General features: G+C 41.7%; 2 long non-coding RNA genes across 2 annotated transcripts; one reads left to right on the top strand and one right to left on the bottom strand.

Moving 5' to 3' along the window:
* The first annotated feature begins 12,280 nt into the window (after positions 1 to 12,280).
* On the top strand, positions 12,281 to 44,459 carry LOC106864013 (uncharacterized). The gene is made up of 4 exons (XR_015803438.1): positions 12,281 to 13,239; positions 13,341 to 22,380; positions 25,849 to 26,110; positions 43,331 to 44,459. It is a non-coding gene; the product is annotated as an uncharacterized LOC106864013 (long non-coding RNA).
* On the bottom strand, positions 39,854 to 99,611 carry LOC148224080 (uncharacterized). Its single transcript, XR_015803439.1, has 4 exons — positions 99,414 to 99,611; positions 45,402 to 45,495; positions 44,449 to 44,609; positions 39,854 to 39,937 (listed from the first exon to the last, which is right to left on the bottom strand). It is a non-coding gene; the product is annotated as an uncharacterized LOC148224080 (long non-coding RNA).
* Between the last annotated feature and the right edge of the window lie 33,620 nt (positions 99,612 to 133,231).

The raw sequence follows: 133,231 nt of genomic DNA, 5'->3' as shown, positions 1-133,231 counted from the left end.
TGGGTTTGGATGTATTGGCAACAACTTTCCCTTCTAAGGCTGAAAAATATTCCTCAAGAGAGTAGATGTTGAGTTGTCAGCTCTCTACTTGGTCTGTACCCCTGCTAGTGAAAACCAGGGATTACTGTGAGTTTTGTTTGGTTGGCTTTTTTTGACCAATTCATTTGGTCTTCAAGGTCTTGTTTGAGCTCTTGGACTGAACTAATAGTCTTTCATGAGTAATGTGTCTGTAGCCTAAGTGCTTCCTTGCAGTGCTTTCAGAAGGAATTTACCTTTTCCCTGGATCTCTGCCATTTTGTTGCTTCCCATGGGTGTCCAGGGAAAGAAAACTGCTGGGTGCTTGAAAAAGCTGGACTTTAAACCATTTCTATTGAGCTCCAAAAAAAACCAAAAAACAAAACAGGATGTGCAGCAAAAAGTGGTATTCTTAGCCACCATAGCCACCACCTATAACCACCTATTAAAATAGGCATATATCCATTTAGTGTGTAAAATTCCTAGCATTAGACTCACATGGATTTATCCTCAGTCTCTGAGCAAAATGCACATGAGCTTTGAGAACCCTGGAGTACATAATAACAGGAAAATTGTGGCTCTGGTTAAACACCTCCCCAGGGAGGGCCTGGTAAATGTCCAAGGTGGTGATTAGGGAAGGTTAACTTATGATGTGACAAGGAAAGTAGTACAACTTAGATAACACTAATAAATGACAGTGGTGCCAAAAAATGATTGATTATTCTGAGGTGTTCAGTTAAAAAAAAAAGAAACAAATAAAACAAGCAGTTTTATCTATCTGTGCCCATGTATAGTTATTTACTATTCTAGTATATCAAGTTGGATGTCTATGTGTGGAAAATATATTACAGAAGGAATTATTTAATATGTAAGGAATCATTTGATGTGCCCCATGCAGGACAGGACATTATACAAACTTCCAATTTTTGTGGTTGTCATAAGTGAGTACCAACAATGACATTTATATTGTAGTAATAGAAATAATTTACTGAATGACTGAAAACAAATTTGCAAGGGGAGAATAATTTTCTCTTTGCTCTTGTTGGTTTTATGTTCTATACATTTTAATCCTTATATTGTGGAGTTAGTAAATTGAATTGTGGGGAATTTTTGCCATAAACAAGGGAAACCCTAAACTTCTAACATTAAAAAATCCTATTTTCCCTCCCCAAGGATTAGCCATTTTCTTATGTTAGAATTTCCAGCATGATTTTCTTTCCTTCTGTTATGAAAGCTATATGAATTATGGTTCCTGTATTTTTGGCAAATATATATTTTAGACTTTATTCATTGTTATGTTGCAAGCTTTCAGCCTCTTGCACAGACTTTGACATACACTCTCCCTGTTATGCAGTGATCTGAAACACAGATTTCAGAGGGAGAGCTCATAATGAAAAAAATTAAGCAACACTTTACCATTTGGGATCTAAATAGCCCTGTCTTGCTCAGTGGTTGAATAATTGCTCAATATTCTGGCCTTCCTGTGATGGACCCAGCCTGTCTATCCAGAGCCAAGGACTGTGGTGCTCAGATATCCGATCTGTCTCTGGGAAATCCTGGATTGTCTGTGCAGTGCTGTCTGGAAATTGTAGGGCTGCTCTCACAACTCGAGCAGAGCCCTGCACCCACACGGCCCTGCAGAATCCAGCTGGGAAATTAGTTCAACTGCTGTTTATTTGGGTGTCACTACGTTGCCCTCCACTGTGTGGATGCACTCAAGTGGTGTCTTTTAGGGGATTTGGTGGAGAGAAGTCAGCACAGTGAAAAGCAGAGACTCCTTGCTGATGCTTGGAGATCCTCTGTGTGTCTGTAAAAAGCTCTGTTTCCTCAGGTCTGGTCTTGAAGCCTGAAGCAGATGTTTTATTACACTTTTACTGACTCTAAGAGAAAAATCTCTCCACTTCAGCAGGAAGATGAGGCCTCCTGACACCAAAATTTTTGCTCCAAACATTACAATGTTTGTTCTATGGCATGTAAAGAAAATGCTACTCAGAATATTATTTAGGGAGATGCTTTTCCCACCTCTCTCAAAATGGACAAACACTTGCCTGTACAGTGCTGCTATAAATCATACATCTATTATGAAATAATGCAAAAAAGTTAAAACCTAACTGTTTACATCAGAGTAAGCTGATGGTCAGAGAGGTGTAGCACACATGCCTGACACCATGGTGCACAAGAGGTCTGACTGCAATGCATGTCCCTCACTCCTGTCCAGAAATCAGGAGCTGACTGCAGACATCATTCCAATGGAGAGGTCTCCATGTTACACCAACATGGCTATGGCTGCTTTCTTCCTGGCACAGTCTCTTATTGCTGCTCCTCTTTTTTTCTGCCACAGTGGTAAGCATTTCAGCATGTTTATCATTTTAAAGGTGTTTTCAGTATTGCCAGGTGGTGCCTGACTGGGCTGTGGGAAAGCAGGACTTTCCATGTGGAAGTTTTTCTGAGACAGCTCTCGAGGTTTGCCCTCCTGCCCAAAATGTGCTGCCATTTCTCCCTGTCTTGAGCTGTGTTGCCTGTACAGGGAAGCAGTTCAAAGCCAGTTGGCTTCTTGTCTGTGCTCTAGGAGGCTGATGGTCTAAAATACAAAAAGAAGAAGGAGAACACCATAAAAATTTGAAAAAATTTGTTCTTTTTAGTCAGCTAAAAATGAATATATTTACCACTGAGATGATACAAAATTTGTTTGTTTTTATCAGCTTCATTTACATGAGAAATGACCAGAGTTCCTTTACATTAAGGTGCACATTGATAAAAAAAATTATACATAAACATTTTAGGAAAAAGATACCTTGTCACTTTTGGTGTATGATAAGAGAATTACTGAACAAGAGCAAAACACAGAAAAAGGATGTATCAAATTGCATATGGTTACTGTAATGCCCCCGCTTTCCCTTTAATTCATTTTCTAAAGAAGGTGTTTGTAGTGTGTAATGCAATTTTTTTTTCTGGCAGCAGTCAGAGCTGCGGTCACTCTCTATGCAGTGAACTGAATCCTACGTGGTTCAGGCAGTTAAAAATACCAAAATGACTTTCTTCCCTCCTGCTCCTCCAGCCTTTCTTCTTTGCAGATGGCAGAGGACAATATGCTGGGTCTGCAATAACACTGACTCAAAATTCCTTGCTAATTGTAAGATAACTTCCTAAAGATTGCAAGCAAAAGGAAGTCAGAGAACAAAGCAATGTCAAGTATGCACATGTCACAACACAATGTGCTGATTCCAAGCCTTTGGAAACATGCTGAAAGACATGTCTGGAAAAAAAGAAAAACAACAGGGAAGTGCTTCCACACAGGCTTTCAGCATGAAAACAACAGCTGAATGTGCCTGTTCCCACCAGGAAAAAATACCCTGAAATAACAAAAGGTGCTGGAGAGCTAGAAATGAAATCATCAGATGGCAAGAACACTCTTTTGTCTGTTCTTACATAGACTGTACTCCCAGTGCATTGTAAAGCAAGGGATCGACCTGGAGTAGTGTTTGACCGCGAGGTGCCAAGAAGACCAAGAAAAATGGAATGTATAAACACGTCTCTCTTACAATGAAGGACTAACAGAGCAAAACAGGAGGAAAGCAAACAAAGGGCCACACTTTCAGATAATGTATCTGCAGGAATGCAAACTCTGTGCATTCCTGATCACTCCTGTAGGTACTGAAGGCACAAAAGACAGACTCTTGAGGAGAATGGCATACACAGCGTTTCTTTGTGAAACAGAGCCTGCACACATTCCCTTCATAACCACAGGTAAATCTTTTGCATCATTGGTGTACTCTAAAGATGTAAGTGCTTTCAATTAGGTCTGTCACTGCTGGCTTGCTCAGTCCAATTTTCTGTCAACTTAAGAGCTGAGGGTTGAGTAAATTCCAGGGGAGAATGATGAGATGTCAGTGAAAGATGACATACACATCGCAAATGAAACACTGCATGCATCCGACTAAAGATGCTACAAAATATCACCTCTACAGGCAGAGGGACAATCTACCTAAATCCCAATGAAGCAGCAGTCAAGAATGAATAATAACGTGCCTAGGCATTTTTCTTTTAAAGCTGATAGGGAGAAATAAAAATTATTCCAAGTTTTTGCAGGCAGAAACAAACGCCGGGATGAAAACCAAGTTGCCTAACATCGCATATCAGCTCAGGAATAACGTCTCCATCTCCAGATTTTCAAGTGACATTATAAAACTGTTCCTTTTTTTTTAAGTGCTGAGCCCCAAAGAGCACTCGGGACAAGTGCACCTGAGAGGCTTGTTTTGCATTTGATGCTTCTGGTTGTGCTCCCAGAGATACATGCCATAAAATGACCTCACAGTTTGCTCATGCTTTCTACAATGTGCAAGAAAAACCCAAGCTTACCTTAAGCAAGTGATTTAGGTAGATTTTTGTTTGTTAAAGTCTAGCATAAATGTTTCTGTCAGAAATAGAGAAAGCATTTCTGTGATTACAAAGGCTAAATATGAAATAAGCTGGGAAAATATTTCTTTCTTCTTGTTGCAAATTGTAGTATCTCAAAGCTTTTTGCTAAATATTCCTTGTCAGTGTGCTTCTGGGGGTTCAGGTCTTCCTTGCTGATTCTAATTGGGACTCCAACTGTATGAAGCCCCACTTAAATCTGATGTTCAACTGTCTTTCTTAGACTGCCATGCAATTAATGGATTTCTTCTTCCTTCTTAGGCTAGACTGAGACTATCTGACTCTCAGTCCCAAAATAGCAAGTTCATGAAAAATGTGGCTTCTTTAGAATCAACACTAGTTGTTTTTTCTTTTTATTATTATTTGTGCAAACAAGAGCCTGACCAAACTGAGCCTTCTATTTTATACTCAGAAGAAACCCTCTGCTGTAATAAATTACTGTTGTAGATATTCCTTGAGGCTGTAACACAGCCAAATGAGGGAGTGAGACACTCTCTTACTGCTGTGCATGGCCACATAAGATTTGTCAGGCAACAAGGCACATGAAATTGTTAGGCAGTGAAGGGAAAGAAATACCTTAAAAAAAGCTTTTGGGTCGTAATTCTGTTGTTCCTGCCAGGGGTTTTGAAATAACACAAAGGATGAGCTTGTTGTCCTGGGAACAATATTCTAGCAAATTGCTTTTCCAGGACCAAGGGAATAGTGTCTTTCATCATAATTCCTCCTTTCAGACCACTGAATAAATGAATTGAAAGCTAACTTTAGGTTAAAAAAAGGAGAAAGGAAATATGAAGGTTAAATCCAAGCACTATTATACTGTCCAAAAGCAGTGAAGAGATTGTAGCAGGTGGTCCCACCACCTGTGCCTGTCTACTTCCATTCCAAGTAATCTCCTTATCAAATGCAGAGAGAAGCAGACACCCAGGAGGGTCCCACAGGAAGAGCAGTGGCTGAAAAACAGTGACTAGCCAGGGAGATAGGAACCTGCAGTGCAGGGGGTACATAAACTGGGTAAGCTGAAACAGTGCAAACCACTAGAGACAGATCCTTGTCCTATTTGCAGCTTGTATATCTACAGCAATACTGCTGGCTCCAGCCCTTCACATTTATGTCCTGGTGGTAATGGATGGGAGATGAGACATCCTGCAATTCCAAGCTAGAATCTGCCCTGTCCTAATGGCTTGCAGAGAAAAAGGCCAATCACACAACGCTTTTATAATAGCACCTATTTTCTTTATCCTTCCTCAATTGCTGCAGGAAATGCTTTAATTTAATAGAGTAAGTGGATGCATTGCCTGGGTTCCGGGTGGCACACTAACAACGTAATGATCCCGGCCCTCGGCACTGCAGGCAGGGCTGTGGTTTGCTTCTCAGTGGGCTGCACTCACAATGGCTTTTTTATGACTGTCAGGCTTCCACTAAAAGAAAACAAAGTGCTGGCTGAAAAAGCAATTGCAGTAAAGACTGTTCCTGTAATGTATCTGAATATTCCTTTTCACTCGTTCTTTTCTGTGCATGAAACTTCTTAGGTAAATATTGCTGGGAGGGGAAAATGTACCTCAAAGGAACCCGCTGTTGCCAGTGTGTATCCTCACATTCAAGTGGGATCTTTTGAAGTGAAGGCATTCTCCAAGTTGAGGACTTCTCTGTCAAGCTTCCTGCTGGGCATGATGCACACCCTGGAGCTGATGGCTCTACCTTTTCCCAAGTTGTTCCCTAGCACAGCAAAGTTCTCAGTCTTTGGGAGAAAGCTGGTGTTTCCTTCTCAGCAGGTCTGCTCTCTGTGGTGACACAGTTAAATGGCTTCTCAGCTGGGACCACTCTTGGTTGCACCTTCCACTCTGCACCCAGAAGTGGTCCCTGGGCTCCTTGTAGCTTCTACATCAGGGCCCAAATGCTTCCAGGGCTTCCTGCTTGCAGCTGGCAGTGTGTGGAATACTTTGTGATAACCAGTGATGGGATCCAGCCCTCCCTGCTTCTCTTCCATCTGTTCCTCATGGACAGGACATTTCCCTGTCCTGTAAGGATTGCTTTGGTAACAGCCCTGACACTGGATCTGCTGTTCTGGGAAGTCCAGCTGTTACTCCTGGACTTTTCTTAAATCCCTTCTCAATTTTAGCAGCACAAGAGGATATGGGCAAAAATGAGGCCTGCTGAAACCCATCAGAAGGGCTGAGTGGTACCCTGGGTAAGGGTGACAGACCCCAGCATCCACATTCTCCATAGTGATAGTTATCCATGAAAATGAACAGCAAGAGAGCTAAGCCCAAAATATCCAGCACAGCTCCTGCAAGCTTCAGTGGTTGGTTCTGATGTAGCATTGCTTGATATTGTTTTTTCAGAGAAGGGAGCTTCACTTTGGATTTTACACCGTAGTCTCAAAGGAAAGTCTGGTTCCCCTTGGCAGCTATTTGACTCATTCATTTTGAGCGAAGCTTTTGAGATCCTTGAGTGGATTATTCTGAGTTAAAAGAATAACACTGAAGCTTTCTTTCACAAAACAGTAATGCTTCTTTCATTTCTTGCATGATGTTGTCAAGACAACAGTGTTCTAATTGTACCTATACTGTTTGCCACAGTGTGTTTTGGAGCACACAATGTTTTGGAGCAGCTTTTGTTAAAGAAATATTTCCAAACCTGAGTAGCCTTTCTTTTTCCCTTTTTATTTTTTCCCAAGTTTTTAAAAATCTGTAAGGAAATATTTATTCCTGGCTAGACATTAAGATCTGGATTCAAAAGGCATTTTTTGTTGTTCATATGATTCTCAGAATACACAGATTTTGTGCTAACTTTCAATCCAAAAATGTCATATATACTCAAGAAGGTCTAAGGTTCTAGAAGTTGAAAAGTCAGAGAGTGAAAAGTGATGACTCTCTGCAACTATGATGACTCAGAAATATATGACATTTTCTGTTATTTTGTAGGGTGATGACTTTATACCATCATTTGCTTAAACTGTGGCAAATTTTATAGTAACTTCATTAATCAATTTGACACTTTTACAGTCTCAGCTTGCATTGCACTTAACATGCTTCTTCAATATTTGATTTCCCTGACTAAATCCATAAAGCAAAGAAAGGAGAGATTAAAATAACAAGAACTACATTGACTCAAATTCAGCTCAAAGTTTATGCTGGATTCTGCTGTATGCTTTTAGCAGGGAAGCAAAAAGTTTGCTCTTCCCTCTTGTGAAAGGGTTGTGTCAGAACAGGACAGGCCCTGAGGGACTTGGCATGAAGAAGTGGTGGTATTGTGGTGGCAATTCTGTCAGACCTTCCCCTTCCCAGGAGTGTGCAGTCCTGTAGGTCAGAAGGCTTTTGGTAGGAAGGTTCCTGTCCACGTGAGTCTTCTGTAGGAATTCTGAGCAGGCTGGTTAGGAAGGAATAATTTATCTCGTTCTCATTTTAGAGGACTCTGATAACAAAAGCAAAGCATGTGGTTAGATTCAGATCTGGGCATGAATAATCTTTATTTCAATGTGCTCATTTTTGATATTGATCACAACACTGACCGGTAAACAGGGGAAGATGAACCAATTTTAGATGAAGTTTCTGCTGACTCCACTCGAAGGCCACAGCTATTCTTCCTGTTCCAGGAAAAGCATCCCTTTCCAGATGACTCCTGACAGTCCTCTTTCTTCAACTCAGGTGAAGACAAAACTGTGGTGTGGCAATAAAGTCTTGGTAATTTGATTAGAATTAATTTGTACCTATGTATAAAAGCCACGTGAAGATACAATCTGACAGAAATTCTGTGCTAAGATTGCAAAGCCCAGAATTTAAATGTTAGGAAATGTTTTATTCACAGCTGCCAACAGAACCTTAATTCAGATGCTTTTTGTGTTAAGATACAGTCTTTAATTGCATAATCACATACTATTTTTTCCACAGGACCTCTGTCTCACTCGGGGCACGGAACCTACAAGAGGGCCAAGTAGAGGTTATGCAGGCACACATAAATCTGCCACTTCCTAATTTAGCTGTCCTTGACTTTGCAACCTACATAATTTTGCTCTCAGAGAGATACGTATTATTTTCTTTTCTTAAACCATGATAGAGGCACTTTTCATAAATGGTTTCTTTTCGTGGGAAACTGTTGGATGTCAGCTTCCTAAAGGAGACATATTTAAGAAATGGATAATTCAGTAAACACAGCCTCTGTGCATTTTTAAACATGAATAGACTAACACTTCATTTGCTCTCAGCTTGGAGTGTCTCATGGTGTTTCAAGTGCTAAAAGATTTACTATGGTTTATGACTTAAATATTTCTAACTCAATTTGTCGTTTAGCACCAAACCCCCCTGTCCTGCAGCACACTCAAAGGCTAAAGGGCACCGATGCATTCTCCTGCTTAACTGCCCATGGATTGGAGCAGCTCTCATGACCTTTCTCTGGGGATCTTTTATGAAATTAATAATTAAAATGCAAGGCCTCAGGTCTGTATGTGAGTGTAATGCCTGAGGTAATTTTTATACATTAAACAGTTTTGCTTGAAAAGAATTATAATTTTGATTTTTCAGTCTACCTTGCTTCCAGTTTGTTCTTCTGCAAAGCATTGAGTGCATTTCCACTAAATTTCGTATAAATCTCATTTCAAAGTACATCTTAGTCTTTATGGCTGGATGCTCCATTTTAAAACATGCGAGTTCTGGCAGGTATGACCTGAGGTGCAAACATATAGATTTATTTGCTAAGAATAAGCTATTTAGCAGTGTAGCTTTGCTTATGGTTCCATCATTAAAATGCTGGCACACTACTGTTAAAAAAAGGATTGAAGCTACAGGTAGAATAAACAGGAAACAGAAACACAGATCAAAGGAATGAAGTGTGATGAGCACACTGTCATATCCAGTTCTCCAAACCTTGTAAACAGAAAATACCCAACCTTGACTTGCATTTACTTTTTAGAGCAACTTAACAGTTATCAGAAGGAGCCCTTCAGTCCAAGAAGATTGTGTTTAATAGGTGGCCAAGCCAGTGGGTTTGTAATCTGTAAAAATAATTTACTACCAGCTACTGGAACAATAATTATTGAGTGTAAAATGCATTTTAAGGCCTTTTTAGTGGCAGCTCCACAACTGATCCTATAGAGACTATTTTGAATCTAGGTTTTCATGCCTTCAGTAAAGGCAGGTTTTAAATGAGAATCCAGCTGTGGAACCCTGAAAACCTTCAATGCAGATACGTGCCTGGGCTGTGTAATAGATGAACAATCTGAGGCAACACTGAAAGAATCCATTTTTCCTTTTCCAATTTCTCCCCATCTGGGTTTACTAGATTACCCAACAAATATGAGTTAATATTCTATCTTGCAGAGAGCTCTCCTCATGTTTGGAGGAACTGTGGATTTCATAACAGTTTTATGAGTTTAGAGCTGCTTTTTGGAAATGTGTTTTTAAACAGAGGATGTGTTTTATCTTTTCTAGAACATATTTTCTTCATTTAACTGGCGTGGCTTCATAATTTTTTGAATCATTTAAGCAGTCTGGGTCTAGGGCCCAAATTGTGTTGACCTTAAATATAATCCTGGTGGAGTGAATGTTGAAATAGCAAAGAGAAGTTTAGTTTTGTGTTGAAGACCAGGGTCAGTGAGAAATATTTCAGCTGTTGCACTGTCCTGATTTAGAAGGCAAATGAAAAGCTTCTGTGCATCGCATTGATGTGTTGTGACTGAATGAGTGCAGATGCATCATGATCTGGAGTCTGCTAAACTTGTGCTTGGAAGACTGTGAGTAAATATATAAGGAAGAGTCTGTTCCCAGGAGAAGTCAAACACAGGTTCTGGAAAAGTCCCAGCAAATCACAAAAAAAAAAAATAATTATGCAACATTTACTGGTAGGACGTGGAACAAAACCAGACAATTTACCAGTTTATTTGGAGTATGGGAGCACCAGAGACATTAGTGGTTTTCACCAGTGTCAGGTCAGGAACTGGGCCCAAGAGTTGCCCTAAAGGCTCAGAAAAATGTGTCATAAAATTAATAATCTTTGTGGAAGATGCCTTTTATATTATGTTGGATATTTGAATTTTCTGTTTGGCTGCTCCTTGTTGCAGGGGACATAACAGGGAAGCACTGGACCAAGACCAAGGAAGAAGGACTACAGTAACTGACAATACCTAAGATCATATGCTCCTGCAGGACTGGAGATCCTTTTCAAGACAGCTGGGTTCCTGGGGAAAGTAGAATCTCAAATCTGTTACTACTGGTCAGCACCTAAGAAATAAAATTTCCAGTCGACAGGGGCAAAACAGGTGGAACACACAGCAGATCTGTGCTTCAGGCAGCCATTCCCAGCCTAGGTGGTATTTGGTATTTCTGCATTGTCCAGACATTAACCAGGTACAAAGCACAAATCTGTGCTTAGGATAGTTAGTCTACCTCAGCTTAAGGATTTGGTGTGAAAAACCTGCAGCACAACTCTTTTTTTTAAAATTGGGTGGAGTAGGAAGGGGAGGCAGTGTGTTCCTCATCTGAAATTTAATATTTGAAATTACTTCTAGTATTTGAAAAATTAATTGAATAATATTTTGGCAGTATTAGTCACCCATTTACACCAATTATTGATAAGGACTCAGCACGAATAAGGTCTTATTTTTCAAGCTGCTCTCTTGCTTGAAACAGAAATTTGATGTAGAGAAAATGTGGAGATTTTTGAAAGAGATCTAAAAACAATAGGGTCCTCCTGAAAAAACAAACAAACAAACAAAAGAAAAGCAGAATGGAATTTGTTCAGTTCCTTTAGAAGCACAGCCTCTGCCTTCAGAGCGTTCTCAACATTCTATATTCTTTCCAATTGCTAGCAAAACAAGGGAAAGGCTTTCCCAAGGGAAATCTGCTTAAGCCTGCTGCAATGTCTGTGAGGAGTATGGGTGCTGGTGGAGAGTGATACAGGGAGGAACTGTGCTGTCAACAACAGGAAGCTGGTGAAAAACGAGCGGTGCCCCTGGGGAGGTGAATGCAGAGCAGATGTCTCTAATTGTGAGTCACACTGTGACAACTGACAAGAGAAATTCTGCACTCTTGACACTTTAAAGATACCAAAAATACCAGAGAGCGCATTCCATGGCTTCTTGAAGACTTCCATATCGAGGTAGCTGGGGGGGAGAGCTCCATCTCCTCCTGTTTCCATCACTAAACAGCCCATAAAATTTGCTGTTGATAAGCTTCCAAGCAGCCAAGCATTCTAATACTTAGATAAGTCACTAATGTTAATAAAACCACTGAAGAAATAAGAAGGAAGAGGTGCAAAGGGGATTCATGTGCAGGGCAGCACCAGTTGCTTTAGATACTGATCCTTTCAATTAAGGGTGGTTCTGGATAAGAAAGGGGAAAGTAACATCCTTGTTTATAAGCCCTGTTAGATTTTGAAATGTCTCTCTTTTTTTCCCCTTTTTTTTTTTTTTTCATCTGGAATGACTGCAAGCATTTTCTTGATGTATTCCAATTTTTGTCCGGATACAGGATTGCAGATTTATATTGTGCTTCTTTAGTGGAGTTACAAAAAGTCAAGACCAGCAACCATTCATAGCTGGTTGCCAATTTTTTATTTTGGGATGAATGCCTGGCTTGGGTGGGTCTGCAGATGTCAACAGTGCTACTCCAGAAATGTGTTTTAGCTGCTTTATTTGCTCTCTTGATGCAACTGCTTTACTAACAGTAGTTTAATACCATGCTTGGGTAGTCTATCCCTTGAGCATGGCCAGGTTGTTTTGTGGGTACCAAAACAGCCTAAATCAACTCCTTAACTTGGAACTCTGTGACCATTGATATCTGACTGAGGCATTATTGTTATTTCTCCTTTGGTCCCATGCAAAATTTTTCCCCTGGATATCTGGGGAGGCGTGTATGTGTGTGTGTGTGTGAATTTCATAGTGTTGGAAATATCTTTGGGAGTGTCTTGTTCTGACTGGATTCAGATATCTGATATTTTGGCAGTCTCCACTGTTTTTCAGGTTGTTGATATTTGTGGAAGCTGCTAACAATGGAAAAGTGCATCTGGTCACTTGGGAAGGCACAACACTGCACAACTGTTCCTCCTACAGCTGCTGGGGTGCTGCTTCAGGATGGAGTTTCAAAGTTGGTGTTGGATAAATGGTCCTGCAGGGAGGTGGTGGGTTTGCTCAGGCAGGTCACACAGGTCAGAATCTCTCAGCTCACTTCAGTGTTTCTGGGTTGGAGTTATCTTTACCACTTTCTTTTATTATGATTTTGTTGTATGTTATACCAGTTAAGCCTCTGTGTATTTTGCAGTAGCTGTGGTAATCGTGTCATGTCACATTGCTTCATCTGGAAATCCCACTGATCTTCCCCTCTGCAGTGCTGTGTTACACTCCTGGGGTTTGACCACTGGGCCCTCCTTTGGTCCAGTTCTCGTGTGTCACTAATGCAGTTTGAGATGAGAATAATTTAAATTGCTGGGCGCTTTGGAACTGCTGTGCTGACATTTGACCAATTTGCCAGCAGATGTTTTATTAGAGGTCAGCTCCTATTGCCATTTAAAGACACTGTTACTCTGTGAAAATCCCAGGATTTACACTGATTGGAATTATTCTACTGAAATATTTGTGTTGTCACACTTGAGAGTTTTTAAGTTGTGTAACACCCCTCTACACTAGGTTACATTTTCTAAGATAATGAACCTTTTCCTGTATCCAGCTCACAAATATCTATGCAGATACACACATGTGAGCCTTCCAAAACATGCAAATCTCTGCCATCCTTCTGTGGCAACACCACTGCCAGACAAGCCAACTGCAATGCAAAGCCAAGGAGCAGGACTCAGGAAACCCCTCTACTTTTATGTTTGGTGAGAATTTCAAAGTTTGTCTCTTGTGGTGTTATTTTTTCCTGCTGATAGTAGAAGAAGAGCAAGAGCTGTGTGATATTTTTGTCTTGAATCCTTGGCAGGGATTTTGAGACCACAACTCTTCCGTGCTTCTTAAAGGCTTTCCCTGGGAGAAGTTGCAGGACGCGGCGGAATTTCTTTCTTCTTTGTATCTGTGTTGGCTAAAGCAGGACAGAAGAGCTTGAAAAGGCTCACCCTCCTCAAGGAACGCTATCTGATTCGTAAGCATTCCTAGAGGTTAAGGCTGGTGACTATCAAGAAAGCAAATACTTCACGCAAGGGTAAGTCCTCTAATTGTGTTTGTGTTGAATAACTGCCAGATCCCCATGTCAGGATGTCTGCAGTCACGGCTCTGATCTCACCATTCCTTCCTCGGTTGTTGCACAATTGTGTTGCATGTTTGTGGTATGGGAGAAAGTTGGAGAGCTGGGCTATGAAACCATCTCAGGGAAGGAAGCCATGTTTTATTTTAGTTGCTTGGTTTGGATAAAAGCCTGTAGGAGATGGAATAACATTAAAAAAACCCCATAATGCAGCCCATTCATGGAAAACAAACCTGGTTTTCTCTACAGATATGTGAAATATGAGGTTTGATAGCCAGGTTCAAAAAGGAAATGTCAATAAAAATGTGTTTGCTAGTGTAGTGGAAATCCTCACGTACCTATGTGTGAAGTTATTACTTGTTCTACCTGGACTCTCACCTGTGATTGCAAGGTCTGTTGGGGTCAGGCTTGTAAATCCAATAAGGGAACTTTTGAAAAACTGGTTATGAATCTGCTCCTCTGATGGATCACTTCAAGGTTCTGATGTGGCAGGGAAGTGAGACAAAACAGTCACACATAACATGCTACAAGAGAGGAAAGAAACTCAAAGATACTGCAATGAGCTCAGCAGGGGAGAGGGAAGGGAAGAACATCATAATTCCTTCTAGCCATGGCAGAAGAGTTTTGGAGACTCTCGGAACAAGCAAGGATTGAAAGCTACTCAGGTTACACAAACATTCATTCCTGAAAGAAGACAGAAGTTGCCTTAGTCACAGAAATGTTGATTAAAGGTAATATCTTGATTGGTCTCAGTACCATAAATCTTTTCTAGATAATAAAGCTGTGCATTACTCCTGTTTGGTTAGAACAAAGCAAATGTCACAGAGGTTTAATTTTAATACAGAAAAATAGTAAGGGGTTGAGTTAATCTATGGACCATCATGTCATCTCACATAATAAAATCTGGTCAGCTGGTAGCAGTGCTCCAGGAGGATGTCAGTTCCACTTCCTAAACCAGGAAGGAGAGAATTATCCAGAGCAATAAAGAGCTTGTACAAATAATACGAGGGAAATCAGAAGTTAATCTGAATACCAACTCACTCAATCTAATCAGTATGAATAGCTCCCTGCCAACTGCTCTGTTACCTGAAGCAGGGGTCAACTGATAAACATCAGCCAGTCCTCTCATTAAAAAAAACACAGCTAACAACCCCCCTTCATCTCCGAATCTCAAATTCCATCGTTCCCGATAAGCACTAACCAGTTCCTCATCTCTCATTTGCAGTTCATATCCTGAGCTACACAGATTTGCTGTTGGAGATAAGGATATGAGAAAGTAAAGCCATATTAATACACAAGTTGCAACCTGTGAGCCTCTCCGGGGCTGCCGTGCCTGGCGCTGGAAAGAGGGGGTCAGTGAGTCTGCACTGGGATTTGGGATCTGGCCACACTCTGGTTGTTCAGCCATCTTAGCCCAGATGAACACAGTCAAGGAAAACAGAATGAGCCACCTGGGTGGGGAAAGGGATGACTGGCAAAAGAGGGAGCAAGCAAGGAAGAATGGGAGCGAGAAGGACCCACTGTGTGTCTGGGAGCTGAGAGGGGGAAGAAGGATAGGGAGCTGTAAAACCAAATTTATGAAAGGTGTCACCCAGCTGCCATCACACCATGTAAACTACTTTTGGATTCTCATCCCATGCTCACCACTGTTAGATATTTGTCAAAGCTAAAGGCAAAACAACATTTTCTGCCTTTGCCTTTCAGCCTGTGTGAGGTTTCGGTGTCCTAAAAAACAGGTAACACCAATCAATGTTGGCATTCAGATGGCAGCCAGTAAAAGGTGGCTCCTGAATCAGTGTTCTGGGGTTTGAGTCAAACGTTCCTCTTCAACCATTTATCCAATGTTTTTCTAAATTTGTTGAAAGGTACAGAACTTGTCTTTTTTTTTGCTTTTCTTGGTAGCTGAGAGAAATAAGGGTTGAGTCAGCTGTACCACAATGCAGAATTCTTCTTTACGACAGGTTAGAGGCTTCCCAGAGAAAATCGCTCTTTTCCGTTCTGCAGACTTTGGTCCTTCATGTGTTTTAGATTTGCAGATAAACTAGTCAAAACTAATCAAAAGCAAAACAGAACACAACCAATATAAAATCCCCCAACAGACTTTTTAAAGGTCACTGACTCAACTATATTTAGTTTTAATATTTTTTTAATTTCAGAGTGTGGGAAGTAAGCAGGGGTTATTTCCGCCAGCAAACCAAGGTTTTCTTAGCCTGTTTTTTGGACTTCAGATTTAGCTGAAGTCAAATATTATGACCTGTAATAATCTGAGAACAATATGTCTTGTTTACACTCAAATTGCTATTCACTGTCACTTTACTTTTTAAGGGGAAAAAAATAAAGCCTGTTTTAATGAGCCACAGGTAAATTAAATTTAAGTCAGTTCTATGATTGAAGTCTTTGAGAGAAGCTGCCTGTAGCAGCTTATATATGCTTTTATTTATGGAGAGCCTACCCTCAAATCAGAAATAAATGAAAATTATTTCAGTGATATGTTTTCCTTTTGAAAAATTTCACTTTTGTCAAAGTGTGTAATATAAAGAAACCTATACAATGGATTAATTTCGATAATTATTTGAGGAAAATAGATGTACTCTGTCACATTATGTTTTTCTGTGAGTTATCACACATTTGTCTTTCCAAGTACATGCTCTCCCTTCCACTATTTACTTTTAATTTCAAAAGGGGGAATTAATGGGAGGAGAGGTTTCAGATTGTTATTTCATTTGAAATGCCTAGACAGTAATGAAATAAAATAACCTATGCATCCTTTAAAAGCCAGACACTTCCTATTGAAATGGAAATAAATCCCCCCTTCCCCATCTCTCAACCCTGTTCTACCCCAAAAAAGAAGAGAAAGAAAAAGAGAACAGGTGCAGTTAATGGGCCAGGCTAAAGTATCATGGGAGATTTTCAAAGCCACAGATGAATTTAGCTGCACCACTTCCGAGGGAAATAAATGAGTGTTGTTTACTTGGGTTTTCTGCAGTTTGAAATTATCCTCTCCAATGTAGGCTTTGGGGGAAAGTCCACTTGAAATAATTGTAGACATTTGGAATTGACATGTCAGCGCCACCTCATATGACAGGGACGAATGCCACCCATTCATACACGGATTTTCCACAGACAACCAGAACACCAGAGAAAATTGCCAAGCATTGCCAGTGAAAAGCAGGAATAGCCTTGCCTTACAATTCCACTCTTTATTTTGTTACTTTTTCAAAATTGTCTCTGAGTGGGGAACAAGGTCTGGGCATTTGTCTCAGGCAGACAACTTTATATCTTCTTTTTCTTTGGTTTTAGCAGAACCTTTCCTCCTACCTACACTCCCTGTTGTATTTGTTTATCTAAAATTCTCCTGGAAAATTATGAGTTTATGAAAATGTAACTTGTCTTGATTCTATGAAATTAATAAATTATTAATTAAGAAGTCTTTCAATCCCACATACCCGTACTCCAAATATATACATGCACTGAGACATATACGTTGAATCTATTAAAAAACAACTTTCAGGAACTTTGGACAAAACTGTACATTTAATACACAATCTGCTTTATTAATGGGTAACTTTCTCATCTCTGGATCTAAATCACCCGTTGTGCTGATTCAAACCCACACCAAATTAATTTAAATGGATTTTATCTGTGATCTTATTTTAAAACCTTAGTTCTCTGCAAGGCCTACCTTTTTGTAAAGTCACTGTGGAAACACAGTGGAAACTGTTTATTGAAGTGCTAATGGCTTATCCTAATTTCCATAAGGGACCCTTTTTCCTTCATGCATTCTAACTTTAATTGACCATTATCTTGTTTTACATTCAGTATTTAAAAATTGTTTTGGCAAAGTGGCTGAATAGTCAAAATACAAATTACCTTTCTTGCACTGTTTTTTTCCTTATTTTTATTTTTCATGGAATACCTTTCATGCTTTCTTCCTTACATTGACCCACTGCAGGTCAATTCAAAGCAAGAACCACATTATTTCTTTTGTTCTAATGACTCACTTCAGTTAGGAACAAACTCTGTTGTGTTAGTTGTTCCTTCTAAGATACTATCATACACTGCATTCCAACATAATAGTAGCTTTTAATTCAAAATCATAGAAAAAAAAAGGATTGAAAATAATCCATAGGTAATGGAGCAAGCTACTGTCGAATCATCCTCAGGTCTGGATTCATCTGTGTGTTTTTCTACAGATTGGGGGGATTTTTTTGTATTTTTTTTAAAGACAGTTTTTAATGCTTGAACAAATCTCTTTTTCTTCCCTTCGGTAATGTGGTTAACTGTCTGGAATGTGAGCCACTGGAAATTCTTCCCCACAGAAGAATCTCCATTAAGCTTTCAAACGGAGTTACTTCATCCCCACAGCTGCATGGATAGAAGGCTTTCTAGTGCCTAAATACTTACTGTATATGTCATCCTTAAATTTATTTTTTTTTTCCCAGCCAGAGCTTTGGGAGCAGGTGCTAGCCTTTTGCTTCCTTTCTGCTTCCTCTGTGGGGAACGGGCTGGAAAGAGCCAACTAATTAGAAAATTCTACAGGGAAATTAATTCTGCAAACAGCTGAGGAATGGCATTTCAGTATAATGCTCACTTTGTCTGTCAGCAGAGCGCTGGTTGGCTTCACAAGTGGCAGCTCTCCCAGATGTTAAACATGTTGTGATGAGACCAGAACTGCATCATATGTTGCCTGTTTACTGAAAGTCGTGGTGCTCTGGAAGAGTAAATACATTGAAACCAACTTCTGGGACGTGCTGTGATGTGTCACAAGGCAGCAGCATGGGTTTTTTTACATATTCTTGAAGCGTAGCAATGAACCAAATCGTTTTTAGAGAGCTTAGTTCCGAATGTTGCCTTTGCTTTCATGTAGGGCTGGGGGCTTGGAGAAGGAGGGTGTGAGGAGCCTCACTAAACCACTCTGTGTGAAGGCCGGGCTTGTCAAAGTGTGCTGTGCACTTTGGAAAATGTGTGCAGCTCTGTGACATGTGTGAGCAAACCCCTCACTTACCCAGCTGGCTGAGGAGAGCCAGCTCTGCATCCACAGGCTTCCCTCTTCGGGGGCACTGGGGACAGAAAAATGCAGCACAGGGGCCTTGGAAGGAGCCTCTTCTGAGATGTTCATGGAAACAACACTTAGTGAAGATGATGACAAACTCCTCGTGTCTCTGAGATCTCACCAGTATCTGGTTTGGTCACCTTGGTACTTCTTACTTGTGGACAAAACCCCAGCCACTTGCATTACCTAATGTGATGTGCCTGTTTCTCAGCTCACTTCTTGTGGCAGACCTCTGTGACCCTGAAGCCCAATGCTCCTCCAGCCACATTCCTCATCTGTTCCTTCCACAGCCTCCAAATTTCCCTCCAGGAACCCTCAGGAGCAGAATTCTCACGCACATTGCTCCCAGATTGACATGGCATCCCTTCTGAGCTGCCAGGACATGGCCCTGGGCTCTGTTTTAGTATTCAGCTATGCACAAGTGGCCCTCTCTCTCCAGATGTCTGGGAATTTGCCCTGATTTAACATTGGAAGAGTAACTTGTGAGTTCCTATTGAGTAATACAGAGCTGCTTTCTTATCTTTTTGGTCTCAACATGATGTTGAAGCTTGGAGTGCTCTGAACACCTCTTTGTGATGGTTCATTTTTCAGGTATCTTACTCTGCCTCAGTGGCTCTTGTATTCTTGAGCTCTCTTTTATACTCTATGTCATAAATCTCTAAATGCTTTTCCTTCCTCTGTCTCCTATGAACTAATTTTTCTTATCTATGAATATAAAAATAGGACATCATGGAGATATGTTGTTTTTCTGCAGCTGAGGACTTTCCAAAGCATTTTTCTTTGTCTTAATGTGATTGACTGTAGCAGGACTTGACTTTTTTTCGACCTTGATATTTTGGCCATGCTCATGTTGATATGTGATCATCTTCCAGCATGAAGCACTAACTAAAGGACTTTGACTTCGAAAGAGTCATTTTCACAGATGAAGATCATGCTTGCAGAAGAAAATAATAGCATTCCATCTTTGTCTTTAATAAAAATCAAGCCAGTTTCTATATTTTCTAAATTTACTTCAGCTGTTAGCAATTACAGTTTTCCTAATGAGATTTAATTGCTTAAGAAACCATTGAAATGAAATCTCAGCTAAATATTAACATCTCTCCCTTATCTAATTCATAATTTGAAAACATTCATTGCATGCTTTAACTGCTTTCTATAGATGCATACATTAACAAATTGGAAGGACTAAAAAGCATCTATCTCCAAAAGAGAGGTGCATGGACTTTTGGATGTGAGCAACTGGAATCTAAAATCTCTTTGCTCTAGAAGGATCCTAATGTCACACATAGAAGATTTATTCTGCAGTCACATTTTCTGAATTAATTGACTTTTTAATTTTGAGGTCCTAAATGCATCATTGCCTGGCAGTTTTCCAAAGTGCATTGTGATATAATGATGCCTGCATTATTGAAGTTTGTCAAGTGGTTCGTGCTTAACATGGGGAGCTGTTTGCACTTAAAACAAGAACCAAATGAAATTATTGAATATTATTATCACATATTCTTCCCAGAATTACATTTTTTATTACGGTGTTCTTAATAATTGCAGGAACATTTGGCAGCTGAAATTTCTAAAGTGATTGTCAAAAAAGAAATAAAATGGAAAATGGGAAATAAAATGTGCTATTTATTGCAGGTCAAGATAGATTGCCTTTATATTCTACCTAGATAAAAGTTCTTAGTGATTTAATTTTCTGTTTATTGTCATCCAGATGTTCAAAATACTGACCCAGCTGGTGTGGAAGTTTCATTTTTTCCAACTTATGATAATGAATTGAATCATAAAAAAAAATCATAAAACATCTCCATATTGCATCCATGGAGATTCATTAGGACGATTTGCACTAAATGGATTTTTACATGGAATGAATTTCTTTTCCAAAGTTCAACGAGAGTCAAGACTACATCCGTACACGTTTAGGAGCCAAAAATTGTAAGGAAAGGAGAAAACACATCTGTGTGTGGAAGTTCTTGAATAATTGCACTGTTTGTTTAATGATATAGCTGATGTTATGAGTGCTCCTGGAGAGTACAGCAGAGCTGGAGCAGCATGGATAAGGATGTTTTCCTTCAGGATAATGTGAAATGCTTTGTTTTGTCCTTGTGTGCTCAAGAGGACTGCATTTCCATTTTGGCTTCAAGAGATCTCCCCTTTTAAAACCTGAAATTATCTTTCAAAAAAGTAATGCTGGTTTAAGAAATTAAAACTTTTATTTATTTACTTATTTCCACTTCAAAGGAAAGTAGTTCACTCACCCAGTTTGGGAACAAAGCTACTCACTGAAGCTGATCGGAGTTTGCAAAGGGTTTTAGTAAGTCCAAGATTTCATTTTTCAATCAATTTTGTATTCATCAAGAAATTTCATTCATCTCTAGCTATAATGCTTTGGTTTGCAAGTTTGTTGGTTTTTTTTTTTTTTTTTTTTTTTTTTTTTAATGTATGTTTACCACCCATATTGCAAGAGTTAATAAATAAACCCGAATTGATTTATGACTTGTTTTGTTTGGACAAGTTTATGAATAGAAATGTTGTATAGGATTTAATTAAATTCTTTCTTTCCTCCAAGAATGCCATTATCCAAAACAAATTGAGAATTTTGTTCAGAAATTGTGCTCACACTTCGTAGTACTATGGATACTCTTGAGATAAACTGACATCTGGGGTAGATATTCATAAGGACAGTTTCCAAAGCTCAGAATGGAAACTTTTAAACTTCCATGCTGTCCTTAAGTTTTAATATATGCCTGGCTTAATACTGCATTTCAGTATTTACATAAATTCTGTATTTTGCATAACAGCTGCACCTCAGCAAATTGTAAACCTTTTCTTGATACATTTTGGCAGCAGCTGCAGGTAACATCCCTTGTTGAACTTCTAGATTGTTCACCGAGGTCAACATTCATCAAGCCTTTTGTCTACTACACTGTAAAGATTTTCCTCTATCTGCTCTGGAAATACAAGTGTTATTTTTCTCTCTGAAATCTCACCAATTTGTTATTTGTAGGCATGGCATGGAGGGATAAGGAGGCAGTGGGAGTGAGTCAATATTTTATTGTAATGACACTCTGGTGTTATTCCAGCCAGTCAGTTTTACCCCTAACCTGCTGACTGCAGTGCTATCCATGGCAGACTCTCAGAAATGAAAGGCTGCATTTTTTTTGCTTAATGTGATGTAGCACAGATGAAAGAAAAGGTAGATGGTTACACCAACTTTATTCTCTGACCAAAGAATCTGGCAGTTTAAAGCTGTGCCACCTCTCCCAAAGGCCAGGTGTGTACAGGGTGGACCTGTGTCCATCCTATTTATCAATATCCACAAGTACAAGAACCTAACTGTGCTGAGGATTAATCTAAGTGTGTTATCTAAACACTTGTATTTCATGGCCAGGAAACCATTCTGTTAAATTCATCTGAGAGCCTGCTGCCTCCATAAGAGGTTGGGGTGGCTGAGGGTATCAGGTCATGTCCTACATGGCTGAAAGAAAAAAAGTAATGGCATATGAATAAAAACCCAGAGATTTCCAGAAAAGACCTTGATTTTGTCGCCATAAGTAAATAAATGATTTTTTTACACACACAGATACATTAGGCCAGTACTGGCTGCTTCTGGAATCCTACCCTTAATACCAGCCTTCTTGCCTAAGTGCCAACCTGCTTGCCTTCTTTCCAATGTTGGAAAAAATCCCTGAAATCTCTGCCCCTCAGTCCCAAAACAGAAGAAAAGAGGTTAGTTTGTGGTTTTTTATTTGTTAGTTTGTGGATTTTTTTGGTAGGCCATCTAGAAAAAAAAAAATCAAGCGGAAATTAGATGAACATAAAATTATTTTTGACACATTTGGCATATGGTAGTGTTTTTAAGAAGTCTGCTCATGAACCCTGTTGTGTAAGCAGCCACTTGCTCAGTTTGAATCAGAGGATTTCTTGCCAGAAAGCAGAAAAAAAAGATCACCAGTTGGGGATTCATCCTTTCCACTTGTATTTTCTTTGCCTGTGATTCCCAATATGTTTGGTGGAAATGGCAATGTTGTACTTTTACAACAAAAGCACAGGATATTAAAGTGAAGCTATGAAAACAAATGCTTGAAAAGTTACATTCCTGGAAAAGAGAGACACAGAGAAGCTGACAGAGAAAGCTGATGCTCAGGAGTACACTAAGAACCTTCAGACGGCTGGTATTTATGGAAAACAAAGCACTTTTTTAGGAGTCTAAATTACACACTAAGCAACGGCCACAAACTTTTATTACATTCCAGGAAAAAGAGCAGGAAAAAAGAACATAAAATACTCAGAGTTATCTATACTAAATATTAGACTGGAAATTATATCCTGTCTTTCATGTTGTGGAAAAAACCCAAATCGTCTGTATTACTATCATTTTTAAAAAACTAGAAACACAATCTGGAAAGAAGTTTTTATGCTGGGCTGCTTTTTGGCTAGGTTGTTTCTGAGGAATTAAAAAGAGCTGAAAATCTCATATTTTGCATTGCATAAGCAATGATTCAATGAGTGACCAAATACCCATCATTCTGTTCCATTCATAAGATTATGCTATACATGGTCAGGTGGCATTTGTCCAGAAGCTGACACGTCCTTTCCTTGCTAAAAGCCTTGGTTTGGAATGGAAAGGAGTCAAGTACAGGAAGGAAATGACTATGGAAACTGTAAGAATTTGAGACCTGAGCTATCTTTCAGACACAACAAAACATTTCCTCCTGTTATCGGCAGGTATGTAATTACTGATCAGGCAAAAATGCCAAGAAATATTTCAAGAAGGTATTTGGCTTGTGGAAGCTAATTCTGCCATCAGAGTGCTTGTCAGACATAATCAGAGCATCATGCTGGCATATTTTTTCTTATATGAAGAGAAGTAAAAGGGGTAAATAGAGCTTGGGCTTTTACTGCCTGTTTCAAGGGACCCTACTGAATGTCTCTGCATCCTCAAAAGGTCCTTTATTAAAAGAAAGATAAGCTTCAAAGAACACTATTAAACTATTTTTTTTTCATTTAGATGGTAAGATTGTGATGGATGCACCTGATTATATTATCAGAGTCTAGGAATCTTAAGATCAATTCAGGTTCCAGAAAAATTCAAGCTATCCACAAGTTAAAATAATTTTCAAGTGCATCATGTGAAAGGCAATTAGAAGTACAGATGTGATGCTGATGCACAGAATTTTCCAAGTTATGTGAAGAAATTTAAGTGTGGCACTGATTGAGTTTAACTTTTGCACAATAACAGTTTCTTTCAGCTGGAAATTATGAAGTCAAGCATAAAACATTTGCATATCTAAAACATATTCTAGACTTTAAGCCACTTCAAATACAGCCATTTAAAATGACTCTTAAAATAATATATTGTACACAAGAATATTAAAATAACAACAGTATTCTTTTGCTAGAGGACAGAACAAACACACATAAATTAAAGTGTAGAATATTTACTCCACAGAAAGAAGAAAATGTGTTGGGCATGGATAATAGTTATTTAACTATGTTTTCAGTGGAAACCACCTCTTTCCTGAATCGAGCTGGTTGTTATTTGTTCCTGCATCCTCATAACTTAAAATGACCTTTAAGTGAAAGCAAATTTTAATTAACTACAATTTGATCAGTTAATATTTGAGGAGATCAGTTCTATCTGGAAGTAGTGCAGGGCTGAATCTGCAGAGAGCACATTTCTGGCTAGCACCACCCCTCACTTAAAGGCATCCTGCCAGCTAGCAGGGATTTTTGCTCCAGGATTAGGCACATCTCTTCCTTAATGAATGGAGGGGAAGAGCTAAATCAGCTCAGAGTAATGTCACTGGAGAGCAGCAGGCTGAACTCTTCCAGGGAAAACCAGCAAGATGTCAGCTGTATCCCTGAGAGTGAGGCATTTAACTCTATTTAGGTTTCTCTGCTGTGAATGAAACATGTCTAAACTGGCTAAAAGAAATCTCAGGACAATATTGAAATATTCAATATTCACCTGAGTGTTGACCTGAGGAGTGTTGTTGACCTGAGGAGTGTTGGTACCTTAGAAACTGCCAGGATTTCTGTAGCAATCCAGTAAATCAGTTCAATAAGTATTCAAACACAGCCACATATATATGGAGACAGAATATCCAGCCAGAGACCTATAAACATAATATTTCTTCATGTATACCATGAAGTAAACTTCTCAGCATATAGGGCAAATACTTCTGCTGTTTCAGGACTTACTTTTGTAAGTAAATCTGCACTTAATCCAGTTTAAAATTTTTAAGACAATGATCATGGAACCATGACTTTTCAGCCCTACTGACAAAGCCTGGAAGTCACTGAGTAGGTCGTGCAGATCTGTGTTTCCCTGAGGGCACAGACTGCTCAGTAAATCTGCTTGGTCTTCTCATTTATGCATTGAACTTCAAAAGTCAAAACAAAACAAGAAACCCAACCCCTAAAAACAAGTAGCTCTCCTGCTCAGAGGATGCTTGAGGGAGTTATTCCAGTTTGTTCTTTCTCCCACTTACCTTCTATGGGAGGAAATATTTGTGGAGGAAACAAACAGAAAAAAATCACAAAGATCCTGCCACACAGATTTCCTGATGTTATTCTACAGAGGATGAGACAAAAATTCTTTACTCAAATTCCTTTCTCCATGTAAACAGGGGGAAAAAATACTGTATTTTGTTGACATTTTGTTTTGCTCATTTGTTGTTATCTTCAAAACTATTCTATGAAGATACAATTTTTTAACCATGACTGGTGTGTTCAATAACAAAAACGATCCTTTGAGTATGCACTTGTAACGTGCTGAAATGTATTGTTTGCTAAGTGGCCTTATCTATAATTCAGAGAGTATTTGTGTGCTTTGGAAGATCACTTGGAAAAGTCTGTGAAAGGAAGTAATTTAGTTATTTGGCTGTATTAAGGATGAAATTAATTCAAGACGAATTAGAACTTCTACAGAAGTGACATGAAAAGAACCCAATAGCCAAAGTTCTTGGCTTTGGAAGAGGTAATTAGCCAGTACTGGAAGAGCCTTGATGAACATGCAATTGGATATCCATTAGTGGATCTAGAGGGGCAATTTGAGAAGGTGCTCACCCTAGTGAATTCTTGTAGCCTGTTTCAGTGACAAAATAGATTAATTTAAATTACTGCTTTAAATTATTCAGGGGCAGACTTCATTTCAGTTTGAGTCCATCTCTCCTCCCTCTTGTTGCTTCACAGCCATAAAAAACACAGAGATGCTGCAACCCAAGTACCCAAGTGAAGGCAAAGTTCCATCTGAGAATGCCTTGGGCTCCAGAAGGTTCAGGTTCACAGCATGAACTTTGAGACTGGATATTGAGAACACACTGGCTGGCAAGTCTTTGCTAAGTGAAGATAAAGATCACAAGCATTTGTTTCGAGTCATTTTTGGAGTAGTGATGAATCTGTGCAATTTTATTTTCACCTCAACAGGACATTGGAAGTTGCTAAGCTGTTTAATGTAGGTAACGTTATACTCTATGATAAAAATGATCCATTAGTGAGCTGAGTGACAAAAAGAGTGTGTCTAAAAAGAGTCTTAAGGATAGGCCAAGATTGTTTGCATTTATTTTAATGATATCCAAATGGTGTTCTAACTAAAGATGTTAATAATTACAATAAGCAATAAAACTCTAGAAAGAGTTAAATTTACTGGCAGGCTTTATTCTGCTTCAATGTTCTGTTTGACATAGTTCCATAACCTATTCTCTTCAAGAAATGCCAATTTGTTTTATTTTTAAAAATTTCTTCCATGTCTTAGCTGTGAGGAGAGACAGAGCATGGAAATTGTCAGGGATATATAACGTTTGCATTCACATGCTCATGGCTTTCCTTAGGGTGACTGAAAGGTCAAAGAAGATGCTACAGGAAACTTTCAAGCAACAATAAATATGGAAGTTATTCCAGAGGGTGGGACTGGTCCTCTGTTTATCTGGTACTAGAGGCACTTTAGTGGGCACCTGATTTGTAAGCATTATGAAATGATGGAATCATAGTGGCCTTATCCATCTCCTACCAAGAAATAAGCAGCACTAATAAACTTAATCCTCAACACAGTCCTGACAGTATTTCCAAGGGCTGCTTCAGAAAATATAAACACATTAAAGAATAACCAGAAACCCAATCTGCTCAGCAATCACAGATTTCTCATTTGTGTGTTGAAGACATAGCAACCCAAATTACCCTTGAAATGACTCTATTTATTCCAAGTCATACCCTTTTCCGAGCTGTATTTTTAGACAACTTCATACTAGTAGTACAAGACCTTGTTCCAGACAAGGACTTAACTTGGGTTTATGTTAACATATAATTTGTAAAAGTTTGTAATAAACATCCTCCACTGAGACTGGCAGAAACTGTAGGAAGGAAAACACCACCACTAACTTTGGCTACTTGCTTTGATTCAGACCTCATTGTGCTATGTTTGTTATGAGAGCTCCAAAACTGCAAAGAAGTGATGAATTGTTGTGTCACTAAGAGCAGAATTTCCAAAGCAGCCTCGTCTTTTTAGATTTTGACTTCCAATATAAATATTCACCAGAGGTCTGGCGTTGGATTGGGAAGTGTGCTAGCAGGCTTTCATTCAGATAGCAGGAAATATGCAATGCATGATTCAAGATCTTAAGCCTGAGCTGGCATCCTGTAATGCACTCCCTGAAGCTGATGAAATTTTAGGGTGTACAGGAAGTGCCAGCTGAAGCCTTACAAATAAACACTTAGTGAATATTTATGTAAACACAGTAAACAGAAAAGGAAAGGTGCCAGTATGCACATGCTGCTGGTCAGTCTGAAAATGCTCCTCTTCCCAGGCCAGTTTTTATATCCTTCAGAATAACAGGACCATCATTATTTTCCCAATGCTGGGAGAGTTTCCCCTCTGTTAGTCACACGGAGTAAAAGCAGGTTTGTAGTCTCCGTTCAGCTGCATTTGGAAACTACTCTTGTTTGTAAAGATGGGAGGAAACGAGGCAGGAACCTATTTCTCTGCAGAGGCATTCAGTTTTTCCATGGTCACTCTTTTCTCCACACTGACCAGCTTCTCTGCATTGGGTAAAGTTTTGGAGTCCTTCAAAATACCAGTTTATCATTGATACAATTCAGGATGCATTAATAACTTTGAAAGGGTATTCTAGAAACTGCTATGATATTGCACTCTATGTGAGTTCTGTTTTATTATTTAAATCACATAGCTGTTCTGGTCAAAATTGCTTGTGATATTGTTTCAGGCACCAAGCAAGCTCTAAATGGGAAAATTCATTTCTCTGAAGTGCCAGCACTTTAAATAATTTAAAGCTATTCTTCCTGTTCTACCAAAAGGAAGTTTAATCTATTACTTATCTGTCCAGGCATCTACTTTTCGAATGTGTTGGACTATCTTGAATTAAGAGGGAAAAAAAGTTGTTGGAATAAATTAAATAAATGATTCCATATAATAAATGGTGGCAATTTAATAATTAGTGAGAAGCCTTGTGTTTACAGATTTTGCATAACATGGCATATGAATAACAAAAACAGAAGGTTGTTTATTCAGCATATACAGCCAATTTTAGAGGAATAACAGATGGTGAGTGCCAGAGCCAGAAGAGAGTGAAAATTTTTAAAAAGCTATGTGATCATGAAACTGAATGGATTAAATATGAGAATTCACAACAATTCAGGTGAGTTAGGTTCATTGACAGTGGCTAAACAGAGACATTTATGCTTCCCTACATTAAAGCTGGAATTAACACCATCACAACCATGCATTCAACACGACTTAAAATGATCAGTTCCACATAACAAAGTGTTTATGTGGGGAAACCAAACAGCAGAAATCATTCCAGATAGCTCAAAAATGATGAGTATTACCTTGTTAAGATTTGTTTCATAAGCATGACCAAACCAATACAACAGAAGTGTGCCAGCATGTCAGGAAGAAGAGTGGGAAGATGAGTGGGAAGAATAGGGAATAACTGACCTTTTCATTATTTCAGAGCTTGACAAAGCTGGAAATAGTTCCACCTTCTCCTAGTCATAGTGTCTCAGAGGACAATATTCTCTTAAAGAAACAAAAGAATTTTAAAAGCCTTTAGGAACAGCCCCAAGGACTGTATGTGTCCATTTATGCCTACTGAACTGCTGTTCCTTTGAGGGGTTTCAGCACCCTGGATTCTGGGTACTGCTTTGTTTTAAATCACCTCCACAAAGGTTTTTTTGCAATCAAATAATTTACTTTTATACATGTTTTCTACCAGAGGGAGGCTGTGTCACAAGCAATGCCAACCAGCACCTGCCTGAAATACAGAGGCCACACTTGTGGTGCTTGCTCTTTGATTTGCTTCCTATGGCTGCCTAGATACAGAAACAGAACTAGCTGTGACCAGCATTTCCACCTAAGGTCTGGAGCAGATAACTTGATAAAATCGAGGAAATTCAAGTGACAAAGAAGCATATGCAGTGTCTTTTCCAAATGTGACAGTAGTTAGGATCTCCATTTTCCCAGAGAGACAATACATGCCAGTTCAACCTGCTCACATGTTCTGCCACACCTCTGGAGATAAAGCAGGCACTTGAGTGGCTCTATTGAGATCACACGGTTGCTCTGTTTCCTCTTTTATGGTGGGTTCTTCTTCTGTGTTAAGCTCATATGTAAATAGAGAAGTTCTCACATGGTTCTGGAAGTATTTGACCAGTCATGCAGTCTCTAAGAAACAGCCAGTTTTCCTTTCGTTTTTTTTTTTGTTCTGTAGGTCTTTATTGGGTTGAATATCTTCCTCTTTACAAGCACCTTTCTGTCAGAGAAACAGAAGACATCTTTCTCCTGACTTCCTGGAAAGTCCTGCATGGAATAGACTCCTGTAGCTCACAGGATTCACAGCAGTAACTCAGTCGAGTGCACATATTCCACTCTGACCCTTGTGTTTCTCACACTGATCTGACAATCTCTTTGGGGAAATCAGAGGAGCATGGAAGGCTCAAAATATTATTGATGGGCTGCTGAAGGTTTGCCTACAGTTTTTGTAGAGTCATGAGGGAATTGACTGTGCACTCTCTATTAATCATCTTGTGGCTGAATCTCTCAGATGAAGGCTTCAGCCCTCCATTTAGCAATGTGGTCAAAGGCAAGCTGGTGGCAACTGAAAAGTAAAACAAGGTGACTGCTATATTCAGCAATAGATTGTGAAAATTGCATCAGTGGTTTCAGTCCAAATTTTGCTGACAGAATCTTAGTGTCTCCAAAAAATTAATCCAAAATAACTGCTAGTCAAAAGTTTGGGAACAGCCAATGTTTTAAAGACAAGAAGTATTCTGTGTACAGCAGCAATGAAATGCACGGGGGTGCATTGATGTTAGCACCACCCAGGCTGTCAATAAAGAACTTCTGTCCTCAGAAATACCAAATCAAGTTCATATGAATTTCCCACTCTTCCAAAACCACTTTCCCACCAGGCAGAAGAGATCACAAAACTGAAGAGCATTCCCTCCTTCTCACATCTCTGCAGTCTGTAAGCACTGTGCCTGTCACTGCATTCCCAAGAGGTTTCTTTTACCATCCTGTCTCATCTCTGCAAGCAGCTGCTTCCGTTTTGCTTGAGAGTTCTTGGAGTTCTTGCTTTGCTTATTGAGGCTAAAGCACCAAAAAGCTGGTAAAGAGCTAAGTTCTGCTGGGAAGATGAAATCCCAATGCAGATGGAGAGTTTTGCTTAACCTATAAAGTAATTCTGGACCAGATATTGCATTGGCAAAATTCTAAAATTTTTCTAACCAAGTTTAATTGTTCTTGGCTCTTCCTAATTTGCTTTCTTTAGGGCTGTAGCTGCTCCTCACTCTGCAGATGTTTGTCCCATTACTGTTCACAGGAGTTAAATATACACAGATATGTAAGAGGGATTTGACCATCTACTCTCAATGTTCCAAGGTCAGCTGAAGTCTGGACCTTTTATTTTCTCTGTGCTCCACCAAGTGAGAACAAAACTTATGCAAGACTTCCTCGGGGAGCACTGGGCCTGAGGTTTTTTACAGTGCACAAGGCTAAAATTCAAATATGAAGCACAGCTGTTTGGACAGGAATCTTGGACCTCTTTGTTTTGAACTACAGTGACCCACTCAGCCTCACCAACACATGAAACTCAGAAATTCCTGCACAGCTAATGAGAGGGATGTGAAATTGCCTGGCAGGCAGTGACCAGTTTAGGATCCTCTGGGATTTGCAGGTGGAAGGGCTGTTCTTTCCCTTTCTTTCCCCCCACTCACGTTGCTCAAACACATCATTCCATCCATGTGCAAGGTTTGAATCTCTGTCCACCATCCAAACTGCTGACCCAGTGATCTTGTTGCAGATAGTGACATTCCTCCCTTCTGCTGAGGACAGGTATTTTTGAGCCCTTGGTAACAGGTAAAATAAAAAGGGAAGCAGTATGGCATAAACTAGTCAGACAGTTTAATTAGAGACAGACCTCCTCTTTTAAATACTTTCTATATTCCCCGGGTAGTTCATGTATTTGCAAGTATGTAATACATAATAAAGTACTACTTAAACCTTCCCTTTGATTTAGCTGCAATTCCACATATATTTAGAATATCAGCAATGAGTAACTTTGCAGAACCAAGACAGGCTATGCTGCATTAATAACCAAATGTTAAATAAGTTGTTAAAAGGACTGGCAATGGCTGTGGTGGCTTGGATGAGGTGGAGGTTGCTTGGCTGATTTGGAGTCATATCCCAAGGATTTATATCCCCTTACATTTTAGAATCCAATTCTAAAGCATCCAGTCATCCAATATCATCTTCCTTGAAAAAATTGCATATATTTTCTATATTAATGCCTGATGACAACAAGATAATGGGTATCCTTTTCTGTTCTGTGTGTCTGACCTTTCACATTCATTTTCCTATTGCAAAGCACATGAAATGCTATGGAAAAAGACTGTGGGAAAAATCCACAACTTTTTATGTAGTGATAAAATGAGCATCTTTGTGCATCCAAGATAATAGGAATTCCAGCATTTGTGCTTGCTATAAAATACAGCAAGCAAAGACTAAGTAAATCCTGATTTTTTAATACAGAAATAATTTTGACTGCATCTTTGGCTGGGTATGACATGGAAACTGGTGATTATTTATGCTTTGCTCTTTTCTATTTTTTTTGGTCTGCATTAAAATCCCTCACGAGAAACAAATTTTTTGTCTAGGAACAAACTATTACTGTTTTGGGGACTGGGTTCCAGTGAGTTGGGTAGTACATTTGTTTCTTCTCAGCTGGGAAAATGCAAGGAGTATAAAATCCAGATGGACAGCACATGAGGCTGGAACCAGCCCAGGCCAATCAGCCACGTCATATTGATTTAAGGAAACCTATAGGAAATTAAGTAAAAATCCAAACACCAGATAGTGAGAGCAGCAAACTGGCTGCACTGTGGGGTTTCATCACAGCTCTGGCCTCCCCACACCTCCCTGAATGTTAACCTGTATTTGATATTCATTAAGGTGTGGCGAGGCAGGCAGGACTTGCAGAGGGATGGAGCAGCATCTGCAATCCCTAAGGATAACTGCTGGAATGTTTCTTCTTCTTTGTTTATTATTCAGAGTGTGTGATCTCTCCTTCTTCCTCTCTTTGTCTCCCTTTGTGTAATAAAGCTCCTCTAGGCATATAAAGTAAGTCATCTGGAATTGTGCAACTCCTTCTGCCAGGAAGCTGGAAAAGCCCCTCTCCTGTGCAGAGAGAAAAATATGGACGTGTTGCAACCACTGAGAAATTACAGAAATGCAGCACTTGTCTTTGGGTTACATTTACATATAGCAAAGTGCTGTGGCAAATAGTTATGCTTATTACTGTTAAATAAAAAATCTCATTTCATCCTGTCCAAGGTGTTATATTTATTTTAAAAATTGGTATATTTTAAAACAACATGAAGCCTGCAAAGTGCATTAAAAGGCCTCAGTGTCAAAGTTGCTTTGTGTGCCAACGGGAGCAGAGAAGGAAGAGGAAATAAACAGAGAGGAGCATCTTTTGCAGCCACATGGCTAGTGAAATTTTGTATTTATTCTTTGGGGAAAGGGCAGAGTAGCTGCAGAGCTGCTGGTTGGATAGGAGCCGGCAGTGTTTTTATTGGCAGGCCAGCCTGAGTGGCTGAAAGGTGGCCATTAACACCCTGACACGAAGTGCTGACAGGGCGATTATAAGATTAACACCCTGTGTTATATTAACAGTGTCAAAACCTCCCCTCACCTGTCAGGGAGGAATAATGGCACGAAGGAAAACATTGTAGACAAACGGAGATTTTAACCTGAAAATACCACACAGCTTCTCTTTCAAATTGGTGTAAATATCTAAGTGACCTACAAAAGCCCAGAAAAATGAAAGACTATATTTCAAATCAGTTTTAAATTGTGATTTCACAAATGTGCTTGGCCACTTGTCTTGCCATTTTTATTCCACAATTGACCCCCTTCCAGTGTATGTGCATATATTTTGATTATATTTCATTTTGTATACAATGATTCTGTATATCCTATCAGTTTGTCTAGAATGTCCCTAGATAAAAAGCATAACACATATTCCTCATATATAATTCAGTTTCTAAACAACATCAAGGCAGAGTCAAGGCATCTAAAAGGCCAGAAAGTGCTAATGTCTTGCATAAGAAAAGTTCAGCTGTTTTAAGTCAGATTTTGGGGCTTTTCAGGGAGTTGTAATACCAACAGATCATGAGAGTTTAAAGGTTGTTGAAACCCCTTAACAAAGTGGATGTAGTTCACTTATAACTTGTCACAAATTACCAAAGCTCCAGCTAAAAAGTTCAAATGTCTTGGAAGCAGATCCAACAGAAACATTTAATAACTAAACAAGGATAAAGGATGGATTTATGAGCACTCTTTGGTTTGGGGGCTGTTGGAAGACAATGCAAAAAGCTCACAAACGCTTTCAGAGCTTCTCTTATGCTCTGCAGAAGAGCATAAGTGGAGTATTTATTATAGCAACTGATGAGAATTGCCAAAGGTAGGGAGTTTCCAATAAACAGAATTCTAGTTTTAGGAACAACCTGTTAAAGTATTTGTATGTGTAATTTTATTGTATCATCTGCTTTGCCTGCCACAAAAGTCTCCAGGGCAATTCTGAACTTTCAAGTCATCTATAGAATCGAGTGTTTTCATCTACATATCTTTCATACTTCAAAAAATGGAAAATATGACATAATTCAGAGAAAATTATGTTTAATCGTGTTTTATTGATGATATTCAGGCAGTTTTCCATGCTGACAAGAGCCTCAGCATATTTTCTGAAATGTCAGAAATGCCTTTAGAGATTTTTGGCATTTCAGAAGATTTCTTTTTCAAAATGAGGAAGAGTCAAGACACACTATCAAGACAGTAGGGTATTCAGCAGTCTAGTCTATACCAAGATCAGGTGGTCACTAAAAAGACACTCAAACAGAGAGACCTTGCATATAATACAATTTTCAGGGATTTTAATTAGATGAAGGCTTTGTTTGCCAAGTGAATGACACAGACATGAGCTATAAAACACTCAACTCCACTGTCTTAGCTCAGGTGTAGTTCACTGTGCTTTGTTTTTCTTTTCTTAGCAGGCTTAAGGCACTTTGTGGGAATCCTGTGTTGCATTTATCTACCTCTGGAAGCAGGCAAAACTCCTGTTTCATAGGAAAGGGAAGATTGTGCAGGTCTTTGAGTGCTGCTTCTACCAGGGAGCAGGGTTATTTTTGGTTTGGTTTGTGTTGGTTTTTGTTTGTTTTTTTTTTTTAATCCAATGTCTTTACTCACTGAGAAGAAAATGAATGTACACTCGAGATAAGATTCATGGTCCTGCCACCACTGTGCAGACCAGTCAAAGAAAAAACTCATTTTAAAATGACCTGTGTAACCATGTGTTGTTTTAGTGTTGTGTGACAAGCAGTAAATCATCTTTTGCCTTCTTTTTTTTTTTTTTAATAAAAGCCATCTATTGTACTTTTGCCTCAGACAAACTGCTGAGTGACTTAAACCCCACCTACATGAAACCCCAAATCCTTCCTCCTCCAGAAACAGCACGGCTATATTGTAAATGCATAGAAATCACATCTTCTGTAATCCCTGCATTATCTGTGATGTGAGGTGTGCATTCTCAGATAAAATATGTGCTTATTTTCCATGTTCTGGTTTTCCCAGAAAGGTAGCATGTTACATATTGTCCAATGAAAGGATATAATTAATGCTGATTTAAATTTCAGAAAGTAAAATGCAAAACTTTGTCCTATAAATGTTGGCCTGCCTGGCACAAGGGCACCTATGAGCATTCAGAGGACAGTGGGAGGAGGTGGAACAGAGCCCACAGACAAACAGCATTTTAACATGGACAACTGCTGTCTGCCTCTGTGTCTTTTCATCTGCAGAGCTTGGCCTTCCTAAACAGATGGCTGGGGAATGATGGATTTTTAAGGCATTTCTAGCACAGTGTACATAAAACACTACTTTTCCATCTCTTTCAAAAATACTTCAGTGCACTAAATATTTAGAGATACCCTTTTTAAAAATATATATAATTGCTTGAGATGGATCAATTTTTTTCCTCTTTACTTTCCAGTCTATTTTAAGCACATAAACAGATCACTCCTGCTGCCCTTTTTAGACTGGGGAAAAACCCCAAATTCCTGTATATACCAGTGACACCATGGTGAAATTGCAATAGTAGCACCAAGCAAAAGAATTCCTGCTTAGAGTATTGCAGCTTGGTAGTGGGTCAAGTCTGGACAGGATATTGAGGGATGACTACTGCCAGCAGCTGACCTTTCCCATATAACCCTGACAGATCCAGAGTGGGCAGTTTACATCACCAACATCCCCCAAGGATCGTGGATGGAATTCAAGCCTTGCCCATGGGATTGCTTGGTGGCACTGCTCTAGTGACACCCACCACAGCATGATGCAAGCCCCAAAAACTTTCCTGTTCCCATTCCAACATCTCTATATTTGGATAGTGGACAAAATACTTCCATACTTGAGGAAAGGAAACAAAGTAAAGTGTGCATGGCAGCTCAGTTGGCTCCGTTGCCATTGTTGCTGTTTGTTTATTGTGATCTGTCAGGATTGATGTGTGCCTAGAACAAAACAAGACCCGGTTTTGAAAGGTTGCTTAATGAAAGAAACAAGTTTCAACTTTATTGTGTGCCTTTGTGCAACCAGAGGTTCTGTTTATTTAGAAAGCTAACATTTATACAGATTATGCACTCGCCATGGTTCCGTGCCAAAAAACACACGACTGAAATGGGCCTTTCCATCACTCTCTCAGTGTTGACCTGTGATTGTTTTTATAGGAACTGGATCTTTTAAGAAATAGCCTCTGGTAGAGTAAGAGGGAAAGCATGCATCTTTTGCCATGATTTGCAAATGATGGCTTGGGCAAAAGAGTGCATTTGGATCGCTCGACTGTCCTAACTAACTCAAATACTGTTTGATTAAAATAACTATCAGTGAGGGTGGGAAGGGTGATCAAGCAAAGCTGGATGATGGGGAAGGGAAGGTCACCAGTTCAAGGAAGTCAAATTTTTATGCAATGTGACACTTTTGATTGATTAAGCCCTCCAAAAACTGTTCAAAGTATTAAAAACAGTACAATAAGAATAATTAGAGATGGCAAATTGAACTTGAAAAGTCATTGAGACTCAAGCTGTAAATTTGTATGTGCTCCTTATTGTCCAGCTCTTGAAAATGTTTGAAATGTTTTCTAAATTAGCAGGGTCCTAAGAAAGAATTGATCACCTCCTGTTTGTATGTGATTGCATATTTAGGGCTCTTTTAAAAAATCCATTTAGAGAAAAAAATGGAAAATGGAAAAACACTCAGAAGTATCTACCTGGCCACATGCTTTGTAATAACACACTGGAGGAGTGAATATCCAGCCTGACAAATGCCCTGTTTATCAGTCAGTGGGTAGAAATGAAAACAAGGGATGTGGTTAGAGAGTGCTGGAAAACTCTTGGTTTTTCTCAGTGGAATATCTTTCCTGGGAGACAATGGATTTCCTATGGAACCATTCTCCGAATTAAGGATGTATGAAAAAGAAACATTTTTCTGCTTTCCAGTATTTTTCCAGCTGAGAAACAGTGACAAAGCTTAAGGATGTGATTTTTATCCCCCCTTCACATTCTCACACTTTCTAAATGTTTTCCAACTGGCAAAACAGCCACTGTTACTTTGTGCTCTTTCCTGCCTTTCGAAAAAAAGTATGTTTAAAGGACAGGAAAATCCTGTTTGAAAACTGTGCTTCTATTTCTCTGTTCTGAACTATTTCTGGAGACAAGAGTAGAATTGAATTATTTTTCTTTTTCATAACTATGAAATGAAAATTTCACCACTTTTGGAAAACATTCTCCTCTGAACCATCTTCCCTGAAGTGTGTTTTTAACTTGCAGTTATTTTTCACTCACCTTTATTTGGCAGTCCTTAGTTTGGCCAAGTCTATCTTACAGAGACAGTCTCCCAACAGATTTTCCAGTGTTTTCCTTTAAATAGACATCTGTGGGCTGATTTGCATCAGCAAAGTGTTCATTAAAAAGGATTAAGCATGGTTAAGCACTGCGGCCCCATCAAAGAAAGTGAGGCTAAACACCAAGCACCTTCCCTCCATTGAAGGTGCCAACCCAAGCATCCTAATTTGGGGGCTTTTTGCCTCCCATACATCAGGAAACCTAAAACTTTTCATAATACAGCACAAATTACTGCTTCAGCAATTGAGTAAATAATCACTGTTGACTTCTCTGCTGCACAGGATTTACTTCAGGGTTGTGTGTTGGTGGCATGAAATGTGCTGTGACCTGGGGGGCAGGATGGCCAGGGGCAGTCAGTTGGCTCTTCCCCCTCCTCAGCCATTCCTGTCTTTCCCCTTGTGTCCTCCCATAGTGAGATTTAAGTGGTTAAATTGCTTTGTTCAGCCCTTTATCAATGGCTGTATGTGCTGTCGACCCAGCTCCCTTGGCACAAGCCTTGGGGCCACTGGTGGAGGTAGATGAGTCTCACCCCTGCTAGGGGAGGTCTCACAGTGTGGGGAAAATAGCCCAGACTCAAATGAGGGGGAGAAAAGCGTGACCTGGAAAGGCAGCAGGGATTCCTTTCATCTCCTGCAAGAAGAGGAAGTTGGAAATTTCTTTGAGTAGGCTTTCCCCATTTCAGAGACAGAGGAAGAAGATGCTGAGTAACAGCAGCATCCAGAGATGGGGGAACCTGCTCTGTGTCTTTGCAGAACATGCACAACTGCCCCAAAGTGAGGAAAATATTGCAATTTAATGCTTATTGCTGAGCTGCCCCATTTCATCAGGTCACTCTTTTCCACTCTGATATGTAAGTGCTGGAATTATTTGGCATGCTGCTGTAAATGAAGATTTCTCCTGAAAAAAGAAGGCAGGAGAGTCCAAACTGTCACTATATTTCCTACAATCCTCTACAATCCTACTGAAGTGTTTGCAGAGTCTAGCAGATTGTCATTCTGTAATTACATGTTGTGTCTCAAGACTTATATTCAAGCTGGGGATGGAAGACTTAATAAATAGCTGAAATGTGTAAGACTCTCTTTATTCAGAAAAATCCGCCTGGAAAGCTCATAAGAAAAGGCTTTCCTGTGAGATTTTCTATACTTCCTACTTGAAGAGAGGCTGGAAACCTGAGAAGAGTTATTCTGTTCCAGCTCAAGTGGTAGGTGCCAGAGGTTTAGGAGGCTTGGGGAGAGGCTAGGGGAGGAAAAGGGAGTTATACATTTTCTTCAGAAATTTGGGTCCATCTTGAGTTTTTCTGGAAGAAGCTAGTCCTCACTTTTGTTTTGTCTGAACAAATTTCTTCCCTTCTATTTTGTCTAAATCACCTGGCTGAAGTACAGCCTGAGCCTGGCTTGCCTGAGAAGCCACATTGGATTAATAGGTCTGTTCACAAAGCCCAAGTTGAATCCTGTTTGTAAATCCCTGCAAGACCTAATGTGCTCCATGCACCTCTTGCCAGGCACATGGAACCTCTTCCATGTGTACACAGGACCAGCTCAGCCCACATTACTGGAGATGAGCTTGTGCTTGGCTTGACCCAAATCCAGAGCTGAGCTTTGCTTCCAGGATGGTCTTTGGTCCAGGAACATCATTCAATATGAGTTTGGTTTGATGTGAGGCACTCCATTTTCCTAAAGAACAGGCTTCATTTCCCTTTGCCAGTGCTGTTTAAGGCATCTGCAATTCAATTTTCAAAGTGCTGAGATAGCCTTCATTCATAATTGATAACCCCTCCACAGCTGGGAAACATGACCTGTAATTGGCTGGTTCTGGAATGGGAGATCACCTGAAAAGCAGAAATTAGGGCATAAAAAGCAAAGCACCTGGCAAATTCTTTACCAGCTTTCACCCCTGAAGAGGAGAACACATGTGCAAAGAAAGGAGGGACCAGAGGGACTAACCACAGTCCCCTGAGAAGTACGTGATGCTTCAAATGCCAGCCTGACAGACGAAAGACACACCTGTCTCCACCCCAAAAAGTGGCATCAGCAAGATGGAAGCAAAAACATGATTTATAAGAAAAATCCATCAGTTTTTAGTTTGGCTTCATCCTGTAAATAGCACCCAAAATTAATTCTGCCAGTGATTTGTTGCCACCCTTCTCCAAAGCAGTGACGAGTGCTGTCATTTTTACGTGTTTGTATTGAAATAAGGAAGAAGTAAGATTTTTTTTCAATCTCTCAAATGCTTTTTCTTTTGAAACCAGTTCCTGCCACAGACAAGGCTCTTCCAGGAGAGTAGCTCTGTCCTATACTATGCTACCAAGAATAAACACTCCATGAGCATAAGTGCCAAAAGAGAAAAAAAAAATCCCTCCCTTTCATTTTTTTCTTTCCTTGCAAGGCCCAACATGCTGTCTTTGGACAGATTTCAATCCTGCTTTAATTCATTAAAAAAGTGAAACAAAATCACCATTTACATCCTTGACAGCTGGCAGGTTTTATGTGTTCTTACTGCTCCTGCCAAGTCTAAAAAAAAAAAAAAAAAGTTTTCATTCAGCTCTGTCATGGATCTTTGGAGTGCTGGAAGTGTGAGAGATGTCAAAATGTACTCACAACAATGACATACAGTACCTGAAGGCAGGAACGTATTATGCTAATGTACTGGTGTAAAGGAAGTTACAATTCTCCTTTTCACTTAAAAAACAAAACAAAACAAACCAACAAAAAGCTCCATGACAACATCAGAAAACATACCATTCTTGAAAGAAGGAGCATTTTGCTTTCCTCAAAGCCATCTGACATGTTCCAAGAGCTTTCTGTTCACTAGATTGCATTCCAGTCTATAGTAGGAGGAAAAAAACAACAAAGAAAAGAAAAAAGAGAAGGAAAAGAAAAAAAAGAAAAGATCTGTGGGCTTATTAGCATTTCTTGATTCCTGTTGCTCCCGTGAGGTGAGAATGGTTGTGCAGTTCAGGTGCTGGGATGGGCTGCCAAAGTGCTGTGGGCAAATCCTGCTGCTGCAGACCTTGGGAACTCGACTCTTCCCTACTGGTGTCAGGTCCATGGAATGTCAGAGTTCACAGCCCTATGTGGTTATATTTGCAACATGCCACAAACAGGGGAAATGGAAATATTATAGTGATTACAAGGCAGTGACAACAGTGCCCTGCAGCTGCTTTGGTAGAAATGAGCACAAACACCACTTGGATTTTGATGGGGCAAAGATAAAGTAGGAATTGGCCCTGCTGATGTTGCATTTCCTTGCCTGGCTGCTCATTCCAAGGATATGCAAGTGTGAGTTAAATCCATCTAAGCACAAGTGTAAGAGGCAAATCTTCCCTCCACCCTGCACAGCTGTTTATATTAGAGAGAAGCACCCCATGGTATAATTACAAGCCATGAGCACACCCCTGCTATCATTTCCAGAGGCTTTTGGGAAGGAGCTGCCGCAGCCTTGAGAACTGAATCCTCACTCAGGAAGGACAGATGCCAGATCATTATTCTTGGCTTTAAGATAGAAAATACCTTATGGGCATAAGATGCTATTTACTGCCTGCAGTACATTTCAAAGAACAGCTATCTTGTCAATCACACGCTCTTTGTATTGCTCCACTAGGTCATTTTAATTTTGCTGTGGTTAGTTATTTTGGAATCGGTGTTATTCTTATGATCAGCTATCCCTTATCTACGGTGGTGAGAATAGCTTGGGGTTGCGACTTAAAGACCACAAGTATGACTAGTCTTGGCTCTGAACCTTGGAGACCCACAGGCACAGTCTTTTCTTACAGAATGCAATCATTGTGGCATGCACACAGCCCTGAGCTATTTCACTTATTAAGCCAACAACTGCTTAAAATGGCAAAGCTGCTCTTGGAAAAATCAACTTGCTGCTTTCTGCCTGTACAAGATCCCTTTTGATACACATAAATTTTTAGAAAATCTAAGCCTGGAGCTATTGTCTACCTCTGAGATACAGTTACAGCAGGGTAATGAGGAGACTCTCAGTTACAATGCTGTGCTCATCTTCACCCGCACTCTTGTGGATGCAACAGGCAGAAATTATTTGTTCTCCACCAGAGTTACTTTAAAAAAAACCCACACCAGTGGAAATGTGGCTTTGTGTGCATATCTGGTGTCTGGGAGATCCAGAAAAAGCCCATCTGAGGGAGCAGGAATAGTGTGGTGTTGTTTACCAGAGCTAGTTCTAGGACGTTTCTGGAATGCTTCCCTGTGAGGGTGGTGAGGCACTGGTGCAAGTTTCCCACGGAAGGTGTGGATGTGCCATCCCTGGATGTGTTCAAAATGCTTTTGGATGAGCCTTTGATCAACCTGGTCTAGGGGAAGGTGTCCCTGGCCATGGCAGGGGTGTGGAATGACATGATCTTTCCAAGTTCCTTTCTAGCTCAACCCAATCTATGGTTCTCTGATTACCAGAACTGCTTCTCAGAAATCCCGGGATGTTACAACCCGGGCCACTGGAGAGGTGATGTGTGGATGTTGTGTTGGCTGATCACAACAGAGTTTTCTCATGAAATCTTTCATCCACAGCTTCACTGGGCAATATTTCCATATATTACCATAGTCATGCACTTCCTCCTCCAAATCTGGCTTTCAGCTCCCTTTCCTGAGCAGGTTTCAGTGCATGGCATGCTGGCTGTGCTCCCCACGGGGAGCAGTGCCTCTCACCAGGCTCTGATCTGTGGCTGGACATGTGCAAAGTGCTGGCAGCTCTAGGAGCCTTCGAGATAAAATGCACTTTCTGAAAGTAAGATTACTCTTGTTACTGAGCTGATGTGGAACTGTTTATTTTATTGGGCATCTTTTCAAATAATTTAATTATCATATTAGTTGTGTTCATAGCTTATATTCTAAGGGCACAATTGTGTGAGTGAATGAAAGATTGCCTCCCGCCAATTTCATTGTACAAACAGCCTGGAGCTCTTTCTGCCTTAAATATATATCCAGAAGTGGGCTGAATGTGTGTGGGAAGTGGAGAAAAACTTTGGAAACAAAAGGAGCTCTTACCCAAGGTCTCTTTTGAAGACTTTTATTAATTTTCTAAAGTAGTTAATGATTCTTTGAAGACTGGAAAAAAAAAGTAGTTCTGTATTCTGCTCAATGCTGATCAAATGGTTCCCCAGTGGTTTACAATCAATAAGATTTTGCTTTGGCCCTATCAAGGTAAATATAAAAATAAAATCACAAAATTCTGCTATTCCACATCTGGGAAAGTTCTGCTTTTCCACATGAAATATATGACAAGCCTAGAATATTGGGACTGCCAAAAAAGCATATCTCCACACAGTATAAACAGTGCAGTTGAAAAAATTATTACCTTATGAAACTTATAGCCAGCAGGGTTATAGAAAATTTATATATAGAGATATAGAGAAATCAGTAAGTAGAATTGCTATCTAGCATGTCTTGTGGAGGTGTTTTTACATAGATATAGATATTCCCAGTTATTCTCCCTTTGCATCATGGAGTTAAAAATGCAATGGCACAAGAATTCAGAAATATTTCTAGAAAGGAAAAAAGGAACCTCCAGGAGACACGACCCACTGCAGAACACCTCCATATGTCAAAAGTATATTCTTCCTTTTCCTTCTCCCAAAGTAGAAACCACAACGTTTTCTCTGAGAACACATTTTGGTCATAATGCAATGATACACTTTTCACAACTGCATTTTCTGGGTGAAATATTCTTGTCTAGAGAGGCTTGGTCGTTCCTCTGCCTTTCCCCACATCTGCTGGTATATCACACTGGAAAAGCATCTTCTCTCTGCTGGAAAAACCTCTGCCCACCTCGTATTCTAGGTCAGAAATCCCCCAATGGCATCAGACTGGTCAGCTCCAGCTCTGTATTCCCAGCCAGATGTTCCACAGGGGGCCGGGGGTGTCCCCACAGCAGCTGGGGACCGTAAGGCACCTGCACGGAAGCTGCTGTGCCTCTCCCAGTCACTCCAGCTGCAGGAGCATTGCTGTTTGCTGAGGCCCTGGAATGTTCCTCACCCAGCTGTGCTCCGCTGGACGCTTCCCAATGGACTGGAAGAGGACTGCTGACAGCAGGGTGACACTAACCTTGGCCAGCTGACAACCAAAAGTTGCCTCCACACACCCTGGATTGGACCCATTGTCCTTCCTTTGACCCTCAGCTCCTTCCTCTGGCTCTGAGTAATGAGTGTAAGCAATCCCAGCTATTCTAATATATCTTTTCTCTATTTTTCTTCTAGGAGAGAGGATATTCCTCCTTCATTGCTCATAGTCAGATTTGTCTTCTAAAGAAGTGGACACATCTGGTGGGGGGTTTTTGAGCCTGAGCTCATGCACTGGGAAGGGTTCATGGAACACTCAGTACTTCCCAGGTAACGTGGGATAGCAACCTCCTCACAGCTGGAGGACTCCCTCTCTAGTATCTGAACAAAACACATCTGCTGAAGAGCAGGATCCTACACTGGATCCACAAACTGGACATGCCTGGGGCTTGTCCTATTGTATAATACAAAAGAAAAGGCTGAAAAATTCTTTACTGAGCACTGGATTCCTCAGGAGAATATGGCTGAACTTGTCTCCAAGCAAATCACTGCTGTTGGCACACTCTGCCTCAGATTCACCCTCTCCTGTCCATCTCTGACTGTTGTACTTCAGACAGTAACACTCATATCAAACATGACACAATTTGGGATGCACTTTCTTCCAGGATTTCTTAAGTATGTCACTGGCATGTTTTCCCATTCAATTGTAAGTCAGGACTGGCTGCAGAAGAGAGTCATTGAGGGAGTTGCCACCCTATTATCAATGTTATCATGAATATTATCAAAATATGGCAGCAAAGTTTCCCTCCATAAGTCTACATGGAAAAGTCTTAAATGTAAAGCCAGAAGCCTCTGTAATAGACTAAGAAAATTATAAATATTTGTGGACCAGAGAGATAATAAATTTTTCTCCCTGAATGGGGCATTGTTTCTGGTCAAGAAAATGGTCAAGATGAAATCTGAAGAAATTTAAGATGCAGAACTAAAATGCCAATGAGTGACTACTGACTGAAAAGGTTTTTGTCAAAATGAGGCCAAAATTACCCACTACCACGTACAATCAGACAATCAGAGTGTCAATTAAAATTAGAGAATCTTAATTAGCTTTTAAAATGCTGATTGTTCATTATATAGGGATTTTTCAGCTCTGTTGTTCTGAGCATCTCCCTATCCTAAAGGTTGTTTGGTCTGACAACTCCGAGTGGTGGCTACAAGGGAAGGATTTTTCTGTTCCTCACCTTCCCACTGTGGAAAATGTCTACAAATGAACCCAAAGAGCAAGGCAGCAGCTTGCAAAAACGCAAAGTCAAGCTTACCTGTGGCCCACCTCTGCAGCAATCTTGTGTACACATCAGCACCTCAGGAACAATGCCTACTTCATTCACATTCCTCAACAGCAGCCTTTATTATATGGTGCACCACATCCTCACATTAATTAGCACCTCACCGGCAGGCTGAGGATCAATTTTCAAAAGAACTGCAATTAACAAAATAAAACAAATCTCTTTTTACTTCGAGCAGCATCATTTCTCTCCCACTCTTCAAAGTGAGGGGGGAAAATCGTTGCTTTCCTCTGCAAATCAGAAATGGAAATATTTCCCAATGCAGGGTGGTTTTCACTTGCCTACCACCTTTTGCCTGCATATTTGAAAGGACTTGGCAAAAGGGAAGGGTGGGGAAGGATATTGATTTTCTTTGATTTTTCTTCAGTTTATCTGGGGAGTTGGAGGCAAAGAGGTGGTAACTCACTGGCCTCAGGTTACAGAATGACTCATGAGCAGAGTCTGATTTTGTGGGCTCTCGGATTATTCACTCCAGCAGATAATCCAACAAACTCAATGATTTCACTGCAACTCAAAATTTGGTAATGTGTCTGTGACAGCTGGGGAGAGAGCTCTTAATGGCAGTGAACACAACGTAATCTACTGAAATACACTGTGTTCCTTTCTTCCTTTGACTTTCAAAATCACCCCAAATAACCTCAGAAAGGAAAAGCTAATTTTCTCCGTTCACTTTAGCTCTGCTTTGGGTGAAACGTGGCAAAGCCACATGAAAAGCTGTACTGTGGCAGTGCCTTTGTGACACCAGCAATATCTGTGCTCTGTAATGAACTTTTAGGGCCTCCATGTGGCAAAGGGTGTTCTTGGCAAGCACACCTTCCTTCCCCATTAAATACTCCATTGCTGTGGGAAGCTGCCAGTGCTGGCAGGTTTTTAACACCTGGGAAGAAGAATAATGCTACATCACTATTGAAGATAGCAGAACTTACCCAAAAATGTCCTGATGTTTGGAATCCAGATTGTATGGAGCAGCTGGGCTTTAATCAAGCCTCTCACACAAATCTCTCTGCTACACTGATGTACCTAAAAAAAAAGAAAAAGGATCTGGGAAAACCATCACAAAGGGACTTAGAGCTATACTGGAGGTATCTCCCCTGCAGGCATTATTTCTCAGAATAGGGCAGAGTTTAGGGCAAGTCAAAAAGAAAGCTGCTGATCTGGAAATAATGGTGCAGGCCGGAAAGACCCCGCACGGTGCACAGCCCACCAGCTGTGTGCTGCCTCCAGCCAGCACCACTAAAGGAAACAAGCACAGATCAGCTGCAAAATGATTATTATTACAGCTCCCTTGAATCGTTATTATTATTGTTGCTGTTGTTGTTATTATGCTCAGGCCATTAAAGGCTGCAGTTTAGTGTCAGAGAGGTTTCAGGGATGCTCTTGGAAAGGGTTTGTGCTGCCTCAAAGCTCTCACCATTGTCCTATTTTCCAAGCAGTCCCATAACCTCTGATAAAGCACTCTAACAGTTTTTTGCCATCACAAGTAAAAAAAATCATCCTGAGAAGATTCCTCCAGGCTGAATATAAGGGCACACATTAGGGCAGTTGTGGTTGCAGTGAAAAATGTGTATTTCCCTGGCAGCACTGCTTGCCTTTGGAATATATTTGAAAATACATGGAACAATGTGTCCCTGTTTGCTTTTCACACTGACAATGGCCAGAACTCAGGTTATAAGAACTGCTAAGAGCACCAAAGAGTGAAAGTGTGTGAGTTCCAAGTGAATGTGGACTTTCCAACAAACCTGGTACTATTCCTGTGATATTTTTCCAGGATTATGTTCTGCCCTCCACAAAATCATTAGATTCTCTCAATGGGTGCTGGAGATGGAAAAAAAATTATATTCATGTAGAGTGCATCTTTATTTTTTTGTGGAAAACCAGGCTACAGCTCTTCCCAGCAACTACTGGATTCCTACTTTTTTTTCCTTTCAAAGGAACTTAATGCACATCAGCCTCAAGAAGAAGAAAAATACTTATTTTCCAAATTGGTGGATATTTAACTTCTTGTTACATTGAGAAAGATATCAATGTACTTATGCTGAATTAACATGTTGAGCATCAATAATGAACAAACCCAGTAATTCCTGTCAGAACTAATGTGTTAATGAGGATAAAATTACATATACTCCTGGTCTATACCATTTCAAATTATAGAAGGCAAGACTTAACAGCCAGTGATACTCCATGCACTGCACCCAGCTCATTAAATCCAGTGTTTCTCTGAAACACCTAATTTAATTTAAAGTCCTAGAGCCACACCATAGCCAAGAGATAAAACAAGAATGTAAAAGACAGTCCTAAACTAGTTGTATTTTTCTGAACATTTCCACCTCTTTACATTAACTGTAATTTCTTTGATTACAACTCAGTTTTTTCCCACTTTATGCTGCTGAGAGAGCTTCACTCACAGTCACTGTTTCCTTTCCTGCTCTTCTGCTCATGTGGGGTTCTCATGTGAGTGTGAGAAAGCAGCACGAAGAAACCAGGGAAAATATGAATGCAAAACCACAAAGGAACTGCAGGCATCACCAAGGCCAGGTGCAGGCTCTAAAACTGGATGTTTCCAAGCCATCTTAAGATCAACTCGTGGTTAATATTGTCAATGTTGGGTTACCAGGCTTGTTATGCTCTGAGCTCTGAGCATTACTTTTTTTTAATGCACATTTTAAGAGATTCAAGTTCCACCTACCAAAGATAACCAGAAGAAAACATCTGGCTGTGAAATTCCATTAGGAACCAGAGTGCTGCTTATTAATAAATAGAATAGAATAGAATAGAATAGAATAGAATAGAATAGATAGATAGAAAGATAGATAGATAGATAGATAGATAGATAGATAGATAGATAGATAGATAGATAGATATTTTTAATGAGATCTTCAGTTCTTGAAGCAGAATCATGGGAATGGCATTATTCACTGTATGCACAGTTACACTGTGTCCTCATTAAACTGCAGGAAAACTAGACCATTTTTAGGTCTTCCTGCCTCCTTTTCTGTGATGTTTTTCCTCTTCAGGAAATCCCCCTGGCCATCCCCCTGCTCTGGCTGACCTTCCTCACAGGGTTCATTCTGTTTCCTCCCAGCTCTTTTCTCTCCCATCCCATCTCAGCCCACCTGAAAGTGTCCAGCCCAAAGCCACCAGGATGAGGACCATGCCAGCTGCTCCCTGGGGAGCTGAGCCCTGGGACAGGCTCCAGTGCCCTCTTTGAACTCAGAGGGGAATGTGTGCCCAACCGCCTGGAGCAGCTGCCAGCAGCATCCCGCAGCCCTTTCATGCCCCCTCCCTCCCATTTCCCTCCAGCTGCCAGAGCCGTTATCCCTCCTTTCTTCCTGCCTCCCCAGGCATTCAAGGCCACAGCTGTTTGATCAGGTCATGGTCCCCTTTCTCTCAGAGCCACTGGAAACCAACATGAAAAACCACTGGTGGAGAGATCAGATTTCCCTTCCCGTTCCTTTTCCACCAACAGGGAGCTCTGCCCTGTTCATTTGAGGGCACAGTGGACATCAGGGCTGCATGGTGGCTGCTGGGGGGCTGGCAAGGGTCACCCCCCCGAAATCCATATATTCTCATTTTCCATTTATTTCCCTCTCCCACCGACCCCTGCAGACAGAAGAGCAGGTGAGCAGTGCTGCAAAGTGCTGATCACAATACTGCTCCTTCAATCACATGATGAATTATAAAAGCAGATCACTTGGATTGAGTGTGAGGTACCAGGAAACTTTTGGATGTCCCTGGTGTATGATCTCATGCAGACAAGCCACCTATTATGGGCTGCAACAGTCATAAACTGGTCCTGGGTAAAGAACTGTCTTCTCTGTTGCCCAGGACAGCTGATCTATCTGTATGAAAAACCTATTTACTCTGCAGAAATTGCCATTAAAGTATTAGCTTGGTGATATTTTCCATTAGGAATTCCCGAGCTTTCCATGTGCCCGTGTGTGTATAGCTATGTACCTACATGTGCATAACACTGCAGGAAGAGAATGTGAACATTGAAATATAAGTTCAGGTCCAGTGGAGATCATAAAAGGTGGGAAATCATGGAATGAATTATTAAAGAAAACCCAATCCAATAACAACCAATAAGCAGCAAGGAAGTTTTAAAGCCTGTTATAAACTTGTCTATGACTCCATTTAAATTGCTTTCCATAGGTAACAGAAAAATTTTTGAAATTTATCTTCCAGACGTTGGTCTTTGCTACACCTTTAACAAAGTTGTAAATAGATTCTGTAGGCAATCAATGCTTTAATTTTAATTTTTAATTGATAATTTCAGAAAATAAATATTGATGCTTTAAACATCTTTTTTTCCCTCTCCCTTTCTCCCGTTTTTTTTTTGCTATCACCTGCAACAGACAATCTAGTAGCTATGTATGTGTGTCATACAGTGAGAGAAAGGGAGAGGGAGGAGCAATGGTCTCCATTTCAGTGTCCAAAATCAGGAACCTTTTATTGCATTCCATCCCAAATCTATCAGAAAACCCCTTCCTCAGACACGGGTCTTGTGCCAGCTTCCAGATAGATATTCCATTTTGTGTTGATTTTGGATGTGGAGCCAATATCGACCTGATCATGGAAACTGAGTTCCAGCTTTAAATTTGGAAAGGCAACCGGTTTCTCCTGAATGCTTTTAAACACTTTCAGCCCTTTGGATGAAGAATGCCTGTTTTACCATTAGTCACTTGGAGTGAGAGACCTGGCTCTGAAGGGCCAGCTAAATCTACAGCTTCTTCTTGATCACCCTTTGCATTGCATTAAGTACCTAAAGAAAAGGTATTTATACAAGTGAATCATGTGCCAAGTGGTTTTTTCTTTTATTCCAAAAAAATACGAGAGGTTTACATACGTAAAAAGCACAGCTCCACGTGCAACACCCTTCCCTGTGCATTTTCAGGCAAAATAACAAGCTGGATGCCAAGACTCCAAGTTGTCCAACAGCAAATCCAGCTGTCATTAATGCAGGTATCCATCCTCCAGTGGAAACAGCCTCCATCAACAGCAGACAGCTGTGGCTTTTAATATAATTCAGTGGCGGATAATACAAAGCAGTACTTTCACAGCCGGAGCGCGGATGAAAAATGACACAGCCCAGGAACATGACAAGTAACAGGCCTGCAGGGTGAAGTTCTGACTGGCTTTAACTGGAAAGCTTGTTTTCTCTCGAGCACGCGTTTGCCAACTTCAAATGGCACTTACTATTTTTGGTAAAGTTGTTGCAAGCCCTCACACATGCTTCACCCAGCACCAGTTCAATGGTATATGATAATCATTTGGTATTAAATAGTGGCAACGGAGCCAGAAGGTTTCCTTCATGCATCCTCCTAGCACTGCCAAGGCAATCAAATTAATTCTGTTAACAGCCTGCCAAGTCAACTAGCCCACTAAACTGCCCTGCCTAGAGAGAGGAATGGAGCCCTTCCCATCAAACCGTGCCGTTTCCCCGCGGAGGGTGACGGCTGGAGCGCTGCCAGCGGGAGCCGCCGCTATCATGGTGCGATGCCATGCGATGGCTCTAATGAGCTGACATTTCCTGTTGCTAAATTGCCACGTCTGGAAGCCAAAGCAAATAGTGTTCAACCCCGGTAAGAAACCAGACGATGCTTTCAGACTTCTCCCTCTGCCTTCTGTTTCCTCGCTCGCGACGTTTCTCCATCTGAAGCTGCCTAGATAAAGAGGGATGAAGTAAAAAACTGCTCCTGCAGCATATGGAATAAATCAGGCTGCTCTGCAGAAACCAAGCTGTCTCATGTTGCTTCCCCAGTCCTCACAGACCACTCTGCAACAGAGCCATTCCCTGTTAATCACAACAAGGAGCTGCTGTGAGCGGGAACCACAGGCACAGGTTGCCCACGCTGGCCTGGCTCTGCTGCTTTGCCCCAAGCCCACATCTGAGCTCAGATTTCTTCCATGTTTTTCCCTCTCTTCTGGCTGCTTATTTCACCACCAGCAGTGGCAGATGGGAGATTTCACACACCCTTTCTAGGATCTCCAGGAAATCAGTGCAGAGCACTGAAGTTGCTGTCATTATTACATCTCCTGAGTCTCTCGTAATTGCCTTTTGGCACAGTGAAATCTTAATGCTTCTCTTCAGAATGATTTTTCACCTGAAGATTTTCACCTAAGGGAACACTCTTTGGTGAGGCTCAAATCATCAGTGTGTGTTGAAACCACTGGTTTTAAGCCCAGCAGTGCTCACTGATACATCTGAAACAGGGTCCCTACAGGTACATCCAAGGAATATTAATGGGAAGAAAAATTACAGGCTCAGGCTAAAAAACCAGGCAGAAATCCTCTGGGGATCTTAACACATGCTCCTCAGCATGAAAAGGAGCTGTTGGATAAGCCAAGTTGAACAAGCATGAAAGAGATGTTTTGCTAGGAAGAGGATGGAAATGATGAAAAATGGCAGATAGAATTCTTTTTCACCATCTGACAGAAGGCCACAAGGTTCAAAGCAGTGTCATTTTTCTGTGTCACTTTCTAGGCTAGGATAGAGATGGAATTTTATCTACCTGCACCAAGCTTCTTTCTAAAGACTATGAACTAAATAAGGGGCTGTTTTGCTGGCAGCATTGTTTTCTTCATAGCCTTTACTTTTGCCCTCTAAATGGTACATGAATTTCATAGACCTCAAGCTGTACTTGCAGCCTTTTCCCTAAAAGTCACGGCACTGGTAGTCTTGGCTGTCCTCCATCAACTTAACTATTAAGTCTCAAAAGTCTGTTATAGATTTTATAGACTTGGGGGAAGCTCATTTTGCTTTGTGTGCAGGCACTCATCTGTTCAGTTCGGTTTGCTCTCTTCTGTAGTGGCAAATTTCATGTTTGTGGCATCAATAAATAACAAAAAATCTCTTCCAGCAATCCCTTTGGATTACACTGAAGTCAAGGGAATGAAAGTTATCCATAGAAAAATGTTTCTTTTGGCAGCAACGTGCCTCATGCAGCAGTGACACTAAAAAATCAGCAGCACTGGGAAGAACTGAGTGTGTCTTTTCCAATTCCAATTTTCTATGCCATGGATTAAAGCAAGTCGTAGAATCATAGAATCATTAAGGTTGGAAAAGAGATTATCAAGACCAGCCTTGGATGTAGAAGTTAGTACACTGTGGTTCCATATGATCCCAACATATACCACATAGTCCTCAGAATTTTGAAAGCATCCACTTCATCCCTTCCCACAATAACATACCAAAGATTTTCAAAGAGGCTTAAAGCATAGGGAAAATTAATAAAGAAAATAGGTGCTGACATGGATAAAAATAAATTTTCCTCTGAAAGCACTGAAAGAGAAAAGCCACTGATGGCACAAATACTGCTCTCCTCCCCACCCCAACCACCTCCCTTTGCTGGGGGTTTCCATGAGCAAGACCTGGCAATCTAAGTTGCAAATCTGCATGGTTGCACAGAACCAAAACAGGCTTCTGCCTTTGCCTTTAATTACTGTTGCAATTCTGAAATTAATAATTGGGAAAAGCTGCTGCTTACCCAAGGTACTGAACCATTTTGAAATGGGCTATTCTATGCAAAATAGATGCAATGAGCTGTGTAGTTTAAAAAGACCTATATATATTGCTCAATGATCAAAAGGCCAATAATATAATATATATTCATCACTTCTCAAGCTGCTTTTCTTCAAAACCTAGGTGTAGCAAATAAAAAAAAAAGGCAGTGTAAACTTTAAATTTGTAAGACTCAGTCACACAAGCAAGGAAATAAAGCCTGAAAACCTCCTTTGCCCCCTACCGAGTAAAACTGGTCTCAGTCAGGAGCAAGGTGGGGTTTTCAGTACAGTGGAACTTCTGGAGCTCTTAAAGTGCACAAATATGAATGATTTCCAATTTAAAGACCTTCTTAGGTGTGTGTGTGTATATCTGTCTCATTTTCCACCTGCATAGAAGGTCAGAAAACCTTGTCATATCTGTTTTAAAAATAACCTATCACATTTTCAGAACAAGGCTTTGTTCTGAGATGTCAGTCTTAGATATTTTCCACCTTTGAGGAAACTCTGCTGTTTGATTTCTAACACTGGCATATGCAGTGCTAGACAGCACAGCAGGTGGGTTTCAGTGTGTTAAGTGGCAAAGGACATTCAGCTTTGGTGTAGAAATGGGTTTTGATTTAAGGACAATATCACCTGAAAACTGAAAAACAGTATTTGAAATACAGGGGGAATTATCTGCAATTCTTATGTTTACAAATAGATATTTTTGACTTTGTGGCAGATAAAAGCCCCCCAGGACCCGCTCTGCTCTCTTTCAACCAGAAGCAAAATGCAGGAAATAAAATTCAAGCATTTTTCCATTTGTATTTGCACAATATTTGCTTTGGGCTAAAGGCACACGAGGCGTGCTCACCTGCTGCTGGAAGGGTGAGCACTTTGGAAAGGACAAGAAAAGGAAGGTTCCATCCTGAGATGATGGTATCCATCAATTAATGGTATCCATTAATTAATTAATGAATGTTGTCATTTCTAAATGGGCTCAGTGTCAAACTCCTGCTTCCCTCCAACTCTGGCAGCATGAACAGCGTGCTGTTGACACTATGGCTCGATGTCTCTCAGTCTGACAGCTCTGAAAGGGTATTTTGGAAGGATTTAGTGGTTTTGAATAGCTTATTTCACTAACCCATAAAGAAACACTTTCCTTCGACACAAGCACGAGTGGTTATTTTCTATACTTAAGAAGGCCAAGGTAAAGAAAACTCAACTGTTTATTTTTAAATATTTTATCTTTACACAAGCCTGGGTTATGCGGAGCACAAAGGTATATACATGCTTCACAGAGAATGTAGGAATATCAGACAAAATCTCAAGAACTGTCTAACTCACATGCCAAAAGTTTCAAGAAGGAGTACAAAATTAGAAAAAAATAGTCCCAACAGAAATATTATTAAATATAGGAACTTCCCCACCTAATAAGAAGCTCAATTTTCTCTCATCTCTAGAGATGGAGAAGCAACAGAAGTCAACATGTTCTCTGCACTTCCTACAGTGCCACAGTATAACATTAAATGCCCATTTTTTTCAAGTCTCTACTAAAAATGGTCCTTCATTCATATGCAGAACCAGTCTATTTATCCCATAGATTTCCTAACTTACAGGGGTGAGAATGTGAGAGAGCTGTAGGGCTGAAGGAATTCAGACTTTTCCCAAAGATCTTGGTAAGTTCTTAACTGGCCCTGTTCTGTGAGCACTCCTCACTTCCAGGATTTTCTGCTGCCTTGGAAAAATATCCTTCCTCATGTTTTTGAAAATTAAGGAAAGAATGGTGTTATGATATGTGATGAAAAGCAATCAAATCAAATGCAATCCATACAAACCTGAGAAAAATCTGAAAAGCAAACAATGTCTCCATCAGAGAATTGTTACAACACATGGCTGTAATAATTATTATAATATATTATTTCCTTAGCAACAGCCTATGGTTTGTTTAGGCTGTGTAAGTTTTTAAGAGGCTGACATTTCAACAATTCAGAGGATAACACAGTTGGATTCTTGTTAAACTACAAGTAAAATTTAATCCCATTTCATAAATGACTCCTGATTAAGCTTATCCAGCCTCTCAAATGTCAGAGAACTGCAACCCTGATAAAAGAGCTGAGCTGACTGAGAAAAATAACTGGAGAGGACCAAAAGAACAGCCATAATAATTCATCCTGCCGTTTCAGTCTGAAAAGCAGGAGACTGTTCCTGTTTTGCACAGACTTGAAGAGAGTGACTTTCCCAGGGTCACCCAACAGTACATGTTCTGGAATCCCAGTTGCCAGGAGCCTACCAAATCCTCTCTCCATTATGTCACAGAGGAGGTGCCTCATTCAGTGCTGTCCATACCTTTGAGTTTCTAGAACTATTTATCCCTTAAAATGTTATATTTGGGATACCTAGCTAGGTATCTTTGACTTTTGGTGACAATTCCCATTGCAAGAATCTTTATGATTTCCTAACAGCCACCAACCTGAGTCAGTGTAGAAAATAAAGGAATGGGTTGCTTTGGAAGGCTCTGAAAGCAAGCACAGATAAGTCTTTGCTGTGGTAGCAGTAACATCATATCCTGCTGTCCCACTTTCTCATCTGGAATGACAGCAAAGAGAGCTGAGAAGTCACCCTGGTGACTACAATAGGAACCAATTCCTTTTCCCTGTCCAGGAGCATTCTGATCTGTTTTGCATTCAAAGCCTTTGCTGGAGGAGTTATGGCTGTCTGAATATTATTCTTAGTCATACATTTATTAGATAGGAAATATTTTCACTGAGCACTTCTTAGAAACATTATAGAGCACTTTAACACTTTTATATGTTTAGCCAGTCTTATTCTCTGCCTTCATGATTCCCACTGTCCCTTTCCCTCTCCAAAATGAAAGAAAACTTTTATTTAATCTAGGAGACATGCTGAGGGCATCAACAGCTGTGGTTTTGTTGCTCCACACTCTGACTCAGGGTCTTCTCCAAATCCCCAGATGAAGTCAATGCAATTGTTTTATTGCTTCAAAAGGGGTTTGGATCAGGCTTGTTTTTGTGATGCTGGAGAAGTCACTTTGCCCCCTGAGCTCAGCACACACTCTTCTGAAACAGACAACCTGTGTTTGGGCTGGCCTGGGAGCTGCCATGGGACTAACCACAAGTTGTCGTGGTGATGGAGAGGAAAACAGTTAATGGTCCAGCCATTACTAATAGAGGTTGGAAAGAAGTAACTTCTGTATATATTTCATTGTTGTTTAAAGAGTTGAGAACTAAAAAAGGAAATATCTGATGATTGAGATTGTGTTTATATTGACTTTCTTCCCATTCACGTTTTCCTTAGCACAAAGAAATACTTCCTCAGCACAGAAACGTGGTATTAAGAGGAAGGTGTCAGAGGACAGAAGGAAAGTTTCTTTTCCAGGACTCGAGCATGAGGAAGGAGTAATTTCTCAGGCCCCAAACACGCTTGGCACTGATGGGAGCTGGATGTGTTTGCAGTACCATTGTGGGGATGCTCAGAGTCCTGGAGAGGGGACCAAGCCATGCCCAGGGCAGGGAATTCGGTGTCTACCTCACTCTTGGCTTGGCTGCTGGGAGATTCCTGGTTCCTCCCCACCCTGCTCCTCCATTGATTTAGCTGTTCCTTCAGACAGACATCTCCAGGACCAACCCCGAGCTATGGGCCAGCTCTGGAAGAGGCAGTCGAGCCTCTCCAGCCTTTCCAGCCACTGTGACAGAGTATGGAATGAGTGCCCAGCCCTGCTTTTGCAAGGTTTTACGGTTCACACTTCCATCTGCCTCGATCCCCCTTCTCCTCTCTTCCCCTCTCTCTTTTTCTGTCGGATGCTTCAAGGAAAAAAAAAAAAAAAATTATGGAAGTGGTTCCAAAAGCTGTTTTCCCTGCCTTGGTGCTAGTCGGTGCATGCTCCTAGCTGGCTCAGCCCTCCCTTGCCTCTGCCCGGCTCCACAGCTCCTTCACCTCACACAAAAGATGGATCATGTTACCCTTCACTTGTTGCCTCCCGGGCCCCAGCCCCCGGAGCTGGTGAGTGCATCCTTAAACGTGCCAGGTACATGCAGCTCCCTGTGCCTCCTCTGAAGGATAAAATTCCCTTTCCACATTCCCACCCTGGGAAAAATGTGAATTTCAAGCTTTTTCCAAGACGAAAAAGTAAGTGATGTTATCTTTCTGCACAGGGATGAGAGGTAGGAAACACAGGTTCTTATCCTCTCTGCTTTAATCAGCAAATTGCTTAATAAACGTGAGCTAATAAATCAGATTGGTGACACGTGCTTGGTTTAGAGGACAGGCTGCCTGAGTGACGACTGCTTGTCCTCCACCCCCAGGGCCAGATTTAGGCATGGTCCAGCAGGGAAGGCAGGATCCCAGCTCCCTCCAGCCTCTTCTCATGCCTCACGTGCCAAAAAAGCCGCTCAAATAACGTGGATGGCAAAATTAATTTTGCCAGCATTTCTGAACCCACAGAGGTCACCCAAGCTCAGTTCTGCCCTTCCTCTGCCCTCCTTCTTGTTGCCCCTTCTTTTGCATCTTTGCCTCCCTCATTTTCTCCCTGAATCTCATTCCAAGGCTTTCCAATTTCAGTATTGTTCTGTCAGTGGTAAAATTGCAAAGAATATAACTTTAAAACCCTGACTCGAGCTCTAAATTTGCTTTCGTGCTCCTGCTCTTCTAAGTCTTGGTGGCCGTTTTTCTCTAGAGCTGGATCTTGATATCAAGAGCAAATTTAAGAATTTGGGTTTTCTCACTGCCTTCCTTTCTCTGGTTCAAACCCAGAGCAAATCTGAGTGTCAGGGACTGAGTATTTCTGTACTTAGACTAAGATCTTGTGTGACAGGGATTTTCTGGAGGTGAACTGGTAACTTTGAATTGAAGTGACAACTCTGATGGACCCTGAGTCTGGGGGCATCTGTGGTGCCCTTTCCAGGACTGCCAGGCTGAGAGACAGCAGCAATATAAAAACAAGCCTGTTTTTAAAGGTTTGTCTCTTGGCCTTCCCTCCACGATGATGTCTCACCTACAATACAGCCAGTGACTCATCCTCCAATTATTGCTGCTGTCATTCTGGTCCAAATTGCTCGGAGGAAGGGAAGTACTGACAGAGACACTTTGGGAGATTAAAATACCCGTGTCTGTGATGCTTTATAACAGCTTTGCTATAAGGAACCCTGCTTTCTCCGTGATTACTTTGTTATGAATTCACTTGTGCAACACATTCTTGGAACAGCACGGTTTGTTTCTGGAACCAGGAATCAGTGACAGGAGATTCATTATAGGCAGGGAAGACTTTTGTTAAAGAAAAGCTGTCAGGTCAAGTCAGGCTTTTATACTGCTGTTTGTAAAACAAGGTGTTTACATACCTGTAAAGCTGCCACTTTTCTTTCCTCTTTTGATGAAAGTCACCTTAAGAAATGTAGGTGGAAACAGTTCTTTGGCACTGAAAGCAGAGTGAGAGCAGGAAAGGCCAAGCAGCCAAGCTTCCTTGCCCTTTCCTCCCCTTACAAGGTGCCAGGGCCCTGGGAAGATGCCCAGGATGCACCCCAAATCCAGGGATGTGCAATGCCCACCCTCAGCTGTCAAAAGCACCCCAGCTCTGCCTGTGCTGTGACAAAGGGAAGGTGCAGCCTGCTGCCTGCAGCCTCCCTCTTGCCAATCCCTACATCTGTCCCCAGGGCCATGGGAGAAACCCCTCTTTGTCACAAGGTTAATAATTAAGGTACTCTGGCTGATAAATGAAAGTGCTAAGAACTCGGCGTGCTGCGTATCCCTCCTCTCTGCAGGCAGCGACTCAACTCTTTTATCTGGATTATGATCTCTGAAGGCAAGTATAATTTGGCAATCGTGGTCAAAGTGTTTAGACAATTCAGTCGATGGAAAACCCCGAGGGAAAAAGACAGCTACAACACAAACATGAAGGCAGAGGGATGTGAGAGCAGACCCGGTTTGATAAACTGCATCTTTAGACAAAACCCTTCCTCTCTTGCCCATGGTGAACACACCAGGACTGTTTGTTTCTTTCCCAGCTTCAGCTTGCCTCCCAAAGATGAAGGAAAGCATGGGACCTAGATAAACAACAAATTAATCTAGAAATTAGATACTCATCCCAGAAACAGGATAATTGTAAACCAGGCAGGATCTCTGTGTTTCTGCTTTTCCTTTTCTCTGGGGCTGATGGAGCTGGCACTGGATGTTTTCATTCTGGAGTGAACACTTCTGTCCCCTAATTTACCCTGCCATTTGCCCACGCCCAGGAAAACAAAATTTGCATTCAGATAAACACAGACTCATTTCCAAGCCTACACAGACTATTTAATTAAGAGTTTCCAAGTGGAAACCGCACATTATTTCCCCAAATTAAGGGCTGCTCCATAGGAACCCTCCCTTCTGCTCTGGGATAAACAGAAACCAAGGAGGTGAGGGGCCAGGTCATATCCTGAACTCCCACTCCTGCACGGGCACCAACCAGCAGGCTGTGCAAACACAGACCTGTGTCTCTGGAGGTGAAAAATCAAACCAGCTCGTCCCCTCTGCAGCCAAAAACCTGGAGCGTGGCCAGGCTCCACTGGTCTGACTGCTGCAGGGAGGAAGGAGCTGTAAGGCAGCAATTAGCAATTCTGCTCCTAACAGGAAAGATTGCTGGGAAGCATAAATAGGGTGGCTGTTTATAGGGGAGTTAGTGCAGGAAGTCGTGTTGAAGATGATGGTTGGGTTTTTTCGGGAAAGCTGCCTTGCCTAGGGAAGGATGCGGTTTGCTGGAATTGTGGCACCTGGGAGAGGAAGAGCTTCGTGCACAGAGATTTAGGGGTGGCTTTGGGGATTTGCACCCCTGATATTTTCACTTCCAGTCCAAACCATTCTATGATACATAATTGTGCATTAATGAGCTCCACAGCATAAGAGGTAACATAAAACCCTTTGGTAGACACTGAGTTTTAAGTTTACATTGTGGTGTGCAAGGGGGGAGTCTTAGACTTTCAGAGTGATTGCTTTTTATTTTTCCTTCTTGTTTTAGCAACATTCACATGTTATCACATACACACAGATCCCTGAAGTTTTTGAAGTGACAGGTACTTTTGCAAGAAGCATGAAAAATTAAATCATGAATGATGCAGAGCTTAGCCACGGGAAACACAGAACTGAGAAAAAGAAAGCTTTGGGAAGGGGATTTTGTTTGTTTGTGCAAATGACTGAGCAAGGAAATACACCTCTAGATGGATTGTTTGCACCAGCTAATGATCCAGAGGCTTCAGAAGAAGAGAATATGAGGCCTGGAGAGTAACCAGGCTTCTAGTTCCTGCAAATGAAGGATGTTAATTTATTAATAGCACTAAAATGAATGAGGCTAGGCTGGAGGACTATGACAAAAGCATTCCTCTTGGACCATCACCTTGTGCATTTCATCACACGTGTACATTTGAAATCAATCTCTTAAATATGTCAGCCCCATGCCCACTGAAACTCATAGCCCTGTGTAGCTTGGCCAGTCCATCTAACCACTGGATTAAAGGGAAAAACAGATCTGCAATGGGGTGCAGGAATTATTGGTGATGACACGAATCATGCTGGGAGCAAAGTGACAACATGACAAAAAGAGGAAATTCTCTCTGACAGGCCCTTTACTTTCTTTAATGACATATCATTCCTGGCCCAAATGATGTAGGGATCTCCTGTGCTATTTGACAGTACCTGGAGGAGACAACCTTAAAAATTTGCCAGTTTTGCCTTAGATAAATAGATAGAGTTTCTCCAGTGCTCCTTGAACTTCCTCCTACTTACTTCTGAGAGTGCTCCTAATCTAAGGCAGCAATATTAAGCTCTCCAGCAACTGGCAGGTTTTAAAGGATCATTGTATGTTTTCCTGCTCAAGTGATAAATCTGGAGGTCAGTTCCTGGCACAGCTAATGGGAGCATGGATGTGTGCTGCAGAAGACAGGTTTACAGCATTAAAACCTGGGAGAAGTAATTACGTGAGCCACTTTGGATGAAATCATAATTAAGCCTTATTGGGGTTTGAAAGTTTGGATTTACAATATATTTCACTCGCTGTTTTTCATTTTCATGAACCTCTGGCAGTTTCTGCTTCCAGCTGGGACAAGAAGAGAAGTGGCTTAAATGAACTATGAATTAAATAGTGGGAAAACCATATCCTTTCAGGAGGGCAGTCTAGGAGAAATCTTGTTCTTTAAACACACAGAGCTCTGATATATTCCTCAGGTTGAAGTGTACAAAGTGAAAATAAGGATCTGTGATGCTTTGGGGGTTCATTCAAAGCAAAATCCTTTTCCATGAAAAGGAAAGAAAACATCTGAATTTCAGTTGCATTTTCCCTGAGGAGCCCTTGGCTTGAGGCAGGGCATGGCAGAAAATACAAAATTCCCATTCTGGGCAAGAATTAGAGAAAAAAGGACCATGTTACCTCAGAAGTCAAGTCTAATGCACTGGTCTGGACCAGTAATGATACATTCACCAGCACTGAGTTCTCTAGTTTTTATCCACTGTGCAAGCAGGAGCAGCAAGCTGGATCCAACAGCTCCCTGACCTCAGTGCTTGCAGGAAAACTGATCCTGCTCACTCTCAACTTTTTACTTTTTCACCAAATTGAGGAGGTAGAAACTCCAAAGTTGGGTTTGCAAACAGTGTGACTATGCACTTGTTTGGAATTTTGGCCAATCTGTTAAAAAATAACGTAAATATTAAAGAATGCAAAATATCATAGTGGCAACACCCATTACCTCCAGCACTGGCAAGGATTATAATATATAAACATCTATGTAATACAAAAATTCCATTAATTTAGATAATAAAGATTAATAGACTAACCTAAAACCATACAGCCCTGAAGAGAGCTTGAACGTTTTTTCCATTAGGTCCTGGGGAAAAAAAAAAGAATAATCAAAACCAACTTTTGGTTTCAAATCACTTCAATAGAGATTTGCTTTTTGGGTCACTTTATCATGGAAGTTGGCTTGTAGCTGCATTTGTGCTTCTTGTGTAGAATTCATGAAATTGCCATGGTATCTCTGGAGGTTATTGAAACAGAATAAAAGGAGTAGAATTTCTGAGGAAACAGCAAAGTGGTGGAAGTGGAAGATCTAAGTGGGCGAATACCAGGGACTCAGTCTTCAAAGTGAGGGGTGTCATGACCTCCTTTTTCTCCCACAGTGCATGCACAGCTCATCCATGATATTTCCCAAACTCATGTTTGATACAACAGCCGTTGACAGGCTGTGAATTTCTGCTAAGATTGGGGCTGGGCATAGATCTCACCACCTTCCAGAATCAAGATTGAAAAGCCAGATTTTAAGACCTAGACCCCCTGCAATACAGAAAGGGTGTGGAATTAGGCTTCCACTTCAAGTGTCTCAGTAATTGAAGCAATGTCCAGCCCTTCTGCTTTGGGTTATCTGGAAGTAGTCCAGCATGCTGGATTATCCAGTGAGTTATATGTGTTAATGGGGAATTTAAGTAATACGATTTACAAATGGCAAACACACACTCCTCTGGTTTCCCAGCTAAATCCCAGGAATGCACTTGCTTGGAATTTCACAGAGCAATCATAAAGCCCCCAGCACACTCCTTGTATTCCTTCTTAGGGAAACAGAATACCAAAGATCACTACAACTCCCTTTCCAAAACTGATTTTACTGCTTCAACCTAATTTTGTAGACAACATCACCATGCCATATTGCAAAACCATCCTTTCATCACAGCCTTTGCATTTCATCAGTCTTTCTCATTCTTGCTCACCCTACAAATAGCAGAATACGAGCAAAGTTTGAAGACAACAAGCAGAGCTGGTTTATCCATCAGCCAGATGGATATCTGGATCAGCCAGGGTGACAAAGCCAGATTAATACGATTTCTCTAATAAAATCCCAAACCATCAGCTTCAGGCTGAGTTTAATCCTAAACCTTATAACCCCACAGAGTCAGGGCAGCATTGGTGCTTTCTCTTGGAAACAACCCCCTGGGCACTGCTGGAGACACAGCATCTAAATTAGGTTGCCTCTAAGCTGGGTGTTTGCATGGAGAGGGGTGGAAATAGTCTTCCTGCAAGGATAATCAAAGGCACAAACTTCTAAAGTGGATACCCTTCCTTATTCTCCTGCTATCAAAACCGAGTTTACAGGCGTTTTATCTAGGAGTGTATCAGCTATCTCTGCCTGTAACATTAGAAACTGCAATTAACCAGAGCAGGAAGGAGGCAAGTGGAAATAGGGAGAAGGTGGTAGCTCTGACTGACATCTTTACTGGCATGGGACACAGGATCAGGTTATGAAGCTTTTCTAATGGTGGCCCAAGATTGGCTCCATGATGTCTTGCCAGGAATGCTGTAATCCCCCTCTGCAGCCTCTTGGGTGGGAGACAGTGACACGAGAGCTTCACAGGAGGTCACACCCTGCCTCAGCACATGTGCATAGGCATATCCTTATAGGATTTGCATGGGAACAAGTCTCCCCTGAGGCCTGGGTTCTCCCTCTGGGGGTGAAGGAGTGGGTTTGATATGGGGCAGAAGGGTTTGTTTCTCTTTGGGGTGATCAGTATGTGCCTACCACTGGTGAGGAACCATTGTGGTGTCTCCAGATACTCCATCCTGGAGTTATAGGATGGATGCTTCATTCTGGAGCATCTAACCTACTAAAATGACTGCACTCGTCTAAGTCTGAGGCTGGGGCTACTTTCCATTCAAAGCAGCAGGGATGAGTGGTTCTTGCCCTCTTCCCGTGACCATATTGTTTGTGTTTTCTGCAACCTTCAGGCGATAAAAGGAATATAATAATCTGTCTGTTGTCTCCCTGCCAAGCTGTCAGCCCAGCCAGTCCAGCAGCCCAAGAGCCTCAGAGGTTTTCTCAAACAACTTCCAAGCCATATGTACGAGATACAGGGCACTTTATAAAGCAAAACCAGATAATTTCTCAGTCTAAAGCCACCCGTGAAGTGTCAGTCTACAGGAATCAATTCACACAGGTTTTAATCAACTTGTAAGTTACACTGGGTATATGGGAATAGTTAAATTTATAGAGCTTGGAGTCTGGCCCATTAAACTCTGTCTATTCTGTTTTAACACTTCTGGAAGCCCACATTTAAATTTGCCTCGGGTCATGAGTGAAATGAATTCTCCTACTTCCAGCGAAATACCGAGCACAGATCCATGAATTTGTACTGAAAGCAAAGCAAAGCACGGAAACTTCCCCGTGCTGTGTGCGGGGATGGTGGCGCTCTGGAATGAGCGGGATGTGCAGGGCAGGGGGGATGCACAGGGATGTGCCACGCCGAGCCCACCGCTCTGGCTGGAGCTGCTGGTTTTTCTCCTGGTGCAGACGAGCAAACTTTGCCAACCCTACACGAGCAGAAACGTGCCCGGAGATGAGATCCAGCTGTTCGCAGAAGCGATCCCGGCTACCGACAGCCAATCTGGGCATTTTGGAAGCATCTGCAGGCTTGCTCTTATCGATGGAGGAGGGGTTCTGAGTGCGTTTTCTCTTGGAACAGGTTTGCTGATAGCATCAGCATCTGCTCGGCAGCAGCATTAGCAGCCCTGCCTATGCAGGTACCGAGGAAACCAGAGACAGGGCTTTTGCCAGTCAGGACAGGAATGTTTATTTAAATGTAAGGAGAGAACCAGATCTGCAGCTGCTGGATCTGCAACGAGTCTCAGGGGGGCAAAAACTGGCTTGGAAAAAAAAGCATTGCGTCCTGTGAAATGGAAAAGAAGAAAAAAAAAAAAAAACAAAACCAGAACCCCAAAACCCTTGCAGGAATATGCACTGCCCATACTGAAAAGGCTTTTTTTTTTTGGTTCCCAGAAAAGCTGGCTACAGCCCACATGGCTCTGTTCGCCCGGTGACAGGCAGCCTTACACGCTGAATACCAACTGGGGAATTTGCAAAAACAATTACTTCAATTATCTCGTTCCCTTGGCAACCCCATAACACACGCTCATGTTTTAATGAGTCACTGCCACTGAGGAACGGTGCAGGGCAGGAGCCCTCTCCCAGAGCCCCGCAGCTCCCTGGGGAGCCCAAGGGGCACCCGAGGCCGTCCAGCAGCACCTGCCATTCCCACTGCATTTTTTTTTACCCCCCCCATAACTGAGAAAAACCAAAATTTACTGTCTTTAATACGAGGGTACTGGCTCAGAGCATGCACCACTGCAACACTAAAAGCCTAACGTGAACTAGTGCAAAATAAAGCAAACGTGACAAGCGTGGTTTCCACTTCTCAGGTGCACAGACTGTGTATAAAATCGCCATTAATGAGTTAATTCTGGCTGAGGTGCTCGTGGTCTGAAGCTGAAGTAATAAATGACTGCTTTTGGGCACACTCAGGGACATCAGATGATGACTGTTTTCAAAACACTGAGCTGCACAGCCTACGTAAAATAAGTTGTGCACACTGACTAAAACATGTAGAATATATAACTTTTATATCTCATTCTATAATATATACATCTGTGCTTCTAGGCAAAAGTATTCTAAATAGATGGGCTGATTTTTATTGTCTTATCTCAGTTCCATAGCAACTGCAAATTGCTAGAAAAGAGCAAGAAAAGTGATAAAAGCTCCTGGGAAAGTTTGTATTGAGATGACAAGTAAGGAAAATATTTTATGTATTCAGTGAAGGGAATGAGTAATGGGAAACATAATAAAATATATAAAACAAGGCTGGTGAGAATGGAATAATAATGAACCTGGGGCTCTTATTCATCTCTTCGTGCAAATAGATAAGAAGACAACCTGAAAATAAAAGAAAAACACACATATATGGATTTTTGGTGCATAATCCCTTCCTATATGCAATCCTTGCAGCACTATGTCAGATCATGGTGTTTTAGAAACACCATGTAGTTACTACACTTTTCTGAATCAAAAAAGTCTGCCCAGGAAACAAACTCTATTGTACAAGCTGAGCATATAGGAAAAGTCAGAAAGGACCTTCACTTCAGGCCAAGCAAATCCCTTTCCAGAGCCTTTTAAGTGAAATATTTATTTAAAACGCAACAAACCTCACTTTAGTTGCAATGATGGAAGAGCACCTGAGAAAAACAAAAGAGCTTGCAAATATTTTGTTTCTGGAACATTGAGTCTTTTTTGGTTTTCTGTGTGCCTCTCTTTTTGCAGGTATAATCATGCCTAGGAGATGGTGTTTTTCCCACTGAAGTGGGTTAAAGGCTATTTTGTGGACAAAAGGCACCAAAACATTTGTATTGGATACTCAGAAGTGACAAATTCAGCCTGATAGGCAAACACTGTATGCTGTCCCATGATGCTGAAAACAGAGGAGAGCTGGGAGCACACAGAGGAGTCCACCATACAGAAACCTTCAAAACCAGCTGCAACGAGGCAGCAGCTACATGGCACAAAAATAACATTTCCCCCCGTAATCACAACAAATTGTTTTTAATCACAAGCAGATGTGATTCATAATCAGTTTTCTAAAGTCAGTCTAATGAAAGCCCCAGCAAGTCCCAGCTGAAGAATTACTTTAGAGGGCAAGGGAATACCTATAGGTCAGTTTACATACCTTGGCAGCAACATGCAAGCCAGTGGGGACATCCAGAAGGAAATAAGGTCACAAATTGGCAGGGCAGCAGCTGCACTTACCAGTTTAAACAAGATTCAGTTGTTGAAAAATCTACATCTTAAAGGCCAAATCAGCAAGTCATAGACCAAACTATGAATCTTCAACTCAAATGTTATTTCCATCCGAACATATGGATTTGAAACCTGGATGCTCCCCAGAGGTGCACAGGCAGGCAGCTTAAAGCTTTGGAAACAAACTGGAGTGAATATATGAAGTGGAATGGATTTGTAAAGAATGTCAGGAACTATCGAGGAGCTCGGTAACTTTGTACCCCTGGCAAAAGAAAAGGGGGGAATTTGGGATGTGTGGCAAGGATGAAGGTTCACATCTGCCCTGTCAGAGATGGCCAGGGTAGCCAGGGGAATGGCTGATGGGAGGGCTCCAGCAAAAATGCTCCGAGGATGCGGGAGAGAGCATGAGGATGGATGTGTCAGCACTGCTTGATTTTGCCAAAACTTGGGAATGCTGGACAGGATCTGTCAGACTCTTCTGTGACCCACCTGATTATCTAGCCAGCTATCTCCTGACAAGCCAAGATGGGATATGACATGCACATATGACACTGGTCCTAATTAATATAAAGTTCCTCTGCTATTTACTCCATTCCTGTATCATTACAGGAATGATTTTCAAGCTTCCCAGTTCTTGTATAAATGATCAGATTTTTCCTAGGCTTTTATCCCCATCTCAAGGATATTTCAGTTGGGCTGTTATGCTTTTTTTTGGGGTGTTAATTGTGTCTACAAGTTTCTAGAATTATTAACACTGTACTGAACTGGTAATGGAACTCCTGAGTTTATAATTGATTACAGCTCAAAAGGAAAGAAAATTAGTTTTTTCAGAGTGAAATTTTCTTAACCATGGCAACGTATTTTTAAACTCCTACATTCATAAGAAAGCTTGTAACCCTTAGATACCAAGCCCATAGATACATGGATGTGAAACTATTTCTTTCATTAAAAAAATGCATGAACAATTCCTGCTCCAGCAGCTGAAGCTGGGGACTCACCCAGGAAAATTCGATGGGAATTTCAGAGTTCCACAAATTTTGGGGATACACCTTTCCTGGAGGAACTAAAAGCAGCACTCCTGGGACTCCAGCAGGAGCTTCCCACTGAGCTCTGAGCCCTGCCTGGGGCTCTCCCTGCAGCCACACACGTCCAGCCTCGCTGGATCTGGGATGCCCAGAACACGGGCAACCCTGCTGCCTGCCAGATGGGATGGATGTGTAGGATCTTGACAGATTTAAGCTGTCACTGTCAATCAGAGCTAGTGAAAAGGCTGCTTTCCAGGTGGCACAAACAAGCTCTGTTTGGAAATCCTTTCCTATCCTCGCTTCTTGTGATCGGGGGGAAATATTTCACTTGTTTTCTGATCTCAGTTGTGAGAGTGTTTCAGATGCTGTGAGCACTCCACCATATAGAACTGGATGCTCAAACAGCAGGAGGGAGCTCATATTCAAAGGAATGGAAAGAAAATAATGAATTACTGGAACAGAGCTGGCCACTTCAGTAGGAGCACCAGTCATCTAATGAAAATATTGACATTTATGAGAATCCACAGACAGAGTTGGGCATAGTTGTGGTCTCTGCTACTGTATCACTTTTCATAATGTTTTATTTCTGTTTACCTTCCAAAACAAACTACTGTAACTAATATGTTTATAATAATTAATGAGGAGACAGCCAAGCTGGAAAAAGGAATTGCCTCAAAAATTCACACTTTTCCCAGCTGGGAAGCTTAATTGGGCTAAGGACTTCTTTTCTTTCCCTAATCAGATATGGAAGAAGCAGGGAGGTAGGAATGAGGGCCTTAATTATTGCTGGTGTAACTCTGTGTAAAACAATGTGCTTGCACAAGGGATTCATTTAATGCATTGTCCTTTGCTAATCACTCCATTAGCAGCTAAATAACCACAACTAATATATTTATATGCATGCATGTGTGTATATACGTATTTGTGAATGTCACACATGCCCCCTGGTCCCTGCTGGAGCTGGAGGTGGTGCACAGTGCCCCGATTGAGTTGACAATAAAGTCTCTTGAGGACAATCTCTCTTCAAGCCTCGGAACAGCTTTTGTGGTCTGTCATTGCACCGGGGCTGACAGTGCACAGACCGTGCTGGGAGGAACAGCGAGAGAGCTGTCTCAGGGAAAAGTCTGTGACTATTTTGCAACCAAAGCCAGTCCCAAACCTGAGGGGTCTCACTGCTGGAGGGACAGATGGCACCGAGCACTGGGTAGACATGACTGAGTTTGTGGTTTTGTGAGACTCGGGCTGATGGCCCATCCAGGGAAGTCTGATCCCTTAATCTCAGCCAGGAAAATGTATTCTTTACATGTTGTCTTAATTACTCATCAGGGAAGAAAGGCGTTGCTCAGGATGTGGCAGAATTCAGCTTGTTATACCCCCTTCAGTCTTTTCTTCTGTGGGAGCAAAACAGAGCTGCCTTTCCTGGTCTGCCAGCAGTGAAGGTTCCTCAGGTTTGTCCGTGCAATGCTCGTATATCCAGCAAGGATCAGCATCTTTTGGCCTCTCATCTGTGGCTCCCACAGCTTTCCATCTGCCCAGCTGACCTTCTTCTTTGGCCACACCAGAGAAGTCATTTCTTAAAGATAGCCATGACATGGATCTGCCAGTTAGGAAGTAATGATTATTCCTTATGGACCAAAATGTGCTCAGGAGAAGACATCGTAAAGCCAAGATGCACACATCGCTTTTTCCAACAGAGATGTGTGCCCTTAAATCAGTGAGAAATTTACTTTTTGGCACTTGTAATTTGTGTGTCAGCTGATTCCTTAAAAGTATTGATTTTGTTTTCAAGCAAGTGAGCAAATTAGTAAATTAATAAGGCCAGGCAAACCTAAAACAGAGTGGAGAGTTCCTTCACTGAAGATTGAAACCAAGCTTGACACCTCAAACACTTTGTATTGCTAAAAGAGCTTCAGACATGCAAACCCTCCATGCCAGGCTGCAGAAACATGCTATGCTTCTTCCAAAATTTAAATTACAGTGGGTGCACCAAAGATTCTTTCAAGTTCTGTCCAGAGCATGAGGGAAAATACAGACCTTGGAAATGCAACTCTATCTCACTACAGTAAACACTACAGCATAGCCACTCTTGCCTGAAGTCATTTGTCATTTTCCATTTCCTTCTAAACAAATGCTTCTGCTCTTTGGATATCCCGAGTGCTTCATGTAATGGTTACAATTCAAGCATCAGTGACAGCACAGGGAGTAGAATCAGTCCTTCACTTTAAAAAACAGGCAAAAATGGCAGCTAAAACATTAAATAACAACTTTTCTGAAAAAGCCCAACCATGCTTACAGTTGGGAAAGAATGAAGTTAATTTTAGATACTTATTTTTTAAAAAGTACAGAAGAAAGGATGAATTTTTCCATTCATCAGCTCTGAGACAGAAAATGTGGTTTATCGCTTTATAAGTTATATAGAAGTTCTGCTGGAAAGGTATAATATATCTGTGATAGTATAGCCTTAGAAGAATCATGACAAAGCTTTAAATCAAAAGATTTTACACCATTCAGCAGTAAACCTCAATGATAAAATGTGGCAATAGCTGGGCTCTTTAACTGAAAAGGGATTAGAATAAAATATTGATAAAATCAATGCATCTCCATACATTCGTCTAACTCCAGTTGGAATTGTGTTTGCATGGCTAATGCTGGGAAGAGTTACTGGTTAAAAATGATGAATTTCCTTAGTTGTCCTCTTCTGAGGACAGGAGTCTCTGAATCTGGAAAGTATTTAGGTTTCACAAAAGGATATGATCAAACATTCCTGACAAAGCCTCTGTGCCCCTGCTCAATCAGAATTTCTGAGCAGTGTGTTTCAAGCTGCTGAGCTCTCCAAGCAAGGCTTTGGGAGAGTGGTGCAGGCTCAGGCTCTCAGTTTGCTCTATTTTTTGGGAAGTGCTAGGTTCACCACCATCCTGTAGAAGGCACAGCAGCAGGGAGCTCTCTCTGCTCCATGGAAACCCTTGAGGCATCACCTATCTGGAAAATCACTAGCTGACAGATATTAGGAGAACCTGTTACTTAAATCTGTTTTATCTCTTTTTGAAACTTCCTATGCTACTTTTCTTTTTTTTTTTCTTTTCTCTTTGCAAGGTTTATCCCACGACCAATTTTAGATATTAATGGTCTGTATTTTAGAAAACCATCTCGCTGGTTATTTATGCCCTATATGTCTATTTCAGTTATGCATTCAGCAGCTGGAGTCCATATGGAAATGTTGGCCATTTTAACTGAGTGAAGACCTTTGCAGATAAGGGATAGGAAATCTGATAATTTTTTTCCTATTTGGTTCCTAATCATATGCCATTAAAGAGAAGTATGTATGAAACAGGATATTTTTCTTGATGTTATGATTTACTATTCTCTATTTTAACATACAACTTGGCTCTGGAGTAGGAAGCAAACAATGAAATATATTCTTTTAAAACTGTGAGCAGGCATTAGTGGGATTGAACATTTCACTACCAGTTTGAAGGAGCTCGACCTTCAGCAAGACCTCCTTTCCTGTAGGAGCATCTTTTTCACTTTCCTACCTCCCTCAGGACCATTTCTACCTGGGAACCAGCTTCATTTTCATATGCTGACACAGGACACAGGTTATAAATAAGCAAGGAAATACTGAGTACTTTATTTGGGATGCACAGAACGGCAGCTCAGCTGTGCCTACAAGCCACAGGATTTTGCAGAGGCCAGCACACACCCAGAAGCCACATCTGCCTTCCCAGCAAGTGTCCTGCTGTTAACACAGTGACTCCTGCTCAGCTCTGCTGTCTATTCAAAATCAGAGCCATTTAGTGCCACACAGCTATGATATTTTATCCCAATTAAATAACCAGGCTCTCCTTATAACCTTCAAATCAAGCCTTAGGCAGCTCTATCAGGACCACAGGGTACCCTGCTTCCCTGAACAGACCCAGCTTTGGTCAACAGAAGGTAAGAAGTGAAGCAGACTTTGTTTGATATTCTTTTCACCTCAGGAATGTAAATGACTTTGTTTCCAGCCAAGTATCAAACATCTGTATGTTCCACTTCCTTGAGAAGCTGACAAAATAAATCCAGCATTAAAAGCAAGGAGAAAATGAGCCTGACAGACTCATTCTGATCTGGGCACCTTTTCCTGGTTTGTTCTTTGCCAAGCCATGATTGCAAAACAATTCCTTGCACCCCTGAATAAACACCACAGAGCTGTTCCAGCACCTACAACCAGATAAGACAATGTGGGAATGCTGCGTTTGATGAAGTTGATAGCTGTGCATAAGAGAGTCAGCAGCAAATGCCACTTCTGGAAGTCCAAGGCAGCAATGAACCTGACAGGAAAATCAATTACAGAGCTACAGTGAGGCAGTGGAAAGAGAATGATGGAGAACTCGAAAATTAAGAATATATATATATGTTCTAGAATTTCAATTGAATAACCATCTTGCACCTGCCATGCCTACACAGAAGAATGGCTTGTGCAGAAAAAAAAAAAAAAAAAAAAAGAAAAAAAAGAGAAGAATATGAAAACCATAACCTAACATTACCAAAACTTCTGAGGGCAGATGGAAAATCCATGTAATAGTGAAGAACATAGCTGGTCTGCTGATGTGCAAATGCAAAGAAAACAAAGCTGCTAACCAGCCTTATTAAACTTAAAAGATGCAATGGTTTCAGGACAGTTTACCACAAACAGCTGCAGAAAGTTGCCAAGAGAAAATTAGAAGTGTCACAAATCCTACACTTTCACAACTGTGGGATTTTCTGACAAATAAGACTGAGGAAGCTGAATTCACATAGCACTTATTTTTCAGCTCCAAATTCTTACACAAGTGCATGATTTGCTTTCAGAAATGCAGAAACTGTGCATAGATAGCAAAATATTTTCATATTGAACTCTTTGATGGCAAAGACTTCTTGGACAATGTTTCTGTGCAAGTCCCTCTTTAGCTCATCACTTGTTTCAGGTGAAGAAGATACCTGGGCAGTTTCAAAACAGAGACTTTCCACTTTTCACTAGGAATATTGTCTGAGCTGATATTTGTGATGCACTATAAAACATTACCTAAACTGTACATAGGCCAAAATTTAATTACTGGAATTGAATGGGCATTAGGCATTAATATTCTTATACATTTTGAAGGGGAAGAGGAAAGTCTGGGTATAAAAAATGTGAATACTGCACCATCAGGAAATATTTTGCTTATACAGATAATCAGATGTTTCCACAGCCTGAGGGCATGCCAGGGTGGGAGTGTTTCCTACCACATGGTTTGTCCAACTGATTTATCAGAGGCCCAAGTGGCAACATTTTCTATTTGCTCTCCTTAGCATGTTATTCCAGAGTTTCTTTTTTTTTTTTTCACCATCTGAAGGTTGTCCCCAGAAGCCCAGCCACGCTACCTACATTCATTTCTTCACAACATTTCCACAGATTTTGAAGGAGGATTCCCAATGCCCAATCTAAACAACGTTGGAAAAAAACTGGGAGAAGAGTGGGGTAAGAGAAGGGAGCCAATGTCAAAGTGCTTTGAAGCAAGGGAAGCAGATGATATCCTGAATATCTGCCCTAAAAACCGAGGTGTGTTCAGTCTGGTTTGCAAAAATCATCATTACTGGATTCCATGCAGCGACAGACATTGCACCAGAATTCCCCCAAGGAGCCAGGGGCCAAGCAGGGTGCCTGGATGCAGGACATGGAGGAGAACAGGCACAGGGGGAGCTTGAGGGGTACTCTGTCCAGCATCCCTGTCCAGCAGCAAATCTGGAGAGGGAAGTGCTCACAACTCATTTTCTCACATGTGTGGAGCAAACTGTCACATCCCCCATACATTTTCCTATTTCTCTGTTTTTAATTTTTCTTTCTTTCACGGGCAGTTTTGAGGTATGAAATTCTCAGAGCTGAAATAATATTAAAAGAAACAGAACCTTCTTTGCAAGGGAATTTGATCCCTAAACTGAGTTTGGACTTAATGATGTTTGCAGGTCTGTTTTGTTCATTTTCCCTGTACATTTCAGCACTCCAGCCTTCTCTGTGAGAATGCTCATGGAAAGTGAATTGGAGGCAATAGCTCACTTTGGACTTTGCAGCTGACTTTCAAGCTTGCCCTTTGCAAATCTCATTATAGCAATTAGCCAGATAAATGGTGGAAGAACCAAAGCATCCCGTGAGGGAAAACCTGGGCCTAGTGAAATTCAGGAGACTTTTGCCAATGCAGGATTTCAGCCTGTGTTTGTAATGTGGCAAACAGGGCAGCTGCAATTTTCAAGTATTCATGGCTAGTGACAAGATTTTCCCCTCCAAAGAAATTAAAATAGTCAAATGGTCCATGCATCCAATTCAAATTGCAGACAGGAAAAAAGCAGTAGTTGTTTATCGTAGTGTGAGCTATTGGCTCAGGCTAAAATTCCAAATGAGAAGAATTTTGCCAAATTTACACAGAATTTGAGCGAATTAAATCTATTCCAAACCATTCTATTGCTCTACCATCTTCTCCTTCTAGATCAGTTTTGGGTTAAGAAGATCTTGAGATTATTTTACCCTAAATACTGACACCGAATTTCACTGTTAAAACCCCTTTTACTGTACAGCAGTTGTTTTTTTTTAATCCAGACCACTTTCTTTGTGTAATCAGTGGACTAAACATAAATAATGCAGGACTTTAAGAAAATACTTGGTCATTTAGTCACTGTTGACTTTTCTCTATTTGCCTATGTGCAAAGTAATTTGTGCTGTCTGAAAACAACCAAGTCTTGAGACAATTTGTATCACTGATGAGTAATTCTCATTAATGCCCAGCCTCCTCCTCACGGTGCTGGAAAGTGTGACTACCCCAGGAGGTGCCCCAGTTTTGGTGGGCACACATTATTTAATCACATCTCAAGGCCCTGGAGAACAGGAAGAAAGCTGAATATGGAGTTTAAAATGACAGTCCAGGTCGTGTGCTTCTTCCCCCCCACCCCAAAGCTGAGTTTTGTACCTCTGGAAAAATGGTGCTGTGCAGGAAGAGTGTTTGGGAAGAGCTGGAGCAGCACACGGGGTTTGAGTTTTCACATCCCAGCACTGCCTTCAGAGCAGAGAAACAAGATGAGCAACCTCGCTGCCTAACACAGGAGTGCAGTGTCTCATTTTATAATCTCTTCACTTTATTGGCTCTAGGGAGAAAGGGAATTATTCAGAGAGGAATTGTGTAAGTGCTGTCTTTGTCAAACATGTGCAAAATGAGAAATAAACATTTAAAACAGCTGAAGGGCAAAGAAGGCACTGCCAAAAAACGCTTGTTGAAAAGAAGAAAATTAAATTTAAACCGAGTGCTACTAGTATTGCAAAAGAACAAGAAACAGAACCTTCTTCTATACACAGCACGGGAAAAAGCCAGGAAGGGAAAGGAGGGAAGGTGCCAGCACCAACACGGGAGCATCAGCAGCAGAGCTGCAGTGGGAGCAGGAGTGTGGCAGCCAAGCAGGAGCCAGGACTGACTTGGGCAAGCTCGGTGACAATGTCTCTTCCCGCTGCCACGCCTGGTGGGACAGCCCTGCTGGGGTTTCCCATTGCACCCACCTCCAGCAGCCCTCTCTGGCGTGCCCCAAAAGTCAACATTCCCGGATCAACTCTGCAGCAAAAGGAGCGTGAGGAGAGCGGGACTGCCTCGCTCCGCTGTGCTGCTGAGGGATGCTGAGCAGCAGGAGAACCCTCTGCTCCCTCCTGGAGCTGGTGCAGCTCCATGGTAAACAGCACGCAGGCTCCAGCTGCCAGGAGCTCCTCTCAGGAGGGGACAGCTGCACTTGCCTTGCAGCCTAGGATGTGCTCATCCCATCTGAGCTTTGTCCTTCTGTACTGCTCACAGGCATAAAGAACAGCCAAGACGTAGCTTGGCCCCAGCGCTCCCTCTTTGTTATGATTACGAAATATCATCATATCTTGGTCAGCTAAAGGAACAGGGTGTTTAATTCCTCTCTCTTGTTCTTTATGGACATGGGCCTGAGCCACGACGTTTGGATCCAGCCCTTGCATGAAGCATTTTCAGAGCTGAGGGTTGTTTGGACGTGGCCATCCGGCTCAGCCCTCTCTCCCCCCATGCCTCGCCCTGGGTGCTGCCAGCTGCCTTCTGCATTTTGCAAAATCCCTGGAAATGGATAGAGGAAAGGAGAGCCAAAGCTCAAAAAAGGCAAGAAAACTAAGGAATGGATCATAGGGGAAAAGGCAAGGATAAGGGTGTTGTGTAGCTGGCACTGCTAGAAATGTCAGAGAGCACACCAGATCTGTCACAAGAGAGATCCCAGGAGATTTATTTCTGAGACATTCCAGGGATTAGGCCCAGAGAAAAGCTTCTGCTCTACTCTAATGTATCAGAGCTGCAAGGTGAAGATAACCAAATTGCATCAGGCACCAGCTGCAGCCTAAAACACACCGCAAACATATTAGTGTAATAAAATAAAGCTACAGAGTTTCAAACTTGTTATATGGCAAATTGGAGATTTAAATGAAGGGGTTCTTCAGGATAATATCAGGACAGGAGGTGGGAGCAGGCTGGTTTTAGGGAGCCCTCTCTCTTCACAACCCTAATTTTGCAAACAGCCCTTTAAACTCCACATCCAGTAGTAAACAGTCCAAGCTTTGCCCTTTCACTTATGATTGCCATATAATCAGGAAATGGAAATTATACAATCTGCCTCTGGCTTCTGTAGCTAAGCAAAACACTACCCAGGCTTACTGCAACAAACTACAGAATTCCTTAGTAACCTGGAATGCAAATTAAATGAGACAGTTTCCCCTTTCTGATGATAGATGTCTTGTGTGAAGAAGAAAACCCTAACATCTGGGCACAGGATTATGTGTGAATTCCTCTCTTAGCTGCACTGAAGTGTGTTTTAAGATGGTTCCAGTATCCCGTTCAGATACTTATGTCCAAAACAAACTCATATTTTTTCCTTCTTTTTTCCCCCACAGAAGTCTATTACTATCCAGAGGCATGTAAATCAGTACAAATTTATTACCCTGTTCTAATTAAGTTTATTTGTTGATTTATCCATTTCACCTCTTTAAAGAAACCAGAGCTAAAAGCTCTTCAAAAGCTGTGTGGTGATGGAGTCACCATCCTGTTTTTAAGTTTGTGGGCAATAAGTCAGCCCTGCCTCATCCCAACAGCAAAAGCATCACACAGCAGACCCACACACTTTGTCTGCATGAGCAAAATGGACATCTTTGAATTCATCTTCTGAGCTCCATGACTTTATGTGGGCTATGGGGGTGAAAGAGGAGAGACTGGAGTGTTCATGGTCTGTGGCACCCTGGCTCCCCACCCCACAATCATGTCCCAGCTCTGGGAAAAGAGCCTGCTGAACTTTCATCCAGGGTTCTCACCAGGGGGGTAAATCGACAGGGTGTGATCCCAGCTGTCTCCTTCCTTCCTTCCTTCCTTCCTTCCTTCCCTGTCCTCTGCAGGGACCCAGGACCTAATGTAAATCCACTGACCTCAACAGGAGCCTGATGAAAGGGGCCTGGATTAGACCCTAGGGGCATTGCCTCCAAGAACTGTTTATGGCAAATCGATGTGACTTCAAGGAAGTGCCCTGACTTCCAAATTAAACATAATCTAATTTTAAATATCAGGTGGGATAATCTTCTATTTAGGTAGGTCCTGATCCAGGAAATCACCGAGTACTTATTTAACTTTAAGCATCTCATTAAGTTCTGTGCTGTCCAGCATGAGACCAGAGCACAAGTTCACACGTCTTTGGTTTAAGTACATAATTAAAGGTAAGCATGGGGCTAAGTGTTCTGCTGAGTGGGGATGGAATTACTTGCGTGCTCAGATGCTGGGTGAACCACAGAGACAGGGCCTGCTTTGTGCTCCCTGAGTGGGGAGAACAGGAGCCTCTGCAGAAGACTGAAATGTAAAGAAAGGAGCAAGGTACTGAATGAGCTTGAGGAGTGGATGATCCACAGGGAAACTTTGAGACCTGCTACAGAAACACTGGCAGGAATAGGGAAATCTATGGGTGCCTGGTCAGTCTGTGCTGGTTCTGCAGGGTTTTCCCTCTCTGGCTTTTCCTCCCTCTCACAGACTGATCTGGTTAAGAGGTCATCTAGTCCAACTTGCTGCCCAAGCAGAGCCCCTGGAGCATGTTACTCAGGATTGTGTCCAGGTGGCTTGTGAATATCTTTGGGGGAAGAGACTCCACACTCTCCCTGGGCCATCTGTTCCAGCACTTGGTCACTGCTCAGTAAAATTCTTCCTCGTGTTCAGGTGGAGCTTCCTGTGCATCAGTGTCTGCCCCTTGCCTCTTGTCCTATTGCCCTGCACCACTGAGCAGAGCCTGCTCCATGCCCTCAGCACCTCCCTTCAGGTTCTTAGGTACAATGGTAAGGTCCTCCCTCTGTCTTCTCCAGGCCAAACTCCATTTCCTTTCTAGAGGGCTCTTGCAGGAATGCTTAAGAAAAGCAAATGTGACAACAAAAGATGAAAAATAATCTAAAAAAATTTTTAGGAGCTTGCAGGTTGTTAGATCTTACATTCTTGCTGTAAGGAGTGCAGAAAGGGGAGACCTTATTGTTCATCACTTCAGGTGTATGGACACAGCCCCAGCTGGAAGCAGTTCCTTGAGTTTTGTTCTCAGATAAAGTGTCTGGCATTTGGGTGACACTCCACGCGAGCTAAAAAGGAGAGCAAACAGGGTAATTTCCAAACCCAGCAGGCTGTGGAGCGGTGCTGCAGGGAGATGGATGCACGGATGCACGGATGCATGGATGGATGGATGGGGCGCTGGTGCCACCTGCTGACCCACCGCTTCCCGCCTGGACACATGGATCCTGTAAATGCAGCGTTCCCTGCCCTCCCAGCTCCATCCTTCTGCTTGCTTAAAGTCTCCAGGAACAGAAACAGCTCCTTTTGCCATCCTGGTTTTCAATAATCCACTCGATCTCCATGTCTTTGTAAGCAAACGATGCTCAAAGCCAGGCTTACCGGAATATTGATATTCCTGGGCTATAGGCCACAATTAGTATTTTGTTTAATTGCACCTTTGTTTATCCCAAAACATCCTGAGCTTGGAAAAAATAACCCCCTCCTGTGATTTTTAAAATCTAAGGAAAAAACATGGCAATGTAGATTAATTTTACCTCTGCAGAAAATTGGCTGCTCATCTTGATACTCTATCCTTCCCTGGGAAAAAACATCATAATTACCTTTACAAACTCAGAGTGGATGATTTTTAGGGGCACGTGGTGCCCAGCAACCCCTTTGTCATCCCCAGGTCAGGCTGAGGGAACAGAGCCAACCTTGCCAGGTTCACCCCCACGACTTGAGACAGCAGCTCCCCATCCCAAACGAATGAAGAAAACAAAAGGGAGGGAGAACAACCCAGTCCTGCACATTGCCCTGTGCTAACGAGCACTAAAGATCCAGACTTTTAGAAAAAAATGCAGGTTCAGAACCTTTAATGCAGCACAGCAGGCATTGTGTACCAACAGGGCAGGACTGGATACACACACAGGGTGCCCAGCCCCAGTCTGACACCCAGCTTAGTGTCCAAAGGCACTTCCCTTCCAACGCTGTGCACTCGGATTTATTAGGCAGCTTTATGGACTGATACTTCCTCACATTTTACTAGTTTGATTAATTCGGCTGGCACCTCTGATCTTGTCTCCACTACTAACATTTTCTCTTGAATGGGATGGCTCTGTAGTCTCACCATTCATGTGTTCGAGTCAGATTTTACATCAAAGATGTCCTGGGTTTTATACTGTCAGAAGCAATTTTGTCCCAGAAGAATGAAGATTGTGATTATCCCAGGAGGAAAGCTGTCAACTCAGCTCTGTGCAGAAAAACTGCTGTCTACAAAAGCTTATATTGGACACCCTCTGGCAGACTGCCCTCTTAAAAAAAAAAAAAAAAGAAAAAAGTCCACTGTTACCTACATGAAAGACATTTTCTGGGAGGGTCTGTGTGTTTGCTGACTTGGTTCGTACAGAGAATTCAAATGAGAAGAAAGAGAATTATGTCTTTCTATTATAAGCACTCTTTTTTTTTTTTCCAGGGCAATTCAGAGAAGAGTGGTAAAAGGGAGCATGAGGAAGGCATTTTGGAAAGGGAGTGACAAATGTTGAGCTTTGATGATGCTCTGTTGCTCAGTTAGATCCAAAATTCTGCTGGAGCACGCATTTATCAAGAAGTGGTCGAGCCTCAGTTTGTGCTCTCCACAAGCCTCCAACACTGCTCCAGGCACAGGGGATCTCCAGATCTTTGCTAATTTTGGCTTGTTTGGTGCAAAACACACCACTGTGCTCTGTGAGCTAGGTTAAGGAGCAGCACACAACAAATTCTGTGCAAGGAGTTGTCCTGCTGCCATCCCAACAGGACAGGAAGGACATCTCACAGCAGCTGCTTTTCACACAGTTCAGAGCCTGGGCTGCTTCACCACATTATAAATCAGCTTTATGTCCAGCTGAGCCAGTGTGGCCATCCAGGAATCTGAATGCTGATGGAATTTATTCTTGTCCGAGGATCATTTCCTTTTTTGCTTTTTTTTTTCTGAAAGTATCCCAGAAGAAATCACTGCCAGTGAGCAAACTTGGCATAACCGTACTGACATGAAATCTAGGAACTGAACTAGGTGCAAAACCCCACCAAAACAAGACAGAAAGACAAAGATTTTGATTTAATGAAGCTCTTGAACAAAACCCAAATACCCACTGATTTCAAGAGAACCCCAGTGTAAGCTTACAGCACAATACATGTTTTACTGATTTACTAATTCAAGGCTTGATTACACGAAATAACAGACAAAGAAAAAAAAGAAAGAAAACTTGTAAAGAAAGAAGAAATCTGAGTGCCAAAGTCAAAAGAAAATTCTACAGTGTGAAAACAAGAGGCTGTCATTCTGTTCAGAAACACAGGTTTCACCCTTTAAATTTGTGCCTTCCAGGCTTAATCTAATATGGTGATGTTTTGTATAACTAAAAAAAAAAAAAAAAAAAAAAGTTAAAGAAAATGACAGGACGGGGTACATTTCTATTACTGGAAATGGAATTTTAAGCACCGAGTTTATCTTGTCAGTTTGGCTCAGCAGTGATGTGAGCTTGCAAGGGGTGAAGTGGATCGCTAATTGCCAGAGAGCGGGACAATAAACCGATAAGCACGGGAGCTGAGAGTCCTTTAGATGAGAGATGTTCCAGGAAAGGGGGGACTGTTTGAACAGGTACTTATCCTCTTGGAATTGGCTTCTCCCTCGGCTCGGCGGTGTTTGCCTCACTTTTGTTCTCTGATCCCCAAAAAAGAGCACACTGGCACTTGTTTGGGCCAAATCTGGGAGACAGGTATATACCTGCACTCTTTGCTGCCAATGCCAGCTCCACCCTGCAAATCTTGCAGCTCTGTTTATGCTACATTTTTCCATGGCTCCAGACAGCCACAGTTTTAATTGGACTGGCTGATTGTTTTTTTAACCCTTTTTTATTTATTTTATTTCGTTTTATGATGCTAATCTTGGCACTGGAGGACTCCCCTAATTCAAATTACAATATCAAAATACACATCAGGTAATATAACAAATGGCCATTCACCTAAAATTAGGCAATCTATCATAAACAATAAGCCAAATTAAACCCACGCTTCTCCCTTCTTCCTTTTGGCCTGAGCTGCTCCCCAAACATCTAAGGAAGAGGGAAAGTTCAGAGATGCAGGAAGGTGAGAGGGGGAAGTACCAACCCTGCCCTGGGCTTTCAAGGTTTGTGATGCATTTTCCTCCTCACAAATGGAGTGCAACAGAGGAAAAATAAACCCCAAACCCAGGCCAGCTGTGAAAAGGAAATCCCAAAAGTGGGAAGGGACAATTTGGATGCAACTTTTTCCTTCTGAAGAGTTGCCATCACTATCAGGAGGAAAAGAAAAGGAAAGGAGAAATGGGCTTGGCCCCATTTTGGGTGCTTTGTTCTGTTTGTGATGCCTCCTGGAACTTCCTCCACACCCTCCAGTCCTCAGCTATTAGAAAAGCAGCAGCAGAGGAAAAAAAAAAAAGGATTTAATGAAAACCCTAACTCTTGCAAGAGAGAGGCTGGGTCTTAAATTGTCTTGGAAAGTACCCTCAAGATGGGATGGTCTATCCAAAGGGAGCCTGGGCTCATCAGCATCAGGTGGAGTAGAGGTGTTTTGCTTCCAGGTTTAGGCAAAAGTTTCCCCTCATTCCCATTTGCCCATGTGGATATTTATGAATTAGCAAGCTGGCTTTAAGGCACACCTCCTAAGTTCTCCCAGATCCCAGTGGACAGCTTCATAAAACACTTAAAAATGCTACTGGCTGTCAGAAATGGTTTCCAAACAGTCTGAACTTTGGCTATCGCTAAAATAACCAAAATAACCGAGTTTTGTGGAAGTTCTCCAAGTTTTGGCCATTGCCTCAGCAGGGAAACTTACTGCTGCCCAATATAAGACACCATCCTGCCTGAATGGTTTGCAGTCTGAGGGTGGGGGGGGGAAAAAGTACAAAATAATGTGCCAGACGAAACTTTAAAAGCATTTTTGTTTAAGGTAATTATGATCTCTATTTATGCCTATTAAATTACAAAGATTAATATTAAAGAACACGCAAAAACTGCCAGAAGGCAACACCTGAACTGTGTATGCTTAACACCCGCACTGTTTCTAAAGTAGCTGCTCACTCATCTCCTTGGAGCTGCCTGGATAATTGCAATTTTTTTGTCTGGAGGAGTTCATATGAAATGGAAGACAGCAGGCATTTCCTATTCCACAGCCTGGGAATGCTGGGTGGACTTTGATCCCTTGTTTACACAAAGTACCTCTGATAATGCCTTACAGTAAGGTGGGATTTTGTTCACCTAAGTGCAGTGAGATGTTTGCCACAGTTGTGCCAGCTTTTCCATCAAATCCTGCACACATGAAATTGCCAGAGCTTCCCTGAGTCACAAATAACTGCAGATAAAATAAAGTATACTTTATTATTTGTATTATTTGGCCACACCTCCTATAAATAAAGCTCGTGGGGGCAGCAGCAGCACTGACATTTTCCTTCATAATTTTCTTTTCAAATTTCCTCAGAAATTTGTGATTAGATTCCTCAGAGTTTCAGCTCAGAAATCATACTCTGAGGTGAGTATGAAAAAGACCTCTATAAATTTTATAGAAGGCAAAGAAAATCTTATCCTCAAGTTGCAAGGACATTATTAGAAAATAGATTGCATGTTGGCATGTTGGCAGCTGTTTGGTCTGCAAGATAGACAGCAAAGATCTCCATTTTAACATGATCCAAACCTCCCAGTCCTGATCCTAGGAAAAACTATTAATTTTGTCTGTTTTACAGAAACTGCCAGCATGGTGTGAATTTTTGAGGTGTAATACTGATTTTTTGAGTGTTATTAGCAGTTTCTTCAAGTCAAAGTTGGAAGAAAAAGGAGAAACCAAGAGAGAAACTTGGCATCTCCTGTCCCTCATCTTGAGCTGGAAACCTCAGTTATGAAAACAGGATGGGTAATAAATATCTCTGTCCAAGTCCCATGTGGACTAACATGATTAAAAAGACAGCACATCACTTTGGCTCTTCACTAATGAAGCACAGCCATGGATCCAGCTCCAATGGGGCTTTATTAAATGCCAGAACCTCACATCCTGCTGCAACTACTGATTTAATCTGCCCAGGGTTCCCTCGTGTGGAGACACCCACACTTTCCACCACAGGCATGGGAGGATCAGCTGGATTCTCCACACCTTCCTGGGGGTGTGGCACACACACCTGAAGGGTTTTGGGATGCTGCAAGGGAACTTAGAGGAACAAAGATGTGGAGAAGTGCCTGGGAATCCTTGGGGCATCCCAAGGGCGTTCCATGGAGAAATGAGCAGGGCCTCTCCATTAATAGAGCAATCCTTACATGGCCCATCCAAGTTCCAGAGCCTGCAAACATCAAATAAGCTACCAGGAAGAAAAAAGATACATTATTTTCAAGTTTATTTTCGAGTTTGTCTAAAAAGAAAGGCTCCTGTATTGTTTCTAGCACGAAGAGCTCCCTTCTCATAACATTTCAATCACTGCTGTGCCAGAGACACGAACTGCTCCTTCCTCATTCCCTCCCCTGCCTTAGGATTTCTACCTGCAGGTAGTTAAAAAAAAAACAAAACCCAACAACCCCAAAGCTCTTCATGTGCTTGTTTCAAAGCTGTCATCAGTTTGCAGTTTTTCTTCCTCCCAGATGACCAGGCAAGGCAGAAATTACAGAACTCCAGTGGCAGATTACACGTTCAGCCCCTCCGAGCGGGGGGGAGCTGTGAAACTTTCCTTTCAAGCATCCCTCTGTCCTCTTCCCGCCCTCTCCCCGAGGCTCATTCCAGCTTGTTCACAAATCAGAGGTAAGTGACAGCAGCAAATCAGATCCCATAAATCAGTGGCAGTGGGGAAGGCGAGGCTGTGCTGCTGCTGCTGCTGCTGTGTGAAGCAGAGGTCAGCACGGTGCTCCTCAGCACCCACCTGCACACCCCAGTCCTGCCCCGTGCTTGGGACCACATTTAAGAGAGAACCCTCCCTGTCCACGAGGGCAATCTGTGATTTCAGAATTATGTCTGAAACGTCAAAACTGGGAGGTCTAACAAGCGCCACTTTTAAGAATTAAATCTTGACTCGACCCTCTCTGATGCTTCTCAAAAAATGGGCACTTACTAGTGTGCTTCTGAGCAGATTTTGACACTTTTGAGAATTAAAACTTGACCAAATCCTCATCTTTTCAAAATAAGGCCACTGATTAGTGCACTTCAGAGCAGATTTTGATGCTGTGTGTGTTGGTTTGTAACTCAGAGTGAGGTAGGGAACCACACAACCACACCATTCTGCATTACCTTGACAGTTTTCTTACACAATGGCTAAAACACAGCACACAGGTAGTTTTAATACCACCTGCCATGCAGAAGTTAATGGGAACTATGATTATAAATCCAAGAGACGTGAAAAACTGTGCTGAACCAATAAATTAGAACAAAGTGTTGAGTAAGAAAAATCTCCAAAGCACTGTGAGCAGTCCTTCAGTGAAATGATCTGCTTCAATGGATGATTAAATTACCAAAAATGGGGTGGGGGTAAAAGCTGAATGTCTTAACATCATTTTTAACATCAAAGGGTTTTCATTTTGCAAGAAAAGAGCCCTCAGCACCTGTAGAATGGCGTCAAAACAAATTAAGTGGTTGCCACCACACTGCCATTAAGCAAATTCTAGCCATTTTGTAATGTACAGAAACTTGGCTGACCAATTTTTTGTTGAATAATTACTTTCTCCACTCTGTGTACCTGCCTAGGAACTTCAATAAATGATAGCTTCTGCTCAGAATCTAAGATACCTGGCATGATGAAAACAGCAAGTTTTTACAAACTTTATTTTAAAACCACAATATATTAATTTTCTTGATATGACACCATGCAACATTATTTCAACTGAAGATAATTTCCCAAATGCTACACCATAAATTCAAGTCATTCATAAACTTAGCACATCCACTCCTCCTTCAAGAGTTCTGTATGTGACTAATTAATGAAGGTGGGAAGAAGTAGTTTAAACAACTTCTTGGGGATTAAAACAAATCACAGAGACATTAGATAAGGGCTATTTTCCTTTTGACAGTATCAGAATGACTTCACCCTGCATTGTTGAGGTGAGTATTCATGCACAGCTCCCTCTCAAAATGAGGAATTGACCCACAAAGAGGTTGCTTTTGCTTCTTATACTGTGGCCAAGTGAATATTTTCTTTTTCATTATTGCTGTTTCTGCTTTAGGTCAAGATCAGGTGTCACAATTGCACAATACCAAGTGAGAAGCTGTTCTATCAGAGTAACTATTGCAAGCAAGTGTTTAAAAACCTCTTATTGGATTTCCCAAAGTGAGGAATATTTGCTCTATTGAAAACCACAAAAAGGCACACAAGCTATAAGATGCTAAAATTTGTATCTTCTTTATTTATTGCTAACACACACAAATTTAGAAAGACTCATGGGAGGCCTGTAGTTAAATATCAGCAGCTATGCTGGAACTCTCCCTTTTGCTGAAACAAAGGCAAAAAGAGATCAAAGCTTTAAAGTGTGGTGAGAGAAAAGCCATATAGTTATTTTTAGCCCCTGCATTTCACTAGTTCCTTCCTGATCCCTTTCTATTCTCACACCTACGCAGAGGAGATGGTATCCCATGACCTGAAGCAAGTTTTGTAATGAATGAGGAATTCCTAGTTTACACTTAAAGCTATGCTCTTCTGGGAGAAAACACATCAGTCAGCTCTATGCTGCTCTTGTGAGAGATTTCCATGAAAAATATCATCCCCCTCTGCTTTCCCAGTTTTACAACCCTGATCTGGATGTGTGGTAGCCAGATTTGAGAAGCACATGTTGTCTTTTGGGGATGTGTTCATGGCCCCTAGGCAAGGGGACTGGTATTTAGCATCATCTTGGGGTACCTGCCCAGTGGGACTGTCCTTTTTATAGATACAAGGAAAAAACCACACCCCTGTCTAGGACTGCTGTACTGCAGCATTTTCTCAGGTTTCCATCTCTGATTGTTGCTGCTTTAACCTAATTCCTAAAGCTAGCTCTCCCCAGGAGCCTAGCTGTGGTTTCCTGTCCTTGGGCAGGCATCTCTCTGGCTCAGCCCTGCACTGCAGGTCTCAAAATCCTGAGGGATCTTACCTGCTCCTGCCTCCTTAAATAACTGTTGATCACATTGGTCTCTCAATCCGATTCCAGGGAGAAATAAAGCTGTTTCAAAGGAGATAAATGTAGAAAACCTTCAGTCTTTTGGAGTTGAGATGCTCAGTTTTGAATCAGAGCATGGCATGAGCTGAAAACTGCTTTGTAGCCTTATTGTATACAGGGAGTTATTGGCACCACCAGAACAACATGAAATATTTCCCTTATGTTGGAAACCTGCTTGACATGCCATTTTCTATGCTGATATTTACTGCAGTGCACAATTTTCTCCCAAATATATATTTCAAGTTGGCTAAAGCCAAGCAAAAGCAGAGAAAGGAAAGTAGAAATTTACCTACAAGCCCTAAACAGGGGTCAGCTTGACTTTCCATCATATTTTCTGTCTGTGAGGAATTTTGACAGGTTTATGTGTGACACCGGGTTACCCTGGAAAGTGCAAAGCCTGTAATTAGATGCTCTGCCATCAGCTCCCTCCCACTGGCAACCAGTCTGCCTTAAATCTGCCATCAAGAAATGCCCTCAGGGAGGCAAAAGCCACTCACCTGTCACCTGTGGGATGCACCTGAGCAGCCCCAAATTCATGGCATGGCTATGGATGGGGTCAAGGGTTTGCCCTATTGCACTGCTGCCATAGTGAACTTGGGAAAAACTTTTTCCCCAGCAGGAAAACATAAAGAGGAGAATCTGACCCAGATCTAGCATCTCCCAAGCCAGCAGGACCCCTCCTGCTCTGCACCAGGGCACAGCTACACCTTATATCCCAATTTGTAACAGGATGTTTTCAGTGGCTTCAAAAAGAGTTTAGCCAAAAAACGCGTTGTTCTTTGAATGAAACGTTTAGTTTGTGTGTACCACTGAGCTTGCCATCAGACAGCTGCTGGTTTTCATTTGGGGAAAAAGCAGCCTCTGAAATAGCTGAAACTATATGATGCAAAAGGCAGGCATAAAAATAAAATACAATAAAGTTTGAGGAGCATGAGACAGGACAGACCGCGCTGAAGAAATGAGCTGAAAATTTTTTCCATCTGAAGTCACTCTAATATTTATGATTTTGTTATTTCTTAAATGTCACCTACAAAAGAAGATGCATTACATAACGGAGAGGTATTGCTAAATACCCAAACACATGCACAAGGACACGAGTGCCATAAAGCTTCAAAAAGTGGCTGCTTAATTAAAACACTAATGTTGTTAATCATGTGTTTCTTGGAACTGCTTTTAATGTGCTCAGATATGCATAGCTGCATAACAACAAAAAAAAGAAGAAGACTCCATGTGACTGATGGATACAGCACTGAGTGAGGGGAAAACACTTCCAGACAGGCAGGAGGGGATTGCAGCTGCAGATCCCAGTTAAAGTGGGGCACCAGAGCTGGCCTGAGTTTCTTGGGCAAGCAGCAATCCTTTTGGCAAGGGGAAAGGAGCACCTAAACCCCAGACTCAGGAGATTAATCATATCTCTGCATCTTCAGAGCTGTTTCACAGGAATAATTTCTTTCCTAATTGTAAGAAGTGTCTTAATCACAGATACCCACCATGTTGCAGCCATGGTTTGGTTTGAGCATCTAACTATGCTTCACTTTATGGTCTTCAGCTCTTCAGAGCTCAGAGCTCAGTGCCTTTAACTGAGATAACTCATGCAATATCACTCTGCAACATCACAGAACCTGCTTTACAGAGCAGTAAAATCCTTGGAGACCCAGGCTGAGCAGAAAGGTTTTACTGGAAAAATATACCTTTTTTTCTTTCTTTTTTTCTTTTTTTTTTTTTTAATAGGGAGAGGCAGCATTTGAAGAAACAAGCACCACAGCTCTTTGGAGAAAAGCTGGCCACATTCAAGTCTTTGGAGCACCCAGTATCCAATACATAAGCACAAGAATTAAAACAGCAACATTATTTGAAGATGACCATAGGCAACCACAGACACTGACAGACATCCCTATCTAAGTTTATAACTTTTACTCCTTTGCTGAAATATTTTCTGAGCAGAAAAGTGTAAATGAAGAAAAAGTCACTGGTTTCAGTCCAAGTCTTTCAGTAGGACTTAATGTATGTCATATTTACAGCAAGGGTCTCTGTGGGCAGCTTCCCCTCTCTCCCAGCAATAAACCAAGTGGAGGATTGGGTTACCAGGACCTGCCAAGCAGCTTTGCCAAAGTGTGAGAACCAACAGAAATAATTACCAGTTAGCAACCTTGTGTGGCATTTGGCAGCTGGAACCCGTGACCCCTACTTAGCAAAAGCTGGAGCCACAGGAAAGTGACAGGGATGCAGAGACCATGAAAATCTGGGTATGGGCAAGTCTGAGACAGGGGAAATTCAAGAGCAGAGGGAAATGACAAAATTAATTGAGTGCTTTGTCTGTCATAGGAAACTCTACCCCAAAGTCTAGAATGGCCTGTCACTTGATTGAGAGCTTAGAGCACAGAGCTGGCTGAAGTTTGTTGTCATCTAACTCAAAATTCCTGCTCTTGCACAGAGCACAGAATCTGAAGGCTTTTCCATTTTAAACCAAACACTCCCACAAATCTGGTTTTTGACATTAGTGATTTTCAATGAAAAAACTTGAAAAAAAAAAAAAACCCTAGACTTTCAAAAAATGTGAAAAACATTAATTCCAGTGCAGAGGGACTTGATGGATTTTTTTTTTTTTTTCTAGAAAAAAGAGCAATCTTAGCAGTGTGCCCATGAAGCTCCATAAAAGCATTCCTGTTCTTTGGCTCAGCCACCACTGGTGCATTTCATTGCAGCTCAGGACTGGAGTAAAACCCTTGGGAATGTGCCAAGGTTAACCTGCAATGAGCTGAAGGAAAGTTTACACTGCTGGGATGAGGCATTGATGGAGCTCATCTAGGAAAATTCACATTTTCCTGCTCTATCAAGGGAGAGGGCTTCACACTTTGCTCCCTCATTTTTGTCCCATGCTTCATCCTGGCAGCTTATTTCCTGCTTTTTGCCCTTTGGGCAGGGCCATCAGAATAGTTTTTATGATCCCTCTGGTATAAAAATCCCAAATCCAGTGGTTGACTGAGTGGTTTTCACTTTGAAGGTTTTTTATTAATACTCGATACAAAAATCTCACAGTATTCATGCTCTGAGATGACTCTCCAAAGGAATAGAAAAGGCAGCTCGTGCTGGATTTCCTTAAGGAAATTTTCTTGCAGTGGCAATGCTTAAATTTATCCCAGAAAAAGTACTTCTGTGCCACCTAGTGGAGTCACAGTTAGTGACATAATTAACATTTCATTACCAAAACAGCGAGTTCAAATGCTGTCCGAGGTGTTTTCTCATCACACCCAGGATGTGCCCAGGACAGGACAGAAATATCAGCCAGATGGGACCTCAGAAAAAGCTTTTATCGAGTGTTCTGGAATACTGTGCGACCAGAAGATGCTGTCCTGGTCTTTGGAGAGCCTGCCCAAGGGAAGGGTAAATAAACCAGCCCAAATACCACTTGAATTCTAGCAAGAGCCCTCTCAAGCATGCACTGCTGGGTCTTTTTGAAGGTATGCTGTGGAAAACGACTCCAAATTAATAAATGTATTTCATTTGAAACCTGCATTCATTTGCTTTTAATGAGAGCAGTGACCTCTCCCTTACATGGCAGGGTTTAGTGGCTGCTGTGAAACCCCTGCCAGCCAGACTTTGCAATGACTTGAGGTTTCCTTCTCCAGCCCTGCAACATCCAGCCAAAATGTGATGTAGTTTTACTCCTGCACAAGGAAATCCACAGCCTTTAGGCCAGATGGCAGCTTAAAGGAGAGTTGAAGTGAAAATAAGCTAATTTGGGACTGTGCAATGTATAAAGAGCCAAGGCATCTCTCTGAAATGTGAAACTCCTGTGCCTGTCCCCAGTGACCAGACCCCACTAGATGGCAATCCACGCCTTGGCTCTGTCCCTGCAGCTCCTCTGCAAGTCATATTCCTTGCCTGGTTTAAAAATTAAGAGGCCCAGGGTCTTCATACAAGTATCTTTCTTCTTTTTTTATCTCCTTTTTCTCTCCTCCCTAATAGTTTAGCTTTTTAAATATGTAGCAACTAATTTTTTTTTCAGCTGTTCTTTTTGTAGTGTAATGCTTAAGTACAGCTTCAAATTTTCTGGTGTAATACATTGCTTTACAGAATAAATAAAACCTCTGGGTATTTTGAATCCAGGCAGTGTCAGTAACACAAATATTTTGGAGTTTATGGCTGTAATAGGTTGGGTTGAGGCCTACAGAAGAGGCAATTCAGTCAAACATCAATAGATATGCCACAGAAAATAACTTTGACTGTTTCAACACTTGTCAAACTCCTGGTCTCTCACTGCTAAAAAAAAGCCTTTAACTCATCTTCCTCTGCTCCAATTCCAAAAAGACATTTCATGGGAAATGAACACCTAAGCCAGAATGATATTTTTTCCTCTGAAAAACTCCTAAACTTTCAGTCAGCAGCAGCAAAAGTCATATATATATATTTATAGATGTATTTACAAAGCTTCATATAATAATACAATTCTTCTGTATTAAAGCTATAGAGGAATTGCTTTTAGTCTGTCCTCTGGTTCTCAGGGTATAGGTGAAAAATTGCTTTATTATTATTTGCTTTGCAAAGATTTGATTGTAAAGCAGTTGGCTTTCACTCCTATGCAGACATCATTAAATAGGAGTTTTGTAAATTAATGAGGGCCATCCACAGAAATGGTTCGTTCATGGAAAAGCAGAATGAAAAAGCTGCAGTGCATCACGGGGTTTACAGAAAGAGAAAGAGAGATTGGGGTGTTTGTGATATTCAAAGGCCACATAAAGCTTTAAACTGTAGGCTGAGCACTCATTTTATATAAAACCTCGTATTCACCAGCTCTCTGGACAGAAATATATTCCAATGTATTTTGATCCCTCACAAGCTCCCCTCCAGCTTTGTTTGTGCTCTCCATCACCTTCTCCCCAGCACTGGCACAGGTTCCCAGAGAAGCTGTGGCTGCCCCTGGATCCCTGGAAGTGTCCGAGGCCAGGTTGGATGAATCTCTGAGCAGCCTGGTCTGGTGGAAGGTGTCCCTGCCCATGGCAGGGGCTTGGAACTGGATGATCTTTAAGGTCCCTTCCAACCCAAACTGTTCTGTGATTCTGTGACACACAGAGCCAAGTCTTTGTGCTGCCCCAGTCATATCCTGAATCCAGCACTAAACTGCTTTTCAACCAGCACTGCTGCAGCTCCATCCTGCTGAAACAAATGCTCAAACACTAATAAGTTCCGTTTGAATGAAAATGAGCACTTACAGTAAACTCGCTTCCTACTTCCAAAAGCAAAAATTTCCTCTAATTTCTTTTCAAACAGCAAATCCTTCTCCCCCCCCAGCTGAGTACAAACAAACATCTGGAACTGCTGTGCTTTAGGTTTTGTTTATGCATATTTAATAGATGGCCAGAGGGTTAGAAACTGCCAAATAATTCTACTCTTAGTAGTTTACATTAACTAATTTCCGTGGGATTTGAGATTCATTTGCCAAGTTTAAGATACAAGCAGAGCTTTTGTGGTTGAGCTGTGGCTCCTGGAAGGAGCAGCCAATAAATGGAAAGGCCAGACATGCATCCCTAATTCATCTTCATCCCTGAGTGTCGCTGCACTAGGTGAAGCTGTAACATTTAACCCTTCATGAACTGTACTGAGTGAGAGCTGGCAAACAGCTTAAGCCACTGCTGGTCCCAGAGTCACCTTTGAGGGGAACATGTGGGTGTGACCTCAACAGGGCTTTTCTCTTTGGTGATTAATTTTACATGTTTTTAAAATTTTACTTGAGTATTTATAGGACAATTCCTATCACTGTCAAAAATCAGTTTACTTGGTCAGATCCTTAAAACTATTACTCTCTGAAAACATGGGCTTCCAAATCTGTATTTGAGCAACAAAGCAGACAGGATTCATGGAAATACTGCAAGTCCACAACTGCTTGTGGGGTTAAACCTTCCAATGTAACAAACATTTGGATACACTCCTTCCCATATGCTGGGAACAGAAATATTTTTTGATATACAAGCTTGAAGTAGGAATGACCACTGGATCTTAATCTTGAGAGAAAAATAGGTCAGTGTTAGGAAAAACCCCAGCTGCTGTACTGAAACGTGAGGAAAAGAAGAGTATATAGTTCCTTTCAGTAGCCTGTTGTTATTATCAACTTATTCAAGAGGAGATAAGCTTCCCACAGCATTGATGAGCAGGAATTCTCATTTTAAATGAATTCAACACTTATGAGAAAGTGACCAATCTGATACAACTACCCAACATATTGCCATGGATTCAGAGTTCACTGAAATTGTACCTGAAAAGCAAGAATTCTGTATCTAACCCTACCTGGTTAAGCATCAGGTGTGGACTCCTACCTGCATTTTCAACCACAGTTTGCAAACTGGCTTGTTTCTGTTAAAAATGACCTTAATTTTATATTTTTTTAGTCTTCAACATGGCTGCTCTAGGTATATTGAGAGTGAAAATTGTTATTTGAGCCTCTTATGGGTTATGATAGATTGTATTGAAAGGGGAAGAAATATGAAAGGAAAACAATGCCATTGTTTCCTTAATAGATTCCTCTTCTTTACAACATCCAGGAAGTTTCTAAGCTTGCATTATTAATGTGCACTTATCTTTTATGCAGAACAATACTAGAAGAGATTTACAGTAATTTTCAAGGTAAAACAAGGATATAAAACTGGGGCACTAGCTAGTTTTGTGCATTTTTCAGAGTTAAGCCTTTAAAGAAATTAGAAGGAGAAAAAAAGCTTGTTCACTACAGATTCTCAGTAAGTCAAGCAGAAAATTATAATCTGAAGAAAAATAGCTTTTAAAGAAAGCACAGGCTTGCAGCATTTTCTTACAATTACTGAAAGATTTTTGCATCTCTTAGCAGTTCAACACCACTGAACAGCAAGTATAGGCTTGGTATAAACACATAAATCAAAAACGGGTTTCTTATTCTAAGCCTAAAGTTTCAGAGGGAAAAAAAAAAAATCAGAAGAACGTGGCTGCTGTTTTATAACAGACAGACCCATGGTCTTAACTCCAGACCTTCTCTTGTGACCTGCAGGGAGATTTTTCCTCCCTAAAATGGCAGAGCCCAGAGGACATCTTAAAGAAACAATGAATTCACAGATAAAAAATAATGCTTCCCACAGACTAAGTCACCACATTTTGAATAAAATTTTCCCTCATAATGTCTTTGTCACAGAGGATGACAAATGCTCCAGCACCTTGCATAGCTCTGGTGTAGCTTTACACCATCTGTGTACAGTTCTAAGCCTCTGGATCCCAGTAAACTGTTCAGTTTTCACTTAAATATTTTTACCTAACCTTCAAGTCTTTGTGCCAGAAAAGTAACCACTGGTATAACCCAAAGGTGTTGTTTCCTTAACTTGGTCCTCCTACAACAAGCTCTGTTTCCTCAGCCTTTATCTCCTTCCACTCTTTATGGAATAATCATGTCTTTCTTCAGTTATTGCTCCTCTAAACCATAACAATCTGCCTTGGTAAGTCTTTCCAACTTCCCTGATGATCCTCATGGTTTTTTTTTTCCCAAATTGCATTCAGGTTATCTGGTTTTTCTGTGCAAAAAAAAGTTTTCTGTGCAAAAATTGTTTTTGTGAAGGTGTCATTTAAAGCATTTTAGGGGAAAGTTCTCAATTGTTCCTTGCATAAGCACTGACAGCTTTTCACAAAAGTTTCTGTCAGAAATACCAACCTTAAAATATTTTGGACTGAACATGGGTGAAACACACAGGAAGAGCACTGCATTAGGAGCCTGTACCAGTTCCCAGTATTAGCCTTTTTGTCCACCCCAAGGCTCGTGCAGAGCCAGCTAAAGACAATGGAAGCAAAGCTGCTAACCCTATTAAAATATTTTGGCTGACTTCATTGAGTGGAGCTCGAGGCTACAGTTGCATTTGAAAAAATATTATGACAAAATTAAAGCTGCTTTAATTTAATAAAGCAGCTACATGCCTGGCTTTTATGTTGTTTAGTGTTTAAGTATTGACTTGATCGCAAGGGAATTTCTGAAAAGGGTTCTAAGGATGAATGGAGAAAAACCATTTCCCAAAAAGGCAGGGGAAAAAAGTCTTGAAACATGGCAAAGGGGAGGTATTATGGGACCCTTAATTTGAACTTTTCTCACCCCAGGAAATTCAGAAATGCCTGCAACTACAGCACCTGCAACCAAAGTTAACAGATAATTTAATGTATTTAAAATATTTTGCTTAACTGATGACTGTCATTTAGTCAACACAAAGAACATGGTTTGTTGTTTGCTTTTTATTAAGGTATGTTCTGCTCTTCTAAATAAGTTTGTTTTCCTTTTTTTGCTTAAATCTTGAAAACTTGTAATCACAAAAATGGGAAATGATGTTGGTATCTGTGTAGGTGCTGGGAGTGCACAGAGGGAACAGCCTTGGTACAGATATTTGTGGTAGTCACTTGTGCCATTTCTCACTAGGTCAAGTCACAGCACATTGTTATTTTGCTTATTTCCTTGCAGCAGGCTATGTCAGAAAACTGGAAGCAGAAATCATGGTTCTTCATTCCAGAGCTGACAGAAAAAGCTCCTTATTAAACTCAAACACAGTGTTAATAATCCATATATGACTGTGAGACAAATGTCCAGTTCCTGGGTCCAGCTTGCCATCAGTATTTTCAGACAGAAACAATTTGTTCTCATTTGTTATGCTGAACCTGACTATCCCTTGTCCCCTTAAATTCCCTAAGTAGCAGAGGAAAAGCCTTAAGGATTTTTCCTATGCCTATCTACAGCCATTGCACCAACTCATGGGAAGATTTTGACTTTTGACATACAGTGAAAGCACAGCTTTCACTGGCTGTATAGGCAGGCAAAAATATCAATTTAAAATGTAGTATTTAGAAGAAAGGGACTGCAGAGTCCATGTGGCATCTCCCAAGACTGGGCAGTAGGATCAGTGCTATTCATAGAATCAATAATTAAAGTTGGAAAAGACCTCTAGGATTGAGCCCCATCATTTACCCAGCACTGCCAGGTCTACTGCAAAATGATGGAGACAGAGGATTTATTCCATGCCAAGGCATGGTTGGATTCCCTGTTAAGGGGATCTTTAAGCATCAATTAGACAACAGAGTTTCTGTGTGGGATTGGACTTCACCCCAAGTGAAAGCATTAAAAAAAAATCAGGACATGTCTCCATAAGATGTCTGTGAAATTTGCTTCAGTAAACAAAAGGCAGGGGCCAGAAGGCTCCAAGTGGAGAGGCAGAGCAGCACAAAGAATGTGTGGTAACCACAAAAATACACTATCTTAAACAAATCCCAGAAAGAGGGCCTTCCTGATCCTGAAAAGCATGAATTCTGAGTGGCTATTTTTAAACAGATAAAAACATATGTATCTGAGACACTGCCAGCTGCTGGCTCAGCATTTGTTCCATGCTGCTGCTGGCAGCAGCACAGCCATGATAAGGCAAAGCAAGCTCAGATATCATTTCTCAATTCACCATTTAAGAACTTAATGGAATTGCAGAAGAGGGAGAGGGGGTCTGTGGACACTTCCAACCCCTGCAGTACCCCGGGATGTTACTGAGCAATGTCTCATTTCCCTTTGAGCACATCAAACAGGCACACTGGCACGATCCAGCAATTTGTATGTTAAATTTCTGTCAACCATTCCCAGGTAATTTTTCAGCTTTATTCTTCAGTTCTTAGTACACATCTATCAAAGGAGGTCAGTAAATAGTCCCTCAGGCGGAGTCTTTACTGTAATTTCTTAATTTTCTAGCAGTCCACAGTTATCTGGACATACAAAGGAATTATTTTCTCTCCACCAATTAGCAGAGCGGGAGTTCAAAAGCCTCTGCGACTGCTTTAACACAGAGAATTCCTTAATCCATAAAAATTAATGGAGATTATGTTAAAGAGACTTAGATATTTAAATCCTTCTCCACATTAGTCACTCTCTTTTATGTGCAGGTAACTGCAGCTGAAGTCCTCAGGAGCCCTGTGTGTGGCAGAACAAACTAATCTCTCCAAATGAGAAACGTGAGTTTTTGCCAGTTCTCTCCTGACAGCAGAAGGTGGCAGCTTCTGAGGTCTGACATTCCCTCCACTGAACCTCTTATGATTTATGTTAAAGTCTTAATTGGCTCCAAAAGTCCTAATTGGAGCCATTTATTATTGCTGTGCTTGGTTGTCCCAGTTACAAATAACTTTGTTGTGCAATTAAGTACAACCAAGCACCAAGAGAGAAGTTATAAATTTTTATTTTTCCTTAAATCTGAAATGTAATTTCATAATCCTATACCAGTCCCAAAGTATCCAAACAGAAACTTTACACTGCATTTTTAATGGCTGCACAGTTTTCACATGCACCTATTAATTGTAGTTACATTAAAAGGTTTTGAACTAATTTTCTCTCAACATGATCACTTTAAATAGATATATCCTCAGAAAGAGAGGAGATTTTTAGAACAGAGTAATTATCTTGATGATAAAAAGTTGCATTTGAAAGATTTGCTAGAGGGTATTTACTGACTATACCTGTCAAAGACAAAAGTTACAGAAGGGGGATTTTTATTTTCTGCTCTCCCTTCACTTCTTTTCTTCCTGGCCCCTGAGTGCATCTCCCAAATATTTTTTTCCTCTTAAACCCAGAGGCTTTTTGTGAAAGCAACAAAGAGGCAGGTTTCCCATATTTAGGATGATGAGGAACTACATTTACTCAGGTTGGTTCATGCCCAAATTCACAGCTCAGTTCGGGGCTGGGGTTGACTCTGAGCTCTTCAGATGCCACCAACAGGAACCAAAGCCTCAAAAAGTTTCCACAGCTTCAGAGAGAGCGTTCACATTTCCCCACTGCCTTTCCTGGGGTGCTTTTCCCCTTGTGCCTGTGGATGCAGAGGTACAGCTTTTTTCTTCTTTGTGCCCTTCTGAGAGGATGAAGCCACCAGGTGCTGGGCCAGTGAGAGTGTGCAAGTTATATATAATGATTTATTTTATACCAGTGAGAATGTGCAAGTTATATATAATGATTTATTTTATACAGAATCATTTAGATTGGAGATGACCCCTAATTAGAGATAGGAAAAGGGGAATGGCCTCAAACTGAAGAAGAGTACATTTGGGTAGGATATAAACCTCAAAGAACAGCAACAGCAGCACTCTGAGGGCTGTAACTCACAGAATAATTTGGGTTGGATTAAATATCATCTCATTCCAATCCCCTGCCATGGACAAGGACCCTTTCCACTCAACCAGGTTGCTCCATCCCTTGAGCACTTCCAGGGATGGGGCATCCACAGTTTCTTGGGGCACCCTGTGCCGGGGTCTCAGCACCCTCACAGTAAAGAGCTTCCAGACTTCTGATCTCGATCTCTCCTCTTTTAGCTTTAAACCATTGGCAGGTTCATCTCATCACCAACTCAGCAGTGTTTCCTTGTATTCCTGAATGATCTGCAGTGGCTTTTTGGGGAGAAGAGCATCCTACAGAAAACCTCCTTACACCTACTGACCGTGGGTTTCCCTGGCCAGAAGAAAACTGCACCATTTCACACTCACATTTCCACACATCCTATTTCACTTCCAGTGCTGCCCCTAAGCACCTCAGGAGGGATGCTTGGAGTCTCCCACGGCATAGCCTCACAGAAAACCTGAACCCAGGCACTTTTTTCCTCCTCTCTTGGAAGGGGGCACGGGGCAAGCCTGGGCAGGAAGGAGCTGCCCCTCCAAGCTCCAGGCAGCCCCCAGGGCTGGCTCCTGCATCCCCGTTACCGCTAGGGGTCAGCCGGAGCCCGGAGCATCCCCTGCACGGAGGGAGGGAGGGATGGAGCGATGGATGGAGGGATGGAGGGGCGGTTCTGACCTCTCGGGCTGCTCTGTTCCAAAATTAGCATCGGGCCAGGCAGCTGTGAAAGCCAGCCTTCGAAACAGCTTAATTCAAGTTGCTGCCTTCAAAGGAAAAGAGTTGCAGAACCAGGAAAAGGAATGCAGTGAGGTGAAGGCAGCAAGTGAACCCTTTGGTGTCTCAGAGGGACTTTCTGCTGCAGTTTTACAGCACAAATTCAGGTACCTGACTATGCTGTTTGGGCAGAATTTAATCACAAACACACAGCACCTTTTCCAGCAGATTGAACGAATCCTTCCATAAAAATCTGAGCTGAAGCCCTAGGAGTTTGAGACCTACTCTAAATAAATATTGACAATTATTTCATAAAATCACAGAGTACTTTGGGTTGGAAGGGACTTTAAAGATCACCTAGTTCCAACCCTCTGCCGTGGGCAGGGACACCTCCCACCAGATTAGGTTGCTCAAAACCCTGCAAAAGTCAACCCTGCTTGGAGAACTGGAATGATGCTCCCACACAGCAGTTTCACTCCCTTGCAGCAATCCAGAGGGGCCCGTTGCCCTGTTAGGAATCAATACTATACAATGGTGTATTTAAAACAATATAAGAAAGCAGATTTTAGCCTCTGACATATCATGAAAATGGACATTACACAGCAGATGTGCAGCACACAGGACTCGTGGGAAAGTTCACCGAAACATTTTCTGAGCATTTTCAACAAGCTAAGGGTTTTTTCTATGAATTTGATGCTTACAAATTGATGTTCCTTTGGTGAAACAGTCTGATATAATATAATTTTGGAGGTACTTCGTTCCTCCTACACAGTTCAATAAATTCTTATTAAATTTTATATTGTTTTCCAACTTTTTGGCAAGGATTATACTAGAAACGACGAAGTTGTATGAAGAATAGCTTTTTCTTTTTTTCTATTGGATTTTGCTGGAAGCTTTGCAGACAAATTCAAGCAGCCTGATGAGAACAACATCTAATTTTTGTGAAAGCTAGAAATGAAGAACAAAAAATCAGTAGCCCTTTTGGTAAAGACAGCTTTCAGTCCCTGAGGGCCTCAAGCTGCCATTTGGTTTCCTTCTCAAAAAAAAAAAAATAAAATCATCAAGCATCCTACTATAACTATCAGAGAGCTTTCTGGCTCTTTCAGAGTTAGTTTAATGACCAGAAAACAGCAAAAATTCAGACAAGGACTTTTCAATAGTGAGACTGGAATGGTTTGAACATCTGATAGGGGGTCACCTGCATTTCTAAATTTCATGCCAGAAAACCAAAGGTTAAAATGTGAATTCTTAAAGAGAAACAAACCAAACCTGTATGAAAAGCCCAAAAAATAAAAGCAGTTTTTTAGCTCTGGTGATCACAGAGCGTGTGAGTGGGAATTCATGGAGCAGAGCCTGGTTTCTGGAAAGCAAAGTGCTTTCTTAGCAGTGCAGTTGCTAGTGAAGCAGTGAGCTGTGTAAGCCAGGGTATGAGTGTCCATGTAATGAAGTGCTTTGCAGCCTCGTTCAGGAGCAGGAGAGTTGGGACTGGGGGCTGACAGATGCTGGGGCTGCACTCATCACCAATTCAAAACGGAGCAGCAACAGCATGGCTTTAAACAAGGATGGCTCCAAGGCCGTGGGGGCTCAGGCAAAAATCTGATCAAGTCATCTAATGAGCGTGGCAGCCAGCTTGCCTGCATGGCTAACACCTTCCTGGGCTGCCTCAAAGCAGAGGAAGGCACCCAGCTCTCTGCTCCATGCTTGTAGACCAGGACAGAAACAGAGGATATGGTAGGACAAGCTGCATCCTCTGCCTTTTGTAAAGCAGAAGTCTCTGTTGTAGCTCATTAAGATCTGTAATAGCCCTACAAGCTTGTATACACCAGGCATTTCATGAATAGCAAGTTTTTGGCAGCTGACCAATCATCTGAATATTTCAAGGCTTGGCAATATTTCAGTCTCCATAGCAAAGGAGGTCATTTTCCTTCTATTCCCTGGAGTGGCAGCTTACAGTTCAGTCAAATTCCTTCAAGTGACCTTTCCACGTATTTAAAATATTTCTTTTAAATAACTTGCCATTCTGTTCCAGCTTGTTGCAGCAGTTACAGCTGCAAACCCCCAAACCTAGGATAAGGCTCTGATTTGATGTCATATCATTACTAAGTCCTCCCCTGGCAGACACTGATTAGAAATGACCAATTAACAGTCCTCCAGTCTGTGGAACAAGCCTAATTAGCCAGACTGAGGAGTGCCTAGGAAACGAATGACTTTTCCCCTATTTGCACAGGCGAGGATGCCCAGTCAGCACAGCTTGGCAAGGCTCGGGGGGCTGTCAAAACCAAGATAAGTACCTGCAGGGCAGAGTGGAAGCACGGTGGTCAGTGAAAAAAGGCCTTCAGGAGGAGAAACTGCTGAGTTTGGTGCAGCATCTCTCTTGGGAGGAGCAGTCCAGCGTGGCTTCACTCAGCACAAAGGGAGCCAGACCCTCGGGAAGGGAAAGCGCCCGGCTCGCAGAGCTTGGAAGGGATCGATCCACACTTGGTCCAAATGATGCTGAAATAAAAACAATTCCCACATGAGAGGCCTGAGCCTTGCAGGAGGACAACAATAGGGTCAAGAAGAGGAAGTTTTGGGGCAAATATATTTTGGCTGGGTGTGAGGACCCCTACTATGTATGATTTGTTCTTTTTTCCCTTTAGTTGCAAGTCCAGCTTGGCTACACAGGATCAGGCTGCTTTCCACTTGAATGACCTTGCAGTTTTGCAATAAGAAAGTCCTTTTTAGTTTCTATGAAACTGCAGAGCTGACCAAAATAATTTTTCTATTGTTGAAACTACTAAAATAGGAGTTTTAACTGGCTTTGCTGACTTACAAAATGATTTCTTTCCACAGAGTAATAAGAGAAACTGTCACTTAAGACTGGAAATTCCCACAGTTGCTAAACAGAAGAAAACAGAGGAAAATCTTTGTAATGTCATGCTTTGTGCAAAAATATTTAACAATTAACAGTCTCAAATTTCTTGTGCATTTCTCTAAATATTGCAGTTGTTTTATGAAGACCACTGTGAACACAGCTGTGCCAAACCAACAAACAGTTGAGGCCATTGTTGGTATTTTGGCAAAACTCTCTTTGAGAAAAGCATGAAAGCCAGCTGGGTTGGAAATTGTAGATCCCAACTTTAAAGATTTGAGGGATAGAGTATGCAAAAATAAAGATGGGTTATTCTGCCATATTTACCCACACCAGTAACAGCCCTTTGAGACCCACTCACAGCAGGGGATATATTCAGGCTGCAGGGCAGATAGACTCCATGAGGAAAGGGGAAAAAAAGCCAGTGCTGTTGAGGAGACAGCCCAACAACACTGGAATGCAGTTTGGGAATACATTAAAACTCTCTCCCAAGTTTTAGACATATCCATCAACCCCAGTCAGTCCATTAATAGAGAGAGTTTCACCAGTGAGAAAAGATCTGGCATGGAATATGTTGTGCCAGCTCATGCTGCTTTATGCTCTGCAAATGGGCCCTGGGTTTCAGAGGCTGTGTCCTGCAGCTGTGAGTAGAATCAAAATATCCTCTCTAGGTAGAGAGATCCAAACCCGACCTACCAGCCCACCAGCATGCAAGCCCAGCCAAAATTCTCTATCTAAAATTTACCTCGTGTTGGTCCACAGCTGTGTCATCACATTCACAGTTGACACTGTTGAAAGCACCTTGAGGGCCATGATTCAGAGCACTCTGCATCCTGTGGACACATAAAACCTCCCAGTGAGGGTTTGGTGTCACAAGGAGTCCCACAGACTGGGGATGTGTGCAGTGACCAGACAGAAACACAGCAGCACCACAGGACCTGTAGCCCGTGTGCAGTCTGTATAATGCCTTACCTGGAAATAATGCCATGGCAGCAAAGGCTGGCTTGCACATTGCAGAGATTTTGTTGTCACCAGCACAATGGAGAGAGCACAGATTCCTCCATCCCACTGAACATCAGCTGCTTGCAATGAAATAAAAGGTTTAAAATGCTTAATTTGGATAGGTGTTACTTTCCTCTTAGTGCCACGCTACCAGATGTCCCCATGCTGACTGAAGGTGCTGTTCCTGCTGCAGGATTCCTTGGGAAGTCCCTGGTGGTTTCTCCCACACCCCGGCTGCCACCATGAATGAGCCAAGCACGGCTGGCCTGGCACAGCACGCCCAGGTGATGCTGGGCTGCCACGGGAAATCTGCAGTGATTTTTGTGAGTAACACACACATCACACGGGGAGCCAGTGGACTGCAGGCAGTGCCAGCAGGACCTGTGGCTGGCAGGGATTTTACAGCTTTTCTCGTCACAGAAAATGCAACTCACCAGCTAGATCTAATAAAAGCCAGTCCTCACAAGCAAGGCGATGGTGATGCCAACATTCAAAGTGGTAGGGAGTGCAAGCTCTTTTTTTGGTGGTGGAGGCCAAGCAAACATGATGCAGTTTGTGTTTAGGGAAGCATATATTCTGCTGTGATGTTTGATCTGGCAAGAAACCACGGTTCCTTCCTGCAAGCTGGCAAAACACTAAACACAGGGAGTGCCATGCACAGACAGTCTCAATTAAGCTATCTTTTCTGAGCTATAAAACAGCATTGGGCACATAAAACAACAGAAAACACATTTGTTTCCTCTCCATCTGCACAAGATATACAGTGATTCAGTTTTACTCAATTGGCAACACAGGAGGAAGAAAAGTCATGCATTTAATCTCTGTTTAGGACCACCTTACTCTGTGCTGGCTACTGGTTGTTTCTAAACCTTTAAAGGAACCAAAGGTGCCTTTAGAAGAACTTAAATCTGGAGCCAAAGTCCATTAACCATGGTCTGTACTACACTAAATAGGGCACAATTGCAATAGATTACTTAGCAATTGGAAAATAAAAAAAAAAACAACCTTGCACAAATCAAGGAAAAAGCCCCAAACTATCAACACCATCAAAAAACCCTCCCCAGTCACATTCCTACTGCTTTATTTCCCAGTCATGAAATTCAGTTAGGCAACACATTTTCAGAGCAGAAGTAATATCTCCTTAATAACCTTTAAAAACCTGACATTTTCTTAGAAGCCATGTGTATAAATTAAGCAATAGGTTAATTAAAATTATAGTAGTTCATGGCAAGTTATTTGACAACACTTACGTGGCTCAGATGAAGCTGATTACAACCATGGCCTTGACCATGGATTACACACATGAAAAACCTCAAGCTGCTGCAAGACTGAGAGAAATGCTGGCTATTTCACAGTAAAAATCTTATTTTGCATTTGGGTTCCCTAAATCATCAGCTCCACCAGCCCAGGTAAGAATCTAAATTCTGTTACCTTAAGAAGGGAGTGCAGGAAAGTTGGACTGGGAGAACCTGACACATCAGTAGTCCCTTTGTGGCCAACTCCCTCTTTCCATAGACTGTGTTATGTCTTACTGTCACTATAAAGCAAAGAGAAACCCTTGGATTGTAAAATAATCTACTAAGAACAAATTTAGGTCTCTTTGGGTTTTTTTTTTCTTCCCCATAACTACAGTATACATGATTAGTACCACTCAACCATAAGAGGAAAATAATCATATTCAAATTTGGCCTTTGATCAGCAGCATTTCTCTGCACGAGAAAAGTTCAGTCTGGGTTTGGCTGGTGCCTTTGAGATAAACAGAAAATTACCCTGCAGTTTTTCTGGCAAGTTGGTGAGGAAAGAAGCCAATACTCAGCTAAAATTAAATGTACAATTAAATACGGTTGCTTCACCATTTAGCTTCCTCTGGGTTTTAAGCTGTATAATTGGGGATTCCAGATCTCTCATTTCACACATTAAGGAAACTCCCCAACCTGACCATTCACTCTCTTGTGTTTTCAGGACACTCTTCCTTAAAAAAAAAAGATGACTTTGGCTGCATCTGTGCTGACGTGAGCCTGAGGACTTTCCCAGTGTGGGTATCCCATCTGCATCCCATGCACAGCAAAAAGCCCCTGGATCTCTCCAGCCCAGGGGCAGCTGCAGTGGGGCCATGAGAGACACTGGAGCCCACAGAAGTTGTTGAAAGCTGTCCTTGAGCTGACTGTGTCACTCTGCAGCACACACAGACATACTTTATATATTCTCTCTGTGTCACAGAGAATGGGCATGTCCATCACAGAAGCTGTGTGAGCCCTCTGTGAACTGTTTTTATGGCTAATCATGCCAACTAATTGCATGACATCACACCCCCATTGTCCTCTTGTTTATGGCAGGATTATCTCTCTATCCCCTTAGACCATAATCCAGTGCTCAAAACTCCTCTCACAGACCCTTTGGAGGGCTGCTGCTCTCAGATTAGTAAATTCTAAATTCTAGGTGACCTATGGTAGCATCTAAATGACTCATGTCGCATGAAATACTGACCTTGGCCAAAGCTGAGATAGAAATATTCCATTTTAAAAGCTGGCAGAAGCTGCTTGAACACAGTGGGATACAATTTCCCTAACTACTAACCTGAAAAACAGATTACCTGGACAAATGGCTGTTAATAAAGTCAGGGAAGCTTTTTGCTGATAATAACTTACCTAAATTAAGACAATTTGGCAGTGGAAGGGGAAATAATCAGCAGGGAAAGAGCAAAAAGCACAAGTCCAAGTTTCAGTCAGAGGCAGCATCTGAGCAATTCTGTCTTAAAACAGCTGACAGAAACAAACCAGCAAGTAATTGTGACATACAGCTGACAAAATCAAACAGATGTCTTCAAGACCAGATAAAACTATCTAGATTACAATCCACATGAAAACTACTACATCTCTTACTAAACCATAAAATGGATACATCTGCCTGGGGGAAAAAGAAGAAATCTATAGTGCAGTTACAACATTCCTTCTTTTTGTCTTATTTACCTAATCTGGATGGGAGGAAAAAAACCCCAAAGCTCTATTTTACAATTGAGACTGTCATGTGGACATGGTAAAGAAAGCCACGTGTGCACTTAGGGTAGAATTGATCAGAATAGAAACACAAAGCTTGGTGAAAAGCACTTGTCACAAAATGGAGAACATGAACTTTCACAGAAATGCATAACAAGTCAAAAAATCTGATAGTCAGGATATATTTATATGCCTAAAAACCAAGTCCCAAAGCAGCATTTTGAATTATGCATTACTCCATTTTATCTATTATAAGGTCACAGTTTTGGAAACATGAGCCCTTTCACATTCCTCTTCCCCACAAATGACACCTGGAACAAATCAAGTCACTTCTGAGCACACATGTCTGGTAACAACATGCAACACAGCAGCCAAGAGTGGAACAGGTGATTTGGCTTCCCAGTATTCCCAGCTGTTCAGTGGCAGCAAGCCATCCTTAAAGTGGCATATTTTGGCAAGGATACCACAAGAGTGAACTCTTTTTTACTTGATAAACGGCACCACATTCCCCTTGGATACACAAAGTTCCTGTGACACTGTGTTGACAATACCTGGCTTTATCAATCACTAAAGGTTTTGCAGAACTTTTTATTCAAGAAAGGTGTTTCTTGCTCCGTTGGACAGATGGTCTGGAAAGAGTAGGATGAAGAATAAATACCAAATTCATGACCACTTATCACTAAAGACATCCTGGCCTGGCCAAGCCTGGCCTCAGTCATTAATTTCTCTGGAGTTTGGCATTCAATTTAGGTGCTTGTGCCCCTCAATGCCACTGCATTATTTAGAGTTGAGACAGGCCAAATCCTCCATTCTCAAGCTGAGACTAACCATGTGTGCTGAGCAACACCCTGCTGTTCCCTTGCAAACCCATTTCTAAAGTTTCCCTTCCCAGGCTGAGAGAGAAAAGAGGAATCAAGCAGGTTTTTTTGGGTTTTTTTGAGGAGAAGCTGTTGAAATCCCCTCAGTCCCAGGCTGTTTCCTCACAGCAAGGACACACCAGCATAGAGGAAGTCAGCAGAAACCCTGTCCTTGCATTCCTGGTAACAAATGACATTTTTTGGGGTGCCTGGTGGCAATTAATGTCAAATTCCTTGCCCAGAACCATGACACAAACACGGTTTTGTCCTCCTCTCTGAGTAACCCAAGTGTCTTCTCCTACTACAGTACTTGAATTCATTATGGTGGCCAATGCACTTTGAGCATTAATAATGACATTTCTACTCTCAGTCCCTCCATAATGGGTAAATTACCTTTAGGAAGGGGAACAGAGAGGATATATGACTCTACCAGGGCAACATAAAAAGTCCACAGGGAGAAGTTAATTGCATCCAGAGTCCCATGCTAACACCTTGAACCCCAGACAGACTTTCCCCTTTATATACTGAAGGCACTCCATTTGCAAAAGGAAAGCTTTTCTCCCTCTATACTGGATTTTATCAGGTGCTTAATATATTGATGTTAAAATGGAAAATAGGGAGCTTCTACTTTATTAATTCCTCTTTTTACGGTGCCTAATCCACAGCTGAATACAAATTAATTTTTTTTCCTTACTGTCCTTAGTTTTTATGGCCACCATGGGTATTTGGCCACTCTTGGGATAAGGTCATTTCCATGAGCCCATCCCCTCCCTCTCTCCTTCCCTTCCCTCTCAGGTATTTATTAGAGCATCAATCACAGCAGTACCTGGGCATGAAGTGTCACCTGGCTAATGGTCTGTGCCTTTCAGACACCACAGCAGCTTACAGACACACATCAGCACATCAGCCCTGTCACCCCGGCCATGCAAGCTATTTACCTGCTGGTAATTAAAGGGTAATATGACAGGGTATTATTTAAATACCCTGTCAGCAGGGTGTTTAAATCCCAGCACCCGTGTCACCTGCACACGCAGCTTTCTGCACAGGGGGAAGGCAATTTGTGCCCGTGAGAGCCTCTCAGAGTAAAGCAATCTCTTCACTAAATACAAATAAATTCCCAGTTTTGTCGCTGAATGTGTTAAAGGAGCAAGAGTTACCTTTCCCCTGAGCAGGGGTAGCCAGCACACACAGCAGGGAAAAGCACCTGGATCTGTAGCATCCCTATTTGAGCTCCTCTGCGTCCCCAGGATGTCCCAGGACCTCTCCCGCTCTCCAAAACCGACCTGACTCATCCAATAACGCAAAAACAAAACTTAGGATGCGCTTCCATAAGTGCTCGCTGCCTTCCAAAGGCTGCGCCCACCCCTCCTCCCCCTTCCCAGCCAGGCAGATATTTGGTATTCAGTGCCTTTGTCTCCTCGCTCAAGTCAGCTCACATAATTGATAGTGGAGCAATTTCCAACTTAAACTCCAGCCATTAACATACAAAAAGCAGAACGCATTTGGAGTGCTTCGCTGTTGGAGGGAAGGAAACATTAGTTCCAGGAAGACTTAACAAGAATGGAAGCAAGTAAATGGCTTTTAGCTGAATCAAGGCATTTATGTCTTGATTTTCCCCTCCTTTTACAGAAGGATTCTAGCCCTGAAAAATGAAACACGGACATGCCTTACAGAAGGCCAAAAAGCCCTTTGAGTTTCATTATTTATTTCAGACTTCAGCAGGATGCAGATATATATGTGCTGTGAAACACTGAAGCATGGTAATCACAGCATAATCAGTATTCTCATCTGCATTAAGAGCTGATCTTGCATTCATCAGATCAAACCCAATGCTCAGCCCGTGAGCTTATTCAGTGCTATAATATATTCCATTTCTCTTGATCCATCTGTCAGCACATTTCTGCTGTGCAGAGTATGAATGGCTACACAAGGCTCCAGACTGAGGAGCTGGATTTCTCCTTGGTCCTCATGGGGAAGTGTATGAAACAAATTTTGGTTTACTATTGGGCTTTTCTTTCCACCTGCCTTGGCAGAATGTGTCTGTGTGATGTGCATGTACCTGCAGCGTGGCAGGTGCTCTTTGATTCCCATTAAGGTTTTTTTTTTTCATGGCTACTTATATTTGCAACTCAGAAATTGGGCACTACAGCTTAGTACCTCCCCTTTGCCCTTCTGAAAACTACAGTTATGAGTATCTTCATAAGGGCAGGTTATCACTCTCATCAATCTCTCCCCATCCTCAGATTTTTATTTTTTTTAGTTGAAGTCACAGTTTTGTGTCTTTTGAGCCTCATTAGGCTTTTGCCATTATGCTTGTTTTATGATGTACAGACTGTGAGAAACATTCTGCATTTTCAGCATTGCCCTGTGCCCTCATCCCTCCTTTTTTTCCGGGGATCTGATTGCAGAGCCAAGGCATTTCACTGAGCTGTGGCTTTCCCTCGGGAGGTGCATACGCTGCAGTGCACAAGACACAGTCAGGATTTCCCTTCCTCTGCCCCAAACTCCCGCTGTCCCCAAGAAAGCAGCCCCAGAGGTCACTGGTGGCCACAGCAGCCCGACCTGAGCTGGCCCAGGGGATGGGCTCAGTGCAGATAAAATCCACTCCCCTCCACGCAGCAATGCACTTCACAGGGATATCAGCAGTGCCACCAGATAACCCTGCATGCACACTGCTACAGCGACATGCTTCGGGGGGGGACTGATAAAATTCCTCTCCATAACTGCAGTCCAGGAATTCCATATCTGCCCATCTGACTTATCACACCCATTCCACCCGGGCAACATCAGTTAGGATGCTGCTTGAACAGAGATGTGTGGACCAAGGGCAGCTGGAACCAGGCTTTGGGTGAAAACAAAGCCAAGTTTTACCTGTGGAAGAATTACAGAGTTAGCTATAAAAACAATCTAGATTTACACAGAGGAGTACTGAGATATCTTTCAAAGTGCCTTAGAAATGTCTTGAAGGGCATCAACATTTTTTACTTTTACACTTTAAGAAATTATTTTTAGCTCTCTAAAGGAGACTTCAGTTATCGCTCACAAGTCACTTTAAACAGTTCAGCTAATTTCAGCCTTTTCCAAACCACTACAGTTCTTGGATAAAGAAAACTTCAAGAAAACAAGCATTTACTGAATGCTCCAGAAGGAGGAATATATTTATCAAGCAAACATAAATCCAAGCTGGCAGAGCAAAGCCTGAAAACTAATCACATTCACTGTGAGTTTAGATAAAAGAGTTTTTTCCTAAATTTACTGCTACTGCTTTTAGTGTTATTTTTACTCTACCCAAGCCTTCCAACAGATTATTCTACACATCTCACAAACATTCCAGTGTCCTAACCAAGCTTGAAAAAGGCCAGCATAGAAACCCTTAGTTGCTAGAGCTTATCTGTGAAGAAGGTTAGAAGCAAAAAGGAGAGAATCCATGCAAAAATCCTCATATGCTCCATCTTCCACCCATCAGCCAAAGTGCCTCTCTTCTCTTCAATGGGTGTGAAAACAAGTAATAGATCCATACATTTTAAGACAGAATTCTGGAGTCTGTATTTCTACAAGGCTTTACAGCTCTCTGTTTTCTTTATGCAGGTGATTTATCTTGAAATCTTGCTTTGATTTCCCGCCCCCATCCCCAAATATCCTGATAGTTTTCCAAGTAGTGATATAATTACATGAGTTTTCCTGTCCAGGTGTTTTTACTGACCCATGCCTTTGGTTTCTGTCTAAATTCCCAAACCTGTTATGATTTAGTTCAGATTAATTTAGACTGAACAACATATCATGGCTTGATCTAAAGTTAATTCCAATGGTGACAACTCAGTTTTTTCTTCCCTGACCTTACTCAATTCCTAGCCCAGGCTAGATAATCTTGTATGATTAGGGATCCCCTATATGTTTACAGCTTTCACAAATACTGTGCCTTGCATGAAGCTTGGTCTTTGAACATCTTAATGAACAGTTCTGTGGATGGTGTGCAAAGAAAATGGAAAATTATTTTACCCTTTTTACTGCCTCATCCTACCACTCCACCAGGAATTAAATGGAAGTAGAATTTTTTGGTTTATTGATGACATATATTGCATGCATTTATATTTTACCATAAGAAACAAACAGTAGTATAAGCACAGCACCAACTTTCCAGGAAAGATTTCTATGATATATTTCAGCTCCATGTTGCTTCTGAATTTTCCTGTCCAACTGTTTGACGGGATTAATGTGAAAACTTGTCCTACAGATTTGACTCTTGTGGTGGAGCAACTCTGAGGTCTCAGCAAATGCAGTCTGGGATTGTGAGTTCTCTGTGTAGTCTAATACTTGAAGTTACACTAGATTAGTCTCCTCTTTTTAATATCATCTCTTTCTTTCACATATGAGAACATTATGGATCTTTGGAGCTCTTAGACCATATTTGCCTGTGGGTGCATAATCTAATCTAAGGTCTGGGAACAAGATGCAAATAGATAGACATCATCTTTACATAAGGTGCATTTCCACAGGAAAAGAAACAGAACAAACAAAGCTGTGCTGGGTAGAATATTTTAATATAATGTGCATTTATGAAGTCCCTTTGGAATCTAGTCTGTATTACAATCACAGAGAGATGGATCAGCACACAGCATCTCATCTCTTATAGCTATTAAAAATGGGGACTGAAAGAAAAAAGAAGGAGAGAGAATGGCTAATGGGGGCTCTGTGTGGTGGTGAGATGGGGATTTGTGTCAGAGCAGTTTCTTTTTGTAATTTTATTTGTACTGTTCACTTAGCAAATACCCGTTGAGTACTCCCTCATGGCTTTGCTGTGCAGTTTGCATTTGCCACTCTCTCAGCATCCAGCTGCCAGGCAGATGTGGTAAGCAGCACAAAAGCTGCTAAAATGTACTTTGCACGCATGGAAGGGGAACTGTGCCTCTCAAACTCGCTTCCAGCTGCACTCTGAATCTGTGTGTGCATGTGAGTGACCATGTGAGGTGCTGCCTGTTCTCAGATCAACACACTGCCCCACTCACTGCCTTTTATTAACATCTGCAATGTTGCAAAAAAAAGTGCTGAAATATGCACCTTTTTTGATTATTTAGGACACTAATGAAGGATGATGGCATGCACTGCTTCAAGTTGGTAAGAATGTACAGGTTGATTTTAACCTTCACTCTGTCATCATTATGCTAAGAAAGAATATTCAAGCCTTGTCTTTCTTATGGGAAAAAATGTGTCTTTCACTCTCTATATTACCCAGCCTGAAGAAATTTATATCACAGGATCACAGAATTGATAAGATTGGAAGGGACCTCTGGAATCATCTGGTCCAACCCTCCTGCCAAGGAAGGGTCACCTAGAGGATATGATATGAAATTTGATATATGATATCAATCAAAACGAAAGCAAGGGAATCTCATAATTTGAACACTTTAACAGGCCAAGGTAACATTCTTCCTTATTAAAAGATGAAGGGGCTTTGAGGTGGGCACAAATGTAAATTAAATCTTAGCCTCAATTTCTCAAGGCTTTTCTGGAAAATCCCTGGGCATTTCAGCATCACAGGGTTCTCAGGAATGCTTGAAGATATTTGAAAGGCAGCTGATATTTCCAGCAGCAATACAGAAGAGAAGTGTCATGGGATTGTTCTGTTCTTCAAATACTTTCAGCTCTACTTTGTTGGAGAAGAGCTATAGGGCAGACTTGGCTGGCGTTTGGTGGTGTTACTTTCTGAGTAACTGAATTTCCAGCTGAGTGTCAATGCTGCTATTCCAGTCGGTTTTGAGTCAAAGACAAGCTGGAGTTCACTACAGGTATTAAAATTCTTAGATCTCTAATATGAAATAAAACAGGACTAGCAATGTACTCACCACCGAAAAGACTGAAAGAAAAGGTTTTCATAATTTTTTAAAACTTTTTATTTTATTAGATATATCTTTCTTTTTTGCAATATGTGTTTTCAATATTTGCCAATTTTAAAAAGGAGCTTTTACTTTAAAACTAAAGCAGAGGCTGTACCTTAGCTGTATGCAGGGTCAGCACCAAGGGGAGACAAGAACTCTCTCCAGACCCTCCTGAACTGAGGGCTGTGTGCATTGTTAGGGAAAAGCAAATTGAGGAAAGAGCTTTTTTCACTGAAATTCACAGTGGTGGGGGCCAAGCTCCAAGCAGGGCATCAGGAGGAATCCTTCAATCCTGGGAGATAAAAGAGCAGCAGCTCCAGCCGTGTACAAGCTGCAAAGCAATCCCTTTACTCAGCCCCCTTTCCACTTCCCAAATCTTAGGGATGAAGGGGAGGGGATGAAGAATGGGGGGGAAAGGGGGTTTTGGGAGAGGAGAGGTATTGGTGATGGCACAAAACACCTATTTCCTGCCCTTGTTGCCAGGGGGTGCCTGGGATCAGCTGGATGCTCCCCCTGCAGCCCTTTGGTGCAATCCTGCTCGGGGAAGCAGGAGCCCTGGTGCCTGAGCACAGGGCAGGCACTGCACTGCTCTCTCTCCATTAACCAATTTGTCTCCTTTCATGCTGGGTCAGCGAGTTCCAGTGCATTATGGCTTCAGAGGACACGAACTAATTAAGGGTGAATGAACCAGCACACATTGGATAAAGTCTGGGCTCCTCTGAGGAGTGCTGGGATAGCTGTGGGATCCCATGTGCAGGGCCTCATCCCAGGAGCACTGAACCTTTCCCTGGTCAAGTAATGCCATGAAACTGTGTGCCAAGAATGCCCTCAAGATGTTCTAACTGGGAAAATAACACCAGGGCTTTGGCTCTGTCTCCAACTCCAGTCAAACATATTTAATGCAACAGTTGGAACATTTACATCTGATGTCAGCATGTTTATATCCAGCCAGGCTACAAAACCTTATTGCCTTCACAGGGAAAAGAGAAAGGACTTTGAAAAAAATGTCCATGGTTTACCTGTGTTCTCACTAGTGATGGTGCCACTTCACTCTGAAAACAGAGTGAACATACCTGGTACCTGCCCATGGCTGTCAAGGGCCAGTCATGTTCTGGGAGGAACACACTTCTGCTAGTGTTGAGAATATGTGGGGAACATAAAATTCTTTTCCCCCAGTTATCTCCCAAACTTGTTTAAGCCCTCATGAGGCAAAGTGGCTTTGCTTCTTTTAAGAGGCAAAATAGGAGGGGGAGTATGAGGGAAAACTCAGGCTGCAATTCTGCCAGTTGGACAAAACAACATTAGACCTATCCCTAAAACTCAGCCCTACTGGATTGAAGAGTAGATACTCAAGCAAGGCCCTCAACTCCAGCATTAGGAGATGCTATTTTTGAACAATTTGATGGGGTTTTTTGGTTTTTTTGTTTGTTTGTTTTTTTTTTTTGCTTAGGACATCCCCAGATTTTCCAGGAGTAATTGCCCTGAAGCCAGTGTCTTGTGCAATCCTGGTAAGGGCTATGAGATTCCAGGAGGCCGTGGAATTTGGCTTATTTCTGCTTCCTATTTCCTATTGCTGGAATTATAGCCTATTCCTGTCAAGAGTACAGTCCCTGCCACATTATCACAAAGTGGGAATGCAATTGTTTAACACACCCCAGCTTTTCACAGTGTGTAAAGTTAACAGTAATTTTTTATCCTGTCTCTGCCACACAGCACAGATGTTGTTGCTTTCAACATTGCCTTCGTTACTGGAGCACAGCTGAAGAATAATTTTAGTCCCCTATTTTACATAGTCTCTTTCATGTGCTGTTGCTGCAGCCATCAGCCAGACAAGACACTTGACTAAGCAAACTGTCAATGTATTTCACACATCCACGGGAGATGCATAAAATCAGATTCCAAGTTTATGTATGAGATGCCTGCAGTTTGTTTGATTTTATGCCAGACTCACTCTCCCTCATTAGTTTCCCTTTTGTTGTAGCTGGGAGATTTTTTGACAACATAACTTTTATTGTGAATATACCGAAACTTTTCCCGAGAAAGGAAATATTTCACACAAATATCTCGTGCTTTATGGCAGCTGCAAATTTCTTTTTTGATTTGTTCTCTTGCAATGCCAGGATACAATGTCCCTCGGCAGCTTGCCTATTACCTGTAAGATGGAAGTGCAGGTAAAGATTATAAATCTCCAGCCTGTTTGCATACACATAGACACAGAAAAAAGTTGGAAAAAGGCTAAAGAATTAACTCTGGCATTTGGAGCCCTGCTGGATATTCCTGAGGTCCTGTCCTTATGGAGAAATTAAATAATTTCCTTATCTCCTGTGCCAGATAAATAGGAAGCAATGCATTTGCAGTGTGACTGGATCAGCACCCCAACAGAAAAGACTTTCCCTATACTATCACCAAACCCAGTTAGCTTAAAAGACAGGAAACCCAAAAGACTCACAACTTTCCCCCTGAGTGCAAATCAGCCATGAACTGGAATCTCTGGAAGTCACTGAGCAGCCTCTAATTTGTATGAAAAACTCTCTATTTCAAGAGAATTTCTGCATCTGTTTCCCCAGCAGATATTGCCAAAAGAAGACACTTGTAAAATTTCAGCATCTTGCCTTCTGTTTGAAACTTCTGTGAGTATGGGAATATGGAAATGGAAGATAACTTTTAAATATATGATCTGAAGGAGATCTATCTCTAGGTCTTGTTCACCAAAATGGTCTAGGTATGAAACTGAAACAGGGCATACAAGGAAAGGGTTTTCCCTCACATTCCAAGGGGCTAAAAGACTGGGAATGTGGGAGTGCACAGCTTATTGCTTCCTGGCACTCACACTCCCAAATGTGACAATAATGCTGCAAGGATAATCAGCCCAATTTATGTTCCAAGTGTGAAATGTCCAAATCCTGCACAACAGGGGGGCTTTCATCATTTCATCTGCGTGCAATGAATGCAGAGAATAATTAGCAAAATGAATGAAAAGGCTTTGGACTCGATTCTAATCCACCTCTGTGCAATGGGAATAACACCCCAATTCATTAGGCATCAGATGCACATTAGTGAAACACAGTGGCAACTTAATTCAGCTGGGAAGGGCATCCCCCCAGGGAGAGCTGAAACAAGCAAGCCCATCATTTCTCCATATGTGGCTAGCCTCAATTAAACTTCCCAAAGCACAAATTTGTACTCACCTTGAAGGAAAATGGGAAAGAACAGCTACTTTATGGACCTTCCTGTTGTATTTCAAGATGGTTTCCCCATCCTGAGCAAGTTGAAATAGTAGGAGAGGTGGGAATTTCAATTGAAGGGAATTCAAGCACTGGAACCATGCATGCAGGGGACCTCTGCAATAGTCAGAACAGAATTTGCAATATCTTTAGGGAATATTATTACTAAATTTCAAGTTTCATTTATTCCTCTGGATTGTTCTACTCTTGCCCTTGTCACTTCTGATCAAGTGCTTCTTTGTGAGCTTGTTTTCTCATTTATTAAGGGCCAAGTGGTATTTTGTTTACTCAATTCCATGGGAAAACAGAGTGACAGCTTGCTGTGGGCTTTGGGAATAAATGCTGTATCCTGAAGTTTCATTTCCTTGCAAACCCTTCTATTAAAGTAATAAGTGGGAAGGGTGAGCCAATTTTCCTTTTCTTTAAACTTTCCCTGAAGGTTTGCTTAGTGTCTTTAGCTTAGACAAAATCTAGAAGGAAAACACTTGTGTGCTCCAATTTTTGTTTTCTTGGTAAAATATTTAGGAACTTGGCAAGTGCAGAGCTGAGGGGAGAAGTTAAATTGACTGATATCCTGCTCAGTTGGGATCCTCTTGCCTTTTGAGGTCTCAGTTTGCAATTCCAGTACTGTAAAAATTGGCCATTACAGAAATTGCTTATTAGTTTTTCCCAGGGTTTCAAGTTGCACTCCTGACTTCAAAATTCTCAGGGATACTATGTAAGGAAACTGGGATGTGTGACTCCCAGGGCCTGTCCTTGACTCCCTCCTCAGCTCTGAGAGACAAAGCTCCTTCTCTGCCTGGGCCATGGCATGCAGAGTTGAGGATACACAGTGACTCTTGTCCCAGAAAAGTACAGGCCCCCTATGGATGTTCCAAGGAAGGAAAACTGTGCTCGAATAGCTATCCTCACTTGTCCTGCTTGTTCCTGAGCAAAGGACATTTGTGACCCACTATATAAATGGATGTTGCTGCTGGTGTTCAGTTCCAGGGAAAGCTGAGGGATTTTCCATGTCACTCACCCAAACCAGCCCTTGGAGCTGATTTTGGGGCTGAGGTTACTGCACTGGAATCGATTTGGCCATAGTTAATGAGAGTGATGCCATGGAAGCAGAGACAAATCAGTCAGGGCAGAGATGTCCTCCCTCCATCACACTCCTTGCACAACTCTGCCATCAGACAGACCTTTCTACCCTCACTCCTCTGATCCAGAGGGCACATCAGGCACCAATGGCTGATCTCTGACATCTCCAGAGCAACTGGCCAGGTCTGGTGTTTGCTGTGAAAGTGTGAATCACAACCTTCCCCATTCTTCCCACATCCACACAAATCAGTCCTTCTGCATGGGCTGTTCCAGGGAAAAGAGAGGTGAGGGGTAAATCTCAGGGAAATGGAAATGCTTGTGCTCTGGCTTGGTGGCCAGACATGCAGGGTGTTCCAATGGTGACAGGCATTTCTGACACTTCTGATTAGTCTTGCTCTGGTTCTGGCCACGTCACTGCAGCTTCTCCTTACACCTTCTCCAACCTGTTATGCAGCCCGTGGATGTGACAAGAGGTGCAAATTGCAGATGCTCTGGCAAGCTCAGCTTTAAATAGTTTAATCCTGGCAAGTTTGTGCTGCTGAGGTTTTACAAAGGTTAAGCCCTTCCAATGTGGAGGTGATGAATAGCTGCTCAGTATGGCAAGCACTCAGGACAGCAGGGGCTTCTAAATTCCTCCTCTTTTTCATATTTCACACAGAGAGCAAAGCCTTGAATTCATTGTGATGCTTGTGTTAATGGCAGCGTGGTCTGTTTGTAAACATGCAGCAAGAGAGGTGATTTAGGGGATAACAACTCTGTGGACCCCAGATTTTCTCTTATGCAGAGGCCATTCTCTCAGCTGTTGGAGGCACAGCTTTCCTTCCTTCCTTCCTTCTCTCCTCCCTGCTGCCCAGTCCCCTCTGCAATCCCAGGGAAAGGACTGGAAATGACTCAAGGACAAAGCAGGCTTCCCTACTCAGTGTGAAAGGGAAAAGGTCCCTCTGAGACAACAGAAAGCAGTGGCTCAGTAAACTGTGGGACAGCAGGGATTCCAGGCACTGGAGCTGGAGAGAGCAGAGGGCAGGATGGGAGCACGACACGGGTTTCTCCGTGTCCTGTGGTCCTTCCAGGGCAGAAAAGGGACCATTTTACAGAGATCCATGTGGCATCTTAGAGATCCTATTATTAGCAAGCTCTGTTTAACCTCCCAGAGCATCCATCAACCCAAAGCATCACAGTAACACTCCCCAGCTGTTATATTACATGGATAATTATAGTCTGCAGATGCTAATGCAAGGAACCCATGTCACTTATGATACATCATGCTACAGGATGAAAGGCTTTCTTTTCTTCTTTTCTGTAGGCTTCAAAGTGGCAAATTGTTTCTTTCTTTCTTTCCCCATTGTTTTTTGTTTGTTTTTTTTTTTTTTTTTTTGCCTGCAGAGGTAGAAGCACAGCCCCATTCCACAGTTTGGACTGGATTACTTTTTACAGAATGCTTGGGGGCTACTTGAGGACAAGCAAACACTTGGCATGTGGCTGTTGCAGGAGTGAGCAGTCAAAGGGAAAAAGCACAAGAGTCAACCATAAAGTGGCCTCTCAGGGACACTGCACTGCTTTTGTGGATAAGGCAGCAGGCTCAGGCAAGGTCAGGCTGCAGCAGAAGCTCAGAAATATCTTGGTGGAAACCTTGGCACATCCCCAGCCACCTCTCTCAATGCTACAAGTCCCTCTTGCTCCAGTGTCCTACCTCTTTGCTTGACTGCTTCCAAGGAAAGCTGAAAAGATCTAAAACCCTCATTTGCTCACGGGGTTTTAATGGATGCCTTTTCCTACATATCATCTGATGGGTATGTGCAATCTCCTTTTTCCACTTGTGTTACGACCACAAGGGCAGTTGGTGCCCCATGATTACAGTCTTGAACTCAGACTGGCCTAAAATAATGTGGAGAGCACGGATTAGAGGGCCAGACACCCGACCAAATTTGAAACTGCTCAAAGGATTTACAGAAGTGTCTCCAAATCAGGGAGCACGCAGCCAGCTTTATTTTACAAGAGGAAAACCAGGGCACATTCCTTTGACCAAAAGCCTTCTGAACACCGAGGAAAGGAGAAGCAGGCAGGCACATTTTAAGGATATGTGCCTTTGAGTCAGAATTTTTGGAATGAACATTGTTAATTTTACATTCTCCTATTAATTTTTCACAAGGTTTTATTTGAAGCACAGGGCTATAATTTTGGCTCAGGTTTCTGATGGCTTGAGGATAATTTTGTTTATAATATCACCAGAAAGCCCTGATGGAAGTATCTCTCTGTAATTCATGCTGGTTTGCCACTTATTCTCCCTTTTTAGTATACATGAAGCTTCTGTAAAAGTCACAGAGGTAATTGCATTTTTGGATTTGTATTGTGTGATTAAATGTGAGTGTATGTGAAATTTTCCAGGGGAAAAAAAAGCCATAATAAGACTACAATTCTGAAGGAAAGAACTGCATATATGAGTGAGTGGAGTACTTCTGATGCTGCCACTTCAAACAATCACGGCTCCAGGCTGAACTAAATCAGTAATAAATGTTTATTAATACATTCACCATTTTTCTTGCCTTTCTTTCTCTTACCTTGCACGGTAGCTGGCAATGTAGAGAGGAATTGGCACTGTGCAGATGACAGAGCATAAAGAAAGCTTAGACCAGGTGAAAATAACATTAATTATATGATAGCAGAGAGAAAAGATGCATGCAGGGAAGACTTACCACTTTCATTTTTATATTCTCCTTTCCTCTGAAAGAGAATGTTAAGGATCCAAATTGCCTTTAATTCTCTGCCCACAGTGCATCAGACATTATTTGCAGTCAATAAGTATAATTTTTTTGCAGCAAGAGGAGATTTACCAGTCACAGACAGTATAGGAAGAGCATTTAATGTAGTACACTTTTTATCTTTTTTTGTCCCTAATTTTAACTGTCATGACACAAAAGATAATTTCTGCTGTGGCATTTCCCAGACAGCACAAGAGGTGCTGAGACAGCTTTAATAACTTCACCCCAACCTCTGCCTCCACATCACAGCTCTGGGTAATGCACATAGGTGTCTGGTGGCTGAGGCTTCACAACATCACATCTCTGATCTCTGGCTGCCAGTGTCATTCTGAGTTTGCTTTTGTACTTAATGACAATGAAGGAAGCAGGACACAAACAAGAGAGCTGGATAGGCTCTATCTGTTTCTATTGTGAAATGAGAAGAATAATTGCAGCTGGTTTAAAACAGCTTCCCCAGTGCCTTCTGTCTGTATTGGGGTAGGCATTGAAGCCACTTTTAAAATAAAAAATTATTAAGATGAGCCATTTTTCCTCTTAGGGTATTGTGAGCCACACATATGGCGAGATTTATGTTGAAAATCTATAGTCTTGGTAAGTGTGCAGTTTTAATTTTCTTTCAATGGGTAAAGACAGACAGAAGAGGATGAAAAGAGGAAAATGCATCAGATAGAAAGAATTACAGCTACAAAGAAATACAGCTACTGCCTTCAGTTTGAAAGTTAATTACATTTTTGTATTGGTTTTCTTTGCCTCGTTAAAGAATGGAAATAGTAAGAGGCCCTGAAAATACACAATGACCTCCATCCTTCAAATATAATTAATATATTAATTAGCAGCTGCTGTATCTCAACCCTGTTGGCCCATAACATATACACAGGAGATAAAGCCACCTTTAATTGTATCTTTGCAATGGTTCATCCCACCCTTCTGGGGCTGAGGCATGCTAATGACTGCTCAGCATCAGCAAGGAGTCTCCTGTTCTCCTCTCTAGGGTTCAAATCTCACCCAAACCAAACACCAAGGACCCTTTGTACACGGATGTAGAAATGAAATACTTTTATAAAAACACAGCATTGCCTGAGCTGAGTTGTACGTGCTCATATCTGGGTGCACTCAAGTGGCTTCCTGTCATTTTCTACTTCCAAATAAATGTGTCCTCATGCCTGTGTTTTGAATGCAGCCCATGCCTCATCTGCAGCTCTTTACCTACTTTTCAAAGCTTATGACAACTCAAGAGGGTATAATTTATTCCTGAAAGTGTCCTTTTCCTGTTAAACATCCTCCTTCCTTCCTCATTCCCAGCTAAAACAGAACAAGTAGAAAGAGATGCCGATGGTCTGAGCCATGCAGCAGGAAGGATACGATGTGATTTACTGCTGTGGATCACTGAATCACAGAATAGTTTGGGTTGGAAAAGACCTTTAAAGTTCTCCTAGTCCACCCCCTAAACAATGAGCATCTTCAACTAGACCAGGCTGCTCCAAGCCCAACCTGACCTTGAACACTTCCCGTGATGGAGCATCCTCAACTTCTCTGGGCAACCTGTGCCAGGGCCTCACTAATCTCATTGTAAAACACTTATTCCTTTCATCTAATTTATAACTTTATCTATTCTAGATCTAATGTCTATTCCACATCTAATATCTATAGCTATCTCTAACATCAATTTCTAATCTCTGTGTGTCCCTTCATACAACTGTCTTGAAGCAACCACACTCTCCAGATTTGCAGGTGAGTATTTCCCAAAATCTGCCTCCTAGAACCCTCACTGGTAGATTGTGGCTGTAGAGGGTGGTTGGCTCTCTGAAAATGTGACCAGAGCATGCACTCTGTTATATCTGAAATTCCCAGGCAGGAAAGACAAGCAGTGTTAGGGAAGAAGTGTGATAAATTTAGCAAGTGATAATGCAAACAGCATGGAAAAAATGTGTGCTGTACAGGAGGGCACAGGCTCCTTTGCTAGCTGGGACATTACTGACCCCTTGGAAACAAGATTGTGATACATTTAAATCTGATCCACAGGCTTGCATGTCTCCACGGTCCCACTGGAGTCAGGGAGTGTGCAGAGTGTGCAGTTAAAAGCCATAGAATTATTTATTTTTGCAAGGATTGGGAAGTTAGGGGGTAAAATGTCCTTGGCTTCACCTCCCAAATAGATCAGCAATGTAAATAGGCAGTTACTTTTCACTATTGTCAGTGATTAATCTGCCTAAGGAGAGCCCTTACTTTCTCTGGTTCGCTTTGCTTTTTCTTTGTTGATATTTGACTGACTTGTCACTTCGCTTGAAACAGTAAAAACATCAGTTCGCCAGAAGCCAGAGAACAGTCTCCCTCCTTTTAATTTGCTCGTTTTCAGTATCAATTCACTTAGAAGTCTAAAGATGTAGCCTTGTGGTATATTTTCCTGCAGCTGCATTCATATCCCTATCCATAAACCCAATGCAAGTCTTTTTCTCTGAAGGAGGGCAGCTGAAATGTCACAGAGAGTTTGTCAAATTGCTGAACTGCAGGCATTACCAAGAGACAGTGACAGAAACTCTCAGGCTGGGGCCAACCCTGCCCTCAGCAATTTGTTCAAATTCCTTTCTTTGTCTGTTGCTTCTCTAATTTTCCTGAACTGTAGCTTTATAAAAATCTTCATTGCATCTTCATATTATACTGTGAACACCAACCAGGCTGTTAATTCACAGCTCTAGGTTTCCTTCCCAGGTTACAAGAATTGCTTTCTTGCCACTTAGTTTTTTTCTCCAGTAACATTCGGTGCCATTTGATTTAGATTGATAAAGAGTGATATGGTTTCCACTTTTAACAAGCCATTGTTCAGATCTGAAGTGGGAAATATCCATCCAGGCAATTTGTATTTACAATACTTCTCCTTCTCCTTGGATTGTTTTTTATTTGTGATAAAAAAGGCTGAGATTGGGAAGCAAATGGATGTAGTAAGTGAAGTCAACATGGAGAACCATCCCTAAACCTTAAAATCCCAGGTAGTGTCATTGCTAATGGCATTTATTATTTCAAAGCTGTCTTGCTTTTTTCAGTGAGATAAAATGTAATGTGAAATATTACAGTGAAACCAGACACACCACAATCCTCAGCAATTAATTCAAGGCTATGCATTAGCATCAGAAAGCAATTAGATATTTGAATTCACACAAGCTGGGAGGGTCACAGTAAATCTACTGTAAGGAAGAGGAACCAAGTGAATTGAAGGAAAACTTCCCAGTCAGACTGCAGTAAATATGTAGTAAATCAGCTCTTGGTAATTCAGGATGCACAGAGGCAAAAAAAAAATAGTGAAGAATCCAGAGTTTGTTTAAGTGCCTGTCCTGGTGAAGGAAGGCATAGGAAAGAGAAAGGCTGGAAAATGAAAAGCACAGAGGGAGGGATAATAATTTTTTCTATCAAGCACTTAAAGAAAAGAAAATGCCAGTCATACTGATAGGGGGAAGATGAGAAAGGGAACAAATGGTTCTGTTCTGCAGTGAGCAGGGAATGCTGCTGCAGAGCAGGGAGATGTTAATGGGCACGAAAGGCTGGGCTGCCTTTCGGATGGGCAGGTGACAAATTGCCAGCAACATGAGACTCGCTCCTGTTCAACTGCATTTTAATAACATCAAAGGGCTCGGTGCAGCGGCGAGAGGCTCAGAACTGGAATTACCCGAGGAAAACATCATCTGCCTCGGTGTCTGTCACTGCTGAGCAGGAAGGACACAGCAGCAGGGGGAGAGACCGGGATGGCCCCGCTGCTGTGAATGCCCAGATCCTCCAGGATGTGCTCAAGGCTGCACTGCCCGTGTCTGCACCTGCTTCTGTCACAGGTTCCCAAAAAAACACACTCCGGTTGCCCAGAAACTGAGGGAGCAGCAGCAAATGCAGCAGCAGCCGGGACTGCAGGAGCCAGAGTGGAGCTTTCCTCTGTCCAGAGTCAAAGCAGAGTTAATGACCTTGCCTGCTCATTGTGGAGGGCCAGATCACAACTTTATATTTCCAGAGACAGAAGTTCTTTAGCAATTGACCCATACAAATAAATAGAAAAAAGAAGTGCAAAAGGTGTTCCCATCTTCCTTGACTCAACTCAACACCTCTTTTCCTCACCTCATTCTCTCCCTAGAGCACATACAGACTGGATGTGCTGACATTTCTAACTTTCATTTGATATAAAGAGTTTGCTATTTCTTACAGTTTTTTGGATGATCAAGCTGCTGAAGTGGAGGCAGAAAAAAAGGCTGGGAGGTGTATAATAGAAAAAGAAAAAAAGACTGAAGGCAGCAAAGACTGAAAGATATAAGAGTTTTGTAACTTTTTCCCCTGGTGTACCCATGGACTAATGTGTTGTACACACGTTGGTCAGTGGTGAGACACTGGCACAGGTTGCCCAGAGAAGCTGTGGAAGCCCCATCCATGCCTGGAAGTGTTCAAGACTGGGTTTGTGGGGCTTGGAGAAACCTGGTCTGCTGAAAGGTGTCCCTGCCCATGGCAGGGGGGAGTGGAACAAATTAACTTTTAAAGGTCCTTTCCAATCCAAACCGTTCTCTGATTCTATAACTGTGAAGGAATAATCCATGTTCAGGACCTAGTCCTCAAATAGAAAGTTTTAGCAGATGACTACCTGCCTACAAAGGTCAAGTGTAAAACCTTAGCACTTCAAGCAGCACATTATTTACAAAATTTCTTGGATAAGCTGACGTCCACCTAATCAATGGAAATGAAATATCATTCTAGTGGTTCAAATTCTAAGGGAGTTTTTCTCTGGGATTGTTTCACTGTAATTGTTTCTTATTGCTGGCATAATTCCCTTTGAAATGACATTTCCATTTCTGCACTCACACCGAGTCAGCCTTTCTGGGAAGGTTTCCTCCATGCAGCAGAACAATATGGTGCTAATGGGATTACTCACAGCATAGAGTTAATCATTCATAGAAATCTTTGAGAGAGTGGAGTGTTAATTACCAGCTCTCATACCTCAACCCAAATAGTGAAACTGAATAGTGTACACATTTCCCTCAAAGTTGTCTGGACTCCTCTTGGTCAGACCATTGGTGACACAGGAACAGCTCTGCTGGAGCTTAAGCTCCATTCACTGCCACTGTTGTGTATAATTAAGGGATTTTTTTTTTAACACAAGCACAGCACTGAGCATATCCAATGTGAAGATTTTCAAGTCACAATGCATTTAAAAAATGAAAACTCTGCCCTGAATGTATTAAAGGTGTCTGTAAATTTTCCCTTGCAAAGCTCTGTATCAATATTTTAGTTCAAATGAGTATTCTGAGGTAAAGCAAAACATAGTATTAAAAAGAAGGAAAAAAACAAAACAACAACTTAAAAGATTGTTTCGGTGTGGAAGTGAAAAAATGTCAAGTTTCCGCTTCAGGTTTCCTTCCTCCTCACTCTCTGCTCTCCACCTCCCTCCCTGCTTTAGAAGGCAAAGGGAAGGAAGTGTGCAGGGACACATTTTTCATCCTCTTTTATTGTTCTTTTTTTTTTTAGACATATATATCCTCTACTGAGCTGGAACTCATTTTCAATAGACTGGCTTTTTAAAACACGCTTTTGAACATTTCTGTTGTCTTACATTCTCTGTAATTTTGTTCCATCTCATCATCTCAAAGCAAACTGTTCTCCCTTTCCCTTAATACTATCTTTTATGTTCTTTCTGAGGAAAGCCACTGGAGTGAACTTTGTGCAGATAAGAGAAGCAAGCCGTGGCACTCGTAAGGTTTTAACAATTATGAATAGTTTCATTCTGTGATGAGTTTAATACTCCCACACCCTCCCTCTTTTCAGTTCTGGACCAAGACATGCTGTTTAAAAAAAAAATAATCTACAGAGATTCATGAATTCAGCTATAAATACCGGTGGTTAACAACTTACACATCAGCACTGGGTAAAACTGAGGGAATATTCACTTTGCCTAATGCTACATGGAAATCAGGCACAACTTCAGCAGCAGCTGCAAAATATGTTGGGAGGGAAGGGACCACTGTAGTGACAAATTATGTAAATGGTCCATACAGGAGATATGTAAATGGCTAAACCCACGTTATTCATGGTCTCCTAAATGACTCCCGAGGGAATTGTTAACCATGTGTAAATGATGTAAGATTTCTTGCAGGCCCTTTTCTCTATTGTGCCCCTCTTCCCATTGTCTCATCAATTAACTCTCTTCTCTCACTTTCTTCTTTGTTTCCTTCAAATTGGTTCCAGCTAAGAATAAATGAAAACTTCATACTAAAGTAAATCATGTGCTGGTTCCAATCAATAGGAGGGGAAGAGAAAGGCAGCAGAATACCTCTACATGCACTAAGAATTAATTATAATAACAGCAAAAAATAGTCAATTGATCCTTGCTATCACCTCTTCTGGGAAGAGGGATGGGGGGGTTGAGGAATTCTCACAGGACTGTGCTGGGACTGTGTGAAAACCTGAAAAAAACAAAGCAATCCTTGCACTGCTCCTGTTCTTGTGAGGAACAGGGAGAACCACAGACACAAGGCTGGGGCAGGAATGGATCTGGGGAATCTGGAAATCTTCCCTCTGGTGGGATTGCAAGCCCAGTCCCCAGACCAGGCTAATGGAGAAGGGGGCAGGCACTCCATTTTCTGCAGGTGAGCTTCCTAAATGACCACCACATTATGGTAAAAACCCCCAAATAGCAAATTGTCCCACTAAACCCCAGAACTGAAAGAAAAAACCCACTAAGAGAGGCCTCTCAAGACTGTGGTTGTGCATGAGTTTTAAAGGTGATCTGTAAATGCCAAGAGAAATGACATTTTGGAGCTGTAAGAGGAGATGAATTTCCTCCAGTGGTGCTGACTGATTAGCCATTCACTGTCACGAAGCTAATTGTTTGGCAGCTGCTAATCAATGAGATCTGAAATACCGTGTGTGCTCAAGGTTTATTCCCAAAATTAAAAGGAAAAGAAAAAAAAAGCACAGGAAACATTCAAAATCCCTGTGGTATTCATCCTCCAAGAGGTATCCCATGTCAGGTAAATACTCAAATTTTATGTAAGCCTTTTGTGGAGGATGTGAGAATGACAAAAGTGATAGGTATGCTTTATATTAAATCCCTCCGTTTTTTTCCTTAATTAATAAACTCCTGAAGCTGCTCTCTGACAGACCCCGAGGAGGCAGCAAAAGGGTCAGCTCAGTGATGGCATAGCTCTGGTGCAGCATTAAACAGGTTTCCACAAAAAGATCATCCACTTCTTGACTGCTGTCCCATGACTGAATGTTCTGTCAGGCACTGGGGCCCCTTTGCTCTGGTTGTGCTCTGAGCATCCAGAGTATCTGGGCACAGGCTGAAATCTCACTGACTGGGCTGGAAATGGCTTTCAGAGCCACTTCCAGCTGAAATTATCCAGACATTTATCCAGACATTCTCAGGGCTGTATCAGCCAAATGGCTATCTCCCAAAGCAGAATTAAAAGCCTGATACTGAACAGATTATGTTTGGAGAGTCAGAAGGATACAGAGCATATTCTTCTGTAAGACTGGAATGTAATTATGACTTCTGGGGCACGGTAAGAACAAATTATTGCATTTGTCAAATATTTTGGAAAAACACTATTTCACATGCAATGCAATGGGAGAGTCATATTCCAGCAAGAACAACAATGCAAATTCCTCCTGTCAGAGCAGATACAACAGTTTGGATTGTCATGTCCAAACAAAGAGTTGTCCTGCCTTCATCCACAGCCTGTGTGCACAGCATGAGATCCCCTAACCTTTTCCAAAAGTTGTGGAAATTAATACAGTTCAATAACAATGGGAACTAAGTTTTCTCTCTTTTTATTGGCACAGTTTTTTGGGGGTGGAGTGCATGACTTATTTGAAATGGACTAGAAACCTACCTTCCTTCCTTCCTTCCTTCCTTCCTTCCTTCCTTCCTTCCTTCCTTCCTTCCTTCCTTCCTTCCTTCCTTCCTTCCTTCCTTCCTTCCTTCCTTCCTTCCTTCCTTCCTTCCTTCCTTCCTTCCTTCCCTAGAAGCACTGTATTTACAACTTTAAATAGACAAAAAGGCAAACACAGCTTTTGATAACATATAAAAAGGAAAGCAAATATATCAAAATTAATAAAAGATGAAGAAATTCAGCCAACTGATGTAATATTTTGATGTTTTGATGACACCCTTTGATGGCTCAGACAAGAGTAGGTGTATTTCATATTTCATAGAAAAAGAGCAAAGCAAGCTCAGAGATTTATGCTTAACCACTAAAGAACAGCATTTAGAAAGCTGCAGCCGGGAAATGAGTTTTTTCTATGAAATTGCAGAAGGGGCTGAGTGGGAGGATTGCATGAAGGAAACAGAACGTGGTGGTCAAAGGGGGAAAGAACAGGCCCTCATATACAGAGGGAAATGGCAGTGGGGGAGGAAATGAGTTTGTTTTCTCTCTCTTCTTCTTTTTTTTTTAATTTTTTTTTTTTAGAGAAGTACTTAGAAATATTAATATCTAAGAAAACAGTAAAGGAAGAAGAGAGATATCATCATGTAACTGAAGTATGAGATATCAGATAGCTGCAATTGCAGCTGGTGGAGATTATGTGTAACATATAACCTGTTGCCAATTCCTTTGATGAAACCAGTGCTCCCTTTATGCTACACTTGCAAATAAATGAGGTGGTGACCAGTTACCATTAATCTTCTGAAAATCACAAATGAAGGCCAACAGTTTTCTATCAACCTTGTCATAAAAATACAGCCGAGGTAAGATCAAAGCTCTGGGGTTGCAGCAGCAATGCCTGATTTTGACCAAATCTCTCTGGAGCAGTGGGAGAATGAAGGATGGATTTAAGCATGTCTATCAGTGTACCTGGAACTGTTGGCACACCCAGGGCTCTCTCCCTGAGAGGACACAGCCCCTTTCCCAAAACCTCCTCCTCTCCCCTCCTTCCCATCCTCCTCCTCACCAAGCTCAGTGCAAGGGCTGCAATGGACAATCCACAAAGATTCCAGAGCCTGCCCTTCCCTGCAGACATAAAGGCTACAACAAAAACCCTCCGTGTCCCTCTTGGCTTTGGTAATAACTTTGCTGCAAACTCTGCATTCCTTCACATCAGTAGCATTCATTCCCAAACCCTTTGGTTGCTCGTAAACTGTGCTCCCACGATGCTGGGAGGAAAACACACACAGAGACACAAAAGCCTCTCTGCCCCATCATCACAGCAATCCCTGCAAAATATCAAGCACTATAAAACAGGGATGTGAGCACAACCTCCAAAATGGAAGAAACAGTCCAGGGGGTCAAACAGAGCCTAAACTGATTGAAAAACTAAAGTGTCCATCATCAAAATTATCCTTTTGGCTGACTTAGGGATGGTTTCTTTCCTTGTCTTTCCCATTTGTGATTCCCCACTTCTTCTGATTCAGATTGTCTCTCCAAATGAGACGGGATATTATTTTTAATAGGGAAAAAAGTCCCCACATCAGCACAAAGACATAAAAGCTGGAAGTGGCTCCCATTCCCACAGATGTCAAGTCCTGTGAGACACTCGTGGGTGCTGTCTGGCAGAGATGAGGGCCAGCAGGCTGGGTTTCTGCTCTTGTTTGGCTGTTGCAGTGTATGGGAAACAGGGATTTGTGCACGCCTGGTAAGCAACTGAACGAGTTGCTGTGGAGAAACACCAAACTCATCAGCCAACTTTTCCCCCCTCCCCATTGGGACAGCTTACCAGACTTTGAAGTCTTTTAGCCAAGGAGTATTAGTGTGCTGTGACAGCTGGCAACACATTCCAGTGGGTAAGTGATGGACTGGCTCTGGAGAGAGTAAAATAAATTATGAAGTGGGTGAAATTTCAGCCCTCCAAATAACAGTCCAATGATTTCATTGGAATGGCTCTGTCTGGCAACATATTCAAACACATGCAGCTGGGCAGAACACACAAACACTCCTATGTGGAATAGCTGCCTGCATGGGAAGAGAGGGAGTTCTTGGATAAACGAGCCTGAGCTGGGAGACAGTGAGAGGGGATTTTCAAAATATGTTTGTGTGAGAGGCAGTCACGTATGGTTCTGTGTGAATGTGAGTGCTGGAGCCAGAAATGGGTGCTACTGCTCAAACCCAGCATCCTCAGGATTCCCCGGGTGATCTCTTTGCCCCAGACAATGCCACCCACTGTCTGCATTGTTAAAGCACTATCATATCCAATATACTCAATTTCTGCCTCAATGTGAGCAATTTGCAGGGGCAGTTTAGCACCTGGAAACATGAACAGATAATGCAAATAAGAGCCCATTGACTGTGAGTTTTCTGGGAAGCGAAATGAAGTCAGGTACCTTCCTCCCACCTGGAATTAAATAGGTTTAGATGGTATCACCCTGCCAGGTCCCCTTCAAACTCTAAAAAGGGTGTCTGACCTGTGGCTTTCAGCACAGAGGGAATGTTATGGAGTTAGTTGCCTTATTTTGTACCAGGACATTCCAGGCAATGGACCTGGGCTGCCTGGCAGAGGAGAAGAGAGCAGCATTTTGGGCACTGGAGGTTTCCTGTTTTCAGCTGGAATTCATTCCACAGATTACTACATTCTGAATGCATCATCAACAAACAATAAACAGCCTATTCTGTGGATGTTTGTTTGTTGTGGAGGATCTTATATTCTCCTTTTGTCAAATGTAGTCGGTGCAATTTAATTTGCTCAGGGAAAGACTGTGCAGCTTAGCTCTCCAGAATCTGTACATCTTTTTCAGCCTCTGGATGGGATCCACTGAAGTGTAAAATATCCCTATATACAGGTTTTCTTGGAGGTATATTTGCTTCTATCTCTCAGCTACTCCAATTTGAACACAGCTTTGTGGCTCCTGTATCAGCTGCCTGAAAGAGAAAACTGAGCTGGGAACATTTAGTGCAAAACTCATTGCTGCCTGTGTTTGTTTTGCCATGGTTTAATCAGCATTAGCCAAAGCTAGTGGATATATGGTCAGTTCCAAAAATCAGTTTCTTTCTATGGTTGAGAATTTCATGGGGAAGTTAAATTTTAGAGACAAACCATTCCAGCCTAATTTGACATCATCCCATTTTGTCTCTTTTTATCACACACTCTGCTATCTCTGTCTTATTGCAGTGTAATTAATTTCTGATAGGAGGCAATTACTGCCTCTTGTCTTAGGAATACCTGCAAACACATTCTTCTGTTTGGGAATCTGTCTCTAATACTTTTGCCTCTGTGTACTTAATAAATTAAAAATCGAACTGAATCAGAATTAGATGTCATGTTAACCCATTAAGCAACTCGATGTTTATTTACTTTGAAAAAATCTTAGAAGATTCTAAGAATGTAAAAGTTATTTTGTGCCACCAAATTTCCAAATTTAAAGTCTGGGAAAAACTGTTTTGATTACTCTTAATTTATCCTCAATGCTGAAGGAGAAAAAGCTTGCAAAGAAATGTACAGTGTTGGAAAAAAAAATATAGCCACCTTTTGTTTTCTTTCAAATTTAAACAAGAGGACTGAATAGCCCACAAGGGAAGTCAGAACATTTGAAGCTGACTTGCAATGACAGAATGATTTGGGCAGAGTTTTGTTTGCTGCTTCATTTCAAAATACATCCACTTGCTTTCCTAAATTTTCTGCTAAGCTATCAAAGTAAAAATGATTCTTTTTTGATGTCTGCCCTTAATTTTTCAGGGCTTCTTTTCCTTTTTTTTTTTTTTTTTTTTTTTTTAAATAAGATCATTTATGCTGCAATTTCCTTTGTGTGTTTCAGTTTCTCCCGTGTTTCCTTGCTGTTACCTGTCCATAGATCATGAACTCACATGAAAGCTTTGATGGTAGTCAGAAGCACTGAGAGCAATACTTCTGTTTATTTAAATAGAACATAGAATTATTATCTTTGGTATAGTTGCAAGGAGGAAAAAAAGGATTAGGCTACTCTTGGACACTATCAGGGCCCAGCTGAAATCTTCAGGGGATTTTAGGGTTTAAAATTACCAGGATGTTAATTTTCACTGAGCTCTGGAGGAGAAGGTGCACCTGTATGATCTGTTTCAAGTGAGCACATCACTAGAAATATTCGGAGAGGCTGCTGCTGATATCCAGACATGTGAAATAACAATGGGAGGGTCACATTTGCTCCCCTCTCCACCAGTTCCCTCCCGTGAGATGCCTCCCAGTTAAGCTCCATTCATCACTGTGTTATTTTTAGCCCAGTTTCCAAAGGAAACAACCCATGTTGTCTGTTTGTCTGTCTGCTTATCACTGCCTCTATTAAAATGCATTATTGCCCACTTTCAACCAAACTGGACAGCAGGACAGAAGCCTGTGGGATATGAAATTTCTCAAAACCTGGGGAGGCTGCAGCAGGAGCTGAGCAGCTGCCTGGTTTCTGGGGCTGGACACAGAGCATGCACACACCAGCCACAGCTCCACTTGCCCTAATGCCAAAATTCTTCAGGGAAATGGAGAAGGGATGGACTTTCCAGAGCTACCAAGAGCTGGAAGCTCCCCATTGAGTTGTAAGAACAGCATTTGTTAGCAAAACATCTTTACAAAATGACACCTCTTTCAGGTGTCATTTTGCCTTGAATTAAAAAAAAAAACCCTCATAAATATGACCCCTGGTCCTACTTTGCTGCCCATGCTTAATTAGGCAAAATGTAACAATGGAGACAAAAAAGCTCAAATTTCCACCAAGCATCACCTGCTACATTCACAGAGGGTACAGCCTGACCACTGGAAAAAGCAGTGGCTTGACTGGAAATGAAAGTTGAGAGGGTAATTAACCCCAGGTGATGAGCACTGGTCTGAGTCAGGAGGATTCCTTCCTCTCCACCAGCTCACAATTTTGGTGTACAGCCAGTCTGAGCCATCTCCCAGCCTGAAATCAGGGCTCCCAGTCTGACCCAGCACAAGGAGCAACTCACCACGAAAAACTATTTGCAGCATCTACAGCTTAAATATTACCAAGCTGGGTAAAACATCTGTTTTGGCCAACATGAACAGACCTGGGAGCACTGCCTGCTTTGGGGCTGTTTATTTATATATTTCTTTATGCTTTCTTTCTTTTCTTTTTTTTTTTTTTTTTTTTTTTTTTTTTTTTTAATAGCACTCAAAAGCTTCATATATAGAAGCATGAACTAAAATGATATTTAAGCCTTTAAAGGTTGGAATCAAAGCACTGGGAGAAAAGCTCCACTGCCCACTGCACTGCCCAGGTAACCCAGGAAGCAGCAGAACACTGGGAGGGGAGGATGAGAGATGCTCACTGTGTAATGGTTCCCCAGGATTTTTGCTTTTCTTTAAAAACCTCCCATTTTGGGTCACCAAGTGTCACCAAGTACCGAGACTGTGAGGTTCACTGACCCGTCTGCAAAATGTGGGGCTCTTTTTTCAAATATTTATCTTTTCAGCTGAAAATGTCTGTGCTCAATCTCTGACTGGAGTAATATTCTTGGAAGAAAAAGCAAAGTACTTTCAGCTGTCTAAAATAGCTTTACAAATGATTTTATAAAAAAAGGAGTCATACGTAGTTGCATGTATTTTGCAAGGCCCAAAGGAAAAAAAAAAAAAGGGAATTAAGTCTGACAACTGGCTTGGGCAATGCTTTCATGTAGATCTAGTGCCTTTTCTGGACTTGAAATAAAGCAAGGATCTGCCAGGGAAAACATGCAACCTGTGCATTCATAGAATAACATGGTTTGGGTTGGAAAGGACCTTAAAGACCATCTTGTTCCAACCCCCTGCCATTGGCACCTTCCACTAGACCAGGTTTCTCAGGGCCCCATCCAACCTCCACATGAGGTGTGTCTTTAAAAAGTGCACGTGAATAAAGAGCTGGTGGTGGCACAGACACCCAAAAAAGGGATCTGTCACCACAGCTGCTCTTGTCTCATGCCCTCTCTTAGTCTTGAGACAAATAAATTGGTGGGGCAGTGCAAGAAATAAATTTACTAAACTTGAGTGAACTGGGAAAATCCAGATTGAAAAATAAATGTGAAGAAGGTTGTACATATCCCTGAAATTACTGAACCAAACAGGAATATGAATCAATTCTCTGCATTAAGGAAATTATGTTCATAAAAGAGAAAATATGTTCATAAAAGAGAAGCTGGAAAATTTGGGATTACTTTCTCAGGCTTGAGTCCATATTCCCCTTTTAAACTGAGTGAAGAGATGCCACTCAGTTTAGCAGCAGATCTAAACTTGGAAACACTCTGTACACAACCTGAGTGCCCCACCCCAGATGGCCAGCAGCTGTCACACCCTGCCTCTGTGTTTCATATCATTTTTACAAAGGCACAGCAGCACATTCTTTTTGAAGGTAAGGGTGGAGTGAGGAAGAGAACAAAAGGAGGAAACCTGAACGGGGATAGTGCGTTAAAAAAAGAAAAAACACCCTAAAAAAAGAGAGATGCTGCAATATTCTGGATTGTCCTTAAAGTCCTTTTCTCCTCCCTCTGTATCTGGAATTTACACTGTGAAATTGCTACCGAAATGACTGCGAGGAATTACTGAAATCTCCACATAAAATCTGTGTTCAGGGTCCTGGATCTTGTGCTCATTAGAAGTGCAGAGACGTGAAAAACTTCTTTTAATTTACACCCTTGTGCCAAGAAGCTTTTGTGAAATACTCATAAGGGGACCTTTTCTACATTTTTTTTCTCTCCAGATTAGGAAAAAAAAAAAAAAAAAGAAAGAAAAAAACAAATCCGTGTTAATTGCACTTATGGCATCATTCCTTTAACTGGAGAGGGTATGTGGGATGAGCTGCCTGGTGGCAATGCTGTGCCCTCACCCTCTGGCCCTGCACAGCTGGCAAGTGTGATGTGAGGAGGTGGGCAAAGCAAACCTTCCCCTTTTCATTTAAATAACTGCTATAACATGATTTTTTTTTTTTTTTCCTGAAGGCCTGCTGCTTTCTCATACTGATGAAATGGAAAAACCCAAGAGCAGATATTGTCTTGTGGTGGAGGTGGGGTAAAATTCCTGACTGCTATCACAGGAAAGGTTGTTATTCTCATTAAATCATCCTCTCTGCAATACCATGCCGTGTTTGTGGACTGCTGCAACTGTTTCTTTGGCAAATGCTCAAGTTAATATAAGCAATCATATTGTTCTAAGGTCATCCAGGAAACCAACAGCCTCTCTTTCCTCCTGACCCTCTCACCAGCTTCCTGTCATTCCTGTGCTCTTCCTAATGCTCTGCCTGATTTCAGCCTTGGGGCAGTGTGCTGCTCAGAAGCCCCTGCTGCAGAGAATCCCTAAGAAATAAATCTTTTCCTGAAGTTTCCCCCTAACCCCTTGAATGCAGCATGCTGCCTGACCACAGCCAAATTCCTCCTGCACTCAGGGCCAGGAACTTCTTGTTTGACCCTGATGGGATAGCAGCACTCTCAGGAATTTGTTCCCTAGGAATCTTTTTGCTACACCCACCATTGCTCCTTTGTGTCCCTCTGAGTCCAGGGAAGAAGAGGGGTAAGCAGGTAAGAGGGAAACTTGCTGGCCAACAGCAGGGAAAG

The sequence above is a fragment of the Sturnus vulgaris genome, chromosome 4 (genome assembly GCF_052056855.1).
Source record: "Sturnus vulgaris isolate bStuVul1 chromosome 4, bStuVul1.hap1, whole genome shotgun sequence".
NCBI lineage: Eukaryota > Metazoa > Chordata > Aves > Passeriformes > Sturnidae > Sturnus > Sturnus vulgaris.
Note: the sequence above shows the minus strand (reverse complement) of the source record. Positions and strands in the feature narration are given on the sequence as shown.